The 138,659-nt window shown below is 61.7% G+C and overlaps 4 protein-coding genes across 10 annotated transcripts in view; 2 read left to right on the forward strand and 2 right to left on the reverse strand.

The window, feature by feature from the left end:
* Positions 1 to 10,711: 10,711 nt before the first annotated feature.
* On the forward strand, positions 10,712 to 14,544 carry FAAP20 (FA core complex associated protein 20; the record flags this gene model as incomplete). Its single annotated transcript, XM_081088278.1, has 4 exons — positions 10,712 to 10,773; positions 10,996 to 11,128; positions 11,213 to 11,502; positions 13,250 to 14,544. The coding sequence occupies 4 exons, from the start codon at positions 10,712 to 10,714 to the stop codon at positions 13,320 to 13,322; spliced, it is 558 nt and encodes a 185-aa protein (XP_080944404.1). The 3' UTR covers positions 13,323 to 14,544.
* Positions 14,545 to 14,667: 123 nt separating this feature from the next.
* PRKCZ (protein kinase C zeta) lies at positions 14,668 to 74,952 on the reverse strand. 7 transcript variants are annotated; one of them, XR_013995815.1, is made up of 19 exons: positions 74,680 to 74,952; positions 70,611 to 70,732; positions 70,300 to 70,389; positions 68,517 to 68,567; positions 37,631 to 37,716; positions 36,295 to 36,426; positions 34,736 to 34,817; positions 33,485 to 33,537; positions 29,994 to 30,182; positions 26,677 to 26,774; positions 22,025 to 22,111; positions 20,212 to 20,347; positions 19,970 to 20,057; positions 18,117 to 18,236; positions 17,687 to 17,766; positions 17,303 to 17,392; positions 15,991 to 16,106; positions 15,074 to 15,358; positions 14,668 to 14,901 (listed from the first exon to the last, which is right to left on the reverse strand). XR_013995815.1 is itself a non-coding variant. In XM_081088274.1 (18 exons), the coding sequence occupies exons 1-18, from the start codon at positions 74,748 to 74,750 to the stop codon at positions 15,271 to 15,273; spliced, it is 1,779 nt and encodes a 592-aa protein (XP_080944400.1). In that variant the 5' UTR covers positions 74,751 to 74,886; the 3' UTR covers positions 14,668 to 15,270. The 7 variants fall into 7 exon arrangements, 4 of the variants coding, with proteins under 4 accessions (XP_080944400.1, XP_080944403.1, XP_080944402.1 ...); XM_081088274.1 differs by having other exon boundaries at positions 14,668 to 15,358; positions 74,680 to 74,886; XR_013995816.1 differs by lacking the exons at positions 68,517 to 68,567; positions 70,300 to 70,389; positions 70,611 to 70,732; positions 74,680 to 74,952 and adding an exon at positions 62,551 to 62,791.
* Positions 74,953 to 103,859: 28,907 nt separating this feature from the next.
* Positions 103,860 to 115,262, reverse strand: GABRD (gamma-aminobutyric acid type A receptor subunit delta). The gene is made up of 9 exons (XM_081086657.1): positions 115,085 to 115,262; positions 109,744 to 109,856; positions 109,370 to 109,437; positions 109,061 to 109,281; positions 106,417 to 106,499; positions 105,908 to 106,045; positions 105,203 to 105,358; positions 104,858 to 105,069; positions 103,860 to 104,540 (listed from the first exon to the last, which is right to left on the reverse strand). Exons 1-9 carry the CDS (start codon positions 115,150 to 115,152, stop codon positions 104,265 to 104,267), a joined length of 1,335 nt encoding a protein of 444 aa, XP_080942783.1. The 5' UTR covers positions 115,153 to 115,262; the 3' UTR covers positions 103,860 to 104,264.
* Positions 112,895 to 138,659, forward strand: part of CFAP74 (cilia and flagella associated protein 74) — a 45,753-nt gene continuing 19,988 nt past the window's right edge. Inside the window, exons 1-12 of the mRNA XM_081086134.1 lie at positions 112,895 to 113,000; positions 129,447 to 129,528; positions 130,921 to 131,002; positions 131,107 to 131,244; positions 132,353 to 132,433; positions 133,568 to 133,741; positions 134,240 to 134,350; positions 134,611 to 134,713; positions 135,304 to 135,461; positions 136,374 to 136,590; positions 137,609 to 137,767; positions 138,546 to 138,659. The exon at positions 138,546 to 138,659 is cut by the window's right edge and continues 60 nt beyond it. Of these exons, the coding sequence (XP_080942260.1) occupies positions 129,465 to 129,528; positions 130,921 to 131,002; positions 131,107 to 131,244; positions 132,353 to 132,433; positions 133,568 to 133,741; positions 134,240 to 134,350; positions 134,611 to 134,713; positions 135,304 to 135,461; positions 136,374 to 136,590; positions 137,609 to 137,767; positions 138,546 to 138,659 (1,401 nt within the window). The 5' untranslated portion in view covers positions 112,895 to 113,000; positions 129,447 to 129,464. The remainder of the gene's footprint in view (positions 113,001 to 129,446; positions 129,529 to 130,920; positions 131,003 to 131,106; positions 131,245 to 132,352; positions 132,434 to 133,567; positions 133,742 to 134,239; positions 134,351 to 134,610; positions 134,714 to 135,303; positions 135,462 to 136,373; positions 136,591 to 137,608; positions 137,768 to 138,545) is intronic.

Here is a 138,659-nt window from a genome sequence, read left to right on the forward strand (position 1 = left end):
TCTCCGGGCCACACCCAGGATGGAGGGGCCTGACCCAGGCCCCAGGCTGCAGGGGGGGGGGTGTCAGGCTGGCCCTGGTGCCCCTTCCCCTGGGAGAGCCCTGCCAGCCCTGCAGCAGCAGCGGGAACAGGGAGGGCGCTCGGAGGCCTCGCCGGCCTGGGGCTCCAGCCCGGGGGCTGCCGGCCTGGCTCTGGGGACGTGTCCTCAGCTGGGGTCACTGCAGCCAGGCCGCCCGGAGGAGCCGGAGAGCCTGGGCCCGGCCCGCGGCCCCGCCCCCGCCCGCAGGACCCTGTCCCCTGGAGCGTCCCGTGCCTCCGGAATGTGCGCCTCGCTGGCCGCGCTGCCCGGGGCTCCGGCCACACCCGGCCGATCAAAGGGTGGCTGCCCGCCGGTGCCCTATGGCCCTGGGCTAGCGGGGTCACGGCCAGACCCTCCTCCGTGTAGAGCAGGGGGTCCGAGGGGCAGGGGCTGGGCACCCTGCTGTCCCCTGGCCCCCCGACACTGCTGAGTGCCGCCAGGGGGCCGGGGACACGCTGGGGCTGGAGGGCAGGTCCTCGCTGTGGTTTTGCACCTGCACCTTCAGCGGCCCCAGGCCCCAGCGAGCGGCCGTAACCGCAGTCGCCGGGTCAGGTCAGATGGGCAGCAGGCCCAGCCAGCTCTGAGCCCTCAGGCCTCTGCCCTCCAGGCGCCCAGGGCTGGCACCATCCCAGGTCCACAGCCAGGCCGGCCAGGCTCAGGGCGGCCGCTCACACGGGCCAGGGCACAGGAACCAGGGAGAAGCCCGGCAGCGGGGGGCACAGGCGGGCTCTGGGAGTGGGCAGGGATCAGGGGGTGCCCCGAGAACCGGCCCCAGGGACCCCAGAGCCCCTCCACCCACCTTACCCCCCAGCAGCCAGTGAGGCCGCAGGTCCACCTCCAGTTCTATGTAGGAGTCGCCCCTCCCTCCCCAACCCCGCCCTGGCCATCCCCTCCCCCACAGGCACCCCCTCCCCACAGCGCTGTCCACCTTCCTGGGAGCAGGGCTGCCTCACGCTCCATGCCCAGCACCATCTTCGGCCTCCTGTGCCCTGGCCCAGGCCCCCTCACTGTTGTCACTCTGCACTCACTGCCCTTCCCTGCCAGGGGCCCTCAGTGAGTGGGGGGCCCCCCAACAAGGGTCTGAGGAGAGGAGGCTGGGGCCCCAGCCCACCCCCAACAGGAGGTAGGTACTCTGTGCTGCGGGGCTTGGGGAGCGGGCGGCCGTGTGGCCGAGGGGCACTGCTCGCGGACCCTCAGCCCCGGGAGCTGCCTGCAACCCCTTCCCCTCCTGAGACAGGGTGGCTGGGCTGGCCTCGGGGTCAGGGCCTGTCACAGGAGAGGTGGGGGACCCCACAGCCCAGAGGGGAGGAGGCTTGCATTGGGGGGGGCGGGCATCTGGCAGGAGGGGAGAAAGGAGAGGCACCCCAGAGCAGCAGAACAGCACCCCTCCCCCTGAGGCGGGAGCAGCGGAGCAGAGGGCAGCCGACTCCCCCCCAACAAGGCTCCGAGCTGCTCCCCAGAGGGTCCTGGGCGGCTCAGCAGGCCCGTGGTTCTGACATCGAGGTCCTGCCAGCATCTGGCTAGCAGTGGGGCGGGGGGACGACACGTGGGGCCTGGCCACGCCCTGCACCCGGGCAGCCCCTCCGCTGCACAGGCCCCGGCCCCTCTCTGCTCCCCTGCAGGCCCCCTCCCGCCCTCCTGCCGGCATTCCTGGCAGGCGCGGCAGTGAGCTCACCGTTACATAAGGCGTGTGAGCTGTTCCCCTGCACGGGGTTCCATTTCCCCTCTCCCCGTCCCAGCACCAACCGCCGAAACCCAGGCCCCCCACCCCACCCAGGCCCCTCCTCCAGCACCCCGAGGACAAGGGCTTCTGCAGGAGACGAGACTGCGGCTCCTTCCAGGCACCCCAGGAAATGGGCACCCCGGGGCCAGCGGGCAGACTCCCCGCCCCACCCAGCCTCAGGCGTGAGGCCAGGCCGGCGTCCCCTGGCCACACGGGTGGGTGGTGCTGACAGTCCTGTCCGGGGTGGGGCGCTCTGGTCTTGGGGATGGGGTCTCCCCCAGTGGCAGCCCCACCTGGTGCCCTTGGCGGGGACGGGCGCTCTCAGAGGGGCAGCACCCAGATTTCAGTGTAGTCAGAACAGAGGACCCAGTGAAGTGCCACCTGGGGGGGCACCCCTCCTCGAAGCTGCAGGGGGACCCCAGGACTGGGCATCAGGGGAGAGGGGTCCAGGGACCTCCGGCCTCGTTTCTGGGGCCTGGGGCCGAGGGTGACCAGGAGGGCACAGTGGACACCGAGGGGGGTGCAGGCAGCGAGGGCCGGGCCTCCAAGGGGCCTGAGAGGAGCCAGGTTGCCTCGTCGCCTGGAGGGACCGTCCCGGGGGCCAAGGGGCTGGGGACAATCTCCTCTCAGGAGCCGGGAGCAGGGTGGGACCTGGCGGAGGCTGTGGGCCCGCTTCCTCTTTCCACGGAGAATGGGGGGGAGGGGGGCCTGCACTGACCTCTCCCAGCCCCGCCCAATGGAAGCCCCTGTGCTCGGACTTCCAGACGGCGCCCGCCCGCAGGAGCCTGTCGCACCGCCACACCCTGCTGCTCGGGGACAAAGCTCCGTGGGGACCAGGGACCGGGACCGGGACCTCGCCTGCCAGCGTGTGGCCGCAGAGCCAGCGCCCCAGGCCCCGCCAGGAACAGGCCCCAGCTTTCCTTTCTTTACAGACTCCAGTTCTTGGAACTTACACCCTCTTGGGTTTGCTATTTTTACCCACCCTGAGCCTTCCGGTCTCCATGGCGACGCCTCCAAACAGCAGATTCCAGGCAGCAATGACGTCACCTCTCCCTTTCCTGCCGCCCAGGCCTGCAGGCACCGCTGTGCGAGGGCTGCAGGCCGCCCTGGGCCCCCCTCACGCCCGCCCCCCCTCCAGTCCAGCTCCCTAAGCCAGACCCGGGGTCTGCGGGCTCCGCTGGCCTCTCTCCTGCTGGCCCGGCGCTGGGCCCCCGAGAGGCTGTGGCGGATCCCCGGGCAGAGGGCGCGGACCCAGGATCTGCCTCCCCTCCTGCCCCGGATCCCACCACCGGCCGCCCTGTGGGAGCTGCCGCAGGCCCTGGGGCTGGAAGGCTGGGCAGGGGCCTCGCCAGCCGGGAAACCCCTGTGGCATCCATCGGAGCTGGGGCAGCGGCTGGCAGAGGTGGCGGTTGCACCAGGAGGCCCGCGGCCTGGTCTGCCCAGCGCCTGCCAGGGTGTGGTGGCAGCTGGCCCCTTGGTGGAGGCTGTGGGACACCCGGGCCAGGACTGTGCCCCCTGCTGGGTGGTGGCCATGTCCAGGCTGCTGCAGGCCGTCCCTCCATCCCTCCGTCCCTCTCAGCAGCTGGAGGAGGGGCGGGTCGGGCTGAACCTCTGGCTGGGCCGCCCTCGATCAGCTGCCCCCAGCGCCCGCCGTGAGCTCTGCCTGCAGCCTAAGCCAGGGACGGGCCCTCAGGGCTGGAGGGCCCCCTCTGACCAGAGGGGTGGGGGCGGGGCTGCCTGCACCCGGGTCCCCCTTCCAGGAGAAGCACCCCGCCCCCCGGTGTCTGCTGGGCTGTGGCCTCGGCGGGTGCAGGAATGTCTGGGAAGCCCTACAGAGCCTCACCGGAGGGCGCTTGGGGAGCTGCACACACCCCCTACCCCCCCACCTCTGTCAGAAGCACCCTCCCTTACGGCTCTGAGTCCCCAGCTTGTGCAGGCCTGCACCTGCCTGTGGGGGGCTGGGGTCCGTCCCTGAGCAGGGCCTCCTCCTCCCGTCACCCCACACGACTAAATAAGCTCCAGCCCCACCCCCACCCCGTGGCCTGGACGCAGCCGTGGCGGGTGGAAACGAGGGGAGCAGGCGGGGCTGCGGGCTTTGTGGAGCGCTGGAGCCCCCGGCACAGGCCACGCGAGGTCAGGGCCACGCTCCGTTCTGAGGACGTCCAGCTGCAGCCGCGGCCCCCAGAGGTGGTTGCGAGGCCGCATTCCTGCCTTCCCGCCGGGTCTCAGGTACGAAGTCCCGACTCGCCTCCTCGGACGGGGGCAGGCGCGCCCGCAGGTCTGGGCACGAGGCAGGCAGGGGGGCGGCCCGGCCCGAACCCCACACAGACACGCGCCCGGAAGGCGCACGGGAGCAGGCGCTGGCGAGGGGGACCTTCCGACCCGCCCTGCCCGGAGCCGCCCTGTCCCGGGGCCGTGTGCCCGGCTGCGGTGCCAGGAGGGGCCCTGGGAGAGGCCCCCGGCCGCGGTGGACGAAGACCCTCTGCCTGGCCCAGGTGCCCTCCATGGGGGGACTCACAGGGCGGTGGGCACGGCTTGTTCAGCTAAGCACCTACTTCAGCCTGGCCGACGTGGCTCAGGGGCTGAGCGTCGACCTATGTACCAGGAGGTCACGGTTCGATTCCGGTCGGGGCACAGGCCTGGGTGGGGGCTCCGTCCCCAGTGAGGGGCGTGCAGGAGGCAGCTGGTCAATGATTCGCTCTCATCATTGATGTTTCTCTCTCTCCCTCTCCCTTCCTCTCTGAGATCAATAAAAATATATTATATATAAAAAGCGCCTATTTCCACAGGCTCCATCTGGGCAGAAGGGAGGAGGGCAGACAAGGGCTCTGGGGCCTATGGGACCGGGGTCAGGGCTGTGGGTCAGTGAGGGGCGGCAGGGCGGACAGGGGGCCTGGCACCTCACCGTTACCCACGGGCAGCCCCACCTGCTCTCTGTGGGACTCTGTCCTCCGCCCTTCTCACTCGGGGGGGCGGGGGGGGGCCGGCCCAGGCTCCTGCCCCTGCCCTCCCTCCAGACACTTTGGCCCCCACAGGAGGCCCTGGTCTGAGGTCAGGCCGTGGAGTGCCCTGCCCAGGCAGGGTTGTGCAGTGTGTGCGTGTGTGGGTGCGCGGGGGGTGGGGGCCCAGGCCAGGTGGAGGAGTTGATCGCCCCAAGTTGAGTTGTCACCGGCCGCCCTATGACCTGCACAGCGAGCGGCAGGCGCCCCGCCCCCCAGGGCTTGTGGACCCCAAGCTCTAGGCTCGCGGGGACCTGCTCTCAGGGGGAACAGGCGGGTGTGGGTGCAGGGAGCCGAGTCCAGGGGCTCTTGGGAGGAGACGGGGAGAGGGGGGCGTCCCGGCAGCAGGGCCCCCGCAGAGGGGGTGGACAGGGTCATGAGAGGCGGGTGGCAGGAGGGGAGCAGGGACAGGAGCCCCTGTTCACCCCCAGGGGCCTGGGGGGGGGGCTGAGTCGCTGCTCTGACCCGGGAGGCCCCTGCTGCGGGCCACGCTGGCGGCTGGGGTGGTGCGCCCCCCGGGGCTGCGGGCAGTGGCCGAGGGTGGCGGGCGGTGCGACCCAGCCGCGGTGCCTCCACTTTCCTGCCGGGACGACTGAGACCAAAGGAGGGATCGATGGGAACCAGATGAGGCTGTTTTGCTGGACACTTTGTTCCCGGCCCCGCCCGCAGCCTGGCTCAGGGCTAGAGGGACCCGAGGGGAGGCCCTCGCCCGCCCAGCTCGAGCCCCTCTGGCCCGGGCAGCCCCTCCCTGCTGCGCCGGGACCCGCTGCCCACGGTCCTGCCCACTCCGGCCGCCGTGCAGGGGTTAAGTAAACAGGCGACTTTGCAGGGCGGACCCGGGGCTGGGGACCTGGGCACAGGCCGAGGGCTGCCGCCTGCCACCCCACAGACGCCGTGGGGAGGTTGCCCACCGCCCAGGCCTGGCCTTGGCCTCCGCCCAGTGCCCTCCGCAGACCGTCCACCGCAGGCCGCGCTCCCGCGGGCTCTGGCCCCGAGACTCACATTGAACTTGGACGGGCTGGCAGACAACTGCAGGGCTGAAGCTAACAACAGGTTTGGATTGCAGTCTGCTTGCCAGGAAGGGGAGAGGGGAGCGGGAGGGAGAGGGCACGGTGGAGGGGAAGAAAGCAGGCGGCAGGCGGCCGGGGACCAGCCACTCCAGGGGCCTCAGGAGCGCCCCCAGCAGGTGCTCTGCGGCCAAATGGCTGAGATGCACCTGGGGATGTGGCTGAGCCCTGCAGCCTCAGTTTCCCCTTTGGGAGCCGCCCTGGTCCGGAGGAGCGCTGGGCTCCTGCTCTGGGGCAGGGACACAGGACATGTACACACTTCACATGCACACACACTTCACATGTGCACGCCATGTGCACACACCATGTATACACACACATGCACACATGAGCACACACAAACTCACCCATGCACACACATCACATGTGCACGCCATGTGCACACACCATGTATACACACACATGCACACATGAGCACACACAAACTCACCCATGCACACACATCACATGTGCACGCCATGTGCACACACCATGTATATACACACATGCACACAACACACGAGCACACACATTACATGTGCACGCCATGTGCACACACACCACGAGCACACACATCACATACACACACCCATGTGCGCACGCATCGCATGCATGTGTGCACAGACACACAGAACGCGCAGTGTGAACAGAATGGCCGCCTGGAGCTCTGAGGCTTCGACGCCTGGTTGGAAGCTCCAGGAAGCGGGAGCAGAGACGAGCTCAGGTGTGGGGTCGGGGTGGGGAGGGCAGGAGCGCAGCCAGGACAGGACTGCCCCCCAGTGAAGGTTGGAGCCCCCAGGCTGCCCCCGGGGCGCCCTCCTCGGCTGGTCTGTACCTCCGCCCCCAGGAGCGTCGTCTGCCCTGGGCACCTGGGAGTGAGTGGGCCCCGGGCTGTGGTCCTCGGAGAGGAGCCGTGCCCCCCGGGGCCGCGGGGCCGCATCACCCTCACCGCTGCCTCTCCCGGAAGGACCCTCACGCTGGGTGTCGGCCCCACCAGCGCAGCAGGGCCCCGTCTTACCCTCTTTCCAACACGAGGAGGTGCCCCGTGGCGTGGGCTTGGGTTCCGGCCCCAGCACCCCAACTCTGTTCCCCACAGGACGCTGCCCGAGGGGTTCCCCTCCCACTCAGGACTGGCTGACTGGCCCTGTGCGCGGGGCACCCCCGGAGGTTCTGGGGACGCGGGGAGGGCAGAGTGTGGGTTTGCCTCCCTGTGAAGTCAGGCAGCACCCGCCCCGCAATTCCCACTTGGGCAGGAACCCCAGGAGGGTGATGGGGTGGGGGAGGGGCGGGGGAGGGACAGTGGGGGGCCAGAGCCCCACCCCAGGATCGTCAGGAGCTGCCACCTGTTGGGAGGGGACTGGACACCTGGGGCAGGAAGGCCCGCATGGCTGGTGGGGGGCAGCAGCAGAGGAGACGGTGGGCACCGCCCGGGAGTGCCCAGGTCGCTATGAATGCCAGGAGGCAGGTGGTGGCCAGGGCAGGGCTTGGAAATGAGGTCCCCGTCTCTCTCAGCCCCCAGCTGCCCCCTGCCTTTGGGGCTCCTGGGGCAGGGGCTGGGGGCTGTGCCAGGCCTTGGCTTTGGCCTGTGGACCTTGGCAGTCCCGGCCGTCGACACCCACCCCGCTGTAGGGTGCGGAGCCCTGGTGCCCGGGTTCCTCCCTGGTGGGTGGTCCCTGCGTCCCAGCTGTGCCCTCCGAGCCTCCGAGCCGCCATGTTTCCCAGGCAACTGATTCAATCCAGCTTGTCTGCCTGGCGCTCACACAGCCCCGAGTGCCGCCGCCTGGCTCCAGGCGGGCCCCCCCGGCTTGGCACACGCAGGCGGGCAGGTGTGGCTGAGCGGGAGGAGGCCGGGCTTGCGGAGGAGGCGGCCCAGCCCTCGGGCACAGACCGGTGCCCGGAGTGGCTGCTGCATCGTCCCGACATCTCTGAGCTGCGAGCACGTGCCCGCTGGCCGCCACTCTCACTTGGAAATTGAAAGGCATCGAACCGTGACCTCCTGGTTCAGAGGTCGACGCTCAACCACTGAGCCACGCTGGCCGGGCTGAGGCAGGGCGTGGACAAGCCCAGCTAACCCTGGCCGGCCCCTGGAGCATCAGAGGCAGACCTGCCCCTCACCTCCCCCCCAACTCCCCGGGTAGGAGCCCGGGGAGCACCCCCCCCCCGGTCCTGGGCAGTGGAGTTGCTGGGGAGGGAAGGGGCCCTGACCGCTGGCTGCGGGCATCACCCTGATTCTGCACCGGTGCCTCTGAGGGGAGGGGGTCTGGCTCACCACCCACAAGGTCTCCACAGTGGGCGAGGCCAGAGCACATGGTGAGGGCCCAGCGCCGGGCGTTCCTGGTCCGCAGGGCCCTGCCCGACACCCCTGGCCCCTGGAGCACTTCCTGCTTGAGGGGGAGGCGCCTCCTGCAAACACTGAGATATTCTCTGTAAACGTGAATCGCGGCTCCTGAAACCTGGTGCCCCCGTCAGTCCCAGTGAGGCTCGGTGCCGGGCACCTGACAGGTGGCTCAGAACACGGAGCCTTTTAATCAAGTTCAACTTTTAAACTTTCTCCAGCCCGGCCACGGCCACAGTCACCGCCACGGCCACGGCCACGGCCACTGCAGCTCCCAGGGACATGGGATCCTAGGACGAGGGGGGCTGCCAGGGCGCACATGCTCCTGCCCCACCTCCTGACGGTCCCTGTGAGGCCTGGGGGGGCAGGTGGCAGCTGTCGGAAAGCACAGCGAGGGGATGGGGCTTCCTGACGGCCCGCACCTGCTGCGCCGGCTCAGGGCGGCCCCGCTCCCTCTGCGGAAGCGCCCCAGGCCCCAGGCTGCAGGTCCCCGTGGGGAAGGGGGGCTGTTAATCCTCAGCAGCCGGATGAAACCAGAGAGGAGAAGCCCAGGCTGACTTTTACGTGCTGCTCGGGCTCTGCCCTCCCCAGAGCGCCAGGCCCCCAGGCCTCTGTGCCACCAGCGCAGGCCTGGCCTGGGGTCTTGGCAGTCCCGGCCGTCAACGCCCACCCCTCTGGCATCCAAGGAAGACCGGGGGCCCCTTCCATGAGAAAGGCGAGAGCGAGGCGTCCTGGCCCTAACAGCCCCTGGGGCCTGCACTGCCTGGGGCACCGGCCTCCGCCCAGCCCAGAGCCCTGGTCCAGCTGAGGCCCCTCTCTGCTCCCGTCCTGCCCTGTCCCTCAGCAGACAGGCCTGTGAGGTCCGTCGGGGAAGGGGCCAGAGTGGCCGGCACGCGGAGGACCCTGGCGCTTCGTTCCGGAACCAGATCAGGAGCAGCGGCTCCTCACCAGGCGTCCCCGCAGCCTCCCAGCCCGGGAGCTGGGCACACACTGGCCGCCACCGCGAGGCTGGCAGGGCCGTCCTCCGCCTCAGCGAGGCCTGGCGCCGCCCTCCTGGATATCCCCGTGGTGACACTTCCAGGACAGGCTCTGAAGCCAGGGCAGCCGGGACCTGGGCAGGGAACCCCGGGCACAGCTGTCGGGGTCCTCGGTCGGCTGGCACCTGCCGTGGCCGGAGCGGGGAGCCCCTCACCGTCCAGGGGCCTGAGCCAGAGCTCCAGCCATAGCCGACTCACTTGCTGAGGGGCTGTCCTCCAGCCGCCGGAGGCTCTGCGGGGGGGGGGGGGGAGGGGGGTGGCGCCTGTGTCGGGGTCTCCAGGCCCGTCCCCGGCGCAGGCAGGTGCTCAGAGCGGTGTGGAGGCCGACCTGTGTCGGAGGAGGACCGTGCACTCGAGTGGCCTGCACTCGGACGGGCCTGGGCCGGGGAGCCCAGACGTGGGGCTTGGAGGGGGGAGGGCGCCTTGGAGAGGGGCTGGGGTGAGGAGGCTGGGACAGCGCCCTGGGAGCCCCTGCAGAAGTGGGTGCAGAGCAGAGCCCCACTGCTGGGCTGGGGAGACAGACAGCTGCTGTGTCCACATGGAGCAGCCGCCCGCCTCCCGCCCTTGCACACCGTCCCCGTGTCGCGTCCTCATCCCAGGGCCACCTCAGGCCCACAGGCCGGCTCTGCCAGGTCGGGAGAGGCAGAGGGTGCCTGGGCCTCTGCTGCCACCAAGTGGCCATCCAGGGGTGGCTGGGTGATGGGCCGCCCTGAATCAGGGGAGCCCCTCCCAGGCCCCCCAGACTCTCCCCCAGGTCCCGCAGACCCTCCCCCAGGTCCCGCAGACCCTCCAGGCTCTCCACCCCCAGGCCCAGGCCCTGGGCTGGCCACCTGGGCTGTCACCTCACCCCGGTGGGAAGGCCAGCGGGGTCTGCAGAGCTGGAAGCTGAGGCTTGGCTGTCCCAGAGGCGGGAAAGGGGTGAGGTGGGGGTGGGGGCTCTGATTGGAGGGGATGGGGTGGGAGACCCAGCGTGACTGCCTCTCTTCCTCCTCCTCCTCCTCCTCCTCCTCCTCCTCCTCCTCCTCCTCCTCCTCGAACCCCTTCTTCCGCGGAATCATGGTTCCTGGGGGATAGGACGCCCCCCCACACTCCCGGGCCCGCCCTGCGGCGCAGGAGGGAATCCGGCCTCAGTCTCCCTAAAGGTCGGGGTCGGGACACTTTCTGCTCTGACTGTCACCGAGGCCAGGGCACCTCAGGGCCTGCGGGCAGGCGGGGGCGGGGCCAGTGTCGGGCGGGGGCGGGGCCAGTGTCCGGACCAGGGGAGGGGCTAACACCGGGGCGGGGCCAGTGTCCGGATCAGGGGCGGGGCCAGGGTCCGGACCAGGGGAGGGGCTAACATCGGGGCGGGGCCAGTGTCTGTACCAGGGGAGGGGCTAACATCGGGGCGGGGCCAGTGTCTGTACCAGGGGCGGGGCTAACATCGGGGCGGGGCCAGTATCGGGCGGGGGCGGGGTCCACCGGCATTTCCGCCGGACGCGCGGGCTCCGGGAAGCATGGAGGCGCCGCGGAGGCCTCGGTTTCGGCTGAGCCGCCGGAGGCTGCCCTCCGGGGGCGGGTGAGGCCGGGGTGTGGGGCCTCAGGGGGGCAGGTGGGAAGTGGGGAGCACCGGGTGGGCGGCCCAGTGTCCCTCCCCCACGTGCCTCCTGGTGCGCGCCCCGGCCCGCGCCTCCCCCTGGGCTCTCTCCCCGCCCCTCCCGGCTGCCCCGTGCCCCGCACTGACTGCCCCCGGCCGGTGCCCCCTCCGCTGACCCTCGATCCCCCACCCGGTGCCGCCCAGGCCCCCGAGGCCCCGCGCCGGGCCCCTGGAGGACAGCGAGCGCGCGCGGCTGTGGGCCGAGATGGTGCGCACGGCGAGCGCGGACCTGGGTGTGGACGGCGAGCTGCCGCCGCTGCCCGCCTTCCCCGCCGAGGTGCGTGCGCCGGGGCCGCGGGTGACGGGGCGCGCGGGAGGGGGGTCCTCTGGGCGGATCGCCGCTGAGCACCCCGTTTCGCAGGAGCCCAGGCAGGACCCCGAGCGCGCCGCGCCCCTCGAGGCCTTCACCGTGGGACCCGAGACCTTCCCCTGGACGCCCTTCCCGCCGGCCCCGCGGGGAGGAGGGGGCCCCGGCTGCGCCTACCGGCTGCTCCGCGGGGCCGGCGGGCGCCTGGGGTCCCCCGCCCCGTCGCGGCCAGGATGCCCCCCGCCGGAGTCCCGCGAGGTGCCCCGGGTCCAGGAGCGGCCGGCGGGGGACAGGGCACAGACCCTGCAGAGCTGCCCCATGTGCCAGGTCGACTTCGCACCCGGGTGAGTGCCCTGCCCTGGGCCTCCCCCCTCCACTGCCACCTGCGACCAGCCGTGTTTAAGCCAAGAGGTGCCGGAGCTGGGCTCTAGACTTTCCACGTAACTTATTTTGTAAAAGAAATGTGTTTTTATTGACTTCAGAAAGGAAGGGGGGGGGGGAGAAACATCAATGATTAGAGAACCATGGATCGGCTGCCTCCCGCACTGCATCGATCCCACAACCGGGGCAGGTGCCCTTGGAATCGAACCTGGGACCCTTCAGCCCACAGGCAAACGCTCTATCTGCTGAGCCAAACGGGTTTTAAAAATCCAACATATATTGTTACTCCAAGTTCTCAGCAGGGAGTTGGAATCCAACTTTGCTAAATTAAACTGCCCGGCTGTGGGCTGGGTGTCACAGCGGAGGGCACAGCGGTGGGAGTCATGGGGTCATGGTGGGGGGGAGGACCTGGGCAGGCTCTGGGTCGGGTGCAGGGAGTGGACAGCAGGGTTTAGACTGGACCTGCTCCCGATTTTGCGTGGCCTCGTCCCTGCACTTCCAGAAGCAGAAACGGTGAAGGGTGACACAGGGCCCTTCCAGCCAGTGATCAAAACCCACAGAACAAAACCTGCACAGGAAGCTCTCAGACACGATTTCTTTCCTTTTCTACTTTTAAGGGTTTTTTAAAATTGACTTTTAGAGGGAGAGGGAGAGAAACATCTATGTGAAACAAATCAGCTGCCTGCTGCACACCCCCTACTGGGGATCGAGCCTGGAGCCCGGGCATGTGCCCTGACCCGGAATCGAACCAGCAACCTTTCGGTGCCCTGGACGATGCCCCAGCCAACTGAGCCCCTTGGCCAGGGCGGACATGGTTTCTCACTCAGAGATGAAACCCCCGGCAAAAGTCAGAATCGAGGCTCCTCCCGTTGTCTGACATTTTATTGGAACCAAATCTTTCGAGTCTGGTGTTGGGGGGAGCTCAGATGGCACCCCTTCAGCATCCCCTGTCCAGGTCCAGGCAGCATGGAGGAGAAGAGAGGAGAGGGCTGGTGTGGGCGAGGCGCTGTCCTGGGGGCCAGGGGCGGGGGTGGGGTGCTGTGACCCTGCCCCTCGTGTTACTGCGAAAGGTCGTCCAGAGCAGTTGCTGCGACTCTGGCTCCCGCGATGGGCCTGTCCTGGCCGGAACACGGCCAGTTGATGGTTGTGGTCCTGGCAGCGCCTTGGCCAGGAGGCCACTGCGGGCAGGGAGAGGGCGCCTGGGCTGCCCGCAGACCTCCTCCCTGGCGTGGCCACGGTGTCCTCGGGCCTGCAGGGCTCCTGGCGTCTCCCAGCCCCTCGATGGGCTCTGCCACTGCTGGAGACCGGCCTGACCGGGGAGCTGTCGGGCCTCCTTCCTGCGTTACCTTCGTGGGCAGATGGGCTCTCGGCTCGGCTTCCAGCAGCTGAGCAGGGGCCAGTTCCCCAGGGGCTCAGGGTGCCCCGGCCTCGGACGCAGGAGCCTGAGGATGCGTGTCCCACAGGGTCTGCCGATGTCACCTGTCCAGGGCGCACTCAGCGCCTCTGACCCGAGAACAGCGCGTGGAGAGGCCGTTCCTGGTTGGGGCGACCCCTCCTCCCAGACCTCCTCTCGTTTCTGACGGGCCAGGGAGACCCTCGGGGTTTCTCCGTCCTCGCGGAGGGCGGGTGTGCGCAGTGGAGGCCCCGGACGGCGGCCTCCGTGTGGCCGCGCCTCCCTCCCGTGAGTGACCGCCCGCCTTTCCCTGACAGGCTGGCCCAGCTGGACATCGACAGCCACCTCGCCCAGTGCCTGGCGGACAGCACGGAAGACGTGGCGTGGTGACAGCCTGCACGTCGCTTGCCAGGACCACTGCCCTGCACGCAGCCCGTGAGAAAGCCGAAGCTACACGTTTAAATACGTCACCGTGGCCTGGCAGGTGTGGCTCAGTGGTTGAGCATCGACCTGCGAACCAGGAGGTCACAGTTCGATTCCCAGTCGGGGCACAGGCCCGGGTGGCGGGCGCCATCCCCGGTGTGAGGCAGGCAGCTGATAAGATTCTCATCAATGATGTTTCTACCTCTCCCTTCCTCTCTGAAATCAGTTAAAACATATTTAAAAAAAACACACAAACCTGCTTCCTGGGAACACTTAAGGAAAATAACCAGAGTGGGCGCTTTCATGAAGGTCTTTAATGCTGTGAAGGAACAGCGGCCACGGCTGGTGGGCGAGTGTCGGCCACAGCAAAGCGGGGGCCATGGCCCTGCTAGTTGTAGAAACCACAGGACGTGGCGACCAGCCACGGGCTTCTCCAAACCTCAGGCCAACGCATCCTCCACCTTCTTTACTTTATAAAACGGCTGCGTGTAGCTCCCACCACCGGCACGGCGCTCCCCACACTGTCCGCATCAGCCAACCCGGCAACCGAAGCGAACCAACCCTGACGGGTGCCTCCCGCAGACACATCCAGGGCCCGGTGCTGCCCTCGCGGCACCCGGCGCAGCGCCCTGCGAGGAGGAAGGCGCTCCCTGGCGTTCCTGTCACGGGTGCCCTCCCCAGGCCACCGGCCCTGGCCAGTCCCGACCGACCGCTCAGCTCCGATCCCGGCTCTGCTGCTGGACACCCGCCGGTGGGGACAAGGCCTGGCCGGCTCTAGGGCTCTGCCCTGTGCTCCGGGTCTTGGTCGGCGTTTCCTGGCGACACGGGGTTGGGTGGACACAGGTCTCCATGATGCATGAAGGCTGCTCTGCAACTCGGGGCGGCGGAGGCCCCGGGTGGGGACAGGGCAGAGCCTCGCGTTCCTGCCGTGGTTGCCCCGAGCCTCTTGGTGTCGCTGCTCCTCCCATCCTCTCCTGCCCCAACCGCCAGCCCCGCCCCACGGAGGCGCAGAGGGGCCTGGACGCCGGGGGACGCGGTGTCCAGCTAACGTGCTAGGGACTTAAGAACCCGTTAGATTCACCTCTTTCTAGAAAACCTTCGGTTTGGCTTGCACGCGGCGCCTTAACCCGAGGAGGAGGGAGCGGGACGCCGCCACCGCGCAGGCGCCTGCGGTTCCGGGTCCTTCGCTCTGCGCCTCGTCCGTCACACACGCGTCTGAACCGTCCTAATTCTGAGCATCACCGGAACCACCGGCACCGACAAAAACGTGCCCCGGATCTAACACGTGACACAGACATCAGCAGGCACTGCGCAGTGTTTGCAGAAATATATTTGAGCAGATTTAGTTTCCAGTTTCCTTGTGTTTTTGGTCTGCTGCTGCTCCGGCGAGCAACACGCTTGCCTCTCCGCCGTCCGGTGTTCCCGGCCCGGCGGGCGCCAGCGGGACCGGAGGGGCGGCAGCGCCAGACCACACGGCTACTCACATGCTCAGTAGGAAAATACTTGTTAAATATTAACAACAGGAACTTACCGGGGCTTAGAAAACCTTCCACAGAGTCCTGGGCCGCGGGCGCCAGGCCTCCCGTCCCGCCCGCGCAGTGCGCTCCCGCGGCCGCGCAAAGAAGGCAGCGGGCGCGACACCATCGCACGTTTATTCCTCGGGCTTTACGGGCGCGTCTCCCGGCGGCGCGGCGGCCGTTTCTGTGGAAAGTGTGCACCTTCGAAATCGAGGGCCCGTGTCTCCCTCGGGCGCGGTCCCCGCGGGCCTCCGTGCCGCGGGCACAATGGGCAAGTTCTCCGGCGGGCGCGGGCCAGTCCGCCCGAGGCGCCGGTGCGGGTCGCGGCGTCCTCCCCGGCATGCATGCGCGGCGGCCAAGGCGCGGGTCATCCACAGGCGTGTCCACGGCCCGACGCCTCACACGGACTCCTCGGTGGAGAGCAGTAGCGGGTTGATGTACTCGAACCCCTCGAACTCGGACTGGTCGATCCGCTTTATGACGTCCCTGCGGGCACCGGCGGAGGCTCGGCTGCAGGGGTGCCCTCCGCCCCCACCCCGGCCCCAAGCCCCACAGAGGTCCCCGCGGCCCCGCCCCCACGCCCCGCGCAGGACAGAGGTCCCCGCGGCCCCGCCCCCACGCCCCGCGCAGGTCAGAGGTCCCCGCGGCCCCGCCCCCACGCCCCGCGCAGGACAGGGGTCCCCGCGGCCCCGCCCCCACGCCCCGCGCAGGACAGAGGTCCCCGCGGCCCCGCCCCCACGCCCCGCGCAGGACAGAGGTCCCCGCGGCCCCGCCCCCACGCCCCGCGCAGGTCAGAGGTCCCCGCGGCCCCGCCCCCACGCCCCGCGCAGGACAGGGGTCCCCGCGGCCCCGCCCCCACGCCCCGCGCAGGTCAGAGGTCCCCGCGGCCCCGCCCCCACGCCCCGCGCAGGTCAGAGGTCCCCGCGGCCCCGCCCCCACGCCCCGCGCAGGTCAGAGGTCCCCGCGGCCCCGCCCCCACGCCCCTCGCAGGACAGGGGTCCCCGCGGCCCCGCCCCCACGCCCCGCGCAGGACAGGGGTCCCCGCGGCCCCGCCCCCACGCCCCGAGCAGGACAGGGGTCCCCGCGGCCCCGCCCCCACGCCCCGCCCGCGGGCTCACTCGTCGTCGGGGGTCAGCTGCACCGGCTCGCTGGTGAACTGCGTGTCGAAGTTGTCCAGGCCGTAGTCGTCGGTGATCTGCGGCTGGAAGGGCGGCAGCGCCTGCTTCTTCTCCAGCTGGGGACACGCGAGGGGTCACGTCAGGGTCCCCGTCCTCGGCGGCTCCACGGACCGCGACCGGGAGGCACACGGCGTTTCCACGTGTCCGAGACCCGAGGGCCCAGCGCAGCGAGGACGCGGAGCCGGCAGACGCCCACCCGCTGGGGCCGCGAGAGGGAAGCGGGCCAGCCGGTAACGGGGTGAGCCCAGCGGCACCCCTGGGCGCATTCTGGGCCCGCAGCCACAGTTCTCACAGAAACGAGGGGCCGGGACACTGATGCCCGTGAGCTTTCGGGGAGCTTCTGGGGGCGTGACAACGAACACAGGTGCTGCCAGAGGAGCCGCTGAGGACACCCCGTGCTTGTGCGGAACCGCGGGGGCCTGGGTCCTGCCTGGAACCTCCCACCGCCCGCGGCCACACGTGGATGGGCCCCTCCCCACCCACAAACGCTGACCCACGTCCTGTGTGTGGGAAGTGCCCACGGGAGGGACACGTCCATCACCCCAGAGCGGGGCTCTTTTAAAAAAAAACAACACAAAACTTTAATTGATTTTAGAGAGGAAGGGAGAGAGAGAGTTAGAAAAATCAATGATGAGAGAGAATCCTTGATGGGCTGCATCCTGCACGCCCCCTACTGGGGATCAAACCCGAAACCTGGGCATGTGCCCTCGACCCGAATCGAACCTGGGACCCTTCAGGCCGACGCTCTATCCACTGAGCCACACTGGCTAGGGCTGCGGGGCTCCCGTCAGACCCGGTTCAAGCTGAAGTTCGACATTCACTTCATTAATATAATCTGTTTTCCTCCAAAACCTCACATTTTAACGGCCCTACTTCGTAACTCCGCAACCGCGTGGATGTCCCAACACATGGGGCTCCTTTCTCCTTTAAGACCAGGAACCACGGCTGAACTCGGGCGGCTTGAACCCCTGGGCTGCCTCCCGCGGGTGGGCGCCAGGCTTCCGAAAACAAACCCACACGGAACCAGAGGACGCACCTTCCCCCGGGACCCCGCACAGAACCACCAAGGGGGCGGTCGCCGGCCAGGACACCCCACGGACCCGGGCAGCATGGCCAGGCGGTGCTGGGCCAGACCCCCTAGGGGCCTATGGGTCCCCCTCTCCCTGTTCTGTCACGTGGGCTCCAGGTCACCCCCCAGCCCCGCCCAGGGCAGCGCCCGCAGAAGGGGGGGCCCCATGCCACGGCGCCTTACCAGGTCCCAGTCGATGCTGCGGAAGAAGGCGTGAGACTTGATGTCGGAAAACCCAGTCTGTGGCCGGCAGCCGAGCCTCTCTTTGGGGTCCTAAGGGTCAGAGTTCAAATGAGGACGGTCAGCCCAGAGCAAAGCGTCCGGCAGCCCCCGCTCCTGGCCAGCGGCGAGGCGCCAGCAAACTCCCCGCACGGGCCCTGCGGTGTCTAATTCCGCCGTTCTGTTGGGTCGCGGGGTAAGAGTCGCTGGGTCCGGTCGAGCTGGACGAGGAGGCGGCTCCCACCCGCCAGGCACCCAGAGCCCCGGGCGTGACCGAGCCGGTGTGGAGCCTGGCCCCGAAGGGCGCGGACCCGGGTGGCGGCGGCGGCGGCCCGGCCGTGAGCGTACCTTGTTCAAGAACCCCTTCAGGACGTGGGAGGCCTTGACGGAGAGGAACCGGGGGATGCGGATGGGCTTCTCCAGGATCACTGCGAAGGGGTCGTGGTGAGAGGCCGCGTCCCGCCAGCGTTCCCCGATCCCCCCGCCCCCCGTCTGCTGGGCCCGCAGCGAGGGAGCCCGGGCAGGGCCCCGGGACCGTCCGACAGCCCAGCAGCGTCTGCCACCCACAGACCCGGCACCCGTGGCCCAAGGTGTTCATCCCGGGTGAACCACGGTCCCCAGGCCCTTCCGCACTCGGCCACCAGAGGGCGCTGCGGGGACAACCCCGGCCGGGCGCAGGGGCAGGTGCCCTGGGTGGCAGGGAGCCCTCGGGGGGCTGGAAGGGGCAGCCCCCGCCCCGCCCCCCGGGTCTGAGGACGGGGACCCTCCAGCCCCCCACCTTGGAACAGGTAGTCTTCCGTGTTCATGTCGGGGTTGTCGGTGATGATGTCGAAGGGGGAGCGCCCCGCCATCATCTCGAACATCAGGACGCCCAGCGCCCACCAGTCCACGCTGAACCCTGGGGGAGCACAGCCCATCAGCCGGGGCGTCCTGGGTGTAAGTGTCCCGCCCTCCCCGCCCGCGTCCGGGGGGCGTCTCGGGTGTAAGTGTCCCGCCCTCCCCGCCCGCGTCCAGGGGGCCGGTCTTTCCTGCTTGCAGGCTGCTCACCGCAAGGCTGGGGACCCCGACCTGGCTCTGCCCTGGAGTCTGTCACCAGGCCTTGCAATCCGCACTTGACCTCCAAGCACACACCCCACACCCCTCCCCCCACAACACACACACACACCACACACCCCACGCCCCTCCCCCAACACACACACACACACACCACACACCCCACCCCCCACAACACACACACACACCACACACCCCACGCCCCTCCCCCCACAACACACACACACCACACACCCCACGCCCCTCCCCCCACAACACACACACATACCACACCCCCCACAACACACACACACCACACACCCCACGCCCCTCCCCCCACAACACACACACACCACACCCCCCCACACCCCTCCCCCCACAACACACACACATACCACACCCCCCACGCCCCTCCCCCACAACACACACACACCACACACCCCATGCCCCTCCCCCCACAACACACACACACCACACACCCCACGCCCCTCCCCCCACAACACACACACACTCATACCACCCCCCCACACCTCCACCCACACATATACACACCACACACACACTCATAGCACACCCCAACCCCCGCCCCCCAAACCCCCGCACACACACATCCAGTTGAGCCGATGGGTGGGACAGCAGTGCTCTCTCCTTCCTGCTCGTCCGAACGGCCCATCTCTACGACACTTGCCTACAGGTTTTCTACGCTCACTGTTTCGGCTTCGTGGTGGAGCACAGCTGACCTGTGGAACGTCTGGGGGGGTAGGGAGCCCACTGGAGGTTTGCGGGGTCTCTCCCTGAGGCCAGCGACCTGCCCCCCCTCTGGCTGTGACATCAGGGTAGCGGCCCCCAGCGCTGCCCGCCCCCTTCCAACGACAGAGAAACAGCTTAGGAATGTGAGACGGCACATCTGGGAGACGCTTCGTTGAAAATGCCGGCCCAGGCCCTGGCTGGTGTGGCTCAGTGGATAGAGCGCCAGCCGGCGGACTGAAAGGTCCCGGGTTTGATTCCCGTCAAGGCCACATGCTGCAGGAGGCAGCCGATCAATGATTCTCTCTCTTCGTTGATATTTCTATCTTTCTCTCCCTCTCCCTTCCTCTCTGAAATCAATAAACACATAAAAAAATTTAGGGAAAAAGAAAAAGAAAAAAAATGCCGGCCCAGGCCCCACCATCTCCCGTCTGCTCCCCCGAGGGGGATGGGTGGAGGCGGGCGCAGATCTTCGGAGAGGAGAGGGCAGGTTCCTGCATCGCCCTGGCGGTACCCCTGCCTCGGGGCGCCGTCTGGCTCTGCCAGCCTTTCCCTCCTCCCAGCCCTCAGGGCTCGTCCTTAAGGGGCCTCCTGCCCAGGGCCCTCCTCTGGGGTCACTCGGGCAAACACCTGAGACCACAGAGGGGGTTGAGGGGCTCAAACAGGGCAGAGGCCAGAGGGCGGCCCGGGGCTGGGAACAAGGTAAGGGCGAGCGTTTCAGGTGTAACCTGGTCAGTGAGCCTCTTCTTGGCGCTGGGTCAGGCCCTGCCCTCCCTCTCTGCCCTGTGACCACGTCCCCAAGAGGGGCTTCTGGAGGTCCCCCCGCCCCCCGCCCGCTGCAGCCGCGCTCACCGTACTCCTCTCCGCGCAGGATTTCCGGGGCGATGTAATTGGGGGTCCCGCAGAACGTGCTCGTGGTGTCACCGGGGCCCAGGCCTTCCTGTGGGGACAGAGGTGGTTACCAGGAGGCAGGTTGACCGGCCGCCGATGCGACCCTGTGGGGGGGCCGCATGCCTCGGAGAGAACCACTCGGGACCGGGCGGGCGTGAGGGGGGGCGGGCGTGAGGGGGGGCACGAGGAGGGGCGGCGCTCGCCTTGCACATGCCGTAGTCCGTCAGCTTGATGTGGCCGTCGGCGTCCAGGAGGACGTTGTCCAGCTTCAGGTCCCGGTAGATGATGCCCCGCTCGTGCAGGAAGTTGAGGGCGACGCAGATCTCCGCGGCGTAGAACCTGCGGGGGGCACCCTGGGTCAGCAGGAGCCCGCAGGAGCTGGGGCGAGGCCTGGGCACACGGCACGAACTGGGGGGGCCGCTCTCACATCGCACGCCCATGTCCCTCGGCTCACAGTGCACAGGGCCCCCAGGACCGGAAAAGACACTCAGCATCCTAATTGCCAGGGAAACGCACATCAAAACTACAACGACCCCTCCCCCGGCCATGGGGGTGGGCACCCACAAACGAACACCGAAAGCAAAACAAGTGGAAGGCAGCGTGGAGGGGCCTCGGGGAACGGAAAACAGAAGGCCCACGCGATTCAGCACCCCACGATCCAGCACCCCCACGTCTGGGGCTGCCACCGAGGAACTGGGAGCAGGGCCTCGAAGAGACACCTGCCCCTCGTCCAAGCATCACGGACGCTCGCCACGAGGGGCCAACAGCCGGGTCCCGGATGGACAGAGGGACACACAACACGTGGTCATCACACACGGGACATTGCCTTAGACAGGAGCCGAGCTGCCCGGCCAGCAGGCCCAGCGGCTGAGCGTCCACCTGTGAACCAGGGGTCAGGGCACAGGCTCCATCCCCAATAGGGGGCGTGCAGGAGGCAGCCGGTCCATGATCCTCTCATCACTGTTTCTCTCTCTCTCTCTCTCTCTCTCTCTCTCTCTCTCCCACTCCCTTCCTCTCTGAAGTCAATAAACATGTATTTTAAAAAATTAAAAAAATAAACATACTTTTTAAAAAGCCAGACTCAGAAGGCAGAGGCCGTGATCCGCTCCCAGGGGGCCCTGGAGGCTCAGGTCCCGGGAAGAGGAGACGGTGGTGGGTGTTTAATGGGGACGGAGTGTTCGTTGGGAAGATGGAAAGTTCTGGAAAGGATGGCGGTGCCGGCTGCAGAGCGCTGTGAAGGTGCTCGGTACACCTGAGCTGTGCGCGGAGCGGTGAGCACCGCACATTTTCTGTCCTTTGCGTTTCACCAAATCAGAAAAAGGGGAGCGTGGGAGGGTGCGATTTGGGTTTATTACCTGCCTTTCCCCGAAGGCTACGGCCACTCCCGGGCACGGAGCTCTGCCAAGTGAGGACCCGAGGGAACAGGAAACGGAGGAAACGGGGAGCGCGAGGGTTCGGACCCGGGGCCGCGGAGAGGAAGGGGCGTCCCTCCCGCCGGTCAGAAAGCACAGCGACCCCTCCCTGTCTGCGCCCGCAAACCCCTCAAACCCCGCGAACCCCGCTCTGCGGCGCCGGGAGCTCGGGCAGCACCCGCCCCACTTGGGGGATGAAAAGGCGAAACAGCAGCTCCTCCCGGAACCCGCTTCCCTGGAGGCTCCACGCGGGAGAGCGGGGCACCCGTCCCCCAAACTCACTCCTCTAGCAGCTCCCTGCTGACCTGCTGGAGGTCCCCGGCTGACCCCTGGCTCCCCACAACAACCCCCGCCCTCGAGCCTGGCCCCCCCAACGAGGCCACCCGGCCCCTCCCACCTGCCCCCAGCCCCTCCCACCGGACCGCCCCAGAGCCGCCCTGGCCCCTCCCACCTGTCATCAGCCCACCCTAGCCCCTCCCACCTGGTCCTGGCCCCGCCCACCTGGTCCCTGGGGGGCCCCCTCCGCCCCTGGCCCGCCCACCTGGCCCTGGCCCCGCCCCTGGCCCGCCCACCTGGCCCCCGGCCCCGCCCCCGGCCCTCCCACCTGGCGTGCTCCTCCGGAAGCTTCCGCTGCCGCTGCATGTGGAACATGAGGTCCCCGCCGTTGACGTACTCGATGACCAGAAACAGCCTGCGGGGAGGGCGGAGGCTGAGACCACAGGGACCGGCACCCTCCGGGGTTCCAGGCCGGCCGTGGCCGGGTCCCCTGAGCGGCTCCTGGGTCAGGGCGGAAGCGCTCGTGGGCTTTGGGCGGCGGTCACCCTGGGCGGGAGGGGGCCCCGCAGGAGCCCGGCCGAGCCCGAGCGCACAGCACGAACTGGGGCGCTGCTCCCGCACTGACGTCCCCGAGTCCCGGCTGACAGCGCACCAGGCCCGGAGAGACGCTCAACACCGGGTTGCCAGGGAGACGCGGGTCTGGACCACCCGCAGGCGGGCGCTCAGCGTGCTGACCACAGCTCCCGCACTCCAAGCGGAGTGGGTCGGCCTCGGGGGAGAAGGAAGAGGCTCGGACACGCGGGGACCAGCTCCGCACGCGGAGGAAAGGCCACCAGACGATGGCCAGGTGCGCGGGCCGGGGGAGGGGAGGACGAGGCGGTGAAGGACCCTGGCCGCCGAGTGATGGGCTCGGGGAGGGGACAGTGGGCGGGCGGAGGAGAGAGGGTGGAGGCCAGGAAGGGGGGGGCTGCAGGCGCAGGATCAGGGAGGGAAGGAGCCGGTGGGACTGTGCCCAGGCTGTGCCCAGTGCAAGGACGACGGGGGCAGCAGGCCTGGGGTCGGGGGTCAGTGCTGCCCCGGCCGCGGCGACTCTGGGGAGTGGTCGAGGGGCCGCTGGGGTCAGGCCCAAGCTGCCGGGTCCTGGGAGTCACAAAACATCGTGTCGTCAGAGGCGCACGTGTCTCCGGACGATTCACCAGCCGGTTCTTTCCGGATAAGCTCTTTGTCTAATTGAATCAGGTCCCGTTTTAAAAATTAAATTCCCACCCGGTTTTCCAGAAATACCCTCGGGTTTGTAGGTCTCGGCTCCACAGGGCCCGGGAGGGAGAGGCCCCTTCTTTCTGTCCCCGTGTCCATCCGTCCGTCTGTCCGGAGGGCGGGCTCGGAAGGAGAGGCAACTGCCGGGGACCAAAGTCAGGCAGGGCCATGGGAACGCAGGAAACAATGGACCCCCAGGAGGAGGCCAGTGGGAGGGGCCGCCTGGGGGGGGGGAGGGGGGCTGCTGCCACAGGGACCTCGGTGCCCCAGGGACCTGCAAACAGCACCTCCCAGTAAACATGCCCGTTCCTCCTCCTCCTGGGCAGACAGGGGGGTGCTCCAGCCCATGAGGGAAAATAAACAGCAAAACAGCAACAAGCAAAACCGCAAGCAGCACACGGACGGATGGACGTGGGCAGGAGGGGCAGCGCAGACAGCGCACAGGGTGGCTCCTCCGGGCACCTCTCTGCGTGTTAAGTTGTGTGAAGTGCTTCTGTGTGTGTGTTGAGAGCTGTTATCTCATGTGGTTTCTGACATTCCTTACAGCAGTTTCGGGTCAGTGCGGACCAAGGAGCCCAGGCCTGGCCCGAGGGAGGCGCTGTCCTGGGAGGGACCCGGCCAGGCAGGGTGTCCGGCTGGATGAGGAGGCGGCACCGTGGCCTCAGCTCCACACCTCGTCCAGGTCGGGCCGGGGACGTCAGGCACCAAGTCACCACCTCCTTGTGGGGCGTGCACCCCAGCTCCTCCGTCCCCAGTGACAGGCCCCCAAGCGTCCTGTCCCCAAGCCGCCTCCAGTCTGGGCAGAAACAACCACTCAGTCCCCTCGTGTGTGTGTGTGTGTGTGTGTGTGTGTGTGTGTGTGTTGGGGGGGTCCCCCAGCGACAGGAGGACTAAACTCCGGGCACAGGGCATTGGGATGGTGCCTAGGGGCCGCCAGTCTACGCACTCGACACAGAAAAAAGCCCTGAGACATCCCCGGTGCCCAGCCGAGCCGCAGTCACCACAAAGACGCGCGTCTTCCACGATGGCCTCGCGCCCCGGCCGCCAGCCTGAGGGTCCTGCTCTGGACGCCGGCGCGGGCTGCGTTCCCGCTTGTCAGGGGCCCAGATGACAGCGGGCACAGGGGCCTCTGAGCCGTCACCAGGTGTCAGAGAACAGAGCAGAGATGACGTGCCGCCCACCTGCCACCTGTCACTCACACCGCTCGGTTCTGTGTTAAACTGTGACGGTAACAGGCGCACGCGTCGGCAGTGCGGTGACTCACGCGCCCACGGAGGACCCATCAGCTGTCGGTCTCGGGTGACTGCGCCCGGGTCACGGCCTTCCGCCTGTTCGCAGCCACACCCCCGCCAGCGCCCCCTGTCACCACGCTGCTGAGGGTCGACTGGGCGGCCCGCTCTGGCACACCGGCTCCCTGCTGTCCCCCGCCCCCCCGCCAGGTGGCTGACCTCTCCCACCCAAGGCCGGGCCCCCCACCCTGACTCCCACCCCACCCACCCCCGGCCTCGCCACCTCCCCGGGCGGGCACTCGGGCACCAGGTCCCTCCCGTCCAGCGGAAGGCGAGTCTCGGCGCCGTTTATAAGGAGACAGAGCAGCGCGGGGCCGAGTGTCCCCAACACGGTGTGATGGGCGCCCTCGTTGTTAAAGAGCAAAACCCACCCCGAGTAGGAGGTGGATGGAGGTGAAACAGCAGCAGCTCAGCAGCAACTGGGTCTCAGTGGTGCCCTGTGCCTGGGGCCGGTGCCCTGGGGCCTGGGCTGGTGCCCTGTGCCCTGGGGCCGGTGCCCGGGCTGGTGCTGAACCGCAGTCTAATGCGCAGGGGGTGGGGTTTACTAAAAACAGTGATTTTGGCCATGATCTTTGGATCATTTTCCTGAAGCAGCTTAACCGGAAGCAGTTTCCCCGTCTGGGCAGCTGCGTCGTTAATTTTAATTTGCTGCGTCTGGAGGGCGTGGCTGACTGCAGGTGTGAGATGTGGTTTCCAAGTTTACTTGGCACTCACACCCCTGTGCCGGCTGGAGCCACCTGGGGACGTGTGGTGACACCAGTGCCGGCCGTAAAGACGGGTGACCACCGGACCCCCTCATGCCATGAACTTACCCAGGGCCTGAGGCAGGCCTCCTGCTGTCCCTGTTCCCAGAGGAAGCTGGGCCCAGGGAGGGCACCCCGGGCAAGGTGGCACGGGCGGGGGAGGAAGGGCGGGAAGTGGAGCCGGTGCCCGCCCCAGAGCGGCTGCTTGGACTGATGGTGTCTGCAGGGGACGTGGGCGCTGCCCGCATGTACCCTCGCCAGCTGTTTCTAGGCACCTTCCTGTGTGCAGCCACTTCCCAACCTCAAGTCAAACCCGCGATGGACACCGGGTGCCGATGGACACCCGGTGCCGTCGGTCTGGGAGGGACCCGCTCCCCCTCCCAGCAAACCCGCCCTCGTCCCTCCCACCTGGTGAGTCAGCAAAGCCGACAGGCGCTCACTTCGTTTCTGTACCAAGAACGTGACTGCGCCTTAGACACCCCGGCCCCCTGACACGGAACTGCCTCTGTGGGCGCAGCTTCTATTAAACCACACAGTCAGCCCAAGGATGACGCCCTGCCTGGCCGGGTCCCTCCCAGGACAGACGGCACCGACACAGCTCAGCCCCGGATGAGTCTCATCACAGCCCACGGGCCTGGTACTCGGGACACAGCCCGGAGCCCGGAGCCGGCACCTCCCAGGGTGGCCGCCCGTGCACACCAGCTACGTGGGGCGGCCACGGTGGCTGCTGAGTGCTGTAAGGCCCGGCCTGGGGGAGTAGGGGGGTGGCCCGTCTTCCTAGGCCACAGAAACACCTGACGGAGGAGTCGCTCCAGCTCTGCCTGCCGCACGGGAGGCACCGGGAGGCGCCGGGACACCGGCCCCGGGCCTGAGCGCGGAGGCTTTGTGCTCGGGCGGCGGTGAGCGAGGCTGGGACCCTGGCCCCTTTGACCTCCACGCCTACAAGTGAGTGGAGTGCACGTCACCAAGCACCACAGCAAGTGCTTTTCTGGACTCCAGTGAGGGGGTGGGCTTGGGGCGCCCTCCTGGGCCCATCCCCACAGGAGCCTGCGGTCGGTGCTAAATGGAGGCCGGGAGCCAGTGCGCCGAGTGCGACTGCGACCGAGGAGGCCGCCTGTCACTTCCTGGCAAGCTCCGGTCGGGCAGCCGGCCGAGGCGGACAGAGCAGGCCCCGGGGAGCGGCCACAGCGGCGGGTCCCGCCCGGCAGACCGTGCGGAAGCCGTTCAGAAAGTAACCGGGGAGCCCGGAGCCAGGGAAAGACTCCAGAAACACCCGGCGGAGGAGTGGCCCAAGCGCTGCCGGACCTGCCGCCCCGGGAGGCACCAGACAGGTGACCGCCAGCAGCAGGTCACCCGCATGCCGTGTTCTAACGTCCGGCTCGGCTCCGACGCGGGGCTGGCAGCCTGCGGTGCCTGGAACCCGGCTCCTGGAGGCTGTGGCGGTTCAGGCAGGAGGAAGGGGAAGCTGAGGCAGGAAGGAGGTGGACTCTGCGACCAGGGAGGGGCCAGCACAGGTCTGGGGAAAGGCCACGGCTCTGCGCTCAGGGGAATGAAGTCACTGAGGTCCGGATGAGTGACATTCGCTCACCGTGACAGCAGCCAATGAGAACGAAGCTCGGCAGACAAGCCCGACCCCACACCTAGCACTGGGAGCAGCCTGCGGCTCAGCGAGCAGCGGCCCAGCCTCCTACCTGCTGGTCGTCTGGAAGCAGGAGTGCAGGCCGACCAGAAAGGGGTTGCTGGACGCCTGCTCGAACACGTGCTTCTCCGTCTGCACCCAGTCGATGTCCTGGAACAGAAGCCAGGGGTCAGGGGGCTCCTGACCGCCCGCAGGCAGCCCGGGGAGAGGACGCTGGCTCTCCCCTCCGCTCGTGGGGAGACAACACAGAGAGAGAGAAACGCCATTTAGAGATGGGTCAGCACCATCACCATCTCCAGTCCCATCAGCACCTTCCCCACCATCATCACTTCACCATCACCATCACTGTCACCCATTACTAGCATCGCTACCTCTACCACCACCACCACCACCACCATCACCATCGTTTTCACCATCATCACCACCATCACCCATTACTATCATTGCCACCTCTACCACCATCATCGCCACCGCCACCGCCACCACCACCATTATCACCACCACCACCACCACCACCACCACCACCATTATCACCATCATCACCACCATCACCATCACTTTCACCATCATCACCCATTACCATCACTGCCACCTCTACCACCATCATCACCACCATCATTACCATCACCGGTTACTATCATCGCCGCCTCTATCACGATCACCATCACTTTCACCACCATCACCATCATCACCATCATTACCCATTTCTATCACAGCAACCTCTACCACCACCACCACCACCACCACCACCACCGTCACCAGCACCATCATCCATTACTATCATCGCCACCTCTACCACCATCACCATCATCACCACCACCATCATCTTCATCACTATCTCCACTGTCATCACTGTCATAACCATCATCACCATCACCTCATCTCCATCCACCACCACCACCACCACCACCGGCGGCATCATTCTCCATCACCTATTGCAACTGTCATTTACCACCGTTTCTACCACTGTCCCCAGCTGTGTGTGGCCTCGGCCACAGGCTCTCTCTGCTCCCATGGCCGCCTTGGGAGGCGGTATCATCCCTGCTTAGGGCACGAGGGAACAGGTGGAGGGTTAAGCAGATTCTGGAGTCCCACGCCCATCCCCCAGCACCGCTCCGCCCCCAGGGCTGCCTCTCCCGGTCCTTGCTGGAACCTGGGGGAAGCCCCTCTTCGCTCCGCCTGCAGGAGACCCCTGGGTGGAATGGCTCCAACCCTGTCTGTCCATGCGGAGGTCCCTGCTCCTCCTGTCCCGAGCTCCAGACTTGCTCGTGCAATGGCTGCCTGGCAACTCCACACGGCCTCCCCCCTGCAAGCCAGGCCCCCACCGAGCTCAGGGCCAGCCCCGCCATCTGCTCGCCAAAGGCAGCCGGTCACCCAGGTGCTCAGGCAGAGCCCCCTGCTGGTCGCCAAGCCTCCGCCTCCCTCCCAGGCGGAGATCAGCCCAGGTTCTTCCGCCTGACTGCCTGGCCTCCCTCCTGCCTGCACAGCCTCCCTCCTGCCCGCACAGCCTCCCTCCTGCCCCCTCGCCTCCCTCCTGCCCGCTGGCCTCCCTCCTGCCCCCTCGCCTCCCTCCTGCCCGCACAGCCTCCCTCCTGCCCGCACAGCCTCCCTCCTGCCTGCATGGCCTCCCTCCTGCCCCCTCGCCTCCCTCCTGCCCGCTGGCCTCCCTCCTGCCCCCTCGCCTCCCTCCTGCCTGCATGGCCTCCCTCCTGCCCCCTCGCCCCCCTCCTGCCCGCTGGCCTCCCTCCTGCCCGCTGGCCTGTATTCACAGTTCCAGGGATTAGCATGGGAACCTCTCTTCGGGGGCCATTAACCAGCCCACGGCTATCGAGGCCCCTATCGCCTCTGTCCAGGCCCAGGCTCACGGCCACAGGACACACCGTCTCCCCCACGCACACGCTGAGCACCCGCTGCAACACGCCGACTCCAGGGGCCGCTCTTCTCTTCTCCAGGGACCCCCTGAAAGCCCCGCCTCCGCCTCTGGGCCCAGCGGCCGACGCAGAGGCCGAGACGGGCAATGGGCCGCTCTCCCAAGGGCCTCTCCCCACAGACCACCTCGCAGTCCGCGCGCTCTCCGCTGCCGCCGTGCCGGGAGGGCCTGCAGCACCAGCGTGCAGCTGGCCAGCGGCGAGGACGGGGCCGCACCGCACCCCTCGGCCGTGAGGTGCAGACACGCCACTCACGTGTGAGCTCAGCGCTCAGGGCTCAGGGCCAGCTGGGCAGCCGGTGCCCGGCCCAGATGCACCCTGGGGGGGCGGGGGGCGGGTGAGCACTCAGGTCCAGCCCCAGCTCTGCCCTCACGCCATGGGCCGGGCGGGAGGGCTGTGTCCCGGCCGCAGCAACAGGAACCTGGGTCTGTTCTCTGTGTCTAAGACACAGAGCCTGCACCTGGTGCAGGAGAGAAAGACCCAAAGTGCATGAAGCCAGCCAGCCCAGGGACGGTGCTCAGTACCACTAGTCACTATGGCAGCGCAGCCAAGACCACAGTGAGAGGCCACGTCACACCCACCAGGACAGAGCCGACCAAACCCAGGAACAGCAGGTCCTGGGAGGACGCGGGGAGCTGTGAGGGAGCAGCTGCCGGCAGGACGGGCCGCGGCTCCTCAGACAGGTCAGCGCGGACTTACCTGTGACCCAGCAATGCCACTCCCGGTAAAGACCCCGAAGGACTGAGAACAGAGGCCCTAACGGATCCCCATGCTCCTGTGTCCACGGCAGCCGAGGGGGTCAACCAGTGTCCACGCCCGGCAGACGGGACCAACCGCAGGGGCCCGCCCGGCGCTGGAACGTTACTCAGCCGGCCGGGAAAAGGAGGGGCTCAGGCACAGGCTCCCCTGGGAGGAGCCTTGAGCACCGGACGCTCACGGAGAAGCCAGACACAAAGGCCCCGTGTGACCCTGTGCACACGGAACGCCTCGGACAGCAAACCCAGACAGAGAGCAGATGGGAGTGATGCCAACAGGGACGGGTCTCCTTGTTGGCGGATGAAATGTCCTGGCCCTGGGGAGAGGTGATGGTGGTACATTACAACATGGGGGGGGCGGGCAGTGCTAAATGCCACCGGTGCGTGCACTTCAAAGTGGTTGAAATGGCAAATTATGTGTGTATTTCACTTCAATCAAAAGAATAAAGCCCATGGAACCAGAACCAAAATTCACACAATAAACTGTGATGTGCACTCCCGTGGCTCTCCCACACGTGGTGCCACCGTGGCTCTCCCCCCTGTGGTTCTAGCTCCTGTGGCACTAACTTCTATGGAACCCCCGTGGCTCTCCCTCTTGTGGCACTCCCTCCCAGGATGCCACCCCTACGAGACTCCGTGGCTCTCTCCCGTGGCATCCCCTCCCGTGGCGCCCCACAGCGGCTCACCTCGTCGTCATGCACCAGCTCCTTCTTCACCACCTTCATGGCGTAGATCTGGTCGTTCTTCTTGAGCCGCACCAGGAGGACCTTGGCGTAGCTTCCGCGCCCGATGACCCTGATGAGGTCGAAGTCCTGCAGCCCCAGCCCCTGAGAAATCTTGATGCCGTCCATCCCGTCGATGACTGGCTTGAGGTCCTGAGGGGGGGGCGGGACAACGGAGAGGAAAGGGGGGAACTTGTGGGGTTCAGAGTCACACAGGGCATCCCAACCTCAACCAAGACCTGCGCCTGGCCCTGCAGCCACCCCTCTCGGGACAAAAGCCAAGAACTACGGGCGGCGCAGCCTTCGGCAGAAGGAGCTCGAAACCCCGGAGCTCTGGAGCTCTTCATTTCCACAGACCGCGGCCCAGCCCAGCCGCCAGCGGCCCGTGAGGGATGCGGGATGCGTGGGGGCAGCCTCGCCAGGACTGAGGGGTGACTGCAGGCTCACGTGCCCTGGGGCCGCCCAGCCATCGCTAGCTCCATCACTAGCTCAGTCTCCAAAGCGAGTGCTACCGGGAGGTGCGCAGAGGGACGGCAACCGCTCCCTCCCTCCCCGTGGAGCACCTCTGCCCAGGACCCGGGGCCCAGGAGGTCAGTGGCTCTGACCTGCGCACACGGGACCCCAGGTAGGAAACTGACCGGGACATCCGTGGGTCACTGTGGGAAGTGGGCCAGGGGCTGCTCCCCGAGGCTGTGTGGACAGAGGTGAGCGCCGGCTGTGTGGCCAGTTGCCTGCTCACGAGGGCACCTCGACGGTGCCCGTCACCAGTGCTGCCCAGAGGCCACGCGCACCTCAGGCCCAAAGGCAGGGAGAACGGGAAGGGCAGCTGCGGGTCTGCCCGGCCAGGACCCTCTCTGGCCAGAGGACCCCCTGCGACCCGGGTTTGTGAAACGACCTGGGTGTCCGGTCTTCCTCCCAGTCCTGGCACAGAGTCCTAAAGCCTTTGGAATTTCCCAAGAGCCCGAGGGCTTCTGTGATGCTAATGAGGTGACTGTGCAAAGCCCCTCAATCACCTGGGAGGGGCAGTTGCCAGGGAAACCAGCCGGAGAGATGGAGATGGGAGGGTGGGAACTTCCAGTCCCGTAGGGAGGGCGGGAGCTGGTGCCTGAGTGAGGGTGGGCTCGCTCCTGACTGTGGAACGAAGCCCCTAAGACCCCCAAGGACGAGGCCGGAGACCATCCAGGCTGACAAACACGTGCAGGTTCGGGGAGGGTGACCCCCGAGAGGGCTGGGCCTGAGTTATTTCCTTTTACAACGAACCCGCCACCTACAAGTGAAGCTTCCCTGAACCCTGAGAGCCGCTCAGCTACAGGGGCTGCCAGCAGCACAGGTGACACCTGCACTGTGACCTGCGCGGGAGGCGGGCGGTCTCCTGGCCCCGAACCCTCCCCCGTGGGGCCGGGGGGCCTCCAGGCAGATGGGCCAGCACTGGGTTAGGCTGTAGGACACGGGGTCAGGGTCCGACGAGAACTGGAGAACGGCCTGGCCGCGTGGGAAACACACAACAGGAAAAGTGAAGGATGCATCGTTCGACGAAATAAACGATTTCACAAAAATGAGAGCTCAGACACCAGCCTGGACCCGGTCTGCCAGCGGGTGAAGAGGGTGCTGGGGAGATGGTGCCAGGACCCGACCCCAAGAGCCTTCGGGGCAGCAGCCTCTGGGAAGTCACAAAGGACGGGCCCCAAGCAAGCCCGGTCCCGGGGCTCAGGGGTGAGCGTCGGCCCAGGAACCAGGAGGTCATGGTTCCATTCCCGGTCGGGGCACAGGGCTGGGTTGCGGGCTCCATACCCAGAGTGGGGCGTGCAAGAGGCAGACGATCAACGATTCTCTCTCGTCATTGATGTTTCTCTCTCTCCCTCTCCTTTCCTCTCTGAAACCAATAAACATATCCTATATAATAAAGAGGTAATATGCAAATTAACCCTCATGCCCTCACAAGATGGCTGCCTACGACCAGGCCAGCAGGGGGTTAGTGAGGGACGACCAAACGACTGAATAGCAGGCTGCGTGGGGCAACCAGGCTGGCAGGGCGGGGGGCAGTTAGGGGCAACCAGGCCTGCAGGGGGGGCAATTTGGGGTGACCAGGCTGGCGGGTGGGCAGTAAGGGGTGACCAGGCCGGTGGGGGTGGGGGGCAGTTAGAGCGACCAAACCGGCAGGGAGGGGGCAGTTGGGGGTGACTGGCCAGCAGCAGGGGGCAATTAGGGGCGACCACACCACAGGGGAGGCAGTTAGGGGCGATCAGGCCGACACGCAGAGGCAGAGAGGGGCGATCAGGCCGGCATGGGGGGGGGGCAGTTAGGGGCAACCAGGCAGGCAGGCAGGTGAGCGATTAGGAGCCAGCGGTCCAGGATTCGGAGAGGGATGCCCGACTGCCGGTTTAGGTCTGATCCCCAGGATCAGACCTAAACCGGCAGTCAGACATCCCCCGAGGGTCCCGGATTGGAAAGGGTGCAAGTTGGGCTGAGGGACACCCCCATGCACGAATTTCGCACACCGGTCCTCTAGTATTAAAAAAAAAGACCCAGGCCTGCCTGACCAGGTCCTGGGTGTCCCCTCCTCGCCGCCCAGTCTCCTCCCGGCGCCTCACAATCAGCCTTCACATCACACACAGGTTCCCAGACAGAGGGTCCCGTGCGCCATGTGAGAGGTGCCGTGGACGCCAAGGTCTCCTGGCTTCATGAGGCACCGATTTCCCGCGATGGGAGCGCCTGTCGTGGAAAGGGTCACAGGGAACCTGAGGATCTGAGCCTGGGAGTGAGAGCCACGTCACGGATGAGCTCATGGGCATCTCAGTCCACGTGTGGCCCTGGGCCCAGACACGGCCAGCCCTGCAGAGGGCCCAGGAGACAAGGCAAAGGCTCGTGAGCCCGGCCCCCACCCATCCCGCACCGAGCCTGCGGCCACATGGCTCCTGCGCCCACCGTGATGGCCTGAGCCCCTGGGCTGATGTGGAAACAGCCATGCCAACACCGGTGCCACGGAAGCTCCCCGAGTGCCAGCGCGGTGCTACGTGTCTCCCACGGACAGTGCGATCATCCTCCAAACCTGACCGCAGAGCCCTGGGGCCAGAGGTCCCTGAGCCAGGTTAGGCCGCCCGCCGCCTGGGATCCCACAGCCTCAGCCAATGACAACGCGGCCTGCTCTGCTCCGGGCGGGGGTTAGACAGTGAGCACGGCACCCGCACGCTGAGATTCAGCCACGGCTCACGCTGCCACGTTCCCCTACTCTGTCCATCCAGCCACTCAGAGGTCACCTCGGCACTCAACATGAAGATGCTAAACCTCACGGACTTCTGCCCCCTGCGGCAGGCCCACCTGCTGCCGCCAAGACCACGCCCTCCCTGAGCCACATCCCCAACGTGTCCGGTTCACGTTAAAATGCCTCAGCTGCCCCGGGAAGGAGCCGATGGACCCAGACAGACATGAGATCCCCAGGCGCCACCTGCACTCACCTCCGAGTCATCTTTAATGCTGTCATGTTTCCGGGAGGAGGAGATGTAAGGAACTAGGAAGGGAAAGGAACAGGGTGTCACAGGTGTGGTCGGGAGGACGTCCCCCGACACCAGGACCAGGCCAGCCGCGCGCGGGGCAGACGCCGGCAGCAGCCACACCCGACGTGACCAGGCTTAGGAAGCGTGGCTTCCCGGGCCCCGCGCAGACCCGTGGGACGAGTCACGTCAGATGCTGGGTCCACCTGCCAGTCTTTGTTCTTAGAGTGGACAGATGGGCAGATGGACGATGAATGGATAGGGGGGTGGGTAGCAGGTGGATGGGGAGATGAGGAGACAGTGAATAAGTGGATGGTGGTTGGTGGACAGTAGATGGTGGAAGGGTGGGTATGTGGATGGATGGGTGGATGGTGGGGATGGTGGATGGGTGGATGGTGGATGGATGGGTAGATGGATGAGTGAATAATGGATAGGTGGGTGGGTGGATGGGTGGTGGGTGGTGGGGATGGTGGATGGGTGGATGGTGGATGGATGGGTGGTGGGTGGTGGGGATGGTGAATGGATGGGTAGATGGATGAGTGAATAATGGATAGGTGGGTGGGTGGATGGGTGGTGGGTGGTGGGGATGATGGATGGGTGGATGGGTGGATGGGTGGGTGGATGGGTGGTGGGTGGTGGGGATGGTGGATGGATGGGTAGATGGATGAGTGAATAATGGATAGGTGGGTGGATGGTGGATGGTGGGTGGGGATAATGGATGGGTGGGTGAGTGAATGACAGATGATGGGTGATGGACGGGCAGGTGGGTGGGTAACTGCTGTTAGGAGTCTCCTCTGTGGGAGCTGCCGTGCTAAGAGAAGAGCCTGGTCTCCTTTCACCCCGAAGGGCTCCTGGGATCAGGGAGCCTGTCCCCACCAACAAAAACCCTGCAAAACCCCGGGAGCTGCAACACATGCCCAGCGGCCTTTCCCCCGAGGCCCAGCCGCCCCGCAGCAGCCGAGTGGAGGGGCCGGCGCAGTGGCTGCCACACCAAGCGCCTTGCAGACGCCCCTGCAGGCGCAGAGGGGAGCGGGGTCCCATGGCAGCCACTCGGGGAGACGTGGGGCCCAGGGAAGGCCCCGGAGAGTGTGTCTCGGCCCCACCATGGGGGCCTCACCGCCGACCTGGTCCCGGGGAGGGCAGACGGGGTCAGGAAGGGGGGGCCAGTGGGCACCAGGGCGGCAGCGCCCGGCGCCCGGGGGAGGAAGCGCTTACTGCCATCGGTCTCCTCGGGAGCCAGGTCCACGTCGTCGTCCTTGTCATCTACCGGAGGCTCCTGGGACGGCATGACGGGATCCTGTGGGGAGAGGCCCCCCCCGGGGCGCAGGCGTCAAGGCAGGAGCCGCAGCTCTGAGACGGGAGGCGGCAAAGCTCCCATTAGAGCAGACACGCTGGCCGGCCGGCTGGCTCAGGGGTGAGCGTCGACGATGAACCAGGAGGTCACGGATCGATTCCAGGCAAAGGCACAGGCCCGGGTTGCGGGCTCGATCCCCAGTGGGGGGCGTGCAGGAGCAGCCGATCGATGCTCTCATCATTATGTTTCCATCCCCCTCTCCCTCTCCCTCTCCCTTCCTCTCTCTGAAACGGATGAAAAACGTTTAAAAAGAAAACATGCACATCGTTACGTGTGTCCTAACACTCATCCTGCCAACTGCTACCTGGTCGCACTGCAGTGACCTGTGATGCCACCGGCGGGGGTGCCCGCTCCACGCCCTGGGGGGCGGCCTGCCAGGCAGGTGCTGGGCACAACGGGCACTTTTCCCGAAGGCTCGGCCCCCGCCCCCGCCCTCACTGTGGCTCCGGCGCATGTCAGCCCAGGCAGGCTGAGCCCACGTCCAGCTCACGGGGTTCCACACGCTGACGTCACAATGGAGGCAGCTCCCCGCGGGCGGTCACCTGGGGCCTGCGGGGCTCCCTCGGCCTGAGGACTGGCTGGTCTTTGAGGGTGAACTCATCTCTGAGCGAATGTGGGCCTAGGGACCCCCTAGGACAGGGGTGGGGAGCGTCCGGCCCGCGGGCAGGCGAGGCCTATGGTCACTGGGTCTGGCCCTACCAGGGCATGAGGGTGAGGTAATCGTTTGACCAAATCGTAGAGGCTCATTTTTAAGCTGATGATGCTGTGTGGCCCGAGGATGACATCACAAATACCCAAATGGCCCGGGCAGGAAAGGTTCCCCACCGACCTCGGGGCCCAGGGAAGGGGCCCCCTGTGGACTTTGGCAGCCACAGTGCAAGGAGCCGAGAGCAAGACCGAGACGGGCTCCGGCGCCAGCCCCAGAGGCGTCTTTCCCGCCCCCCTGGCGCCGGAGCCAGCTGTGCCCACGGCCAGCAGCGCCCGAGGGGCCGGGCACCGGGCGGGCGAGCCCTGACTCCCAGCAGCACGGGGTTCACCTCCACAGCTCACCCCCCACACCCAGCCCAGAGCCGCAGAGGGCCCCGGGCTCCCCAAGGGCACCGGGGACTCTCAGGGCTCGGCAAGGGGGTCCTGTCCCCGACTGCTTGCTGGGGCCACCCTCTGTGCCCACAGGTGCCCCCGCCTCTCATGTCCTCCATGGCAGGGACCAGGGTGGGGGGCACAGAGGGGATAGGGAGGAGGGCAGGGAAGGGTCAGGGAGGGGATAGGGAGGAGGGGGCAGGGAGGGGTCAGGGAGGGGTCAGGGAGGGGGCAGGGAGGGGGCGGGAGGGGGCAGGGAGGGGGAGGGAGGGGGCAGGACCGGGCAGGGAGGGGCCGGGGCCGGGCGGGGAGGGGGCGGGGCCGGGCAGGCCACACTCACCATATGCCTCTGGCAGGCCAGCGGGACGAGCACGTGGCAGCGCTTATGGACCAGCAGTTTGCAGTTGACGCACCGGTAGCCCTGCCTGGCGAGGCCCCATATCCTCTCGCTGCACTGGCCGCAGTACGCTCTCTGCGGGCGGATGACATGCGCCTGAGGCGGGGCCTGGTGCTCCCAGAGCCCACGCGCCCGGGGGGACCAGTGAACCGCAGGCCAGCGGACCCTCCGGTGATTCTCTCAGAAGATGGCGTGGGGCTGGGGCAGCAGGTGGCCTGGGCTCAGGAGCCCCCTCCGTCCATCCACGTGGGGGGACCTGTGGCCCCGAGGGGGCGGCCTGCGGGCAGGGGTGACGAGCAAGGCCCCCCTGGCAGGGAGGAGGGCTGGAGCGGAGCAGCCGTGGGCACCCAGGGAGAACGGGCCTGCCTGGCGCTGTGACGGCCACAGGAACATGCGGTCACCTCCGTTTTTCCCGGGACCTTGTCGATCTCCAATGGCCCCCTTTGTTCTTCATGGTCCTAAACTGACCCTGAGGGTCACCGTCCGCTGTACAGAACGGACTCTGAGTGTGAGCTGTTCCACGTGTGAGCATGAAGCTGGTCTCAGCGCCGGCCACGGCTCGCCCACTGCGCCCAGGCCCATGGCTGCTTCCCGCTCCACGGCCACGGCTCGCCCACCGCGCCCAGGCCCATGGCTGCTTCCCGCTCCACGGCCACGGCTCGCCCACCACGCCCAGGCCCCCGCGCTTCCCGCTCCACGGCCACGGCTCGCCCACCAGCGCCCAGGCCCATGGCTGCTTCCCGCTCCACGGCCACGGCTCGCCCACCGCGCCCAGGCCCATGGCTGCTTCCCGCTCCACGGCCACGGCTCGCCCACCGCGCCCAGGCCCATGGCTGCTTCCCGCTCCACGGCCACGGCTCGCCCACCGCGCCCAGGCCCATGGCTGCTTCCCGCTCCACGGCCACGGCTCGCCCACTGCGCCCAGGCCCCCGCGCTTCCCAGCTAGAACTTTCCAGCCGTAACTCATGTACAAGTTTCTGTTTCTCTTGTCATTTTAAACACATTTCTCTCTGCTGAGAGGGTCGCAAATAAAAAGGGGGCACCTGTACCCACAGCCTGGTCGGAGCTCATTTAAGAAAACTGGTCAAATCCTACACCACGAGGTCAGCCAGCCCTCTCGGACACGTCCAACCTGGGCCAGTGGCCTCTCAACAGGCGGCGACAGGGGTACACAGCACTCGGCACTCAGCACTCGGCACGGAGCACTCAGCACTCAGCACTCAGCACCCGGCACTTGGCACACGACAGCCAGAGCCCACATCCAGAGGGCAGTGCTCACCCTGTTAAAGCGCTTGGCTTGGAAGAGGTGGCCGTTGGCGCGGTACAGCTTCCTCCATCTTCGGGCTCCGCGGCGGTAGATGGATTCTGGAAAGGACACGGGAAGGTTGTGAGCAGGTGCCTTAAGGACAGGCTGCTGCTGGGCGGCCAGGGCCTGGGAGGCAGGCGCGACGACAGCAAGCAGCTCCCTCCTGCGCCCTCCTCACGTGGCCCCTCCCCACGTGGCCCCGTCACAGCCCCGGGGGAGGACAGACGGGCCCAGACAGCAGCCCGATGCTGCAGGGCAGGCACCCGCCAGGGTCAGGCTGAGGGACCATCCGAGACTGTGTCCTCCCGCCTCCTGTAACCCCTTCGCTCCGGCAGGGACACCGGGCGCCTCGTACCCGGGACGACGAGACTCGAGCTCAGGTGAGATTTATGCCTCCCACCCGCCCAGGGGCAGCGGCTGCCACGCGGTCCAGTGAGCCTGGCCACAGCGCTGCCCAGCCCCCCAGACACGAGCCCCTGAGGGTCCCCAGCCCTACAAACCCCGGGGCAGGGGAAGCAAAAGAAGGAACCCGTCATCGAACGCCACTTTCCCGACACGCATGTGACCAAGTCCCAGGAAGGGGTGTGGGGAGCCCTCTCCCAGGGCCGCGCTGGGACCCGGTTCTGGTCCCAGAGCGTGAGCCCTGTGCCCCAGCCCCTTTGACATGGAGCAGCTCCAGCTCACAGCCCCACAGGGGAGACCTTGGGGGACTGGACGGGGGGGGGGGGGGGGGGGGGACGCGAATGTGGAAACGGTGGCGACGACGGGATGCTTTTAAAACAAGCGACTGGCCCGGGCGGGAACTGCCGGAATCTGGTCACGGCGAGCGCAGACCTGCTTCTCCCCTTTCATGGGAGATCGGTCAGGGCCACGTGGCTGGGTACCTGGGGGGCAGGAGCCACAGCCAAGGTGGGGGCCGCGTGGCCTGGCCCTCCCTCGAGGGCTCCACGCCCAGGGGAGACCAGGGCGGGGTTGGGGGCAGAGCGAGCACCTCCCTCCCCACCATGTGGGGCTCACACCTCAGGCTCGGCCTGGGGTCCCTTGTCCACGTGCCCCTCGTCCCACCTGCCCCCCATCAGCCTGCCCCTGACCCCCCCAGGCCCTCTGCCCAGATGACAGGTGCCCTCCTGGCTTGTTCTGGGGGAAGCTGGTCCACGGCGGGTCCCTGTTCATGTCCACAGGAGTGACCGTCCCCCCCACAGAGCGAGGGAGCAGGGCGCAGGGGCCGAGGCAGGGATGGCCGAGGGGGCTGGGCAGGTCGGGGGACACACCACCCCAAGGCGCTGGCTCTGCCCTCCGCCCGCGCACTCGACAGGTCAGAGTCTGACCACGCCACCGGGTGTCCAAGTCGCTTAAAGCTGCGGAACGGGAACCGAGCCCTCCTGGCAGAGGCCGAGGGAGACACACAGGCCGGGGCCAGCGAGGGGATGGGCGGGAGCCGGCGGGACCCGCGGGCGCAGAACACAAGTGACGAGTCCGCGGTGAGAGCCCTGGGTACCCGTGAAGCTGAATGTCCGTCCCCGATCCGTCCGGGATGCCCTGAGCCGCAGGGGGAAGCCCTGAGCAGGCAGCTGCGTTTGGGGGGGGCCTGTGAGGGGCGAGGCCTCTGATGGGACACGTGTCTTCGTAGGAACAGGAGAGCCGAGCCGGGTGGGCTCAGTGGGTAGAGCGTCGGCCTGCGGACGGAAGGGTCCCGGGTTCGAGTCGGGTCAAGGGCACCGACCTCGGGTGCAGGCTCCTCCCCAGCCCGGGCCCTGGTCGGGGTGCCTGCAGGAGGCAGCCCATCGAGGTCTCTCTCACGTCGATGTGTCTCTGGGTCTTTCCCTCTCTCCCCCACTCTCTCTAAAAATCAATGCAAAATACCCTCATGTGAGGATTAAAAATAAGAGAGAGAGAGAGAGAGAGAGAGAGAGAGAGAGAGAGAGAGAGGGAGTCACAGCCCTGTTCCTGGGAAGCGACAGCCACAGGAGAAAAGTTCCCAGGAGAAGGAAGGCGTGTGGGCGCTGACGGGGGGTGGGCGCCGGGGACAGCGGCCGTGCGGCCATGTGCCCAGCCACGTCCACCGTCTCCCTGGACTCATCTCCACGGAGGAGACGCCATGGGAAACGGGCCACAGACACGTGGGTGAACGGGAATGGCCTCCTGGGGACGGGACATGGGGGGGCGGCCGCCCAGCCGCCCTGGAGGAGCCCTGACCACTCCCTGTGCACGGCCTGGCGGCCATCCTGGCCCCGTGTCGCTCTGAGTGCCGCTGTGGGAAGGCGCGGTCCCGCCCGCGGGCGCGGTGGCTCCGGCCAGCGGTGGTGGAGGCCGGTGGCTGCGGCAGCTGTCGGCGCTGGCTTCCCCCTCAGCCTCCGCTCCGCGGCCCCCAAAGTGGCTCATCGCCGGGCTGAGAGCCTATAATTAGGACGCTGCGGGGATTTTAACCAGCCGTCGCCATGGCAATCTGGCGTCTTGACGGCTCTGACAAGGCGAAGAAAATACATTTAAAGAAACGGAACTGAGAGCAACAGGCTGCGAAGCACAGTGTGCGCCCCAGGCTCGCACGTGGCCCTGCCTCGTCCGGAGCGCGTGGGGCGGCAGTCGAGGCCTCCTGTTCCCTGAGGACGGGCAGCCGCCGGGCGACCAGCCCAGCCCAGCCCAGGTGCCCGGGACGTGGCAAGGGGACAGCGCCAAGCAAGGCCACGGGGCGGTGAGGAGCCCGCGGACCAAGGGAGGGGGGCAGCCACAGGGAGGGGTGCAGCCACACGGGGTGGCCATGCCTCCAGGCCAGCTCCCTCCTGGGGAGCGACTTCCATGAATTCTGCGCCCAGGAGGGCGGGGCCACCGTCTCCCCAGGGTGAGGTGCAACGTCAGCTCATTCTAGGCAAATATTTGATCAAAAATGGCAATCACTGCCTTGGCCGGTGTGGCTCAGTGGCTAGAGCATAGATCTGCAGACTGAAGGGTCCTGGGTTCGATTCCAATCAAGGGCCCATGCCCGGGTTGTGGGCTCGATCCCCAGTGTGGGGCGTGCAGGAGGCAGCCGATCCATGATTCTCTCTCATCTTTGACGTTTCTATCTCTCTCCCTTTCTCTCTGAAATCAATAAAAAGTTTTTTTTTTTTTTAAAAAAAGCAGATTAGACAAACAAGAGAGGGTGGTTGGAGGCCCCAGGTGGAGGCAGGAAGGAAAAGAGCGAAGGATCGATGCGACTCGGGAAGACGGGGACACAGGCCGGGGAGCGAGGAGCGTGGGCAGGGCCACATCTGAGAAGACGCCGGCTGGTCTCCTGCAAAAGCGACGCAGACATCATGCCCCAGGTCCACAGGCTGGCCGGCCCGACGAGTCCGGACAACTCAGGCCCCCCCCCCCCCCCCGGCCTCACCCCCGCCCCCGCGAGGCTGCGAACGGAAGGACAAGGACGTTTCCAACGCAGCCGAGGAAAGAGAGGCATCGCCTTCGAGGGGCCGGCGCCATGTCGGCTGGCGATGCTCCACGGAAACAGCGCCCAGGAGGGAGGCCCACGTCACCCGAGGCCACGGCCCACGTCACCCGAGGCCACGGCCCACGTCACCCGAGGCCACGCCTGGCGGAGAACGTCCTCGCCAGCGAAGGCAGAAGAAAGACATCTCACAGAAAGGACACGCAGCTCCCGGTCAGCAGGCGGAGCTGGGGGACGGGGCAGGCAGTGAACAGGCAGGAGGGCAGGGTCTCGGCCGAGGCCCCCGGCAGGAAGCAGCGAGCTCACGGGGGGCGAATCTGACGGATGCTCCTTCGCGGATATTAGCGGCGATGGCTGTGGGGTTTAAAGCACGCGCAGACTCCGCACATGTAACAGCAGCATGAAAACCGATGGGGGATCAAGAGAGTGGAGTAATCCCTGACCGGTGTGGCTCAGTGGATAGAGCGTCGGCCTGCGGACTGAAGGGTCCCAGGTTCGATTCCGGTCAGGGGCATGTACCTTGGTTGCGGGCACATCCCCAGTGGGAGGTGTGCAGGAGGCAGCTGATCAATGTTTCTCTCTCATCGATGTTTCTAACTCTCTATCCCTCTCCCTTCCTCTCTGTAAAAGATCAATAAAATATATTTTTTAAAAAGAGAGCGGAGTAAGGTTACGAGGTTCTTGCCTTCCTGGGAATCAGCAAAGCGATCCTCGAAGGCCCGTTGTTCCAAGAATCAAGAACGTGCCTTCTAATTTCTCAGGAAGCCAGAATATTTAAAACATACAAAGCACTTAACAAAGCTAAGAAAAGGGAGGGGAGAGAGTAACACCTGATTAAAACCAAGGACCCGAAGGCCGATTACAAAATGAAGAGGCGACGACACACTTTACGTTTCAAACAGCAACTTGACGTGCGACCCTAAGTGTAAACGGACGAAAGGCTGCAGCCAAAAGCCGTGACTGTCAGCCTCTGTCAGATGAAAACGACTCCCTTCCACTCTCAGAGCCGTTTCCAAATCAAGACACAGAGACAGTGAAAGTAAGAGGGTGGAAAGACATACGCCTCATATACACGAGCGCCCCCCGCCCCCGCCCAGCTGGTATAACGTTAACATCAGCCCAAGGAGACGGACGTGCTCGTCATCCGTGTCATGTTGAAGAGCAAGAGTTGGTGATGGTGAAAGTGTCCATTCGAAAGACAGACAGAACGATCCTAAATCAGTAGCACCTGATATTGACTAACATAAAAACATGAAAAGAAACCAGTAAAATTAACAGAAAACACATCCTGACAGTAATTCAGTATCTACAGTTATCAAATGCGTTTAAAAACAATAAAGAAATGAACTGTTAATAAATACAATTTCGGCTTTTAAAAGATCCTTAAAGCCCGGTCGGCGTGGCTCAGGGGTTGAGGGTCGACCTATGAACCAGGAGGTCACGGCTCGATCCCGGTCAGAGCACAGGCCCCGATTGTGGGCTCCATCCCCGGCGGGGGGCGTGCAGGAGGCAGCCGATCCGTGATTCTCTCTGATCGTTGATGTTTCTAACTCTCTCCCTCCCTGCCTCTCTGAAATCAATAAAAATATATTTAAAAAAGAAAGAAGCAAGAAACAAAACAGGGGGAAGAGCTTACAACACGAGATGCTAACTAACCGTAACGGCAAAGCTGAACTGTCACCGGTGGTGCCGCAGAGCCCAGCGGACAGAAGCCCAGAGACAGGCCACGGGCGTCACCCAGCGAGGGAAGGAGGCTGCTGGGACCCACTGGGAAAGCCTGGTGCTGGGTCCCGGGCGCTCACCACGATCACAGGCCTGTCCACCTCCCACCGCGCACCAGGCCGACTGCCAGGCTGGGCCTGGGCGTGGCAGCAGCGCCCGGTCCAGGGGATTCCCTCGCAGGACGAAGAGCACCAACCGTCGGATCTCACGCTCGTCACGCGTGAGAAGCCAGCGTGGGGCGAGGGCGGACGCGGGGCGGCACAGGACTCACGCCCGAAACGCACGGAGCCCCCGCGAGCCAGTGCCAGTGAGAGCGGCGAGCAGCCCAATTAAACTGCTTTTAAAAAAACAGGCTGATTTGAAACTGGGCCAAAGACCCGACCAGCACTCCACAGACGCGGGCGCCACGTGCCGTCGGCCGTCGGCGTGGGCAAGGCACACGGAAGCCACGACCCACACACACCTGCCCTGCGGGCAAAGAGGAGGAGCTTCCAGCCGTAAAAAAGGGCCTCTTACCCTCTGAGACAGCAGGGAGGGGCCTGGCGAGATGGTGCTAAGTGACATCAGTCCGTCAGAGAAGGACACGTGTCACACGGCCTCGCCCATGTGGCATCTCAGTCACATATGTGAACGGAGTGGATCCAGAGCCACGGAGGCAGGGACAGAGGGCGGCATCTCGGAGGGGAGCTGGGGGAGCTGGGTGGGTGGGAGGCGATCAACCAGAGACCTTGTGTGCACATATGCACGGCCCACGGGCACGGACAGCGGGGTGGTGAGGGCCTGGGGCAAGGCGGTGGATGGGGGAAAAGGGGACATGTAATACTTTCAACAATAAAGCTTTATTTAAAAAAGAGGAGCTTCCCACGACCTGGTGTGGGAAGGACGGACGACAGGAACCCCACAACAGGGCAAAGGGTTAGCATGTGATGGAGGCGAGACTCAGGGCTCAGAGAGAGGAGAGCCCGTTCGTCATCACCCCCACGAAGTCCCAGCACCAGGGCCAGCCTACAGAGTCCTGCCGGCTCTTAACTTCCTCTTCCCTTCTTTTTTAAAAAAAATATATTTTATTGATTCCAGAGAGGAAGGGAGAGGAAGAGAGAGAGACAGAAAGCAACGATGAGAGAATCCTGGGTCGGCTCCCTCCTGCACGCCCCCCACCGGGGATCGAGCCGGCCACCTGGCATGTGCCCTGCTAGCACCACCCGTGTGACAACTCGCACAAACCAGCTCCGCACGGACGCCAGCTCATCGCCTTTCTGCCTGCTCCTCCCCCAAACGCTGAGCAGGGACTGATGGTGGGAGAGCGGGGGTGGCTCAGTGGTTGAGCGTCGACTATAAACCAGGGGTCCCCTCTTGGACTCCATCATCTCCCTGCCCTCGAAGGTGCGGGTCCCTTCTCTTGTCTCCACACCCATGACCTTGACACCCCCCTTAACCCCTCCCCTCGGCCGCACCACAGACCCACCTACCGCCCCTCCAACCACCCCCTGCAAGAGCCACCTCCCCTCCTCATGTCCACACCCACCTCCCCTCCGCCCCTGCCAGCTCGCAGTCTCAGGCCCACGGCCTGCTGGGAACTCCTGTTGCCGAGGAAACGGGACGCAGACCTGCCTGACGAGGACCTCAGCGCCCCGCAGAGGGAGACAGTGTCCTGTCCTCGCCCCACGCGGGTCTTTTCCACGTGGGAACGTCCCGAGGGCCGGACAGGAGCTGGACACGTGCCCGGCGCGTGTGAACCCCGAGAGGAGAATCACAGCCTGAGAAGCAGGGTGTGGGGAAAGCGTCTGGCCCCCCGGATCAGAGAGGGTCTGGCAGGCGTGGGCCCACAGAGAGTCGGGGGGCAGGGCTGACGCTGAGCGTCCCAGCATCCACCTGGTGGCGACCTGCCTGGCAGCGTGAGGCACGAGGGGGGAGGCCTTGGGTAGCCGGCCCCTCGGAGCAGACCTGACACCAGGGGACAGGGGGGCAGCCCTGACTCAGGTCACACCCCATCCTCCCCGAACCCCTCATCGCCGCCTCTGCCCCCCAAACCCAGGTTCTCTGCAGACCCTGGCGGCACCGGCTCCCAAGCCCTCACTCCCTTGTCTCCCCGGCCCTGCTCCCCGCTCTCATCCCCACCCCATTCTTGGCTGCCGTGTGGTCCTGGCCCAGGGGGCCCCCAAAATACTTCATCTTTGTTCCCACCACACCCGCTGTTATGGGCTGAACGTGAGTCCCCCCTTTCCAGGCTGAAGCCTAACCCCCAAGTGTGATGGGCTAGGAGGTGGGGCTTTGGAGGTGACTTGGGGGTGAGGGGTCCCCATGGGGCCCTGCATGGGCTCAGTGGCCTCAGAAGAGAGAACACGAGAACGAAATCGGGGCCTGCACACCAGGAAGAGGCCTTGCAGACCCGCCCTGATCTCGCACCCCCGCCTCCAGGACCAAGAGAAACAGTCGCTGGCCCAGTGGGGGTGTAGGGTGTGGGGGGGTGCAGCTGAGCCCAGGGAGGAGACAGCCCCCCCCCTTGGGTCTGCAGGTGATGGTCTGAGGGCCAGCGGGTGAGTGACCAGGGCCATCGAGGGGCTGGTGGGACCCCAGGGCCAGCCCAGAGACCCTGACCACCCCCGCAGGTGTGACCCAGCAGCAGCGGGACCACCAGGAGGTGCTGACCGAGATGGAGGAGGGAGCCGCGGGGATGGAGAGCAGGTGGGCGGCAGGCAGGGGGCAGGGACACGGGGCGGGCACACGGGGCGGGGACACGGGGCGGGCACACGGGGCGGGGACACGGGGCAGGGACACGGCACCAGAAGGGCAGCAGCAGGAGATCCCTGTGCGGACCGAACGTGCCACTCCTCGACCGGTCACACCGGGATGAAGTGACGTGGACGACAGGGCGCGATGGCCTCGCGGACGCTGCTCCATTGCACAGCGGAGCGCCCAGGAGCTGGGCTGAGGGGGTGCCAAAGGCTACCCTTCTGCTACCGCCGGCTGCAGGTACAGCCTCGTCTCAATTGACTCAAACGCAAACTTCGTTTAAAAAAAAAAAAATTGAGCCCTGACCGGTTTGGCTCAGTGGACAGAGTGACGGCCTGCGGACTCAAGGGTCCCGGGTTCGATTCCGGTCAAGGGCATGTACCTGGGTTGCGGGCACATCCCCAGTGGGGGGTGTGCAGGAGGCAGCTGATCGATGTTTCTCTCTCATCGATGTTTCTGACTCTCTATCCCTCTCCCTTCCTCTCTGTAAAAAAATCGATAAAATATATTAAAAAATAAATAAATAAAAAATGAGACAGTCGGGGACACTGGAATCCTCGCTACCCATTTGGCAACATTTAAAGTGACAATTGGGGGGGCGTGGGGGTCACCCGTATCACTGGCCGCAATAAAAAAGCAAAGTAAAAACACGACGGCTCCGGTGAGAGTGCTGTTATGGGGCGCGTGCCTTCTAGAACCTTTGCTGCGATATTTATGGACGATGCCCTGCCTGGGCCTGGGGTACAGGTTGGCCAGGACTTAGGACGGAGCTGGGGGAGGGCGATGAGGCTGCAGGAAAGGCCTGGAGCTGGGGTCCCGGTGAGGACGGCGCCGGGGCCCACACAGAAGCCAGGCCCCTCCACCCACGACAGGAGTGGCCCTCCGTCTGCGCCAGAGGAAACGAGGAAAGAGGAAAGGAAACCGGGCGTTTTCCCAAACCCCACCCACCGCCCTCCCTCTGACAAACATCCCTCAGACAGGGACTGGTCCCGGATGGACGGACAGACGGACGGACGCTGGTGAGTCCTCCCGCGTGTGCCTCCTACCATGCATCTACTTGGTAACTTATGTAGCAGCTCAGGGCCACTATGTGTCTATTCTGTATCCACTGAACACCTATCATATCTACCACCAGAGGCTTGAGGCCCGGAGCACAAAATTCATGCACTGGGGGGGGGGGGGTGTCCCTCAGCCCGGCCTGCACCCTCTCACAGTTGGGGACCCCTCGGGGGATGTCCGCCTGCCGGCTTAGGGGAGCGGGACCCTCGCTCCTTACCGCCCACCTGCTCACGGCTCCTTACCGCTTGGCTGGCTGCTCCTTAGCGCTGCCACGGAGGCGGGAGAGGCTCCCACCACCACTGCTGTACTAGCAGCCGTGAGCCCGGCTTCTGGCTGAGCGGCGCTCCCCCTGTGGGAGTGCACTGACCATCAGGGGGCAGCTCCTGCATTGAGCGTCTGCTTCCTGGTGGTCAGTGCGCATCACAGTGACTGGTCGTTCTGGTCGTTCCACCGTAATGGTTGCTTACCAGTGGACCACTGGTGGTCCATGAGGTCCGAAAGGTTGGCGACCACTGGCTTAGGCTTTTATTATATAGACTAGAGGCCCAGTGCATGAAATTCGTGCACGGGGTTGGGGGGAGGGTCCCCCCGCCCGGCTGCACCCTCTCCAATCTGGGATCCCTCTCGCAATCTGGAACCACTGGCTCCTAACTGCTCACCTGCCTGTCTGCCTGATGCCCCTAACTGCTCCCCTGCCGGCCTGATGGCCCTAACTGCTCTCCCCTCCTGGCCTGATCCCTAACTGCCTATCTGCTCTCCCTTCTTCTCCACGCTCTTCGGACCCCCAGAGCAGGCGTGCTGAGAGCTCTCTGCTGCGGCCCCGCCCCTGTCCTGACTGGTTGGTAGGTGACAGCGACCCAGCCAATTTGCACATTCCTCTATTATTAGTAGAGATAGAGGATACTCTATCAACTGTGTACCTATTTATATTTACTGTGTATCTCTGCTATGTGTCTAGCCCGCACCCACCGTGTGTCTACTCCGCACCCACCGTGTGCCTACTCCGCACCCACCGTGTGTCTACTCCGCACCCACCGTGTGCCTACTCCCCACCCACCCTGTGCCTACTCCGCACCCACCGTGTGTCTACTCCGCACCCACCGTGTCTACTCCGCACCCACCGTGTCTACTCCGCACCCACCGTGTGTCTACTCCGCACCCACTGTGTCTAGTCCACACCCATTGTGTCTACTCCGCACCCACCGTGTGTCTACTCCGCACCCACTGTGTCTAGTCCGCACCCACCGTGTGTCTACTCCCCACCCACCGTGTGTCTACTCCCCACCCACCGTGTGCCTACTCCCCACCCACTGTGTGTCTACTCCACACCCACTGTGTGTCTACTCCGCACCCACCGTGTGTCTACTCCGCACCCACCGTGTGTCTACTCCGCACCCCCTCTGTCTACTCCGCACCCACTGTGTGTCTAGTCTGCACCCACTGTGTCTACTCCACACCCACTGTGTGTCTAGTCCACACCCACTGTGTGTCTAGTCCACACCCACCGAGTCTACTCCGCACCCACCGTGTGTCTACTCCGCACCCACCGTGTGCCTACTCCCCACCCACCGTGTGCCTACTCCGCACCCACCGTGTGTCTACTCCGCACCCACCGTGTCTACTCCGCACCCACCGTGTCTACTCCGCACCCACCGTGTGTCTACTCCGCACCCACTGTGTCTAGTCCACACCCATTGTGTCTACTCCGCACCCACCGTGTGTCTACTCCGCACCCACTGTGTCTAGTCCGCACCCACCGTGTGTCTACTCCCCACCCACCGTGTGTCTACTCCCCACCCACCGTGTGTCTACTCCCCACCCACCGTGTGCCTACTCCCCACCCACTGTGTGTCTACTCCACACCCACTGTGTGTCTACTCCGCACCCACCGTGTGTCTACTCCGCACCCACCGTGTGTCTACTCCGCACCCCCTCTGTCTACTCCGCACCCACTGTGTGTCTAGTCTGCACCCACTGTGTCTACTCCACACCCACTGTGTGTCTAGTCCACACCCACTGTGTGTCTAGTCCACACCCACCGAGTCTACTCCGCACCCACCGTGTGTCTAGTCCGCACCCACCGTGTGTCTACTCCCCACCCACCGTGTGTCTAGTCCACACCACGCTGGGTCCGCTGTGCAGCGATGCTGTTCCAGACCAGGATGCCCTGAACCTTTTCCTCCCCGCAAAGCCCCTGAGGAGGCAGCACCATCCCGTTTACAGGCAGGGCTGCCGGCTGGTGAGACCATGGCGATGCCTGGACTCCTGGTCAGCCCTGTATTCCCAAAGCCCATTGGATCCTTAACCTCCACGTAGCGGAGCCACAGAACGAGGGTAACCGTGGGTAGGAAAACACACACACACGCGCACACGCACACACACGCATGCACACGCACGCAGAGCACACGTCCCAGGGGCTGGCGGAGGTGCAGGCTGGCGTCCCTGACGGGTCTCCCTCCCGGGCCCTGTCCTGGGGATGACGGACACCCAGGAGGGGCCTCGTGGCCACTGCTGGGCGAGGAGCAGCAGGGAGCAGGGAAGGGGCTCCCGCCACTCGGGGCACCGCTGGCCCTGGTTTCACGGGAAGGGGACGTGGCACGAGGAACCTGAAGCCTGTTCCGGGGCCACAGCTGGTGGCGGCACGGCCAGGCCCCGCTGAAGCTGCCTGGCCCCGCGGGTGAACGAGTGAGGAAACGAACTAAAACAAGAACGAGTCAACGAGCATCCGCACCCCCCCCACCCCCGGGGAGCAGGCGTGGGTTCAGGACAAGATCCAAGGGGAGGAGGGGAAGGGGTCGCACGTGCCCGGGGCCCAGGGCCCCCCTGGAGGAGGGCAGGGGCCACCAGCCTCCCCAGCGAGAGGGCTCGGCCAGGCGTGTGCTCTTCAGATTTCTTTTTTTCCTTTTTTTAAATATCTTTTTATTGATGTCAGAGAGGAAGGAAGAGGGAGAGAGAGAGAGAGAAACATCAATGATGAGAGAATCATTGATCGGCTGCCTCCTGCACGCCCCACACTGGGGATCGAGCCCACAACCCAGGCATGTGCCCTGACCGGGAATCGAACCCGGGACCCTTCAGTCCACAGGCTGATGCTCTATCCACTGAGCCAAACCGGCCAGGGCTCTTTTCTTTTTCTAAATCCTCGCCCAGGGGTATGTTTTTATTGATTTTAGGGGAGACAAAAGGAGAGGGAGGGAGGGAGAGAGAGAGAGAGATAGAGAGAAAGAGAGGAACATCGATGTGAGGGAGGAACATCCATTGGTTGCCTCCCGTATGCGCCCCGAACGGGGATTGAACCCACCCCCTCTCCCGTGTGTGGACGACGCTCCCACCCACTGAGCCGCCCGCACAGCTCGTCAGATTTCTTAAATCAGGTTTGAGATTCAAAACAGCTTCAGGGATTAAGCACAAAAACGGGGCCGGTTTCTCTGAAATGCAGCCTTTCGAAAGGTTTTAAGAATTTACCAGGGGAAAGCCCCTAGGTGTCACCAGTAAACGCAGACTCAGGGTTTACATGGGGCTCGGGAGGCTTCACGGTCGGGAAGGACGGTGGGAAGGACGGTGGGGAGGACGGTCGGGGAGGACGGTGGGAAGGACGCTGGGGAGGACGGTGGGGAGGACGGTGGGAAGGACGCTGGGGAGGACGGTGGGAAGGACGGTGGGGAGGACGGTGGGGAGGACGGTGGGGAGGACGGTGGGGAGGACGCTGGGAAGGACGGTGGGGAGGACGCTGGGAAGGACGGTGGGGAGGACGGTGGGGAGGACGGTGGGAAGGACGGTGGGGAGGACGGTGGGGAGGACGGTGGGGAGGACGGTGGGGAGGACGGTGGGAAGGACGCTGGGGAGGACGGTGGGAAGGACGGTGGGGAGGACGGTGGGGAGGACGCTGGGAAGGACGCAGGAAGGACGGTGGGAAGGACGGTGGGGAGGACGGTGGGAAGGACGCAGGAAGGACGGTGGGAAGGACGGTGGGAAGGATGGTGGGAAGGACGGTGGGAAGGACGCAGGAAGGACGGTGGGAAGGACAGTGGGAAGGACGGTGGGAAGGACGCAGGAAGGACGGTGGAAGGACGGTGGGAAGGACGGTGGGAAGGACGCAGGAAGGACGGTGGGAAGGACGCTGGGGAGGACGGTGGGGAGGACGGTGGGAAGGACGGTGGGGAGGACGCAGGAAGGACGGTGGGGAGGACGCAGGAAGGACGGTGGGAAGGACGGTGGGAAGGACGCAGGAAGGACGGAGTCCCACCGGCCGGGGCGGGCAGCCTCATTCTCTGCTCTCCTCTCGGAGGGAGCCCAGCTGACACCCCCCAAGGGCTCCATCACCACATCCTCCCGTGGCGGCAGGGGGGGGGGGGGGCGGGGCAACAGGAGCTGCACGGGGAAGGGCTGTCCTCGGAGCGGACAGGAGGCAGCGCCAGGAGCCACCCGGAGGCCACGGAGGGAGGGGCAGCAGCAAAGGGCAGCGGCCGGGCCTGGGGGCCGGGACGAGGGCGCGGGGGCGGCAGGTGGCGGGCGACCAGGGCCGCGCGCAGGACCCACCGCCTCCGTGAAGGCCCCGCTGCTGGTCCCGGACGTGCGTGCTCTTCACGCGGCAGATTCTGGAAGTTTCAGCAAAACTGGCGCTGGGACCGCAGAGGAAACTCAGGCGCAGCGGACGGAGCCGGGCAGCGAGGGGTCGGCTGTGCTTTGAAACTCTCGTGCGGAACAGCTCTGCTCCTCGCGTCACAGACGCGGACAATGGTGTCCGATCGCGGGGACAGGAGACAGGCCCCCCGGCAGCCCCGGCCTCCGAAGGCTCTCCCGGCCTCTCACCAGCCCCAGGCCCACCCCAGGGCCTGGCACGGCTGCGCCCACACCTGGAGGACCCCAGCCGCGCCTTCCTCAGCCAGGCATCCCGTCCTCCCAGCTCCCCCTCACAGGGCACCCTTGGGCCCTCCTAGGACCGCGGCGCCAGCCACACCTGCCCCAGCCAGCCTTTCCCCGGCTCCGCGGTGACGGCCACACACACTAATTGCGACCTGGAGCTTTAAATTGCCCGTCTGTGCGCGTCTGCGCCCTCGGCGGCCGCCACTGGTGGGCGTGGAAGGGAGGGATGGGCGGACGGACGGGTGGCAGGGCCCGAGGAGGGAAACTCCCGATGCCACACCGAGACCAGCCTCGGACGGGGAAACAACAGCTCTCCTGCTGGGTGTGGGGGTGGGAGGGCGACTGCTCGTTCTGAGGGGAGATGGCGAGGCTGCCAGGTGACCCCGAGTGGTGTGGCTCCAGGACCCACTTCTCCCGACGAGCCCCTCCGGGAGCCCAAATCACAGCCCAGAGACGGGTGGTGTGTCATTAGGCCCAAGCGCAGGCGCCTCTGAGCCGGTCGCGAGGGGGCAGGCGGCTGGCTCGGCGTCTCCGAGAGGCAGGGCACCCGGGCTCTGTCGCCGGGTGCGGGTTCGGCCGGGGAGGCTCCGAGTCGAAAAACCTGCTTCACAGTCACCCGGACAGAGGCCTCCGGGGCAGGCGCGGCTGTGAGAGCGGAGCCCCCACCGCCGCCCAGCACAGCCCTCAGCTCCCGAAAGGGCAGCGGCGGCGTGACTCCCACAGGCCGAGCGCCACCTGCAGGAGCCGGCACACCGGCCCCTCCGTGCACACCTATCCTGCTATGCACACCTGCCCCTCTAGGCACACCTGCCCCTCCGTGCACACCTACCTCTCCGTGCACACCTGCCCCTCCGTGCACACCTATCCTGCTATGCACACCTGCCCCTCTAGGCACACCTGCCCCTCCGTGCACACCTACCTCTCCGTGCACACCTGCCCCTCCGTGCACACCTGCCCCTCTAGGCACACCTGCCCCTCCATGCACACCTGCCCCTCCGTGCACACCTACCTCTCCGTGCACACCTGCCCCTCCGTGAACACCTGCCCCTCTAGGCACACCTACCCCTCCGTGCACACCTGCCCCGTGTGCATGCTGTCCCACCATATACACCCATCCACTGTGCACACCTGTCCTGCTTTGTACACAGAGCAAGGCCCACGAGGCACAAACTTTCTCAGACCACCAGCTCCTGATGGGGGCGGGGGGCAGCCTGTGCCGCTGGCTCTGCCGTCTCCCCAAAGTCCACCTCACCGCCCCCCCAGACTGGGTGCATCCCAATCCTCCCAGGCCCTGGGACACCACGGCCCCCACACACAGGTCAGGGAGGGCCAGGGCGGGGAGACCTGGACGTCCGCGTGGAGAGCGGAACCTTGGTCAGCTGGACGAGCAGGAGCTACTGACGCCAGGAGGCAGAGCCCCGCCTGCTCCCTGGCCTGCTCCTCGCTGCACCCCAAGCCCTCCCCCCCCCAGCCTCTGGGAAGGGCTGGCTGCCGACTCCCTTGGGGCACATGGGCCCAGTCCCTCAGTCAGCCGGTGCTTGGTGACCTCAAAGGACACGCTCGGCACCAGCACTGCCAGCACCCACCCCTGTGACAGCTCACACAGCCAGCTCTGCACGGACCTTAGCTCATCGGTCTTTCTGACTGCTCTGCCCCCAAACGCTGCAGAACGCAGTCCGCGTGCCAGGGAGGCTTCCGGCACCCAGGGCTCCCGGCACGGAGGGCTCCCAGCACCTGGGGCTCCCAGCACACAGGGCTCCCAGCACCCAGGGCTCCTGGCACCGAGGGCTCCCAGCACCCGGGGCTCCCGGCACCCAGGGCTCCCGGCACCCAGGGCTCCCGGCACCCAGGGCTCCCAGCACCCAGGGCTCCCAGCACACAGGGCTCCCGGCACCCAGGGCTCCCAGCACCGAGGGCTCCCAGCACCCGGGGCTCCCGGCACCCAGGGCTCCCGGCACCCAGGGCTCCCGGCACCCAGGGCTCCCAGCACCCGGGGCTCCCGGCACCCGGGTCTAAGCGAGACCAAGGTCAGAGTGGACCCCTCCCTTATACCCCCGTTCCCTCTTCCCCTGCCCCCCCCCCCATCTCTGCTGGAGGAAAAGCCAGGGTCGGGCAAGCACATCTGGCCTCCGCGTGGGAGCCACCTCCCCAGGCGCCTGGAGCCACCTCCCCAGGCCTCACTGCCCACTGACCTGGACACTGGGCCTCGGACAGCCCGTCCCTCAGGCCCAGAAATAACTAAGTGTCCAAGCTCCCGTCGCACACAGACCGGCTAAGGCCCCGAGTGAACCCTGCCGGTTCTGTTCGCTCCCGGGAACAGGTGAGGCTCAGGAAGTCACACCCTACATCATCCACAGCCTCCTGGCCCCGCCGTCTCTGTCTGTAAAATCCCAAAGCTCAGCCCTGGCGGGCGTGGCTCGGTGGCTAGAACGCCGGCCCGTGCACCGAAGGTCCCGGGTTTGATTCTGGTCAAGGGCACAGGCCTCGGGTGCAGGCTCGATCCCCGGCCCTGGTCAGGGCTCATGTGGGAGGCAACCAGTCGATGTGTTTCTCTCTCACATCAATGTTTCTCTCTCTCTCTCTCTCCCTCTCCCTCTCCCTTCCACTCTCTCTGAAAAGCAATGGAAAAAATACCCTCATATGAGAATTAACAACAACAAAAACCCACAAACACACAAATGTGGTATTTCGCACAATGAGGGCTCCTTCAGCCTTAGGAGGGGATCCGGACACCTGCTCTGGGCGGGGCCTCGGGGACGCCGGGCTCCGTGAGGTGACATGGGCCAGGCTCAGAAGGACAGAGGCTGTGACTCCGCCCCCAGGGGGCCCTGGAGTCGGGTCCAGAGACAGAGTGGACGGTGGTGCAGGGCTGGGGGAGGCGGGGTGAGTGTGATGAGGACAGTTTCCATTTGGGAAGATGGAAAGTTCTGGACACGGGGCACAGGGCCCCGGAGCACAGCGCTCTGGCCACACCCCGGGGCCAGCGGGTCCTCCCAGGTCACTCACACTCCGCCCACTGTCAGTCCTGAGCTGAGAGGTGGGCGCAGGGGTTCGTGTGGCACCCCGTGTCCCCGTGGACAAGGACCCCACCTACCGTGAGGGCCTCCTGGTCAGAGACGTTTAAATGGTAAAGGGTTTATTTCTCGTCCTGGACAGAGTGTTGTTCTGGGGTTCTGCACCAGGGGGGAGACGGCCAGGAAACACCCCCACCACCCAGGGCAGGCTGTGTGCAGCGGGGCCGGGCCTGGCAACACAGCACGGAATTGAGGGGCACGCTGCCCGGGCCGGGGAGAGGCTGGCGACCTGGGGACACGCTGCCCGGGCCGGGGAGAGGCTGGCGACCTGGGGACAAGCTGCCCGGGCCGGGGAGAGGCTGGCGACCTGGGGACATGCTGCCCAGACCGGGGAGAGGCTGGCAAGTTCCCGGACCCACCACCCGGACAGAACCCTGACCGGGTGCCGACGTCGGGAGGAGTGGCATCTGCCCTGGTGTGAATGCGCGGCATCTGCCTGGTGTGAATGTGCTAATTTCTCCTTCGTATTAAGAAGCACACGAGGCCACAGGCGACTCGGAGCAGCCGCTCTCCCGGGAGCACCAGGCGAGTCCGAGCTTCCTGACCGGTCACCGCCCGTCCAGGCTTCCTGTTGTCACTTTACAACCAGAGACGCTGCTTCCAAAGCGAAAAGCAAAGTCCTTTCTCCGGAGCTGCCTGCAGCCTCCTGTCCCCGCGGCTCCTTCCCAGACGCAGCGCGAGGCCCCGGCGGCCGGCGAGCGGCACATGTGACCCCCGGGCTAGCCCGGACTCCGCGGCCTGACCCAGGTGGCAGCGGGACACCACGCGGCCAGGCTGCTGCCGCCCGCCCTGACCGACCCGCCGGGCCCCTGGGAGGCCCCTGGGTGAGGCTCCATCACCGTCAGGAAGGGCCGCCCTCCCTGAAGGACGTGCAGTCAATGCCCAGGACATGCCCGAGGTCAGGGGGGTGGGCCACCCTCAGAGGCCACTCTCGGGGCCCCCCAGCCTGGGAGCCAAGAGAGGGTAAGTGAGGGGGAGCCTTTGTGTAGGGGTGGCACCCCCAAGCAGAGCCTCCCGGGATGGAGGGGAGAGAAGAGGCCATGGGGAGGGGCTGTCCGGCAGAGGCAGGGCTAGGGCGTGAGGGGCCTGCTGACCAGAGAGAGGGCGGGGATGAGTGGCAGAGGGGCAGGGATGGAGGTGACTGGAGGGTATGACCCCCACCCTGTGGCCCCTGGGGGCTGTTTACAGGCTCCTTCAGCCTGCAGGGGCGGGGTCATCAGGCCAGGGGTGGGGCCTGGGGCGGGGTCATCAGGCCAGGGGCGGGGCCTGGGGCAGGGTCATCAGGCCAAGGAGGCGGGGTCATCGGGTCAGGGGCGGGGCCTGGGGCAGGGAGGCGGGGCCTGGGGCGGGGTCATCAGGCCAGGGGCGGGGCCTGGGGCAGGGTCATCAGGCCAGGGGCAGGGCCTGGGACAGGGAGGCGGGGCCTGGGGCGGGGTCATCAGGCCAGGGGTGGGGCCTGGGGCGGGGTCATCAGGCCAAGGAGGCGGGGTCATCAGGTCAGGGGCGGGGCCTGGGGCAGGGAGAGGAGGACCAGCTGTGACCTTCCTGAGGTCGCATTGCTGAGGTCACAGGCAGGGGAGCATCGGAAAGGAGAGCGGACGAATGGAGAGCGGAGGGGTCTGAGGCAGGAACCGCCCCCCACCCCACCCCGCAGGGCGGGGAGAGAGCCACTATTCACAAGGCCCGTGCTGTCAGAACAAAGGCACCTTCAAGCCCCTGCCCAGGCAGCCCTCACACCGTGTGCCAGCCGCCAGGCAGCCCTCACACCTGTGCCAGCCGCCAGGCAGCCCTCACACCTGTGCCCCCCAGGACGCAGGAGCCGACGGCGAGGCCTCCCACGCTGAAGAGTGTCCTAGAACCGTGTGTGACGTGACCGTCACCACGTGAGAGGCCGGGAGAAGAGGATGTTCTAAGCGGCCAAGGAAGGTGCACTCCGACCACCACAGGGAAACCGAGGCAATGGTCTCGGAGGTTCCTCTGCAGCGGACACTGCGGCCCCGCCCCAGGAGCCGGCAAAGCGCAGGCAGCTGGAAGACGCTGGCGAGAAGGCGTTACAGGGTCATCGAATGGCGGGTCTCGCTCACGTTGTTTTCCTGGATTTCATGCTGCCGCTGAGGCCGCTGAGCTGTAAAAAGCTACATCCACTCTGGTTTGTCCTCAGGGTGAATATGTAGCCACATCCACACCTTTAAAAGGTAGATGAGCCCGGCCGGTTGGCTCAGGGGCTGAGTGTCGACCTATGAACCAGGAGGTCAGGGTTCGATTCCCGGTCAGGGCACAGGCCTGGGTCGTGGGCTCGATCCCCAGTGTGGGGCGTGCAGGAGGCAGCGAATCAATGATTCCCTCATCTCTAATGTTTCTCTCCCTCTCCCTTCCTCTCTGAAATCAATAAGAACTTATTTTTAAAAAAGGTGAGTGTAAGGAAGTAGAAGAGGGTAACACAGGCTCCCCTCAGGCAGCAAGGAGTGAAGGCGCACGCACCTCACAGCACAGGAAGGCTGAGCCGCACGGACCGACCTGAGCGCATGGGGGGGGCCGGGGGGAGGGGGGCGGCCGCAGGAGCAGGAGTCCTCCCCTGTCGCTATGTTGGAGCCACGTAAATGCCTCACCGCCCACCCGTAAGACACAACCGAGAGGGTGGAGAAAATGCCCTAAGACGGAACGCAAGCAGAAACAGATAAACCCAAGTGAACCCCCGGAGGGCAGCGCCCACCTTCACGCCTGGACACGTGCCCACCGTCCCCACCCCACCTGCGCAGACGCAGTCGGGACCAAGGAACAGGGAGACCCGCTGGCCTGCCCGTCCTGGTCGGTGGGAGTGACAGGCGGGCGGGCCGAGCCGGACGGCACCGGAGGGGAGGAAGGGGGCGGAGCTGAGGGTCCCCAAGTGCCCTTCTCCCCCGGAGGCGCCTGGGAGAGACCCCGACCGGAGGGGCCGGAGGGCACGCGAGGGGGACCCAGGGCACACGCGGTCCTGCAGCCCCTGAGCCAGAACCCGGGGATCCTCAGAAAGGGGGAGACCCGACACAGCACGCGGGAGGCGATCCCCAGGTGGCGAGTCACAGAACCGTCCACGTGAACCTACGCGGCCGATAACCGACGCCCCCCAGCAAACTCAGTAAAACCTTAACGCGCTGGGAGCCGCTGACAGGGCCCCGCCTGCCACACGTGGAGAGCGTGGGCCTCGAACCCGCAACGACAGAGGGGAGGGGTGGCCCTTCCTCACGGCGACGCCGACTGGCCCTGGTCAAGGGCTGACTATGGCCCAGCAGCGATCTGGGGTCTGGCCCAGCCCCCAGGGGTGCGGTCCCACCAGGAGGGGGTGCGGGGCCGCTACCGGCCTCGCCCTGGTCCTGCGGTCGGAGCACCGTCTCCGGCCGGCACAGCTCCGAGCATCTCCAAGTGACAAAGAACAGACACAATGAACAAAGCGTGTTGGCCAAGGGGGTGGCGGCAGAGGTGGGGTCTGGCCCCGTCGCTGGCCGGCCTGGGGACCACGGGCAGGACCCGGACAGTCACCCGCTAGAAGCCGGGCTGATGTCTGAGGACACGCCATGCCACACGTGTGAGCATGTGTGCACTCGGAGCCCCCGCACCGGGCTCTGTGTGAGCGTCACCCGGGCGAGGCGACCGTGCCCGTAACACCGTTAACACCGTTGACACCGCGAGTCCGCGAGGCCTCAGAGCAGCTCCGCGTCCTCGTCGTCCCTTCACAGACGCCACAGAGCACCGGAATGCAACCGGGGCATTTTTGTTAAAACAAAACGCGCCCCCCACCCACCCACCCCCCCACCCCCGCCAAGGGAAGCCCAGCTCGATAATACCAGGACCCAGGGTGACCCAGGGCGGACCGGCATGCGGGGGGGAGGGGGTGGACCCGGGCCTCTCCGCAGCTTCCTGTGGATGCAAACCGACAACGCAGCCCTGTGCCGCCCACGCGAGGGGAGGCCGACCTCCCCGCCCGGGTCCGCCCGGGTCCCCGCGAGCCTCGGCCCTGGAGCTCGGGCCCAGGTGGCTGGGGGCTCAGGACGCGCGGGAGCCGGCAGAGGAGTGATCGGGGGCCCAGGTCACAGGAGGGGCGTCCCAGGCGCCGAGGGCCCCCTGTCTGCTGGGAAGATGACGGTCAAATCGGAGACAGGACTCCAGAAACTCTAAGCGAGGAAAGCATGACGCTGAGAACGCGCAGCGACTGCACAGTCGACGGGAGCTGACCCTGCGGGGGGGGGGGGGGGGGGGGGCGAGGGGACACGTCCCACGATGAGGGGACCACGTCACGTCCCAAACGGAAAAGTCTGGAAACAGCGGCGTGAACGTGTTACTCAGAAATCTGGAAACCAACGCTGAGAAGCTGCTGGGACTGGACGTGAGCCCCGCGGGGAGGCCGGGGGGGGGGGGGGGTGGCCAGGGACACCTGTTCTCTTTTAAACCACATGGGGCTAGTTAAGGCCCTAAAACAGCGGTTCTCAACCTGTGGGTTGCGACCCCTTTGGGGGCCGAACGACCCTTTCACAGGGGTCACCTAAGACCATCAGAAAACACCATTATAATTACATATTGTTTTTGTGATTAATCACTGTGCTCTAATTGTGTTCAATTTGTAACCATGAAAATACATCCTGCCTATCAGATATTTACATGACGATTCATGACAGTAGCAACATTACAGTGATGAAGTAGCCACGAAAATAACTGTATGGTTGGGGGTCCCCACAACATGAGGAACTGTATTAAAGGGTCGTGGCGTTAGGAAGGTTGAGAACCACTGCCCTAAAAGATAAACACAGCAAACTCAAAATTACATTCAAAATATGAAAACAACGTCCCAGGCAAACTCCACACGCCAGCCTCTGGCGGTAACAGCAGCTTCCGGACCAGGACGGCCGCCCCGCCTGTCACGCTCACGTGACCACATCTGCCCTCAGACAGCCCATTTCACAGATGAGCAAACAGAGGCGGCCGGGGGCTGCCGGAGCCGTGGCCGGGCAAGGGGTGGGTGCTGACCGCCTACGCTCAGGCGAGGCCTCCATCAGGAAGCCCAGGCAGGCTCCATCCTGCTGCAGATCAAACCTTTTTAAACTTCCCACAGAAGAGACATCATAAAAAGCAAACTTTAAAAAGACCAGACCCATTCAAGCCACCAAATTATTCAGTGAAATGTAAAATCCGGCCTCCTCCACCCACTGGCTTCACGAGTACCACCTCTTCATTCATTCATTTATTTTTACTTCAATCCTCACCCAGGGACTGACTGACTTGAGAGAGAGAGAGAGAGAGAGAGAGAGAGAGAGACACATCAATAGGCACCCCCCCCTACCCCCCCCACCCCCCCCACCGGGAATCGAACCTGCAACCCTTAGGTGCACAGGACAAGCCTACAACCTCTTACTCGCCTAATAAACGAGGAATAAAATGAAGTTGAACCAGCCTCCGCGTCTGTCTCCTTGGACACAAGTACCAAGGCAGGACGTGTGCTCGCGTGGCACGCCCACCCCTCCCGACTCTGCACGGGGAAATGGCAGACCCCCGGCTCCCAGTTCGGCCGCCTGGGAGGGTGGCAATGAGGCTGGACCAGCCGGGAGGCGGCAGGGAAGGGAAGCCAGTCTTCAACGAGGTGCCCAACTCGACGTACTCAGGAAAGTCCTAGGAACAAACCGCTGTGTCCAGGGACAAACGGCCCGGCGGGTGTCGCCATGGCCTCACCACCAAAAACAACGTCCGAGGAGCGGCCGGTTGGAAGGCTCATTTTGGACGAAGCTTTTGCTGCCCCTGCCGTGAAGCAGCAAACGCGACGAAGGCCTGCGTCGTCCAGGCCCCGGGGTGGAGCAGAGGGAACGTGCCAAGGCCCCGAGGCAGCGGGGACCAAGCAGGTGGCGCAGACCCGCCGGGCGGGCTGACGCGTCCTTCCCCACGAAGCACAGAAAGGGGACGCTCTCTGTCCTTTGGGTGCAAACGTCGGACCAGGAGGAAGGTTTCTCCCCGACGGACCAGGGGTGTGGCCCACCCCCAGGACAGCCCCCCGCCCATCGGAGCCCGCGCTCTAGGTCAGGAAAGGAGACAACCGCTGCCTGAGTCTTTGATCCTCAGCAGAGGTCGGAGGTCAGGGCCTGAGACCCGAGACCGGTCCTTCTGTCGGTGAGGCCTCCCCGGGCTCGGCTCGCCCAGGGGACCAGGACTGCCCAGCGGACGGGACCCAGCCTCACCTCCACCACGTGAGAGGGAGTTCGTGAGACGGGAGTCTCCGCTGGGGTCCCCACCGGACAGCAGGGTGGCCAGGGGTGGCATCCACTGGGCACGCCCTGTCGGGACTGGCTGGGGGTGTTGGCTGCTCCGTCCGGCGAAGAGGGGGCCTGAGACACAGGCGGCCGGCGGCCGGGGGAGCCGGGAAGGGGAGCCTGAGTGCGGAGCCGGGCAAACACACACGACTCCTTACGTAACTGCCGGCAGCTCCGAACGCGGTGGCAGCACCTGGCCGGTGGCTGGCAGCTGAGACGGGGCTACGGCAAACCCACACGGGTCGGACCGGGACACAGCGCAGGCGACAGGCAGCCACAGCCCCTTGGCCGGCATCAGAGAAGGGGGGTGCTTCTTTCCAGAAGGGGTGCTGCTCCAGCCTGTCCCCTGTTCCCGGCTCTGACTAGACCCAGTCGGGGTCCTGCTCTGGGTCCCCCTGTCCCGGCTTAGGTTTCCCGTCCTCCCACCCTCCTCTGGGTCCCCCATCCTCCTCTGGGTCCCCCCCATGACCCGCTCTGGGTCCCCTGCCCCAGCCTGGGTCCCCCATCCTCCTCTGCGTCCCCCTGGCCCAGCCTGAGTCCCTTGTCCTGCCCTGGATCCCCCATCCCACTCTGGGTCCCCCATCCCACTCTGGGTCCCCCATCCTCCTCTGGGTCCCCCCATGACCTGCTCTGGGTCCCCTGCCCCAGCCTGGGTCCCTCATCTTCCTCTGGGTCCCCCTGGCCCTGCTCGGGGTCCCCCAGGCAGCACATCTGTGCTCTGCGGGTTCCCATCAGCTGTGGCACCCGAGAGAAGGAGGCCGAGACGCCCCGTCGTCCCGAGGAAACCATGACACAGCGAATCTCTCCGCTGCTCACGCACGGAGGCCGGCTCCCCTGCCCGGCGCCCCTCAGCCCGGCGCCCCCTCAGCCCGGCGCCCCCTCAGCCCACATCCCCCAATTCAAGGCCCAACACAAGCAGCTGCCCGGAGACCCAGGTCTGCAGGGCTGGCCCTTCAGCTGCTGGGGGAGGGGCAGCCCCACACCCCTGCACCCCCAGGCTCCCGAGCACCAGGCACACGAGGGGTGCCCCTCCCCAGCCCCCTCGCCCGGCCCCCGCCAGCCTGGGGTGGGGTGGGGGGGCTGCCTGTTTGTTTTCACAGAAAAACACCTTGTAAAATGGACGTCGGCACAGCACCCACAGCCCACCTCCCGCCGCGACGCCCCTCGCACGGCGTCTACCTCCAACCATCTCAGAGCGGCATCACCCCGGCCAGGACCGGCCAGGACCGACCAGGACCGACCAGGACCGACCAGGACCGGCCGAGCCGAGCAGCCGGCGCACGTCAACACGGGCCACGCGCAGTCGTCGGTGCCAACCGGAGCCCGACGCGGCGGCGGGAGCAGGTGCCTCCTCGCTGCTCTGGCTCCTGCTGCAGCCGGACGGCGCCCGCAGCTCCCCCGGCGAGGAGCCAGCCACGCAGACGCCCTCGGCCACCGCGGGCAGCAGGGCCGCCACCCTGCGGCTCAGGTGAAGATCCGGTTATTCCCGGAGCCGCAGCCGCGGACAGGCCCCCGCACGAACCCCGCTGGGGGGGGCCGCCGCCGCCGCAGCCCCTGCATCAGCCCCGCTCGCTGCCGGCTCATCCGTCAGCCTCGCAAACAAGGGCCTCGCTCCCCCCACGCCCGCCCGCCCGGCGCTGGCCGGTGCCAGGAACATCTGTGCAGCCAGGAGGCCGGAACCCGCTCTCCCGCGAGCACACGGCCTGCGGGGCCGGGCTGAGGGCAGCGATGCTCAATACTCACCCGTCTTCCTCTTCCTCCTCCTCCTCCTCCTCCTCCTCCTCCTCCTCCTCCTCCTCCTCCTCCGCCTCCCCCCGCCCAGGCGCCTTTATGCTCCTCGGGGCACGAAGGCAGGCATTTTCCTGCCCTTTCAGGGGGGCTGCCTGTCCCCTGGACCCCACAGCAGGCGGGCGGCTCCCGGCAGGGAGGCTACTGAGAAGCAGGCCGGAGCCCCCGCCTCACATCCCTGCCTCCTCGTGTCTCCAGGCCCGGGTGGTACCCGGCTCCCCTGGGAAGCTGGAGCCGGCAGCCGAGGCACCAACGAAAACACGGCCTGGATATCAGGAGCTGACGTCACATGGACACAGCATCTCTGCATCCAGGCGTCCTGGCCCCGTCCTCCGTCCTCCGAGCAGGGCAGCGGGCAGCGGGCAGCGGCCGAAAGGGGGTGGCTCGGCCTCCGAGAGCCACGCATGCAGCGGCCAAGGGGACGGAGCCCAGCCGGCTGGAACCTCCGGCCAGGATGCAGGGACACAGCGGCCACCCAAGTGCGAGAGACCTCTGACCCAACAAGGATGCTTGAGGGGTGGGGCCGGGTGCCCTGGCCAGGGGACCAGGGGAGGGGAGAGGCCACAGGTCCGGTCAAACCCCGGTCAGGGGCCTTTTGAAGTTTTCGCTGCTCTGGGGTGGAGGGTGGGGGGTGGGGGGCACGGGAAGGGCAGCAGGAGGTGCCCCCACATGAGGAGGTGAGAATGGGTGTCAGGCTGCGATCACACCCCCCGCCAGCCTGGCCCCACGCAGGACCTGTCGGCCAAGAAGTGCCCAGAGCAGACCCTTAGCCTCGATGGACACCGCGTGTCCCCCAAACCCAGGCCCCCGTCAAGCCCCAGCCCGTGCCACACACCAGCTCGCGTTGCGGGCAGAGGCCTGGGGGGTATCCCAGCTGGAACCCCCTCCCGTGGGTGAGGAGCAGGCGTCCGGCTCACAAATCGACCGTTTGTGTTCAAAGCACAGGCCCTGGCCCGAGCTCTGGGCTCAAACTCCGCTCCCAGCGGCTCCCGTGCGGCCTGGAGTCGCGTGCGGCCTCCTCCCGCTCGGGCAGCCGGGCGACAGCCCTTCACCCACCGGACACTGTGATCTGTGAGCGACGCCCAGAGGCACCTCCAGGAGGCCCTAGGAAACGCGGGCGGCCACCTGCCGCTTAGATCGGCTGAATAAAATCAAACAGCACAGCAGGCCCTCGGGCGACGGCCGAGACCCGTTCCCACAGCGACGTAATCGCTGTAAGTCGGACCCCACCCACATAAGCACCAATGTCGCCCACGCAGAGCACACCCTCAGCCGTCATGACGGGAAACGGGAAAACAATTTGAAAGAAAGAGAACAACTCCTGGCCTTCGCTTGTGAATAAATAAAAAACGCACAGCACAGATGGACACGCGTCGAAAGGACGGAGCTTGTTTTTTATAAATAAACGGGAGACGGCGACGTAGCCACGAACCGGACCCGAGGCCGGGCTGTCACATTCAAAGTCCCGTGAACCTTTCACGAAACACAAGAGTCGGGGTCGCGGACGTGGCGGGGGGCGCAGCAGAGAGCACTCGTCCCGCGAAGGGAAGCGCTCGCCGGCCGCGGGGCTCAGGGCTGAGCGTCGACCTGTGAGCCGGGAGGTCACGGTTCGACCCGGTCGGGCACAGGCCCTGGCTGCGGGTTCGATCCCCAGTGAGGGGCGCGCAGGAGGCAGCCGATCCATGGTTCTCTCTCATCACGCATGTTCCTCTCTCCCCCTCTCCCTTCCTCTCTGAAATCAATAAAAATATGTATTTTTTTTTAAAAAGTTCTGGACCCGACATTTAAAGAACTAATACGAACCCTCCTCCAACGTTTCCGACACGAGGAGGGGAGAACACACTGACTCTAGGAGGCCAGCAGGTCCGGGCACCAAAGCCAGACGGAAACACAGGAGGACTGCAGACCCGCCCTGTGCACACGGACACCAGGCCCCACAGGACCAGCTGCATGCGGGGGGCGGGGGGGTCACACGCACAGGAGAGGGTCACACGCTCACCCAGGGGGCGGCTCCCGAAATGCGGCCGGCGCACGAGTGGCAGGCGGAACATTCCACACTCACGGGCACAGGAAAAACCACACGATCGTGTCGACTGTATGAAACGCATCCGACGACACTGAAAACCCTTTCGCGGTAAAAACACCCAACAAACTAGAGACAGGAGGTGCCGCCTGCGTTTTCCCCTCACGTGACCCAGCTCCGTCCTGACACTGTCTCCCCGGAGGACAGGGGCTCCGTCCTGAAGGCTGTCCCCCTGCCCCCCCCCCCGCCCCGGCCCCCGGCCAACGTCAGCCACCAGAGCAGGTCGCCCCTGTGCTTGGGACCCACCAGCCGTCAGCCAGAGGTTCCCACACCCCCCCTCCAGCAGCGGTTCTCAACCTTCTGGCCCTTTCAATACAGTTCCTCATGTTGTGACCCAACCATAAGGTTATTTCGTTGCTACTTCATGTCATGTTGCTACTGTGATGAATCGTCATGGAAATATCTGATATGCAGGATGGTCTTAGGCGACCCCTGTGAAAGGGTCGTTCGACCGCCAAAGGGGTGGGGACCCACAGGTTGAGAACCGCTGCCTTCTAGGCTCCAATCTTCCGCTTAGAACTCAGAGAAATGTCTGCCGAGGGGACCCCTGGTGGATCACAGACGGACACAGCTCTGGGCCACCCGTCAGCAGCGCGCCCATCTCCACGCGCCCATCTCCACGCGCCCATCTCCACGCACCCATCTCTGAGCTCCCCACCGAAGTGACGGTTAAACCGCTGGTCACTGGAGAGGACTCCTCTTCCAGCCCCTTCCCTCCCCCCTCTCCCCCAGGCCAGGGAAGGGACTGAGGGCTCCACCTTCCATTCACCAGGACTGGGTGTGAGCAGCTACCCTGAGGCCCTCCGGACAGACACTCCAGGACCCTAGGAGCCGAGTCCCAGAACTAGGGACAGGACAGCTGTCTTCCATTGTTGTTGTTGTGTTTTGTGGGCCGGGCAGCATGTTTACGAGGCCACAGAAGGGAGGTACCCGTAGAACGACAGCTGCCTGTGAATAACCCACAGAAACACATCGACGGGAAAGGTTTCCGCTTCTCTCGGATCCCGGACGAGAGGGAGACACCGCTCTCACCACTTCTACTCAGCACGCCCTGGGCACGCCAGCCCAGCGGCCGGACAAGGAAACAAACAGAAGGGATCCAGGCTGCCAGAGGATGAAATGGACACAGGAAACGCCAATGACTTCACACAAAAGGTGTGACCAGAACCCATCAACAAATTCAGCAAAAACCAGGAGGATACAAAGTCAACAGAACCAATGACATTTCGACGCCTGGCAGTGAACCGCCCAAAAAGGAAATGAATAAATCGGTGCCGTTTACAACAGCAGGAAAAAGAGAGTTAGAGGCTTAAAAATAAACCTGACGCGGAGATGGAAGGCCTGGACAAGGAGCCCTGGCCGGCGTGGGTCCGTGGTCACACGTCAGCCTGCGGACTAAAGGCCGAGGGGTCAACTCTGGTCGGTCCAGGGCACGCACCTCGGCCGCAGGCTAGAAACCGCCCGTTGTGGTGTGTGCAGGAGGCAACCAATCGCTGTCTCTCTGTCTGCCTCTCCCCCGTCCATTCTCTCTAAAAATCAGAGGAAAAAATATCCCGGGTTAACAAAAAATTTAAAAAATTGAAAAACGGGGACAGTAAAACACACACTGAAAGAGAGAGAGAAAAACTTGTACCATGAAAACTACAAAAACAGAACAAAAAGGAACAAAAGCCACAATTAAGTGGAAAGCCATCCACCGTCCACGCCCACCTAACCAAACAGAGATTGAATGCAATCGGCATCCAAATCCCACGGGTTTATTTGCAGAAACTAAAAAACTCGTCCTGAAGTCCATCTGGAACCTCAAGGGACCCTGAACAGCCAAACCTGAATAAGAACAGCAACCTAGAGGCCACACAGCCTGGTCCAAACCGACGGCAAAGCCACGGTGTTGCACCAGCTGGTGCTGCGGGCGGACGGACAGACAGACAGAGGCCGGTGGGACGCACGGAGCCCCGAAATCAGCCTCACCCCTGTGGTCACATGGATTCCCACCAGGGGCCACGGCCACGACGGGAAAGGACAGTGTCCTCGGCAGATGGCGCCGGGAGGACGGACGGCCACGCCGCAGGGTGAAATGGGGCCCGACCTCACACCACACACAAAAGTAACTGACCAGCATCAAAGCCACAAATCAGAGCCACAGCGAGACACCCTCACACCCGTCAGGGCTGCGGCTGCTATAGAACAAAACAGGAAGCAAGTGCTGACGGGACGTGAAGAAATTGTGACCCCGCACCGACGGCGGGAGTGGCGAGTGGAGCGGCTGCCGTGGAAGATGGTGGGAGGTTCCCCCAAAATCACACGCAGCCCTGGCCGGCGTGGCTCGGGGCTGAGCGCCATCCCATACACCAGGAAGGGTGGGCTCGATCCCGGTCAGGGCGCCTACGGGACGCAACTGATCCAGGCTTCGCTCTCCCATTGATGGTTTTCTCTCTCCCTCCCCCCCCACCTTCCTCTCGCTCTAAACACATCAGTAAGTACGTTCTCGGGTGAGGACAGAAAGAACCAACTGCAAAACCGATTCAGTTCACGTCGAACAGGACGTGTGGGAAGGTGTTTTGCTGACGACGACGACCGGCCAGGCTGGGGCAACAGGGTCCTCCCAGGCAGACGCGCCCGGGTGCCACGTGCGGCCACGGTCCTGCCACGTGTCCGTCTCTGGCCACGCTGTGTCAGCCCACCCCGCCCTCCTGGTGGGGGCCCCCTGGCCCAGGGACACGTTTACCACCCACCATCTGACCCTCGCACGCACCCTCAGCGCTGGGTAGAGCTGCCCGAGGCCACGAAAACTGACCAGACACGTGGGTGTCGTGGCCATCGGGTGACCAGATCGGGGCTGTCCTCACTGTCCGAGATCAGCATTAAAATCAAGTGAAATATGAAAATGTTTAAAAAGAGTAAAATCCTGATTGGAGAGAATGCCAACCTTCAAACAGCCAGGAGCCTGGGCGGCCCCGTGCGGAGGGCTCTGCCCCGTCCTGACCAGCGACCCGAGGCCGCCCTGCTCCTCGCGGCTGTCGGCCCGGTGACGCCAGCGCCCGGAGCGGGGATCGTGCCCAGGGAGACACGGCCCCTGGGCCCCCAGCGCCCGCGGCTCCCACACGGGTGGGACGTCTCAAAGCCTCAGAGCCGCCCGTCAGCACCTCGAGGGCCGGCTCCCGTGGGCGAGCGGGATCTGGAGAGGCTCACACATCTCCAATCCCCACAGCAACGTGGTCACTGCCCGGGGTCACCCCCTTTGGCCTCTGGCAGCCGCCCGCGTCCTCACGCCCGACCCCCACGTCCTAGCACAGCAGAGGCTGAGCCAACACCAATACCCTTCCCTCCCTGAGGCTGGAGCTCCTGGGCCAGGTGCACCCCCTGGACGGCCCCCCACGCCCCCCGCGGCGCTGCCGGAAGGTGCCTCCCTCGCTGCCTTCTCAGCGGGACTCCCCGCCTCCAAATCTCAGCCGCCCCCCACCCACCTCCGTCTCCCAGGGGACGCCAGGCTGCCGCTGCCACCTGCCAGGCGGGGTGCCAGCTCCGAGACTGGGCCGCCTCCCCCACCCGCTGCCCTGCCTGGCCCCTTCCCTCCCAGGAAGCTCAAGGCACTCCCAGGACTGGCGGTGCCTCCCCAAGGGCCACGCTCCCTCACGGACAGACACACGGAAAGGCAGGGACACCAGCCAGTGAAGCCCACAGGCGGGCGGTCCGCCACCGCTCACTCCCGTGAGTCGTCACGGGCGAACGGGCCGAAGCCACAGGCCACCCGAACGCCGCTTCCCCTCGCGGGCAAACACGTGGACGCTTAGCCCGCGGCCCGAGAGGGTCCGAGGACGAGGCGGGCAGTACTCACTGTCTTCTCCAGGGCACGGCATGCCAGGCTGCTCGGGGGTGCTCGGGAACACTGCACGGGGAGCGGGGAGAGAGAGAGTGGGGGGGAGAGTTAGCACCAGTGTCTGTCACAGGTACAGTCTCAGGGGAAGGCGGCAGGTCGGGCTGACCACACACGTGCCCAGAGCCCACGTGGCCGAAGGTCCCCTGCTTCTGGGAGATGCTCTGAAAGGCTAAGAGCCCTGGCCGGTGTGGCTCCGTGGATAGAGCGTCGGCCTGCGGACTGAAGGGTCCCAGGTTCGATTCCCGGTCAAGGGCACGTGCCCGGGTGGCGGGCTCGATCCCCAGTGGCAGGCGTGCAGGAGGCAGCCGATCTATGATTCTCTCATCATTGATGTTCCTCTCTCCCTCTCCCTTCCTCTCTGAAATCACATTAAAAATGTATTTAATAAAGAAAGGCAAAGACGGGGAACCAAGCACATGCGCGTCCGCCCCAGTCCCTCCTGCAGGACCCGGAGGCACGGGCGTCAGGGGGCTCTAAGTTAGTGCGAGAGGAGGGGCCCACGGTCCCTCTGAACGTCGACCCCTGAAAGCTCACTACAGTCCGTGTCTCTGGACGCGGTTCACCGCTAAACACTGTCGCACGAACCCAGGCCTCCCGGGCATTTGTTAAAACGGAAGCTGAGGAAGCAACCTTCCCCTTAACCTGGAAAACGGAATGTTTCCACGCCACGGCTGTGAACGCGGCCGCACATACACGTGCTCGCACCGCAACACTAAAGGGGGCCGGGGAACCTCCGTATCTGAGCCTCGTTTGTGGAAAGAGCTACCAAAACAGGGTATTTTAACCGACTAGCAGCCCAGCGTTAGAGAAAGTGACCACTGGCAGGAAACGGTGGCCGTTTCACGCTCCCGCCCGCCACGTGGCTGGTCGGCCACGGCTGCCCCGGCCTCGCGCGTGGGCCCACAGACACCCCGCGGAGCCCTGAACATGTGACAAGCCCCAATTCAAAATGAAAACCAACCTTCTAAAATATACGTTTTTTTATTGATTTCAAAGAGGGAGGGAGAGGGAGAGAGGAACATCAATGATGAGAGAATCATAGGTCGGCTGCCACCTGCGCGCCCCACACCGGGGAGTGAGCCTGCAACTGGGCATGAGTCCTGACCGGGAACCGAACCGTGACCTCATAGGTCGATGCTCAACCACTGAGCCACACCAGCCGCGCAAAAGCCTAAGTTAAAGACTCCGCTGGAATGATAGCGATATTTCGATTTATGCCCCGGCTCTGAGTCTAGCCGGCTGAGGCAAGCTGGGAGCCTGGGAAGCCACAGGGCGGGTCTGTGCGTCCCTGAGAGGTGCTGGGGGACGGTCCCCTGCTCCGCCCGCCCGCCCGCCCCGCTGGGCACCCAGGCCCTCGAGCTCGGGAGGCAGCTGCGAGCTGGGCTGACACTCTGGGGATGCCAGTCCCGGGACTCACACCAGGACCCAGGCGTCTGCCCCAGGGAGCAAGCAGACAGCTTCCTGACGCCACCGCTCACAGCCCCTTTACTTGGGTTAGTAACACGTAAGCAAGAAAAGGAAATCTGAGGTGCATTACGTTCAACATCCTTAAATTCCTGGCGCCCTAAGACATTAAGCCATGACCCTCGTGTGGCTCCCAGGCCCCAGGTGGTCTGGCAAAGATGCAAGGATAGGCCTCCAGGCTCCCAGCCCGTGGAGGGCAGCCCTGGAGAACCCTGCCCCGCCCACGCCCCCCCCACCCCCCGCGGCACCCCCAGCGCCCGCCACGCCCACCACTGACCGTGAATGATGAGCCCGTCATTCCTGCGCTGACAAGATAGGCGGAAGGCCTCCTCCAGCTCCATCTGGGAGGACACAGTGCAGGGGTCACCTGGGCGGCAAGACACAAGGCTGAGGCCACCGCAGGCCTGAGGCCGAGGGGTCCCCGCGACCCGCGGGCGCTCCCCCAGAGCGGAGGGAGCCGGGCCCCACGTCAGCACAGTCCCCGCGGGCAGGGAGGCGAGTCCACGCACAGCCCGAGGCGGCCACGTTTCCACCCCCACAGAGGCGGCCCCTCGGATGCAGATGGGGAGGGAGAACCCGGCCCCCTACCTTCGCTGTCCACCCACTTGAGGGTGAGCGGCTGGGCCTGGGGGAGGCTGCACATCTCCCTCACTTCCGCGCACAGCTCCTCGAAGGTGGTGGCGGCGGCCAGGCTGGTGACCAGGATGTCCCTGGGCAAGGGGATGCGGAGACGTCACCAGGGTGGACACGCACATCAAGTCGAAGGCGGACGACCGATAAATCAGATTACCGACTAAATAAATGGAGCTCCCCCAGAACCACTGACCACGCGTGTTACATTAGCACCACCAAGGCCCCCCCCCACCAAGGGACGAGCTGTCCTGGAGCCTGGGTGTCCCGGGCGGGGGGGGGGGGGGGGGGGGGCGGGAGGGCCCCCTAGTGGGCGTGGGGCAAGCAGCGGCTCAGGCACCAGGTTCGAGTCCTGCCCAAAGTCACTGGGTGGGGGTGGAGATGCGGGTGGGGATGGGGTGGGATGGAGGAGGGTGGGGTGGGGTTGAGGGAGGTGGACACACGCCCTTCAGGTCAAGCCCATCTGCTCCCTTAAACCGTCCCCCAAACCTAGACAGTGTGGATGCACGAGCGCCCCAGCCCCATCCCAGGACTGGGGCCCCAGGAGGAAGGGACAGCGGGTGGAGGAGGGGCAGGGTGGACAGCGCAGTGGCCAGGGCCCTGGAGGACCGTCCGCCGTCTCCTGCACAATTATTTTTGAAAAGCCGGGTCACAGAAGGCCACTGCCTTTCATCTCTTCCTCCAGAAATGGGACGCTGAGCGGGAGGCCGCAGGCGGCTTGGGATTCTGGGTCACCTCTGAGGGCCGGCCTTCACAGGCGGGGCGCCCCCCCAGACGAGGGAGAGGGCTGCTCTGCTCCCCCTCGCCCTGAAACAAGTGCCAGTCCTGTCCCCTCCACCCGCACCCCCCCAGGGGAGGGGAGGGAGGTGACTTTGCTGCAACAGGGAAGCTCGTCCTCAGAGCAGAAGCGAAGCTGCAGGGGTGTCCCCCATGTTGACACCCCGAGTGCAGAGCCTTAAAAGCATCTGCCGGGCCCTGAAAGGTGCCGACCAGAGGAGAGCAGGTCTGGGCGGTGCGAGCCCCGCCGGCTCCGGAATTCCACCAAACAGGGGTTTATAGTCTCTGGCCACCAGGATCCAGGACCCGACCGAGGGCAACACCTGGGGGAGCACAGCCGCCAGGGCCCCGCCCACAGGCCTGGCTCACATGGCTGGCCCCCAGCTGCCCACCCCGCCCTCTGGGACTGGCCATTGGCTGCTCAGAGACCCTCAGCACCTGCCCCAGCACCCACAGCTGACCAGCCTGTCAGCACCTCAGCCTGTGGGGTGGAGTCTCAGCAGATGGGGAACGTCCCCACCCGCCTACCCCCTCACCCTGGGGTCACCCCCACCTGACCCGGCGTCCACCATCCTCCTGCCCCCAGGAACTCCTGAAGTCAGGGTCTGCCACCCCTTCCCCTCGACCTCCCCCTGCATCCTACCTCCAAGTGGAAGCTCCTGTTCCCCAGGACCCCTCGTCACCCGCCTGCCCTGACCTCAGAGCCCCCACCCCCACCCCCAATGCCAGACCCCTGGCCACCAGCCCTAATCTCACCCCAATCGGAATCAAGCGGCCCCTGAGCAAGACGGAGCCCCGGGCGGTGGCCAGGGATCAGCACCCACAGGGATCAGCACCCAGAGGCCTGGTGACTGCCGCTCCCTGGACCCCAGGTCTCCCGGCCACAGGACCCAGCCCTGAGCTTTGCACACAGGGGTCCTGGAGCTGGAGCGAGGGAAGAGGGAAGACCCAGCCGTCATTTCTATGATCTTAGAAAAGCGGGCATCCGAGGCTCGTCTGGGAAGATGAGGGCCCCAGACCTGCCGAGCATCACCCCAAAAATAACCCGGAAAAATGCAGGTTCTGTCAGACCCCAAGGACCACACACCCTCCAGGGGCCCAGCTGGGCGGGAAGGAGGCCCTGATCGCAAGCCTTTGGGGGGGGGGGGCTCAGGGGACGGGCAAGGATGACCAGGAGAAGACATCGCCAATGGGGGCGGCGGAAGACCCCCCTCTTTAAGAACAGGGTCTTCGCCCGGCTGGCGTGGCTCAGTGGTTGAGCATCGACCTAGGAACCAGGAGATCTCGGTTGGATTCCGGGTCAGAGCACATGCCCGGGTCGCTGGCTCAAGCCCCAGTAGGGGGCCTGCAGGGGGCAGCCACCAATGACTTTCTCTCTCTCTCCCTCTCCCTTCCTCTCTGAAACCAATAAAAATATATTAAAAAGAAAAGTGTCTTCAATGTGTCTGACCCTCAGCCCCGGCCCTGATCCAGCACAGGATTTCACCTGGACGGGCGGGGAGGGGCGAGGACAAGTGGGCGCTGATCTTGGTGGGCCCTTCCCAGACCAGCCTCACTGCCCAGTCACTGCCGCACTGAGGCCCAGGTCCCCCAGCTCAGTCCCTGGGAGAGGCAGGACCCATAGGAAAGGCAGGCAGGGCAGGCAGGGAGGAGCTGGGCCTGGGAAGCAACCGAGGTGCAGACCAGGGCAGAGAGAGGGGTGCGGGAGAGAGAGGGGAGAAGGAGGAGGAGGAAGAGGGGAAGAGGGAGGGAGAGGGCAGGGGAAAGGCAGGGAGCAGAGGTCCGGGAGGGAAGGAAAAGGAAAGAGTGTGGGGCGTGGCCTCATCCGCTGGGGAAACCAGACTCAGCAGGTCACGTTACTCCTGGTAACCAAAGCTCTCGCCAGGCGCCAGGGCCGCGGAGGGGCTGGGGCGGCCGCGGAGGGGCTGGGGCGGCCGCGGAGGGGCTGGGGCGGCCGCGGAGGGGCTGGGGCGGCCGCGGAGGGGCTGGGGCGGCCGCGGAGGGGCTGGGGCGGCCGCGGCGCCCACAACTCCCCTGCGTTTGCGGAACTCCCCCAGACCAGCTCCCATCCCCACCCAAGCTCAGCGCCCCAGGGGCCCACAGGAACCTGCCCCCGGGGTGGCCCGAGGGTCAATTCCTACCCACCCGCCCACCCCGGCCCTCTGGGCGTGCGCATCCTCATTAAGGAGAGTCCCTGGTTACTGGGAGGTTCCAGGTGAACGTCGGCAAGCCCAGATGCTCCGGCTCTTGGAGGGTCCAAGCCCCACCAGCCTCCATCCCAGCCCACCCTCCCAGGCCAGCAGCAAGGCCCCGACTGTTGGGGCGGCGGCCCGCGGGCCAGGCCTCCCCGGACACCCTCCTCCCCTCCGGGCGGGCCAACCCCCCGCCGCAGCCACCTCACCTGGCAGAGGAGGCGGAGGGGGCTCAGGCCTGAGGACGCCCGGGTCCCCTCGCGCAGACCCCATGCAACTGGAAGGCGGCTTTGGCGAGCGGCCCAGTTCACCGCAGGGTCGGCGTGTGGCTACACCGGGCGGCGGAGAACCGGCGGCACCAGGCGCGATTTCGGGACCCCGGGCACCACGGCCGGTGGGAGGAAGCAGCGGAAAGGCCCCTAGCTCCTCCTCCGGCGCCGTCTACACCGCGCGGGCGGGGGGCGGCGGGATCCCCGGCTCTGGGCTTCCCCGCCGCCAAGTGTCCAGCGCTCCCGCCACTGACGCCTGGGAGGCGGACGCTCGCCCCATTTCATGGCGAGGCAGGTCGAGGCCAGGGCGCCGAGCGCGCCGCCAGGCTGCTCAGCCCCCGGAAGGTCCAGCCCCAGGGGAACCGCGCCCGAGCCCCCCGCGCACCTCCGCCGGCCCCTAACCTTTCCCGGCACCGAGCCCGCCTGCGGGTACAGTGGGGACACAGGAGACCCCGATTTGCAAAGTCTGCCCGCAGTTTCCACAATCCGACAAAAAGTTTAGCCTCCGCAGGTCTGTGACCTTAAGGTTCCAGCGAACTTTCCAGGGAAAATGTCACCCCTGGGCCAGGGCCGAGGGGCGCGCCGCTGGGGTCCCCCCCCGACCCCCGCTGGTCCGCGCGTAGGGAACCCTCGCGGGGCGGGGGGCGCCGTGGCCGCAGCTCGGCGCCGGTGCGTCAGGACCGCCCGGGACGCCCCTGGGCCCGCAGGGGCCGCGCCGTCCCCCCGCCCCGCGCCGCGCCCCGCACTCCCACCCTCGGCGCCCGCGGAGCACCCGCCCCGGCCGCTCACCCGCTGTAGTGCGCCTTGAGGCGGACGCGGCCGCCGCTCCCGTCCATCTTGGGGCCCGTCCTGCTGGGCATGGCGCTCCGGCCGCCGTCAGCGCCGCGCCCCGGGCGCTCGAGCCATGGCGGGCCCCCCGCAGCCGGGCGCCAGGTGGGGCCGGCGGGGAACGCGGAAGGGCGCACGGCGCGGGCCCCGAGAGGCGTCGGCCCGGGCGACTCCGCGGAACTTGGGCGGCGCGCGGGACGGGGCGGCGCGCGGCGGGCGGGGCGCGGACTCCGGCGAGAGGCCCGCGGGGCGGGGGGGCCCGAACATGGCCGACCAGCCGGCGGCCAATCGGCGGGGCGGGCGGTCCCGGGCGGGGGCGGTGGCACCTGCGGCCAATGAGGGCGAGGCGGGGCCGCCACCTGGACCAATCCCCGGGGAACCCCGCGGCCGCGGCCCAATGGCGACGCGCGGGGACGCTACCTGTCGGGCGGGGCGGGGCGGGGCGGGCCCACCTGCGGCCAATGGAGGCGCGCGCGTCCCGGCTCTGCCCGGCAACCTTTCGCGCCGCGGCTGCCCGGCCTCAGGGTCAGCGCCGGCGGGTGAACCGTCCGTGCGGTGTGCGCCGAGGCCCGCGGTGCCCGGGTGGGGTTCCCGGGTGGGGTCCCCGCGCCTCGGTGCCCCGGGACTTGGAGAGGCCGCTCTCGCGCCCGGATCCGCTGAACTGAGACTCTAGCCGTCGGTGCTAACGGGACCCCGGCGAGTCCAGGGCGAGCGCTGACCGAGTGGAGCGCGGGGAGGGTTCGATAGTGACCTGCGGGGGGCGGGGGGCAGAGAGAGGAACCTCGGCCTCCGCAGGGAGGGGTGCGGTCAGGAGCTCGGACCCCGAACCCCAGTGCGCTCCCACAGCGGCTCTCCGGTCGGGCCCGCGTACAGATACGGAGGCCGAAGCTGCGCGGAGCAGACACCCCGGCGGAGAGGGTCCGGGCTCCGCCGCTTGTCCCGGCCACGGCCGCCCTCCCCCTGCGGAATCCACGGCCGCATCGCAGGGGCGGCTCGTCCACTCGCCGGCGGCTCCCTCAGCTCCCGGGACAGGGGGCTGCGTCTGCCCGTGACCTTCCTCTCTGAACCCACAACGTCCCTCTTGGCACTGGGTCTGGGCAGCCGCCCTTGAACACGATCCACGCGCCGCCGCGCCCCCTCCAGGGCCCGGCATCCTGGGCCCCCTCCCCTTAACTGTGGGGTCGGGTTTCCCGAGGAGCCCGCCTCTTCCTGTTACATCCCCAGGACCCGTGTCTGCTGGTAGCAAGACCTCCCCTGGGCCCCAGGTCTGCAGCCCCCGCTGCCACTGCCACCCCACCCGCCAAAGGCGCCCTCCCCCAGGCCATCCCTGCTGCCTCGCTCCCCGCCCCACCCACTCCCTGCCAAGCCTTCACCGCCCCTCACCTGGGCGCTCCTCACCTGGGCGCCCCTCACCTGCGGGCCCCTCACCTGGGCGCTCACGCTGTCATTCCACAGGTGCTCCCTGCCGCCTCCCTGGTGCCAGGCGCTGGAGGGGAGCCCAGTGGACAGTCCCTGTGGTCACAGAGCCCGTGTTCTCCCTGGAGGCGGCGCAGAGAATCCTGCTAGAACCCACCTCACCTGCTTGAAAAAACAGCAGAACCCTCTGCACCCCGCACCCCTGCACCCCCGAATCTCTGGGCTGCCGCATTCCTCACCTCCATGTCACCTCCCACTTTCTCCAGCCGCCCCCCACCCCCAGGACAGCCCCACCCCCAGGACGCCCGGATCTGCCAGGACGCCCGGATCTGCCAGGACGCCCCCACCCCCCAGGACCCCCCATCCCCGAGGACGCCCCACCCGCAGGACGCCTGTCTTTTCAATAAATGGTCCCCTGGCCCTAGTTCAGTTGGTCAGAGCGCCCTCCCCCACTCACCAAGGTTGTGGGTTCCATCTCCAGCCAGGGCACATACAAGAAGCAACCAGTGGACGCGTATGTAAATGGAATAAAAGTTGAAGCTCTCCTTCCTCTAAAATCAATTTTTTTAAATTAAATACGATGGCCCGTCCTTAGACTTCTTCTTAGCTGACCTTTGCCAGGTCCCTTAGGAATGTCTCACCCTCACATTCCCCTCTCCCCATCCCCCACCCCCCTCCACCCCAGCCACCCCAGCCTGCTGCCTCCTCCCCTCAGGCTTTGGCCCCCAGTGCCGCCCTCCCCTGACCCTGACCCCCACCACACACACCTCTCATCTCCCTCCCTCTGCCATGTCCTCCCCTATAGTCATAGAGGGACACAGGGGTCCGCTGTGCCAACCCCACCCTGCCCCGGCCTCAACGTGAAGATCTGGGCGGCCTCTTGGTCTCCTCCCTCTGACACCTCTCGCCTGCAGCAAGTCTGGAATGTTCCGCCCTCGGTGTTTCCAGATTCCCAGCCCGTCCTGAACCTCCATGGCGACCACCTGGTCCAGGCCCCGCCCTCTGCCCGTCTGTGCAAAAAGCCTCAATGATTTGGGGGACCCATTGGGGCCTCAAGGGCAGAGGGTGTGGTCCTGACACAGGCATGCCCATCGAGGCCGCTGTGTCCACCGCCGGCTCTGCACTCTGGTGACCAGGCGGGGCGGCTCCCAAACTTTCCGCTCACCAATCCCTCCAGGCAGGTGAGGGTCGGCCCCGGCAGCCTGGGTCTCCACTGTGTCCCCGTGTCTCCGGCATCTGGCACCCCGTGGGGGGAATGAGTGAATGAATGAATGACTGGATGAATGAATGAGTGGTTGGATGAATGAGTGGTTGGGTGAATGAGTGAATGAGTGAATGAATGAATGAGTGAATGAATGAGTGGATGGATGAATGAGTGGATGGATGCATAGGTGAAGTGCAGGGTCAGGCCAGCCTGCCAGGACCCCAGGCCCCGTGTGAGGGGTCCCTGGACAGGTTCCGCCTCTCCCCCTCCCGCAGTCCAGGCATAAAGACTCAGTGTGGGAACTCCCAGCGCCGCTGGCGGGCGGAGCCGGGAGTGACCCTTGGACCGGAGCCCGGCCAGGACAGGCCACAGCGAGGGCGGTTCCTTTCTCCCCGGCAGTGTCTGTTCGCCCAGCTTTCCCACAACCTCGCGCCGCCAACACCTCTTCTTCCCAAACGGAAACGACGAAGGCGAGTTGTGTGGTTGTGACACCGGGAGGGCGGGTGTGGGCGGAGACAGCCCCCCGCCTGGCCTGCCCGCTCCCTGACGCCAGGAGGCCGCCAGCCTTCCGTCCCTGCTGTCCCCGGACCGGAGGGGGTGCTGGGTGGTCGCTTTGCCACCAGGTGTGGGCCGAGGGGTGGAGGCGGGTGGCCGGGCCGGCAGAGGGCAGGTGGGCCACGTGGCCTCCCGCCGAGGCCCCCCCCCCCCCCCGCAGCCTCTGATTTTCTTTGATAAACGTGCTTAATGATGATACTTTGGGGAGGGGGGGAGCCAGGCGGAGTGTGCGCTCAGGGACACTCAGCCCAGCCTCCTGTGGGTCACTGTCCCTCCCAGGGGGCCCTTCCCCGAACCCCCCCAGGCCACCACCCCCACCCCCCACCCCAGGCCACGCCGTCCCCTTCAAAGCTCACAGATGGCATTCGTGCTCAGGGAGGGCTAACAGTGGGAGCTGGCCCTCGTGGAGCTGGGAGCTGGGGTACTGGTCACCCTGGCGGGTGAGAGCTGACCGGGGGGGGGGGGGGTGGCCAGAGCTCAGCAGGTCACAGGAAGAGCCCAGGACATCTGCCGGCAGGTGCTTGGCCCACGCAGCGGCGGGAGGGACGGGGCGGCTGACGGTTTCCTTCCTTGTCCCGGATCGTGGGGTCCGCAGAAACCAATTCAAGTGACGACGTTCGCTGCACTTGTTCAGTCATTCGTTCAACGGTGTCCACCGGGGGCCCCAAGTTGTGCCAGGTGCAGTGGGGAGCCTGCCAGTCATGGCTGTTCCCTCGTGGACCCTGCACACACCCGTTGGGGGACAGGCCGCTGTCATTGGGTCACACGGACATGGCAGCCGGAGAGATCAGGTCTGGCCAGGCCCCACCAGAGAGGGCGCTGTGGGACCTGAGGATGCGGAGAGTGGAGCGGGGAGAATGGCACGCAGAGGGCTGGTCTGTGCAAAGGCCCTGTGGCCGCAGGGAGCAGGCGGTCAGCAGGTGAGGGACAGGTGAGGCTGCGAGGTGTTGGGTCAGACCCCGGGTCCTCGGGGGCCTCCTTAAGGAAGGTGGGGAGCCAGGGACACGGCCTGGAAGTCCTCGGCACAGGTGGCTCCATCTCCATCTCGCTGTGCAAGGTCCCGCCCCGGAGAGGGAGACGGGGAGGGACGTCTGCATCGCTGCGGCTTCCGGGCCATGCACATGTCTGCGCATTTCTCTGTTGTCTGCGTGCGTGCGTGCGTGCGTCCGTGCGTCCGTGCAGATGTGTCTGTGGGCATCCGCGTGCCAGTTACTAATCACGGCCTCTCAGCCCCAGGGCCACCATTTATACCTGGGGCTGCAGCTGGTGCCTCCGCAGGGCGGGTATCGGACCCTTCGCGGTGGTGGGGACGCGCAGCACTGCGCTCTGGAGCGGGAGGTGCAGAGAGGGCGCGGGAGGGACCCGGCAGGAGGAAGGGGCTCGGTGGCTCCGGGTGGGCGGGGTGGGTGGGTGCTGGCTGAGGGCATGGCCGGGTTCTGCACGGTGCCAAGTTCATGACACAGGCCCCACCGAATGCCAGCCTGGGCAGGGGCCCCTGCAGCTGGCCTGGGGGTCCCTGGCGTCAGGCGTCACCTCAGGACCTTTGGCACCTTGAGGATGTGGTATTACGGCCCGCTCTTTGGGGGAGACTGAGGATCAGGGGTGCCCAGTGCTTTGCCCAGGGTCACAGGGTCGGCACCACGTGACAGGCAGCTCCGGCCAGGCCCAGGGGGGCGCTGCTCATCTCTCCTGGGGCCGAGGAGCCGCTGGGTCGGAGCCCGGGGGACAGAGAGCTGGAGCCGGCCCGCTTTCCCGCCCCTGGCTCCTGGGGGTAAACTTCAACCCAAATGGGCCTGACATGCGTGTGAGGAGCCAGAACCCCAAACCTCAGTCACCATGGCAATGCCGGAGCCACGGCACACTTCTGCGGGGCACACTGTCCTACGGGTGCACACTGTCCTGTGGGTGCACACTGTCCTGCGGGTGCACACTGTCCTGCGGGTGCACACTGTCCTGCGGGTGCACACGGTTTTGGAGGTGCACACTGCTTTAGGGTGCACACTACCTTAAGGGTGCACACTACTTTATTAGTACACACTACTTTATTAGTACACACAACTTTATTAGTACATACAACTTTATTAGTACACACAACTCTTTTAGTACATACAACTTTATTAGTACATACAACTTTATTAGTACACACTACTTTATTAGTACATACAACTTTATTAGTACACACTACTTTATTAGTACACACTGCCGGGTTCAAGCCCCAGCAGGTCCAGGGGTACCCAAAGGTGTAGACGGAGTTGGCGAAGAAGGAATGACACAGAGATAGCGTTCAGTTGATCAGCAGCCTATCCAGGATCTCTAGCCAGGATCTCCAGCCAAGTTCTGGTCTGGATCTCCAGAGAGGTTCTGCTTAGGATCTCCAGCCAGGTTCTGTGTCCAAGTTCTCTTGCTAGGTTCTCCAGCCGGGTTCTGTCCACGTTCGCCAGCCAGGTTCAGTCACCAGGTTCTAGTCAGGTTCTCTTGCCAATTTCTGTAGTCAGGTTCAGTCCAGGATCTTTTGCCATGTTCTCTCCAGCGAAGTTCTTCTGTCTCTAGGTTCTGTCTTCTGAGTTCTGTGTGTAGGTTCTGTCTTCTTAGTTCTGACTTGTTACATCTGTATTTATACCAGTTGATTCAATCCTATCAATCTCTATTCCAAAGGTTAGGGCGTTTCTTATCTCCATTCCAGGGAGTAAAGATTATGTAGCTTAAGCATGATTGTTCATAGTTAAAGTGATTAATTACCCGCCTGGAATTTAGTTAAGAGGTTTTATTCCCTCCCTGACTTCAGGGGAACATCCCTACATGGGGAAACAACCTTTCTCAGAGACCTTGGTTAAACCACATAGTGCCAAGAAGGTGAGCAAACATATTAAGAACAGTATGCCATATAAGCCAGGTCCCTTGAAACAGCAAGGATGGACCAGCTCCCGGCAAATTCCCCCTTTTTTATTTTTTAAAAGCAGGCATTAAAATGAAAGACCCTAAATGCCCTCTTGTATCCGTTTTAAGAGTAGGATTGGCGCTTTCCGCTATTACCTGAGTCCTGATCTATCACCCCAGGGAGAGCTTGCCAATCCTGCACTTTCCGGGGGTGGAAAGGCTGCAGTGGGGTTAAGAATAAGGCTCCTTGGGCCTACCTCCTCCCATGCCTTTACATTTACCTTTCCTTCCTCAGAAAAGCATGGACATACTTCTTGTATAAAACGTTCTGTCTGACTGGGAGTAATCTTAATTCCTCTGCTAGCAAGCATATGTGTTAAAAGATCAATACGGAGTCTTTTTTCTTTAGACTCAGTATGGCACATCTTCTCAATCTGAGTTCTGTACTATCCACCTTCTTACCCTACTTATCCTCTGTAGGGGGGTCTGCAGTACCCTGGTGGAGTCCTATCCGTACCAAGTGTGGGGTTCTCAATGGGGGGGAGGGCTTACCTTGGGGAATCCTGTTCCAGGGGTTCCCAAAGGTGTGGACGGAGTCGGCGAAGACTATTCACCCTCTTCCTATGGTGGAGTCCTATCCATCCCGAGAGTGGGGCTTACCTAGGGGTCCCTGTTCGGGCGCCAGATGCCGGGGTCCAACCACAGCGGCTCCAGGGGTCCCCAAAGGTGTGGACGGAGTTGGCGAAGAAGGACTGACACGGAGACAGCGTTCAGTTGATCAGCAGCCTAGCCCGGATCTCTAGCCAAGTTCTGGTCAGGATCTCCAGCGAAGTTCTGGTTAGGATCTCCAGCCAGGTTCTGTGTCCATGTTCTCTTGCTAGGTTTTCCAGCCAGGTTCTCCAGGTTCTCCAGCCATGTTCTGTAGCCATGTTCCCTCGCTAGGTTCTCCAGCCAGGTTCTGTCCAGGTTCTCCAGCCAGGTTCAGTCACCAGGTTCTAGTCAGGTTCTCTTGCCAATTTCTGTAGTCAGGTTCAGTCCAGGATCTTTTGCCATGTTCTCTCCAGCGAAGTTCTTCTGTCTCTAGAGAATGTTCTGTGTAGGTTCTGTCTTCCCTCTGTCTCCTAAGTTCTGTGTTCTAAGTTCTGTGTTCTTACATCTGTATTTATACCAGTTAATTCCAATCCTATCAATCTCTATTCCAAAGGTTAGGGCGTTTCTTATCTCCATTCCAGGGAGTAAAGATTATGTAGCTTAAGCATGATTGTTCATAGTTAAAGTGATTAATTACCCGCCTGGCACTTAGTTGAGGGGTTTTATTCCCTCCCTAACTTCAGGGGGAAATCCCTACCTGGGGAAACAACCTTTCTCAGAGACCTTGGTTAAAACACATAGTGCCAAGAAGGTGAGGAAACATATTAAGAAGAGTATGCCATATATGCCAGGTCCTTTGAAACAGCAAGGATGGACCAGCTTCCAGCACACACAACTTTATTAGTACATACAACTTTATTAGTACATACAACTTTATTAGTACACACTACTTTATTAGTACACACTACTTTATTAGTACATACAACTTTATTAGTACACACTATTAGTACATACAACTTTATTAGTACACACTACTTTATTAGTACATACAACTTTATTAGTACACATTACTTTATTAGTACATACAACTTTATTAGTACACACTACTTTATTAGTACATACAACTTTATTAGAACACACTGCTTTATTGGTACATACAACTTTAATAGTGCACACTACTTTATTCGTACACACAACTTTATTAGTACACACAACTTTATTAGTACACACAACCCTATTAGTACATACAACTTTATTAGTTCACACTACTTTATTAGTACACACAACTTTATTAGTACACACAACTTTATTAGTACACACAACTTTATTAGTACACACTACTTTATTAGTACACACAACTTTATTAGTACACACTACTTTATTAGTACACACAACTTTATTAGTACACACTACTTTATTAGTACATACAATTTTATTAGGGCACACAACTTTATTAGTACACACAAGTTTATTAGTACACACTACTTTATTAGTACATACAACTTTATTAGTACACATTACTTTATTATACACACAACTTTATTAGTACACACAAGTGTATTAGTACACACTACTTTATTAGTACACCCAACTATATTAGTACATACAACTTTATTAGTACACACAACTTTATTAGTACATACAACTTTATTAGTACACACTACTTTATTATACACACTTTATTAGTACATACAACTTTATTAGTACACACTACTTTATTAGTACACACAACTTTATTAGTACACACAAATTTATTTGTACATACAACTTTATTAGTACATACAACTTTAGTAGTATACACTACTTTATTAGTACATACAACTTTATTAGTACACACAACTTTATTAGTACACACAACTTTATTAGTACACACTACTTTATTAGTACACACAACTTTATTAGTACACACTACTTTATTAGGACATACAACTTTATTAGTACACACAACTTTATTAGTACACACAACTTTATTAGTACACACTACTTTATTAGTACATACAACTTTATTATTACACACTACTTTATTAGTACACACTGCCGGGTTCAAGCCCCAGCAGGTCCAGGGGTACCCAAAGGTGTAGACGGAGTTGGCGAAGAAGGAATGACACAGAGATAGCGTTCAGTTGATCAGCAGCCTATCCAGGATCTCTAGCCAGGATCTCCAGCCAAGTTCTGGTCTGGATCTCCAGAGAGGTTCTGCTTAGGATCTCCAGCCAGGTTCTGTGTCCAAGTTCTCTTGCTAGGTTCTCCAGCCGGGTTCTGTCCACGTTCGCCAGCCAGGTTCAGTCACCAGGTTCTAGTCAGGTTCTCTTGCCAATTTCTGTAGTCAGGTTCAGTCCAGGATCTTTTGCCATGTTCTCTCCAGCGAAGTTCTTCTGTCTCTAGGTTCTGTCTTCTGAGTTCTGTGTGTAGGTTCTGTCTTCTTAGTTCTGACTTGTTACATCTGTATTTATACCAGTTGATTCAATCCTATCAATCTCTATTCCAAAGGTTAGGGCGTTTCTTATCTCCATTCCAGGGAGTAAAGATTATGTAGCTTAAGCATGATTGTTCATAGTTAAAGTGATTAATTACCCGCCTGGAATTTAGTTAAGAGGTTTTATTCCCTCCCTAACTTCAGGGGAACATCCCTACCTGGGGAAACAACCTTTCTCAGAGACCTTGGTTAAAACACATAGTGCCAAGAAGGTGAGCAAACATGTTAAGAACAGTATGCCATATATGCCAGGTCCCTTGAAACAGCAAGGATGGACCGGCTCCCGGCAAATTCCCCCTTTTTTATTTTTTAAAAGCAGGCATTAAAAAGAAAGACCCTAAATGCCCTCTTGTATCCGTTTTAAGAGTAGGATTGGCGCTTTCCGCTATTACCTGAGTCCTGATCTATCACCCAGGGAGAGCTTGCCAATCCTGCACTTTCCGGGGGTGGAAAGGCTGCAGTGGGGTTAAGAATAAGGCTCCTTGGGCCTACCTCCTCCCATGCCTTTACATTTACCTTTCCTTCCTCAGAAAAGCATGGACATACTTCTTGTATAAAACGTTCTGTCTGACTGGGAGTAACCTTAATTCCTCTGCTAGCAAGCATATGTGTTAAAAGATCAATACAGAGTCTTCTTTCTTTGGACTCAGTATGGCACATCTTCTCAATCTGAGTTCTGTACTATCCACCTTCTTACCCTACTTATCCTCTGTAGGGGGGTCTGCAGTACCCTGGTGGAGTCCTATCCGTACCAAGTGTGGGGTTCTCAATGGGGGGGAGGGCTTACCTTGGGGAATCCTGTTCCAGGGGTTCCCAAAGGTGTGGACGGAGTCGGCGAAGACTATTCACCCTCTTCCTATGGTGGAGTCCTATCCATCCCGAGAGTGGGGCTTACCTAGGGGTCCCTGTTCGGGCGCCAGATGCCGGGGTCCAACCACAGCGGCTCCAGGGGTCCCCAAAGGTGTGGACGGAGTTGGCGAAGAAGGACTGACACGGAGACAGCGTTCAGTTGATCAGCAGCCTAGCCCGGATCTCTAGCCAAGTTCTGGTCAGGATCTCCAGCGAAGTTCTGGTTAGGATCTCCAGCCAGGTTCTGTGTCCATGTTCTCTTGCTAGGTTTTCCAGCCAGGTTCTCCAGGTTCTCCAGCCATGTTCTGTAGCCATGTTCCCTCGCTAGGTTCTCCAGCCAGGTTCTGTCCAGGTTCTCCAGCCAGGTTCAGTCACCAGGTTCTAGTCAGGTTCTCTTGCCAATTTCTGTAGTCAGGTTCAGTCCAGGATCTTTTGCCATGTTCTCTCCAGCGAAGTTCTTCTGTCTCTAGAGAATGTTCTGTGTAGGTTCTGTCTTCCCTCTGTCTCCTAAGTTCTGTGTTCTAAGTTCTGTGTTCTTACATCTGTATTTATACCAGTTAATTCCAATCCTATCAATCTCTATTCCAAAGGTTAGGGCGTTTCTTATCTCCATTCCAGGGAGTAAAGATTATGTAGCTTAAGCATGATTGTTCGTAGTCAAAGTGATTAATTACCCGCCTGGCACTTAGTTGAGGGGTTTTATTCCCTCCCTAACTTCAGGGGGAAATCCCTACCTGGGGAAACAACCTTTCCCAGAGACCTTGGTTAAAACACATAGTGCCAAGAAGGTGAGGAAACATATTAAGAAGAGTATGCCATATATGCCAGGTCCTTTGAAACAGCAAGGATGGACCGGCTCCCAGCACACACAACTTTATTAGTACATAAAACTTTATTAGTACATACAACTTTATTAGTACACACTACTTTATTAGTACACACTACTTTATTAGTACATACAACTTTATTAGTACACACTATTAGTACATACAACTTTATTAGTACACACTACTTTATTAGTACATACAACTTTATTAGTACACACTACTTTATTAGTACATACAACTTTATTAGAACACACTACTTTATTGGTACATACAACTTTAATAGTGCACACTACTTTATTCGTACACACAACTTTATTAGTACACACAACTTTATTAGTACACACAACCCTATTAGTACATACAACTTTATTAGTTCACACTACTTTATTAGTACACACAACTTTATTAGTTCACACAACTTTATTAGTACACACAACTTTATTAGTACATACAACTTTATTAGTACACACAACTTTATTAGTACACACAACTTTATTAGTACACACTACTTTATTAGTACACACAACTTTATTAGTACACACTACTTTATTAGTACACACAACTTTATTAGTACACACTACTTTATTAGTACATACAATTTTATTAGGACACACAACTTTATTAGTACACACAAGTTTATTAGTACACACTACTTTATTAGTACATACAACTTTATTAGTACACATTACTTTATTATACACACAACTTTATTAGTACACACAAGTTTTTTAGTACACACTACTTTATTAGTACACCCAACTTTATTAGTACATACAACTTTATTAGTACACACAACTTTATTAGTACATACAACTTTATTAGTACACACTACTTTATTACTACATACAACTTTATTAGTACATACAACTTTATTAGTACACACTACTTTATTACTACATACAACTTTATTAGTACACACAACTTTATTAGTACACACAAGATTATTAGTACATAAGACTTTGTTAGTACATACAACTTTATTAGTACACACAACTTTATTAGTACACACAAATTTATTAGTACATACAACTTTATTAGTACATACAACTTTAGTAGTATACACTACTTTATTAGTACATACAACTTTATTAGTACACACAACTTTATTAGTATACACTACTTTATTAGTACATACAACTTTATTAGTACAAACAACTTCATTAGTACACACAAATTTATTAGTACATACAACTTTATTAGTACATACAACTTTAGTAGTACACACAACTTTATTAGTACATACAACTTTATTAGTACACACTACTTTATTAGTACACACAACTTTATTAGTACACACAAATTTATTAGTACATACAACTTTATTAGTACATACAACTTTAGTAGTATACACTACTTTATTAGTACATACAACTTCTTAGTACACACAACTTTATTAGTACACACTACTTTATTAGTACACACTACTTTATTAGTACACACAACTTTATTAGTACACACTACTTTATTAGGACATACAACTTTATTAGTACACACAACTTTATTAGTACACACAACTTTATTAGTACACACTACTTTATTAGTACATACAACTTTATTATTACACACTACTTTATTAGTACACACTGCCGGGTTCAAGCCCCAGCAGGTCCAGGGGTACCCAAAGGTGTAGACGGAGTTGGCGAAGAAGGAATGACACAGAGATAGCGTTCAGTTGATCAGCAGCCTATCCAGGATCTCTAGCCAGGATCTCCAGCCAAGTTCTGGTCTGGATCTCCAGAGAGGTTCTGCTTAGGATCTCCAGCCAGGTTCTGTGTCCAAGTTCTCTTGCTAGGTTCTCCAGCCGGGTTCTGTCCACGTTCGCCAGCCAGGTTCAGTCACCAGGTTCTAGTCAGGTTCTCTTGCCAATTTCTGTAGTCAGGTTCAGTCCAGGATCTTTTGCCATGTTCTCTCCAGCGAAGTTCTTCTGTCTCTAGGTTCTGTCTTCTGAGTTCTGTGTGTAGGTTCTGTCTTCTTAGTTCTGACTTGTTACATCTGTATTTATACCAGTTGATTCAATCCTATCAATCTCTATTCCAAAGGTTAGGGCGTTTCTTATCTCCATTCCAGGGAGTAAAGATTATGTAGCTTAAGCATGATTGTTCATAGTTAAAGTGATTAATTACCCGCCTGGAATTTAGTTAAGAGGTTTTATTCCCTCCCTAACTTCAGGGGAACATCCCTACCTGGGGAAACAACCTTTCTCAGAGACCTTGGTTAAAACACATAGTGCCAAGAAGGTGAGCAAACATGTTAAGAACAGTATGCCATATATGCCAGGTCCCTTGAAACAGCAAGGATGGACCGGCTCCCGGCAAATTCCCCCTTTTTTATTTTTTAAAAGCAGGCATTAAAAAGAAAGACCCTAAATGCCCTCTTGTATCCGTTTTAAGAGTAGGATTGGCGCTTTCCGCTATTACCTGAGTCCTGATCTATCACCCAGGGAGAGCTTGCCAATCCTGCACTTTCCGGGGGTGGAAAGGCTGCAGTGGGGTTAAGAATAAGGCTCCTTGGGCCTACCTCCTCCCATGCCTTTACATTTACCTTTCCTTCCTCAGAAAAGCATGGACATACTTCTTGTATAAAACGTTCTGTCTGACTGGGAGTAACCTTAATTCCTCTGCTAGCAAGCATATGTGTTAAAAGATCAATACAGAGTCTTCTTTCTTTGGACTCAGTATGGCACATCTTCTCAATCTGAGTTCTGTACTATCCACCTTCTTACCCTACTTATCCTCTGTAGGGGGGTCTGCAGTACCCTGGTGGAGTCCTATCCGTCCCGAGTGTGGGGTTCTCAATGGGGGGGAGGGCTTACCTAGGGGAATCCTGTTCCAGGGGTTCCCAAAGGTGTGGACGGAGTCGGCGAAGACTATTCACCCTCTTCCTATGGTGGAGTCCTATCCATCCCGAGAGTGGGGCTTACCTAGGGGTCCCTGTTCGGGCGCCAGGTGCCGGGGTCCAACCACAGCGGCTCCAGGGGTCCCCAAAGGTGTGGACGGAGTTGGCGAAGAAGGACTGACACGGAGACAGCGTTCAGTTGATCAGCAGCCTAGCCCGGATCTCTAGCCAAGTTCTGGTCAGGATCTCCAGCGAAGTTCTGGTTAGGATCTCCAGCCAGGTTCTGTGTCCATGTTCTCTTGCTAGGTTTTCCAGCCAGGTTCTCCAGGTTCTCCAGCCATGTTCTGTAGCCATGTTCCCTCGCTAGGTTCTCCAGCCAGGTTCTGTCCAGGTTCTCCAGCCAGGTTCAGTCACCAGGTTCTAGTCAGGTTCTCTTGCCAATTTCTGTAGTCAGGTTCAGTCCAGGATCTTTTGCCATGTTCTCTCCAGCGAAGTTCTTCTGTCTCTAGAGAATGTTCTGTGTAGGTTCTGTCTTCCCTCTGTCTCCTAAGTTCTGTGTTCTAAGTTCTGTGTTCTTACATCTGTATTTATACCAGTTAATTCCAATCCTATCAATCTCTATTCCAAAGGTTAGGGCGTTTCTTATCTCCATTCCAGGGAGTAAAGATTATGTAGCTTAAGCATGATTGTTCGTAGTTAAAGTGATTAATTACCCGCCTGGCACTTAGTTGAGGGGTTTTATTCCCTCCCTAACTTCAGGGGGAAATCCCTACCTGGGGAAACAACCTTTCTCAGAGACCTTGGTTAAAACACATAGTGCCAAGAAGGTGAGGAAACATATTAAGAAGAGTATGCCATATATGCCAGGTCCTTTGAAACAGCAAGGATGGACCGGCTCCCAGCACACACAACTTTATTAGTACATACAACTTTATTAGTACATACAACTTTATTAGTACACACTACTTTATTAGTACACACTACTTTATTAGGACATACAACTTTATTAGTACACACTATTAGTACATACAACTTTATTAGTACACACTACTTTATTAGTACATACAACTTTATTAGTACACATTACTTTATTAGTACATACAACTTTATTAGTACACACTACTTTATTAGTACATACAACTTTATTAGAACACACTGCTTTATTGGTACATACAACTTTAATAGTGCACACTACTTTATTCGTACACACAACTTTATTAGTACACACAACTTTATTAGTACACACAACCCTATTAGTACATACAACTTTATTAGTTCACACGACTTTATTAGTACACACAACTTTATTAGTACACACAACTTTATTAGTACACACAACTTTATTAGTACATACAACTTTATTAGTACACACAACTTTATTAGTACACACAACTTTATTAGTACACACTACTTTATTAGTACACACAACTTTATTAGTACACACTACTTTATTAGTACACACAACTTTATTAGTACACACTACTTTATTAGTACATACAATTTTATTAGGACACACAACTTTATTAGTACACACAAGTTTATTAGTACACACTACTTTATTAGTACATACAACTTTATTAGTACACATTACTTTATTATACACACAACTTTATTAGTACACACAAGTGTATTAGTACACACTACTTTATTAGTACACACAACTTTATTAGTACATACAACTTTATTAGTACACACTACTTTATTATACACACTTTACTAGTACATACAACTTTATTAGTACACACTACTTTATTACTACATACAACTTTATTAGTACACACAACTTTATTAGTACACACAAGATTATTAGTACATACGACTTTGTTAGTACATACAACTTTATTAGTACACACAACTTTATTAGTACACACAAATTTATTAGTACATACAACTTTATTAGTACATACAACTTTAGTAGTATACACTACTTTATTAGTACATACAACTTTATTAGTACACACAACTTTATTAGTACACACTACTTTATTAGTACATACAACTTTATTAGTACAAACAACTTCTTTAGTACACACAAATTTATTAGTACATACAACTTTATTAGTACATACAACTTTAGTAGTACACACAACTTTATTAGTACATACAACTTTATTAATACACACTACTTTATTAGTACACACCACTTTATTAGTACACACAAATTTATTTGTACATACAACTTTATTAGTACATACAACTTTAGTAGTATACACTACTTTATTAGTACATACAACTTTATTACTACACACAACTTTATTAGTACACACAACTTTATTAGTACACACTACTTTATTAGTACACACAACTTTATTAGTACACACTACTTTATTAGGACATACAACTTTATTAGTACACACAACTTTATTAGTACACACAACTTTATTAGTACACACTACTTTATTAGTACATACAACTTTATTATTACACACTACTTTATTAGTACACACTGCCGGGTTCAAGCCCCAGCAGGTCCAGGGGTACCCAAAGGTGTAGACGGAGTTGGCGAAGAAGGAATGACACAGAGATAGCGTTCAGTTGATCAGCAGCCTATCCAGGATCTCTAGCCAGGATCTCCAGCCAAGTTCTGGTCTGGATCTCCAGAGAGGTTCTGCTTAGGATCTCCAGCCAGGTTCTGTGTCCAAGTTCTCTTGCTAGGTTCTCCAGCCGGGTTCTGTCCACGTTCGCCAGCCAGGTTCAGTCACCAGGTTCTAGTCAGGTTCTCTTGCCAATTTCTGTAGTCAGGTTCAGTCCAGGATCTTTTGCCATGTTCTCTCCAGCGAAGTTCTTCTGTCTCTAGGTTCTGTCTTCTGAGTTCTGTGTGTAGGTTCTGTCTTCTTAGTTCTGACTTGTTACATCTGTATTTATACCAGTTGATTCAATCCTATCAATCTCTATTCCAAAGGTTAGGGCGTTTCTTATCTCCATTCCAGGGAGTAAAGATTATGTAGCTTAAGCATGATTGTTCATAGTTAAAGTGATTAATTACCCGCCTGGAATTTAGTTAAGAGGTTTTATTCCCTCCCTAACTTCAGGGGAACATCCCTACCTGGGGAAACAACCTTTCTCAGAGACCTTGGTTAAAACACATAGTGCCAAGAAGGTGAGCAAACATGTTAAGAACAGTATGCCATATATGCCAGGTCCCTTGAAACAGCAAGGATGGACCGGCTCCCGGCAAATTCCCCCTTTTTTATTTTTTAAAAGCAGGCATTAAAAAGAAAGACCCTAAATGCCCTCTTGTATCCGTTTTAAGAGTAGGATTGGCGCTTTCCGCTATTACCTGAGTCCTGATCTATCACCCAGGGAGAGCTTGCCAATCCTGCACTTTCCGGGGGTGGAAAGGCTGCAGTGGGGTTAAGAATAAGGCTCCTTGGGCCTACCTCCTCCCATGCCTTTACATTTACCTTTCCTTCCTCAGAAAAGCATGGACATACTTCTTGTATAAAACGTTCTGTCTGACTGGGAGTAACCTTAATTCCTCTGCTAGCAAGCATATGTGTTAAAAGATCAATACAGAGTCTTCTTTCTTTGGACTCAGTATGGCACATCTTCTCAATCTGAGTTCTGTACTATCCACCTTCTTACCCTACTTATCCTCTGTAGGGGGGTCTGCAGTACCCTGGTGGAGTCCTATCCGTACCAAGTGTGGGGTTCTCAATGGGGGGAGGGCTTACCTAGGGGAATCCTGTTCCAGGGGTTCCCAAAGGTGTGGACGGAGTCGGCGAAGACTATTCACCCTCTTCCTATGGTGGAGTCCTATCCATCCCGAGAGTGGGGCTTACCTAGGGGTCCCTGTTCGGGCGCCAGGTGCCGGGGTCCAACCACAGCGGCTCCAGGGGTCCCCAAAGGTGTGGACGGAGTTGGCGAAGAAGGACTGACACGGAGACAGCGTTCAGTTGATCAGCAGCCTAGCCCGGATCTCTAGCCAAGTTCTGGTCAGGATCTCCAGCGAAGTTCTGGTTAGGATCTCCAGCCAGGTTCTGTGTCCATGTTCTCTTGCTAGGTTTTCCAGCCAGGTTCTCCAGGTTCTCCAGCCATGTTCTGTAGCCATGTTCCCTCGCTAGGTTCTCCAGCCAGGTTCTGTCCAGGTTCTCCAGCCAGGTTCAGTCACCAGGTTCTAGTCAGGTTCTCTTGCCAATTTCTGTAGTCAGGTTCAGTCCAGGATCTTTTGCCATGTTCTCTCCAGCGAAGTTCTTCTGTCTCTAGAGAATGTTCTGTGTAGGTTCTGTCTTCCCTCTGTCTCCTAAGTTCTGTGTTCTAAGTTCTGTGTTCTTACATCTGTATTTATACCAGTTAATTCCAATCCTATCAATCTCTATTCCAAAGGTTAGGGCGTTTCTTATCTCCATTCCAGGGAGTAAAGATTATGTAGCTTAAGCATGATTGTTCGTAGTCAAAGTGATTAATTACCCGCCTGGCACTTAGTTGAGGGGTTTTATTCCCTCCCTAACTTCAGGGGGAAATCCCTACCTGGGGAAACAACCTTTCCCAGAGACCTTGGTTAAAACACATAGTGCCAAGAAGGTGAGGAAACATATTAAGAAGAGTATGCCATATATGCCAGGTCCTTTGAAACAGCAAGGATGGACCGGCTCCCAGCACACACAACTTTATTAGTACATAAAACTTTATTAGTACATACAACTTTATTAGTACACACTACTTTATTAGTACACACTACTTTATTAGTACATACAACTTTATTAGTACACACTATTAGTACATACAACTTTATTAGTACACACTACTTTATTAGTACATACAACTTTATTAGTACACACTACTTTATTAGTACATACAACTTTATTAGAACACACTACTTTATTGGTACATACAACTTTAATAGTGCACACTACTTTATTCGTACACACAACTTTATTAGTACACACAACTTTATTAGTACACACAACCCTATTAGTACATACAACTTTATTAGTTCACACTACTTTATTAGTACACACAACTTTATTAGTACACACAACTTTATTAGTACACACAACTTTATTAGTACACACTACTTTATTAGTACACACAACTTTATTAGTACACACTACTTTATTAGTACACACAACTTTATTAGTACACACTACTTTATTAGTACATACAATTTTATTAGGACACACAACTTTATTAGTACACACTATTAGTACATACAACTTTATTAGTACACACTACTTTATTAGTACATACAACTTTATTAGTACACACTACTTTATTAGTACATACAACTTTATTAGAACACACTACTTTATTGGTACATACAACTTTAATAGTGCACACTACTTTATTCGTACACACAACTTTATTAGTACACACAACTTTATTAGTACACACAACCCTATTAGTACATACAACTTTATTAGTTCACACTACTTTATTAGTACACACAACTTTATTAGTACACACAACTTTATTAGTACACACAACTTTATTAGTACATACAACTTTATTAGTACACACAACTTTATTAGTACACACAACTTTATTAGTACACACTACTTTATTAGTACACACAACTTTATTAGTACACACTACTTTATTAGTACACACAACTTTATTAGTACACACTACTTTATTAGTACATACAATTTTATTAGGACACACAACTTTATTAGTACACACAAGTTTATTAGTACACACTACTTTATTAGTACATACAACTTTATTAGTACACATTACTTTATTATACACACAACTTTATTAGTACACACAAGTTTTTTAGTACACACTACTTTAATAGTACACCCAACTTTATTAGTACATACAACTTTATTAGTACACACAACTTTATTAGTACATACAACTTTATTAGTACACACTACTTTATTACTACATACAACTTTATTAGTACATACAACTTTATTAGTACACACTACTTTATTACTACATACAACTTTATTAGTACACACAACTTTATTAGTACACACAAGATTATTAGTACATACGACTTTGTTAGTACATACAACTTTATTAGTACACACAACTTTATTAGTACACACAAATTTATTAGTACATACAACTTTATTAGTACATACAACTTTAGTAGTATACACTACTTTATTAGTACATACAACTTTATTAGTACACACAACTTTATTAGTATACACTACTTTATTAGTACATACAACTTTATTAGTACAAACAACTTCATTAGTACACACAAATTTATTAGTACATACAACTTTATTAGTACATACAACTTTAGTGGTACACACAACTTTATTAGTACATACAACTTTATTAGTACACACTACTTTATTAGTACACACAACTTTATTAGTACACACAAATTTATTAGTACATACAACTTTATTAGTACATACAACTTTAGTAGTATACACTACTTTATTAGTACATACAACTTCTTAGTACACACAACTTTATTAGTACACACTACTTTATTAGTACACACTACTTTATTAGTACACACAACTTTATTAGTACACACTACTTTATTAGGACATACAACTTTATTAGTACACACAACTTTATTAGTACACACAACTTTATTAGTACACACTACTTTATTAGTACATACAACTTTATTATTACACACTACTTTATTAGTACACACTGCCGGGTTCAAGCCCCAGCAGGTCCAGGGGTACCCAAAGGTGTAGACGGAGTTGGCGAAGAAGGAATGACACAGAGATAGCGTTCAGTTGATCAGCAGCCTATCCAGGATCTCTAGCCAGGATCTCCAGCCAAGTTCTGGTCTGGATCTCCAGAGAGGTTCTGCTTAGGATCTCCAGCCAGGTTCTGTGTCCAAGTTCTCTTGCTAGGTTCTCCAGCCGGGTTCTGTCCACGTTCGCCAGCCAGGTTCAGTCACCAGGTTCTAGTCAGGTTCTCTTGCCAATTTCTGTAGTCAGGTTCAGTCCAGGATCTTTTGCCATGTTCTCTCCAGCGAAGTTCTTCTGTCTCTAGGTTCTGTCTTCTGAGTTCTGTGTGTAGGTTCTGTCTTCTTAGTTCTGACTTGTTACATCTGTATTTATACCAGTTGATTCAATCCTATCAATCTCTATTCCAAAGGTTAGGGCGTTTCTTATCTCCATTCCAGGGAGTAAAGATTATGTAGCTTAAGCATGATTGTTCATAGTTAAAGTGATTAATTACCCGCCTGGAATTTAGTTAAGAGGTTTTATTCCCTCCCTAACTTCAGGGGAACATCCCTACATGGGGAAACAACCTTTCTCAGAGACCTTGGTTAAAACACATAGTGCCAAGAAGGTGAGCAAACATGTTAAGAACAGTATGCCATATATGCCAGGTCCCTTGAAACAGCAAGGATGGACCGGCTCCCGGCAAATTCCCCCTTTTTTATTTTTTAAAAGCAGGCATTAAAAAGAAAGACCCTAAATGCCCTCTTGTATCCGTTTTAAGAGTAGGATTGGCGCTTTCCGCTATTACCTGAGTCCTGATCTATCACCCAGGGAGAGCTTGCCAATCCTGCACTTTCCGGGGGTGGAAAGGCTGCAGTGGGGTTAAGAATAAGGCTCCTTGGGCCTACCTCCTCCCATGCCTTTACATTTACCTTTCCTTCCTCAGAAAAGCATGGACATACTTCTTGTATAAAACGTTCTGTCTGACTGGGAGTAACCTTAATTCCTCTGCTAGCAAGCATATGTGTTAAAAGATCAATACAGAGTCTTCTTTCTTTGGACTCAGTATGGCACATCTTCTCAATCTGAGTTCTGTACTATCCACCTTCTTACCCTACTTATCCTCTGTAGGGGGGTCTGCAGTACCCTGGTGGAGTCCTATCCGTACCAAGTGTGGGGTTCTCAATGGGGGGAGGGCTTACCTAGGGGAATCCTGTTCCAGGGGTTCCCAAAGGTGTGGACGGAGTCGGCGAAGACTATTCACCCTCTTCCTATGGTGGAGTCCTATCCATCCCGAGAGTGGGGCTTACCTAGGGGTCCCTGTTCGGGCGCCAGGTGCCGGGGTCCAACCACAGCGGCTCCAGGGGTCCCCAAAGGTGTGGACGGAGTTGGCGAAGAAGGACTGACACGGAGACAGCGTTCAGTTGATCAGCAGCCTAGCCCGGATCTCTAGCCAAGTTCTGGTCAGGATCTCCAGCGAAGTTCTGGTTAGGATCTCCAGCCAGGTTCTGTGTCCATGTTCTCTTGCTAGGTTTTCCAGCCAGGTTCTCCAGGTTCTCCAGCCATGTTCTGTAGCCATGTTCCCTCGCTAGGTTCTCCAGCCAGGTTCTGTCCAGGTTCTCCAGCCAGGTTCAGTCACCAGGTTCTAGTCAGGTTCTCTTGCCAATTTCTGTAGTCAGGTTCAGTCCAGGATCTTTTGCCATGTTCTCTCCAGCGAAGTTCTTCTGTCTCTAGAGAATGTTCTGTGTAGGTTCTGTCTTCCCTCTGTCTCCTAAGTTCTGTGTTCTAAGTTCTGTGTTCTTACATCTGTATTTATACCAGTTAATTCCAATCCTATCAATCTCTATTCCAAAGGTTAGGGCGTTTCTTATCTCCATTCCAGGGAGTAAAGATTATGTAGCTTAAGCATGATTGTTCGTAGTTAAAGTGATTAATTACCCGCCTGGCACTTAGTTGAGGGGTTTTATTCCCTCCCTAACTTCAGGGGGAAATCCCTACCTGGGGAAACAACCTTTCTCAGAGACCTTGGTTAAAACACATAGTGCCAAGAAGGTGAGGAAACATATTAAGAAGAGTATGCCATATATGCCAGGTCCTTTGAAACAGCAAGGATGGACCGGCTCCCAGCACACACAACTTTATTAGTACATACAACTTTATTAGTACATACAACTTTATTAGTACACACTACTTTATTAGTACACACTACTTTATTAGTACATACAACTTTATTAGTACACACTATTAGTACATACAACTTTATTAGTACATACAACTTTATTAGTACACACAACTTTATTAGTTCACACTACTTTATTAGTACACACAACTTTATTAGTACACACAACTTTATTAGTACACACAACTTTATTAGTACATACAACTTTATTAGTACACACAACTTTATTAGTACACACAACTTTATTAGTACACACAACCCTATTAGTACATACAACTTTATTAGTTCACACTACTTTATTAGTACACACAACTTTATTAGTACACACAACTTTATTAGTACACACAAATTTATTAGTACATACAACTTTATTAGTACATACAACTTTAGTAGTATACACTACTTTATTAGTACATACAACTTTATTAGTACACACAACTTTATTAGTACACACAACTTTATTAGTACACACTACTTTATTAGTACACATAACTTTATTAGTACACACTACTTTATTAGTACATACAACTTTATTAGTACACACTACTTTATTAGGACATACAACTTTATTAGTACACACAACTTTATTAGTACACACAACTTTATTAGTACACACTACTTTATTAGTACATACAACTTTATTAGTACACACTACTTTATTAGTACACACTGCCGGGTTCAAGCCCCAGCAGGTCCAGGGGTACCCAAAGGTGTAGACGGAGTTGGCGAAGAAGGAATGACACAGAGATAGCGTTCAGTTGATCAGCAGCCTATCCAGGATCTCTAGCCAGGATCTCCAGCCAAGTTCTGGTCTGGATCTCCAGAGAGGTTCTGCTTAGGATCTCCAGCCAGGTTCTGTGTCCAAGTTCTCTTGCTAGGTTCTCCAGCCGGGTTCTGTCCACGTTCGCCAGCCAGGTTCAGTCACCAGGTTCTAGTCAGGTTCTCTTGCCAATTTCTGTAGTCAGGTTCAGTCCAGGATCTTTTTCCATGTTCTCTCCAGCGAAGTTCTTCTGTCTCTAGGTTCTGTCTTCTGAGTTCTGTGTGTAGGTTCTGTCTTCTTAGTTCTGACTTGTTACATCTGTATTTATACCAGTTGATTCAATCCTATCAATCTCTATTCCAAAGGTTAGGGCGTTTCTTATCTCCATTCCAGGGAGTAAAGATTATGTAGCTTAAGCATGATTGTTCATAGTTAAAGTGATTAATTACCCGCCTGGAATTTAGTTAAGAGGTTTTATTCCCTCCCTAACTTCAGGGGGAAATCCCTACCTGGGGAAACAACCTTTCCCAGAGACCTTGGTTAAAACACATAGTGCCAAGAAGGTGAGGAAACATATTAAGAAGAGTATGCCATATATGCCAGGTCCTTTGAAACAGCAAGGATGGACCGGCTCCCAGCACACACAACTTTATTAGTACATACAACTTTATTAGTACATACAACTTTATTAGTACACACTACTTTATTAGTACACACTACTTTATTAGTACATACAACTTTATTAGTACACACTATTAGTACATACAACTTTATTAGTACACACTACTTTATTAGTACATACAACTTTATTAGTTCACACTACTTTATTAGTACATACAACTTTATTAGTACACACTTCTTTATTAGTACATACAACTTTAATAGTACACACTACTTTATTCGTACACACAACTTTATTAGTACACACAACCCTATTAGTACATACAACTTTTTTAGTTCACACTACTTTATTAGTACGCACAACTTTATTAGTACACACAACTTTATTAGTACACACAACTTTATTAGTACACACTACTTTATTAGTACACACTACTTTATTAGTACTCACAACTTTATTAGTACATACCACTTTATTAGTACACACAACTTTATTAGTACACACAACTTTATTAGTACATACAACTTTATTAGTACACACTACTTTATTAGTACATACAACTTTATTAGTACACACAACTTTATTAGTACACACTACTTTATTAGTTCATACAACTTTATTAGTACACACAACTTTATTAGTACACACACTTTATTAGTACACACTACTTTATTAGTTCATACAACTTTATTAGTACACACAACTTTATTAGTACACACTACTTTATTAGTACACACTACTTTATTGGTGCACACTACTTTGTGGATGCACACTGTCTTGTGGGTGCACACTGCCTTGTGGGTGCACACTGCTTTTTTGTGCACACTGTTTTGTGGGTGCACGCTTGTTTGGGGGTGAATGCTGTTTTGGGGTTTCACACTGTTTTGCGAGTGCATGCTCAATTGTGGGTGCATGCTGTTTTGCCCGTGCATGCTCAATTGTGGGTGCACACTATTTTGGGGGTGCACGCTATTTTTGGGGTGCATACTGTTTTGGGTTGCACACTGTTTTGCGGGTCCATGCTCAATTGTGGGTGCACACTATTTTGGGGATGCACGCTATTGGGGTGCATGCTGTTTTGGGTTGCACACTGTTTTGCGGGTGCATGCTCAATTGTGGGTGCACACTATTTTGGGGGTGCACGCTGTTTTCGGGGTGCATGCTGTTTTGCGGGTGCACACTGTTTTGCGGGTGCACACTGTGTTGGGGGTGCATGCTGTTTTGCGGGTACATGCTCCTTTGCGGTGCACGCTGTTTTGGGGGTGCATACTGTTTTGCGGGTGCATGCTCCTTTTGCGGGTGCATGCTGTTTTTGGGGTGCACACTGTTTTGGGGTGCACACTGTTTTGCGGGTGCACACTGTTTTGGGGGTATACACTGTTTTGCGGGTTCATGCTCCTTTGCGGGTGCACACTGTGTTTTGGGGTGCACACTGTTTTGGGGGTGCACACTGTTTTGCGGGTGTACACTATTTTGGGATGCACACTGTTTTGCGGGTGAACACCGTTTTGGGGGTGCAGACTGCTTTGGGGGTGCACACTGTTTTGGGGGTGCACACTGTTTTTGGGGGTGCACACTGTTTTGCGGGTGCACACTCTTTTGGGGTGCACACTGTTTTGCGGGTGCCTACCGTTTGGGGGTGCAGACTGCTTTGAGGGTGCACACTGTTTTGGGTGCATGCTCCTTTGCGGGTGCACACTGTTTTGTGGGTGCACACTGTTTTGTGGGTGCACGGTGTTTTGGGGGTGCACACTGTTTTGCGGGTGCACACTGTTTTGCGGGTGCACACTGTTTTGTGGGTGCACACTGTTTTGTGGGTGCACACTGTTTTGTGGGTGCACGGTGTTTTGGGGGTGCACACTGTTTTGCGGGTGCACACTGTTTTGGGGGTGCACATGTTTTTGCGGGTGCTCCCTCCTGTGCGGTGCCCGCTCTGTCAGCCCCGTGAAGATGGACAGGGTCGCCACTGACGCGCAGCCTCGGGGGAGACAGTGGCAGAGCCCGGGCCCGTCTCCACCTCCAGGCTGAACGGGTCAGTCCTCACGTGGGAGCTCGCTCGCGGGGGGGCCTGCCCAGCCACCCGTGTCCGGGACCCCCTGTGCCGCCCCCGGGACCCCCTGTGCCGCCACCTCGCTGCGCCCACCCTCCCATGGCCTTCCTTCTGCTCAAGGCCTGAGACGGTGGCCCAGGCGGGGGGCCCGGCGCCGGCGCTGCTGGGAAAGGGCTGCAGGGCCGGCGCGCAGGCCAGGGGTGAGGCCCGCGGGGTCTCCTCCTACGGCGGCTGCTGGGGCGCCTTCCAGGAAGGAGGCGACAGAGGCACCCCGAGTCCTAAGGTGCTCGTGGCATCGGTCTCAGGCGCCACTTCTGAGACTGGGTTTTAAGGAAAGATCCAGGAGAACAGACCCCGCGCTTCCCAGGCAGGTCCGCCTGTCCGCGCGGGGCTCGGGGGAGGGCGCCTGGCGGCTGCAGAGCGAGGCAAGGTCCGCGGCGGACTCCGGGTGCCCTTCGAGACCTAACGTTGCACACTCACACAGGCGTGCCTGCACACGCGCACACAGGCATGCAGGCACACCTATGCACACAGGCACATGTGCACATGCATGCACACACATGCACAAGGCACACATGCACACACAGGCACATGTGCACATACATGCACACACAGGCACACAGGCACATGTGCACCCACACAGGCACCCACACGGGCACATGTGCACCCACACAGGCACCCACACAGGCACATGTGCACACGCATGCATACAGGCACCTGTGCACAGAGACACACTGGCACACACAGGCACCCACATGTGCACACAGGCACATGTGCACACGCATGCACACATGCACACAGGCACCCTTGGACAAGGTTAACAGTGTCCCCCAAAATCCATGTTCACCCCGAGCCTCAGGACGGGACCTTATTTGGAAATGGGGCCTCTGCCGCTGTAATCAGTTAAAATGAGGTCACACGTGGCGAGGACACGCAGAGGACAAGGCCACGTGACTCTGGGAGCCGAGGACGCCCCAAAGCGCAGGCGGCGCAGGAGCTGGCGGGGTGTCGGGCGGGGTGGGGCCTGCTCTCCTCAGAGGGAAACGCTGCCCACAGTGGGGGCTTGGGTTCCGGACTGACACCTGGGGGAGGACAGACCGTGTCCTTTGCACGGCAGCCCCAGGACGCTGACACCCCCACACACTCCCCGCACCCCGTCCCCAGCTCATTCTCTGCCCTGAGGGCACCCAGAGGATGTGCGCGTGCGGTGAGAGTGGCGTCGCCTCCTGGGAGAGGAGGTCCGTGCTGTCCCTCCGGCTGCGGGGAGAGGGGGAGCTGGGTGCCGGGCCTGGCCCCGGCCCTCGGGCCCTCGGGCGGTGGGGGAGCCGTCCCAGGGGGGCATTGAGTCCACGTTGAGCCCAGGCACGTGGCTCAGGGGTTGAGTGTCGACGTAGGAACCAGGAGGTCAGGGTTCAACCCCCAGTCAGGGCATAGGCCGGGGTGCGGGCTCCATTCCCAGTGGGGGGTGCGGAAGGCAGCCGATCAGTGATTCTCTCTCGTCATCGATGTTTCTACCTCCCTCTCCCTCCCCCTTCCGCTCTGAAATCAATAAAAATATATATTTTTTAAAAAGTACGCCGATACTGTGCCTTCCGGACCCCCCCAGGGACACAGACCAGGAAGCCCCGGCCCCCAAAATCCAGCCCCGCTGACAGGAGGCGCCTGGGGAGCCGCCGCCTCCCGACCAGCCCGGCCCAGCCGCCTGGTAGCTGGAACCGCGAGCCCGCACCCCCCACCCCCAGCTGCCAGCCTCGCTCCGCCCGCCTTCCGTCGGCTCCTGGCACCACCAGAATAGAACTCTGTTTAAAAGCCTTTTCCCGGCTCTTTTCCCCGCCCGCCCGGTAAACATGCAGCAGAAATAGCAGCCTGCAGGCTGGGGGGCGGGGGGCGGGGGTTGCTGCGGCGGATCAGCCCCAGCTCCTGCCCGGTGGGCCCGGCTGTGTGGGCGCTGGCGGCACAGAGCGGCTTTAAATAGCTCCCCGTGGGCTTGTGCAGCGAGAGGCGCCCTGCAGCCGGGCAGGCGGAGGGCTGGGGGCGGGCAGGTCCTGGCAGCGCTCGGGTGGCCCGCCAACCTCTGTGCGGGGGGAGCCAGCCGCTCCGCCGGCTTTGAACCCGCCTCCATGTCCCCGGGGGTCCTGGCAGAAGGCTGGGCCTTAGGCAGGACCTGGGTGCCCGGGAGGAGGGTGGGGCCCGCAGTCTGACCCAGCCGGTGTTGTTAGCGTGCCACCCCCAGGAACTCACCCCAGGGAGGAGGGGTGCGGTGCCTCTGCCCGGGGTCACCCGGACCAGGGGGTGCTGGGCAGGGGCAGGGAGAGAGGGCTGCCGCTCTTGGGCAGCACTGTCCCCATCTGTCTGTCTGTCTGTCTGTCCATGGAGCTGGCTGGGCTGGGCCGCCACCCCCCGTGGCCCGGCTGACCCAGATGCAGCTCTGCTGTCCTGGCACCCGCTCTCTGCAGCTCCCACTCCTGCTCATGCGGCAGCCGGGAGCCCCTGCTCTCCGGCCGTCTCTCCCCCCGAAGGACCGGCAGCCTCGTCCCTGGGAGCAGGTGGCAAAGGGGCTGCAGGTGCCAGGGCGGATCTTTAGGGGCGGAGCCTAGAGCTGGGCCGGAGGTGAGCTGGTGAGCCCCGTCTGTGGTTTGGGCTGCGGGGCCAGCGCCCGCCTCTGCCCTCGGACAGGGCGGCTCCTTGGGGAGCAGCTGGCCTCAGGGGCCACCCTGCCTGTGGGTGAGCCTCCCTCGCGGCCAGGACACTGGGCCCCTGGGCGGGCTGTGCCGGGCGGGGGTGGGGCGCGATGGCCCAGCAGGCACCCCTGGAGGTGGCATGAGGTGGGCTCCCCGGGAGGGACACCTGGGCACAGTAGGACCTGCAGCTGGCGACCTTGCCCACAGAGCCGGCCGCCCGCACAGCTGCCCGATTGCGCTCCTGCTCCCTCCGGCTGAGGAGGCGGCGCCGGAAACCGGACCCTCATCAGAGCTGCTGCCGGGCCTCCCGCGGCCGAGGCCGGCTGGCCGAGCTGTGGCCCTGCCCCCCGCGTCTCCGTCTCCGGGGGCAGTGCAGCTGGGCAGGGGCTGGGTTTTGTGGGGACTTGATGGCCGCTGTCCTCCCATCGCCTCCTCCAAGACGGCACCGTCCCGGCACCACGGCCGTGGGACGAGACAGGGGAGCCGCTGTGACTCCTGGAACCCCCCCGACTGCCCTCCCACCGACACCCCGCACGTGGCCACGTGGCTCAGCCTCCGGAACGCGAGTGTCTGTCTGCGGGTCCCTGTGCCCCGTGCCCGCTGAGCCACGGCTGCTGGGAGAGAGGGCCAGGGGCCGGGGCTTCACTTTATTTCATGCTGGGACCAGAGGCTCACGGCGCCCGCTCCGCCCGCTCCCCCAGGCAACGAGCACCCTACGCCCAGCTGCCTCCCCTCCCGGTTCACCCCACGGACGCCCGGGAGTCAGGGTCGTTTCCCGAGTCAAGTGCATGGCTCAGCCGCGGGTCAGGGCTCTGCTGTTGGGTCGAGGAGCTGGGCTGGGCGTCTGCAGGCGGGAGGGCCCCGGGGCGGTGTTCCCGGAGGTGGGGACGGGCCAGGCGCCGGGGGGCCGCGTGTTCCTCCTGCGCCACATGGCCTGTCGTGGCCTCCACTCTGGAACTCGCCGATCCAAGCCACGCGAGGGTCCCTCTCCCCAGAGGCTGGGCGGCAGGAGGCCGGGCGCCCGCTCAGAGGGCGTAGGCCGCCCAGTAAATGATGTTGACGGCCGCGAAGGCCGCGGGGAACACGGCGCGGGCGTAGATGTCGATGGTGTCCGCGTCGATGGGCTTGAAAAGGGAGCGGAGGCCTCCCTGCTTCTCGGCCGGCCCCGCCTCCACCTCCACCGACCGGTAGGAGCCCAGGAGGTTCCCGGGCAGGTGGCTCGGCCGCCGGGACACGGCCAGCTCCTGGGAGACGCCGGCAGCCGAGAGGGAGAACAGCACGATGGCCTGCTTCACGTCCACCTGGGGGGGGGGGCAGGAGGCAGCTGAGCCGGCGGCCGGCCTGAGGTCACCAGAGGTGGCCACACGGGACCCCACCATGGCCAGCAGCTCCGTGACCCACGGCAGGTGGAGAGGGCGGGAGCTGGGGGGGAGCGGGCAGGAGCTGGGGGGGAGCGGGCGGGAGCTGGGGGGGAGCGGGCGGGAGCTGGGGGGGAGCGGGCGGCAGGGGGTCCGGGTTGGGCACAGGAGACAGCGGGCCACCCCAGCGCCCTGTGTTTCGCGGGGAGGGAGCTGTCCTTGGTCCTGAGCTCCAGGGAACCGGCACAGCCCGTCCTCACCTCTGCCCTCCGCTCCGTGACCTTGACCTTGGCCTTCTGCTTCCTCCGGTAGTCGGCGTTGAAGTGGGCGAAGGCGTATTCCACCAGCGCGGCGAAGACGAACACGTAGCAGATCCAGAAGTACACGTCCAGCGCCTTGATGGCCGACGCCCGCGGGAGGGAGGAGCGGGCGCTGACCATCAGCGTGGTCATGGTCAGCACCGTGGTGATGCCTGTGGGAGGCAGGGGTGCTGATCCCACTACCCGTGGGGGGGGGGCGGCCGGCTCAGGGGGCCGGGGCCAGGCCTGGGTTCGTGGCTGACGGGGTCCCGTCCTGCTCCCTGGGAGGGGCGGTTGGGCCGGTACCTAGGGACACCCTGGCAGGCACGGCCGCCTGGCTGATCCAGAAAGAGACCCAGGACATGGCGACCAGCAGGACCGAGGGCATGTAGGACTGGATGATGTAGACGCCCCGGTTCCTCCGCAGGTGGAAGTACAGGCTGAGCCGAGGGAACTGGCCGGCTGCGGGGGGCGGAGGGGGGGGGGCAGCCGTCAGGACCCAGCACCACCCTGCCCCGCCCCCTGCCCCTCTCCCGGCCCTGGGCCCCTGCGAGCCTCAGAAGGAAGGAGGGCCCTGGACCCCTGCCTTCACCACCGGCCCCCACAGCCTGGCCACCCAGCGGGAGGAGAGCGGGAAGATTTCCTAGCAGAGGGGCCGGCCCTCCCCTCCCGGCCTGGCCCCCTCCCCGCACGGCTGAGCTCGAGGAAAGAACGGGGCTGGGCTCAGGGCCCCGATGAGCGGGCAGGAGGGTCCAGGACACCAGGCAGCCCCCAGGCCTTGGCCCTGTGCACCCCGCACCCCCCAGGTGGCCCCCAAACTCAAGGTGCCGCTCCCCCCGGGAAGCAACAAAGGACCGAGGAGTGAGACGGAGGAAAGCTGGCCCAGGCCCGCATGGGGGCGCAGCCGGTGCCCGCCAGCGGTTGACCGCTGACCCCCGGGTCCCGGAGCTGCCGGGGCCTCGGCCGAAACGCGGGAGCCGGGCTCCCAGGAAGAGGGGGCGGCCACGTTACCCGACTTGAAGTTCATCAGCTCGGTGGTAAAGCGGAAGCTGGTGATGGTGAACTGGGCCAGCTGCAGCTTGTCCAGCCCGTGGATCTGCTGCTGGTTCTCCGACCAGTAGTACACGATGTCCTCGGCCGAGTAGCCGTCTGCGGGGAGCCCACGTGGGCAGCGGAGCCCAGGCCCAGCCCCGCCCCCACCCAGGGGAGCCCACACGGGGCTCCAGGACCAGGGAGGCCTCGGCGGGTGGGGGGTCCCCCGGGAGCTGCCGCGAGTGCAGGTCCCCGTCCCCAGGCGGCCCAGCCGTGCCGGTCCGCGCCTCCCTGGGCTCCAGGCCCGGCTGCGGGGCACCCACTCCTGCGCCCGCCCGGGTTCAGGCTCCCCGGATGCCCGTCCCCGTCACTCCCTGCCCCTGAGCCAGGCCAGCTGCACAGGGAGGGCCCAGCCAGCCCGAGCCCCCTGCCCGCCCACAGCAAGGTCCCCGAGGCGCAGGCGCCGCCCGGGAGCCGCCGGCACTCACAGCTCTCCAGGTGCAGCGTGCACTCCTGCTCGTCCATCGGGTACTTGGCCAAGTCCATGTCGCAGGCCACCGTGGCGGTGATTCTGTGCGGACGACACAGCAGGGAGGTCCCAGGGGGAGGCAGGCCCTGGAGGCTGGCAGCTCCCTGACCCAACGGGCAGAGAGGCCCTGTGCCCGCCTGAGGGCCCCTCCCAGGAGTCCCGGCCTCGCCCGTGGGCTTGGATGGCAAGGTGCCGGCTCCTGGGTGGACAGAGAACGGGTCTCTTTATTGGGGGGGGGGTCTCCCTTCAAGAATGCAGGACGGGCCCTGGCCAGTGTGGCTCAGTGGACAGAGTGTCGGCCTGTGGACGAAAGGGGCCCCGGTTTGATTCCTGGTCAGGGCACCTGCCTGGGTTGTAGGCTCGATCCCCAGTGTGGGGCGAGCCAGAGGCAGCCGATCAATGATTCTTTCTCATCATTGAAGTTTCTCTCTCTCTCTTCCTCTCTGAAATCAGTAAAAATATATTTTAAAAAAACGAATGAAGGACCGGATTTCATTCACTTTCTTCATCCTTCAAAACGCTGTCCTTGGCCTGGGGCAGGGTTGGAGGGGGTCAATGGGGGGAGTAGACATATGTAACACTTTCAAAAATAAAGAACAATTTTTAAAAAACAAAAGAGAGAAAATTACAAAAATTCCAAAAAAAAAACAACAACGCTGGACTTGGTGGCTGAGCCGGGGCCCAGGGGCGGAGCTCTGGTTAGGATCTCCGGCCAGGTTCTGTAGCCATGTTCCCTCGCTAGGTTCTCCAGCCAGGTTCTGTCCAGGTTCTGTCCAGGCCTCCCTGCTGACCTGGGTGCGGGCAGGCTCAGCGGCCAAGCAGCCTGGTTTTCCAAGAGAATTTCGATTCCTATGTGAACCTCCTGGTTTCTAAAATGTTACCAATTAGTTCCATGTTTAAAAGGCAGGTGTCAGAGAACACGTGCTCAACTACACGGACACGCGTGTTCATAGCCGTGCCGCTCACAGCCGCCCGAAGGGGGACCCCGCCCGGCGTCCGTGGGTGGGCGCGTGGACGCAGACACTGGGGGACCCGGGTGGAGCGTCGGCCGGAAGAGGAATGAAGTCGTGACCCATGTTACGACGTGGATGTGCTTCACAGACGCCACGCCCAGCGAAGCAGGCGACACAGGGTCACCGTCTGGGATGCATCGACACAGAGTATGTGCAGAAGGGGCAGGTCCAGAGGCAGAGGCTGGTGATTTCCGGGGTGCTGGGGTCCAACCCCAGCAGGTCCAGGTGTTCCCAAAGGTGTAGATGGAGTCAGCGAAGAAGGAATGACACGGAGACAGCGTTCAGTTGATCAGCAGCCTAGCCAGGATCTCCAGCCAAGTTCTGGTCTGGATCTCCAGTGAAGTTCTGGTTAGGATCTCCAGCCAGGTTCTATGTCCATGTTCTCTTGCTAGGTTCTCCAGCCAGGTTCTCCAGGTTCTCCAGCCAGATTCAGTCACCAGGTTCTAGTCAGGTTCTCTTGCCATGTTCTATCCAGGTTCTGTAGCCAGGTTCTGTCTCTATGTTCTTCAGCCAGGTTCTGTCTCTAGGTTCTGTGGCCAGTTTCTGTCCAGGATCTTTTGCCATGTTCTCTCCAGCGAAGTTCTTCTGTCTCTAGGTTCCATATAGGTTCTGTGTCTAGGTTCTGAGTCCTGTTGTCTTGTTACATCTGTATTTATACCAGTTGATTCCAATCCTATCAATCTCTATTCCAAAGGTTAGGGTGTTTCTTATCTCCATTCCAGGGAGTAAAGATTATGTAGCTTAAGCATGATTGTTCGTAGTTAAAGTGATTAACTACCCGCCTGGCACTTAGTTAAGGGGTTTTATTCCCTCCCTAACTTCAGGGGAAAATCCCTACCTGGGGAAACAACCTTTCTCAGAGACCTTGGTTAAAACACATAGTGCCAAGAAGGTGCGCAAACATATTAAGAACAGTATGCCATATATGCCAGGTCCCTTGAAACAGCAAGCATGGACCGGCTCCCGGCACCGGGGTGTGGGGGGGAGGGGAGCAACCACGTCATGGGTGCGGGGTCTCCTCTTGGGGGGATGACATGTTCTGGAGCTAGACTCTAGCTGCTAGACAGAGGCGATGTTTGCACAACATCCATCGTGCTGCTCAGTGTCACTGAACTGTTCATTTGTTCATCCTCAACCGGAGACATTTCCCATTGATTTTAGGGAGAGTGGGAGAGAGAGGGAAGGGCAGAGAGAAGCATCGATGCGAGAGAGACACGTCGAGTGGTTGCCTCCTCCCTGCGCCCTGACCAGGGCCTGTGCCGGGGAGGAGCCTGCATCCGAGGTGCCTGCCCTTGACCGGAATTGAACCCGGGACCCTTCGGTCCACGGGCCGACGCTCTACCCACTGAGCCACACCAGCCAGGGCTGAATTGTTCATTTTAAAAGGGTTCACCTTACGCCGTGTGAATTCTGCCCCAATTTTTTAAAAAAAGGTAGCGGCCGCGTTGGCCAGAAGCTGAATCTGCCGGCTGCCGCTGGCGACCTCTGCCGTCAGCGTTGGCTGGGCAGTGGCTGCTGGTCGGAGGGAGTAAATAGCGCCCTCCCGTGCCCCCCCTCCCCCCCCCGTGATCCCGGGCTCCGGCGGCTCACCGGATGCTGTACAGGATCACCCCGTCGGGCTGCAGCCGGATGAGCTTGTTCTCCACGGTCACGTCGTGGAACCAGGCAGACTTGGCGTTGACGATGAAGGTGTCGGGGAGCCAGAGCCAGTCCACGAAGCGGCTGTCCAGCCCCAGCGTCTCGTTGGTGTGGTTGTAGGACAGCCGGCCGTCCCGCCAGCTCTGGTGCAGGAACACGGTCATGGTGTACTCCTGGGGACGGAGGGCCTGCCGTCAGCCGCCGTCCTGGGACACCCGGTCCAATCCTGGGGCGCAGGCGGGCAGAGGCGGGCACACCTACCATGTTCACCTCGGAGATGTGGTCGATGCTGGCTACCTCGATGGCAAGCGCCACGTTCACAGGGGGGCCTGCGGGGAGGGAGCAGGCTGAGGCCAGACTCTGCATGCACACACACACACATACATACATGCACAGACACGCACACACACGCACGGACCCAGGCCAGGAAAGCCCCGGCAGGCGAGACTGTGACCAGCCGGGCTTCAGGAGGGAGCCGTCTCGGGACAAGCCTGCAGCGAGGCCTAGAGGACCCGCCTTCCCTGCTGTGCCCCTGGGGGGCCGACGCTCAAGGGGAGCCAGCCCCGGGCCAGGGGTCACCGGCCCCGCCGGGCCCCGGCCCCGCCGGGCCCCGGCCCCACCCGCCGCCCGCTCACCTCCGATGCAGGGGCGGAAGTTCCGGGCATAGCCCTCCATCAGGTGGTCCAGGTTGGGCAGCCACGAGATCTCCAGGTTGGAGCCCACGTAGTCCCCGATGTCGTTCATCGCCCTGGAAACGCAGGCCCAAGGTCGCAGGCGGCACCAGGGACGGGCCTGGGTCCCGACCCGAGGCTGGGCCAGTGGACAGGGAGGGGATCCGAGAGCGCTCCAGGCCAGGGATCGTGCCAGAGACGGGGCCTGGGGAGGTGCCGAGCCCAGGGCTGCTCCATTTGTCCAGCGGCCCCGGCTCAGCCTCTGCCCCCACAGCTGGGCCTGGACAGAGGCCGCCAGGGTCAGGCGGAGCCCCAGCCTGGGACCCCCCCCCCGGCTCCCTCCACCAACGGCCCCCAGAGGGCAGCCAGCCCAGAGCCCCCACATTAGGGCCTCCCGTCCGACAGGCCTCAGGGGACCCCGACAAGGGCCCGTTGCCCCTCTCGGCCCCCAAGGAGGAAGCGTCCTGCAGGAGGGACTCAGCGAGGACGCAGGAGCAGGAGGCTGAGGGCCAGGGTAAGGGAGGGGCGGCCGAGGTCCCAAACCTGCCCCGGGCCAGGCCGAGAGCCCGAGGGGGCGGAGGGGGGGGGCGGGCAGGTGCAGCCGCCTTCCGACCGCTGGCCTCAGAGCCCCCATTGCCATGTGCTTCTGGAGCCGAGCCTGACCCGGAGAAGCGGGGGGCCAGCCTCCGGTTGCAGGGAAGTCCCACTGACCCCCTGGCAGCCCCTGTGGGTGCCACACGCCTGGCGGGCACCTGGAGTCCCACACACGCCGGAAGCACGGAGCTCCCCGGCGACTCCCCTGCCCACCCTCCCCCGCTCACCCTCCCCCACTCACCCGCCCTGGGGTGGGCAGTGGCCCCAGAACTCATGCCACCCAGACCTCAGAGTGGGAGCTTATTTGGAAACGGGCTCTTCGCAGGGTGATTGGCTAAGAGGAGGCCACACTGGCTTGGGGTGGGCCTGTACCCAGGACTGGCATCCTCATCGGAGAACAGACACGCGGGGAGCCACCCGCCCTCCCAGGCCCAGGCAGCCCAGGCCCGAGGCCCCGGGAGCGGGGAGAGGCTCCGAGTGGACGCTCCCCGCGGCCTCAGGAGGAAGCAACCTGCCGACCCCTGGACGCGGTCATGGCCCCAGAACTGGGAGAGGACCCGGCCCCCAAGTTTGGGGTCGCCTGTTCCAGCAGCCCCGGCAACTCACACCCACATCCAGCCACGGGGGGCCCCCTCGGTGGGGAGCAGAGCCGGGAATGACGGGGGGCATCCAAGAATAACTCTCCCCCGGCCCGCGGGGCTCAGCGGTTGAACTTTGGCCTATGAACCAGGAGGTCACGGTTCAATTCCCAGTCTGGGCACATGCCCGGTTTCTGGCTCGATCCCCAGTAGGGGCCGCGCAGGAGGCAGCCGGTCAATGGCTCCTTTCTCTCTCATCACTGATGTTTCTCTCTCTGTCCCTCTCCCTTCCTCTCTGAAATCTATATGCATATTTACATGCATATTTATATTGATGAATATATATATATTTTTATGAATAACTCTCCTGTTTGTTAGGCTTGAATCACTTCTATTCCGACAAGGTCACCTTGGGCCCCACGCCTGGCCTGTGCCCGTGGGGGAGACGTGAGGGACCCGGAGGCTGCTGGGAGCCCTGAGCCTGGCCGGAGACTGACCCGCCCGCCGGAGGCCACTGCCGCCTGCCCAGGTGCCCACGCTGGGCTCTTCCTTCGGCCGCCGTCCCTTCTGGGTTCCCACCACCCTCTGCTACTCCGCCCCTCCCCCAGCGGGGGCCCAGCCCGGCTCCCCGCATCCTGCTCCCTCAGGGACTGTGTCCTTGTCATCGGCAGCCGGGCACCCGGCTCCGGCTCCCTGGTGCCCGTCCGTGCAGCCAAGCTGAGGCCCCGTGTGCGGCCGCCGTGTCCAGCCCCTTGCCCGGCGCCCCACGTGTGAGTGGGCGGGACCCACTGAGACAGAAGGGGGCCTGGCCCAGCCCGGGGCCAGCAGGGACCTCTCGTTTCTGGAGCAGCCGCGGGTGGGGCTGGAGCTCCAGGGCCGAGTGTACAGCCCAGCCGAGCTGCTGGGCCCCTCCCCCTGTGCTCTCAGGGGGCCCGGCACCCCTGGGGCTGCCAGGGTTGGGGGGACCCCTTGTCTGTTTCATACGTGGCCTTTTGAAGAATTGACCTTGAACCAGGAGCTTCTTAGCTGATGACACTTGCAGACCCTCAACCTGTCCCGCGGGCCCACTGTGGTGACGGCCGGGCCCAGGATGGGGGGGCAGGAGCTTTGTAGCAAAGGATCAAAAGGAATGAAAGACGTCCCGCCCCCGGGAAGCAGCTTTAAAGGGTGATGGAGGCCACGCTGAAGGTCGCTGTAAAGGATTGGGAATAGGCGTTATTTTTGGACCAGCCCAGCTGCCACCCAGCGGCAGCGCAGCCGGAACCAGGTCGGCAGGAGACACGGTCCTTCCAGGGCCTCGGCTGTGGGCTGGGTGACGCACTCCTTCCCCCCATCCCACGCCCACTCGGGGCGTGAGGGCCAGGCCGGGGTCAGCCCTGGGCAGCCCCACCGTGAAGCTGGCCCGGAAGCGGCTGGACACCAGGAGATGGCTCAGCCTCTGCGACCTCGGGGGGTAAGGAGACAGGCTCTCCCTGATGTCACTTCCCACCTAGGAAGGCGCTGGTGCCCCCGGCTGTGTAGGGGTGCGGTGGTCCAGACGCCAGGAGGGCATGCTGCATGCCAGTCCGGGTCTTGGGGGGCAGGAAGGGGTGGGCGCCCCGCGGGGAGCTCAGCGGGGAGCATCTCGGGAGAGCGCTGCTGGCCCGTGACGGCCCAGGACCCCACGGTGGCCTCGGGCCAGGGTTCCCTGTGGGGAGATGAGCAGAAGTGCAGGGACATGGGCCGGGCTCAACCATGGGTGCCGGCAGACCTCGCCCCCTCCCGCCCCTGTCACCGCCCGTGCCCCTGGGGACAGAAGGGGAAGGTGGGCGTACGGAGCGGAGCCGGAGTCCTCCTCCCCCAGGGCCCCCCCATCGCACACACACAGCCCACGGATCCCTGACGGCTCTGTTTTTAGAGCAACACCCGCCACGCTGGCACCACAGTTACCAAGGCAAAGAGGAGCCGCCAGGAGCGCACGGTGAGCTGGAGGCAGGAGCTGCGGGCGCGGCTTCTCCAGGGAGATGAGGTGCCAGCAGCAGCGAAGGCCACCCACGCAGCGTGCAGCTGGTGAGTGCGGTGCCCACGGGGGAGTGATGGTCGGACTCAGGGGAGGCACGGCTCTGACCGGCCCACCAACGCTGCAGGCACACGCTTCTCACCCCACAGAGCTCTTCCCCCTGACCCCGGCCTGGGCCACGGCCGAGCAGCCAGGACAGGCACAGGCACCCCTGTGAGTCCCACTGTACCCCCTGCAGCAGGGATGAGGACTAGACACTGAGGGCCGAGGGGTGCAGTCCTTCTGCTTTCCGGGGGGGAAGGGACATGGAAGCCATCTGCAGGTCGCCGCGGAGGGCCGCCAAGCGCAGGCTCTCCTAGGCAGGGCCACGGCCTCACAGCCCTTCCGCACACGCAGGCACGTCCTCGCCCACACCCAGGGACCAGGCAGGGTCACGTTCAGAATGTGTCAGACTCCAGACAGGCGGCAGGGTGCCGGGCAGACCTGGGGGGCCGGAGCGCGTCCCAGCGGGACATGTACAAACGCCCCGAAATAGGGCGGTGAAGGCAAGCGAACCCCTTGTCCGAGCGAGACAGGCTCTCCCGCCAGATGAGTTTTGGGGTCACACTTGGGCTAAGATGTTAGGGCTCAGAGAGCCTTGGATTTCAGAGGTCGTGGCCATGGCCGTGGGCCTGGGTTGCCAGCGGATCGGGGCGTCCAGGACCCGTGGCGACGGCGCCTCCACCTGCCCCTCCGGGTTCTGGGCAGGAGGGAGGAGGGAGCAGGAAGGTCGGCGGACTGATGAAGAGCACAGCCCCCCAGGACGAGGACGTGGACGGCGAGTCAGCCTGCCCAGGACCCTGGCGCAGCGGCCAGGCACTGCCAGCCCCAGGCCTCCCTGCTCTGCCCCCCAGGCCACCGACAAGGAAGCTCCGACCACATCCCCACGTCCCCCCCCCTCCGCCCAGGACAGGCTGCCCGAGTGCCTGCAGCAAACAGGCTGGCGGTCAGCTGCTCGGCTCTATGTCCTTTGACATCAGTGGGCTGACCGCCATGTCCCAGGTGGGGGGGGGGGAGTTGTTTTTTGTGTGTTTTTTTGTTGTTAATCCTCACCTGAGGATATTTTTTTCCATTGATTTTTTACAAAGAGTGGAAGGGAGGGGGTGAGACAGAGAGAGAAACATCAATGTAAGAGAGGCACGCTCCCCGACCACGGCCGGCATCGAGCCTGCAACGAAGGTTCATGCCCTGGAACCTGCAACCCTTCAGTCTGCGGGCGATGCTCTAACCACTGAACGACCGGCCATGGCAGGGGGCGGGGGGGTGCCTGTTTTGGCTCTGGTTTCTCTGCAGAGCCCTCTCACCAAAAGGCCCTCCGCTCCCATGGAGGGTGGCCAGGCCAGGGCTCAGGCTGCTGGGTGGCTGGTGCCCAATTCAAGTCCCCAGAGAGGAGAAGAGCAAGCAGGGCCGGAGCTGGTCCCCGGGAGCCAGAGGGAGGGCTCCCAGCTTGGGAAGGGTGCCCCGTGCTTCTCTGGGGGACGGCGCTCATCCCCTCCCGACTGTAGGGGCGCCTGGCTGGCTCCCGCCTGCACATCCAGGGCTCAGGGGGCGCCCTTTGAATTGGCCCCGGAATGGAGACCCCCGCGCTCTCCCCTCATACGGCCCCGAGGACCGCCTTCCTGTCGGCCCAGCCCCGCTCCAGGACCAGGACCTGGGGGACAGCCCTGTTCACGGAGCGGGAGCGGCCGCCTCCTGTTCCCGGGATCGCGCCTTCCCTCCTGCCCGCAGCGACGCCTGGAAGGACACCCGCCGGCCGGGGACCCGCCAGGCAGGGACCCGCCAAGTGCCGGGGCTCCGGGCGGACCTGGGAGCGGCTCCCGCCCGCCTCCCGCCGCGCCGGGCCGGTTCAGCACCCGGACGGCGGACAGCGCCCCGCGCGCCGACCCTGCGGGCGGGAGTCCGGGGAAGAGGGAGACCCACACGCGGAGATGGGGCGGGGGGCGGGGAATAGGGGGCGAACTCGGGGTGGGGGGCGGGCACGGGGTGAGGGTGGGACAGGGCGCGAGCGCGGGGCATTCGGGGGGCCAGACACGGGGTGAAGCTCGGTTCGCCCCGGCTCCCTCCGGCCGCCCGGGCTCGGCGGCGGCGCGCTCACCTGGTGCCGCGGGGCTGCTGCGCGCAGAGCAGGAGGAGCGGGGGCAGCAGCCGGGCCAGCTCGTCCATGGCCGCGGGGTGCCGGGCGCCGGGGGGCGCGGGGCCGGGGGCCGGCAGGTCGCGGGCGCTCGCGAAGTTGCTTCCCCGGCGGCCGCGGCGGCGCACAGGCGGGCGGAGGCGGGAGGGCGCGCGGCGCGGGGCGGGCGCGAGGGCGGAGGAGCGCACGGAGGAGCCGCCCCACCTGGCGCCCCGCCCGCTCGGCGCCCGCCGACTCCTCCCCCCGCCCCCCAGCCGCGAGCACCGCCCCCCGCGATCCCGGCCTCGGGTCCGGCACGCAGTCCCACCGCTGCCCGTCCAGGTGGCGGCTAGCGGGGTCCCTGCGCGCACAGCCCGGGGGCGGCGGCCTCCCGTGCCGGGTCTGGGGCCTTCCGGGACGCACGGGCGGGAGGACCTGTCTCCGAGGCGGAGTTTTCCAGTTTGTGGGGCTGTTTGCGGGGCTCGCGGGCCAGAGGAGCTGATTGGGGCGGCGCGGGGGTTGGGGTGGGGGTGCTGGCGTCCCTGCAGCCTCGCCTTCTCCTGGGGGAGATCCCACCAGCACCTCCTTCCAAAACTCTCAGCACAGTCTGACCGGCGTGGCTCAGGGGTTGAGCACCGACCTATGAACCAGGAGGTCACGGTTGGATCCTGGGTTCGATTGCGGGTCAGGGCACAGGCTCAGTTGCGGCCTTGATCCCCAGTGTGGGGCCTGCAGGAGGCAGCCGACCAGTGATTCTCTCTCATCATTGATGTTTCTCTCTCTCATCCTCTCCCTTCCTCTTTGAAATCAATAAAATTATATATATTTTAAAACCTGTCAACACTGAGCCTGAGCAGGTGGCACAGGGAGAGCTCTGCCCACCGCAGCCGGTGGGCGGGAGGGAGAGGGTGGGCCGTGACTGCTGCCCTGGCCAGGGTTCTGCGGTCACAGCCTGCTCAGGCCAGGCCGGGGTGACCTCTTTGCCTGGCGGTCAGGCCCCATCACACCTGTCCACATCTGGCCACACCCTCCAGGAGCCACGCAGATGGCTGGGCCCCGGCCGAAGTGACATCCACCCTCCCCTCCGCCACCCTCCCAGAGCGCTGAGGACGCCGAGGCCTGCACATTTCCTGTTTTAGTTCCTTTGAACATAAAATTCTGCAGCAGTTTCCCAAAAAAAGCTGATCCCCAACATCAGGCATTTATTCACTCTGGACTCGACGTCAGCTGCCAACAGCCGGTGAGCTGCCCGTGGGGGCCCTGGAGGGCGGGCACTGGTCCTGGGTGGTCTGTCCCAGCGCAGGAGCGGGTGGAGGGAGAGCGGGAGGCTGTGCTGCTGGAGATTTGCACCCCAACCCTGAGTGCCAAGGCCGGAAGGAGGACTGGTCCCCGCTCTCTCCCCCAATGCCGGAAACGGGCCCCAAGAACGCCGGCTGGGTCTCAGCGGATGTGTCTCCCGTGGGGGGTCCTCCCGCCCTGGCTGACCTGGGTCCGTCCGGTCCGGAAGCCCTGGGCTCCAGGCGCCCACAGGCCGCACATCGGAGTGTGTGACTGCCACTACCCAGCCTTGTTCCCACGTGTCCATCTGCCTGGGTTTGCTGGGGGAGTCGAGGAATTAATTCATGAAAAACAAACAAAAAGCAGTGCCCAGAGCACGGCCAGGCTCAGAGCAAGTGCTGCGAGTGTCCCCGAGGATTATGTTGTCATCCGCCCCCGCCCCGAAACAGGGACCCGTCTGCCTGCTTCTTCATGGTGTCGCCTGTGTCCAAGCCTCTGGCGTATACTAGGCCAGTGATCGGCAAACTCATTAGTCAACAGAGCCAAATATCAACAGGACAACGATTGAAATTTCTTTTGAGAGCCAAATTTTTTAAACTTAAACTATCTAGGTAGGTAATTGTTATTAACTAAATTAGGGTACCTCTAAGCTGGCCTTTGCTAAAAACGTCCTCAATCTGACTGAGGTATGTTCGCTGAGGTCGACCCCTTCCAACTCTCCCTTCTACGCTCGTCTTGTATACTTGTTTCAGATAGCCGAGTGTGGGTGGGAGAGTTAGAAGGGGTCGACCTCAGCGAACGTACCTCAAAACAATGTACCTCCCCCGCCCTGCGTCCCACGGCCCGTCTTCGCCGCGTCTCCCGTCGCCCGACTGACCGACACCCCCCACTTCTTCTAACGCCACTTCTTCAAAATAGACTCGCCCAGGCCGAAAACCGACTTCTGCGCACGGGCCACGAAGTTTCAATCGCACTGTACGTGCGCGCCCGCACGTGGTACTTTGTGGAAGAGCCACACTCAAGGGGCCAAAGAGCCGCATGTGGCTCACAAGCCGCGGTTTGCCGACCACTGCACCAGGCGATTAATAACTGCAGGAACACACGGGCTCAGAGTCTCCAAAGCCAACGCGGGGGGGTGATTGGCGGCCCCTGGCTGCCCAGGCCACACAGGGGCTCCCGCTGCCTTTCAGGCCTGAGCTCTGGGCTCGTGCGGGACGGGCGGTCTCTGCCCTGGCCCCGGCATCTCTCGGAGGCCGTCAGCACTGGACCTTCCCAGTATTTATTTTTTTAATTTATTTTTTAATACGTTTTTATTTGTTTCGGGGAGGAGGGGAGAGGGAGAGAGAGATGGAAACATCAATGATAAGAGAGATGGAAACATCAATGATGAGAGAGAATCATTGACTGGACGCCTCCTGCACGCCCCCTACTAGGGATCGAGCCCACAACCCAGGCATGTGCCCTTGACTGGAATCGAACCCAGGATCTCTCAGTCCACAGGCCAACTCTCTAGCCACTGAGCCAAACCAGCCAGGGCAGAATTTTATTTATTTATTTATTAAATATATTTTATTGATTTTTTACAGAGAGGAAGAGAGAGGGATAGAGAGCTAGAAACATCGATGAGAGAGAAACATCGATCAGCTGCCTCCTGCACACTCCCCACTGGGGATGTGCCCACAACCAAGGTACATGCCCTTGACCGGAATCGAACCTGGGACCCTTGAGTCCGCAGGCCGACGCTCTATCCACTGAGCCAAACCGGCCAGGGCGTTATTTTTTTATTTTTTTAAGAGGAGAGAGAGAGAGAGAGAGAGAGAGAGAGAGAGAGAGAGAGAGAGAGGCTGCTTCACTTACTTATGCATTCTTTGGTTGATTATTGTTTGTGCCCTGACCAGGGATCAAACCCGCCACCCTGTGTATCGGGGTGATGCTCTGATCAACTGAACGACTCGCCAGGGCCGGGACCTTCTCAGCATCGAAAGGAGTGGAGCTGTGGACCCCGCTGCAGGGCCAGGGTGGGCACCCGGCATCGAATCGACTCCTCCCCCTCCTGCCCTGGGGGCAAACGCCCTGCAAAACCCAAGGCCACCTGCAGCCCGGCCGGCAGGGCTCGGAGGCTGAGCGTCGACCTAGGAGCCAGGAGGCCGCGGTCTGATTCCCGGTCAGGGCACAGGCCCGGGGTGGCGGGCTCCATCCCCAGGAGGGGCGTGCAGGAGGCAGCGGTCCATGGTTCTCTCTCACCATCGATGTCTCTCTCTCTCCCTCTCCCTTCCTCTCTGAAATCAATCAGAACATATTTTTAAAATAAGAAGCCACCACCCGAACCGGTTTGGCTCAGTGGATAGAGCGTCGGCCTGCGGACTGAGGGTCCCAGGTTCGATTCCGGTCAAGGGCATGTACCTTGGTTGCGGGCTCATCCCCAGTAGGGAGTGTGCAGGAGGCAGCTGATCCATGTTTCTATCCCTCTCCCTTCCTCTCTGTAAAAAATCAATAAAATATATTTTTTTAAAAAAATAAAATAAAATAAGAAGCCACCTGTAGACCCACAGCCTCCCAGCAGCAGCCTCCTCCCCGGGACACCAGGGGTGCCCACAAACCCGAAATCTAAAGGCCCCCCTTCCCCGGGCGGGCACGCTTCACGGGCACCGCATGCTTCCTGTCGGCTTCCGCTGGGGTCTGGAGAACGGGGTTCTCAGGGTTCCTTCTCCAAGGTGTTTGGGGCGCTGCTGAGCCTGCTTCATCCCACGGCATCAGCTCTGCCCAGACTCGCTGCAGGACGCAGGACGGGGAGAACCCCCCCCCCCGCCCCCGCCCCCGTCCCGGCCCGAGAGAAACATTGATGAGAGAGAAACGTCAGCATCGATAGCTGCCCCCTGCACCCCCTCCCTTACTGGGGATCGAGCTGGAGACCCCCCGGGCATGTGCCCTGACAGGGAATCGAACTGGCGACCTCCCCGTGCAGGGCGGATGCCCAACCACTGAGCCGCACAGTCCAGGCCGGCTTCGTTGGTTCATTTGCAAAGGGAGGTCGTGAGAGGGGTGGCTGGTGTCCTGGCCCCGCCAGTCCGGGGGGCTGACCGCGACTCCAGAGAACGGGCTTCCTGACTCGGGCAACAGGCCGTTTTCTCCGGAAACACGTCGATCTGGCAGGCGCCCCACCACCGCCCTCCTCCGGGCACCCTCGGGCAGTCCCTGTGCTTCCCCTCCCCGGGGATTGGGGGAAAGGGGGACCCCACCTCCAAGTGCGACTTCGGTGAACCTTTCAGCATAGTGAGCGGCTTCTGTCGGTGGGAGGCCCCTGCCTCCGGCCAGGTCTGTGCTGGTCCCCAGACGCCTGGGCGACGCCCCCCCCCCCGGTCTTGGCAGTCGGGACAGCCCAGGGCAGGGGGCCTGGTCCCCGGCCACGGGACAGAGGTGACAAAGCAGCTCTGGGGGCCTCGCCAGCGCACCAAGTGCCCTAAGGCGCCAGCTCTCCCCGCGCTGCCCCGAGTTCTGGCCCTGGGTCAGGCACCCGCACGACCCCCAGACGTGGCCATTTTTTTTTTTTTAATTCTCACCCGAGGATATTTTCCCATTGATTTCAGAGAGAGAGGAAGAGAGAGGGAAACACTGTGAGAGAAACACATCGATGGGTTGCCTCCTGCAGGCGCCCCGACCAGGGCCTGGGCCGGGGAGGAGCCTGCAACCGAGGTACGTGCCCTTGACTGGAATCGAACCCGGGGCCCTTTGGTCCGCAGGCCGATGCTCTACCCACTGAGCGACCCCGGCCAGGGCTGCCAGGGCCAGTTCGCGCCCCTCGTGCCCGCGGCCCCTGAGGCAGACAGCCTCCTTCTCTCGGGTCAGACGAGGCGCGTATCCGACCAGGTGACGCTGTAACTTGTCCCGAATGACCAGCCGGAGGTGGCTTCCGCCAGCAGGACACACACAGAGCCCTGGGCATCTGGGCTCGGGGAGCGGCCGCCATCCCAGCCTGTATTCAGGGCAGGCAGGTGCCACGCTCCCCCATATGGCGCTGAGCAGGACCGGCTTCCTGAACCCCTGTGGTGACAACAACACGGCTGTGGACAGCAGTGCCCAGGGGGCAGCGGGAAAGCCACACACACACACACACACACGCATGCACACGCACGCACACGCATGCACACACACTCACACTCGGTCTGCAGGTCGGCCTGGTCCTGCGGCCCTCAGCGGCAGCCCCTTCTGCATCGTTTCCTTGGCTCAGCATTTTGCCGGGAGCTTGCAGCGCAAGGAAGGGCTGGTGCCAAGGCCAGGCGGGCGGAGGGCTGGCCCGAGTCCATCGGGGCAGCAGGATGCGCCCCGGGCGGCAGAGGTGACTCACGGGGAGCGGGAGGGGAAGCAGCGCGGCTAAATTTAAGCAGCTGCTCTGTGTGCGAGGTGCTGCATTCCTTTCCAGGGGACATGGACCAAATAGGACGAAGGCAGCGACACAGGCAGCGTTTCCTGGAGCTGCAGTGTAATTATTAATCCTGTGACTTTCAGATGGATCCATTCAGTGGAGAGGCGGAGGGAGCTTGGCAGGAAGGACGGGATATGGAATATTTCAGCAGCCGGAGATCAGCTGCTCCGTAAACAGGGGGGCCGGTCACCAGGAAACAGGCTTAGCGTTGTTGCCGTTTTTAGTAATCAACCCCCCCGCCCCCCCGCCTGTCCCCCAGAACCCATGCACTTGGCCACTTGGAGCATTTTTTCTCCACGAATTAACTAGATGCCCAAGTGCAAGTGCTCACGGTCCATGTGGAGAAGTCAGAATCCTACCCTCCTATTTCATGTGTTCTCCAGTGGCAATCTGAATTTTTCCCTGTGATAGAAAATGTTGCACACAAATTACAATTCCTGACAAAGGGGCTGTCAATCAAGTGAGAAAAAACTTCGCCTTTAGATGCCAAGACGAATGACAACCTGGAACTCCTTCAGAAGGCTGCTGCCCCCGGGAGTCACTGCCCCCAGGAGTCGCTGCGCCCAGGGGCGGGCTGCCCTCTGGGGAGAGCACGGCCCCTCCGCCTCCCGCTGGTCCTGGCTGCCTGTCCTCCGTGCAGGGTGCTGGGGAGATCAAAGCAGAGAAACCTTCGTCTCTGAATGCTCGGTCAGTGAATGCTTTCCTGAAACTTCTTCAAGAAAGGCCCCTAGCCCGGCCGGCGGGGCTCAGTGGCTGAGCGTCGACCTATGAACCAGGAGGTCTCTGTTTGATTCCTGGTCAGGGCACAGGCCCGGATTGTGGGCTCCACCTCCACTGAGGAGTGTGCAGGAGGCAGCTGATCAATGATTCTCATTATTGGTGTTTCTATCTCTCTCCCTCTCCCTTCCTCTCTGAAATCAATAAAAATATATTTAAAAGGAGGAGGAGGAAGAGGAGGAGGAGGAGGAGGAGGAGGAGGAGGAGGAGGAGGAGGAGGAGGAGAAGAGCCCCTACACAGATCAATATCCACTTAGCAAATATGTGTGTAATTATTCGCCCGCCATGGGCCAAGTATTGCCCTAGAGCAGTGATGGCGACACGTGTGTCAGAGGTGACACGCGAACTCATTTCTTTGGTTGATTTTTCTTTGTTTAATGGCATTTAAATATATAAAATAAATATCAAAAATAAAAGTCTTTGTTTTACTATGGTTGCAAATATCAAAAAATTTCTATATGTGACACGGCACCAGAGTGAAGTTAGGGTTTTTCAAAATGCTGACACGCCGAGCTCAAAAGGTTCGCCATCCCTGGCCTAGATGTTGGGTGTGAGTAAGATAGTCAAGGCCCCGCCCGCCTGGGCCTCGGGGTCTAGGAGAAAACAGCCATCAGTGAGGAAACAAAGAAAAGACCATGTTTGAGTGCAGTACCTGTGTGAAGGGGGTGAAGGGATGTAAGCAAGAGAGAAGCCGGAGTAACTGCTGGGGGCACTCAGGGAGCCTGTGAGCTGGCGGGACTTCCCTGTCTGTCCTGGAGAGAACGCCCGCCCCGCACAGAGCCAGGTGAGCCTGGCCAGGGTGCCTCAGCAGAGCACCCGCCCCTGCACCGAAGGGTCTCGCCCACTGAGGTGAGATGGGAAACGACGTTGAACGAGAGACCGGAGCCTGACCCCGGCCGGCGCCTTCACCTCCGCCGAGAACCAGTCCTCTCCAGAGCTCAGCACGGCCACCTCGCCAGCCCTCATCCTGGTCCCAGCTTTTCCTCCTCTCCCCGGGAGGTGGGGCTCCTCATGAGCTACCCGGAGCTCCGGCTTTCACGCTTAGGGTGTCAGCGCGACTCAGCCAGGCCCCGCGCTGTTCCCGGACGTCCCGCCCTCGCCCTCCTTCCCCGTCGTGTGCCCCACACTCTCCCAGTTTATTAGTTACTAGAGGCCCGGTGCACAAAAATTTGTGCACTCGGGGGGAGGGGGGAGGGGAGGGTCCCTCAGCCTGGCCTGTGCCCTCTCACAGTCTGGGACCCCTCAGGGGATGACCACCTGCTGGCTTAGGCCCGCTCCCCGGGGGATTGGGCCTAAGATGGCAATCAGACATCCCTCTGGCAGCCCGGCAGCCCTCGGGGGATGTCCACTTGCCAGCGGGGAGCAGGTCTAAACTGCAGTCGGACATCTTTAGTGCTGCTGAGGAGGCAGGAGAGGCTCCCACCACCGCTGCTGCACTTGCAGCCATCAGCCTGGCTTGTGGCTGAGCAGAGCTCCTCCCATGTGAGAGCACCCTGACCACCAGAGGGCAGCTCCTGCATTGAGTGTCTTCCTCCTGGTGGTCAGTGTATGTCATAGTGACCAGTCATTCCCGGTCTTTCTGCTGTTAGGGTCAGTTTGCATATTACCCTTTTACTATATAGGATAGAGGCCTGGTGCATGGGTGGGGGCCGGCTGGTTTGCCCTGAAGGGTGTCCCGGATCAGGGTGGGGGTCCCGCTTGGGTGCATGGCCAGCCTGGATGAGGGGATGATGGCTGTTTGCAGCTGGTCACACCCCCTTCAGGGTGGGGGTCCCCCCTGGGGTGCCTGGCCAGTCTGGGTGAGGGGCTGAGGACCATTTTCAGGCTGGCGGGTGACTGAAACTCCCAACCTCTCCTTTTCTTCTTTTTTTCTTTTTTATTCTGGGATTTATTTACCTTCTATGGCTGTCACTGGAGCTGAGAGCTGGCTTTAGCTCTGAGGCTCGGCTCCAGCTCTGAAACCTTGGTTTGTTTGGCTTCTATAATTGAAACACTGTTGCAACTCCAGCTCTGAGATCTGGGCTGGCTGAAAGCAGGTTTCTGGGGTTTTGTTTACAGTCTATATTTGTAACAATGTTTCAAACTGCAAGCTCAGAGCCCAGCAGCGGCAGGCGGGGAACCTTGGCTTCCTCCTTCACTGGAGCAAGCAAGCCTTCTATTCGCTTCAGCTGCCTGGCTGCCGGCCGCCATCTTGGTTGGCAGTTAATTTGCATATCGCCCTGATTAGCCCATGGGAAGCGTGTCGGAGGTATGGTTAATTACCATGTTTCTCTATTATTAGATAGGATGGTGAAGGTTTCACTGATGGGCCGCCTCCTTGTTGGCGGCATCCACATACAGCAGGCCCTCAAAGACCATCGCTCTGCGTCGTTTCATTATGACACGGATGACATGCTTTAGGGTGTGTTCCTGTTTACATGAACCGGTGGTGAACTGGCTCCGTCCCACGGAGTGTCACTCAGCCACAGACCATCCAGGACGCGAGCTGAGAGCAGACGGTGCCTCCCGCCCAGGTGGGCCCCAGCCACCAGTCCCAGCTCACCCCCTGCCTCATCAGACCATTCTGGGCTGGTTTTGGTCTTTTGCTGTCCTTCCCTTCTGGTCTGAACTATATCTTTGTTGATTTTAGAGAGAGAGGGAGGGAGAGAGATAGAGAGAAACATGGATCCAAGAGCTCAGCAGCCTCCTGCACCCACCCCCGCCCCCGCCGCCACTAGGGATGGAGCCTGAAACCCGGGCATGTGCCCCGAACGGGAATCGAACCCATATGACGTTTCAGTGCACGCGACGACGCCCAGCCAACGGAGCCAGCCCACCAGGGCCTCCTTTCCTGCCGCAGTAAACCGGCATTCACCATTCACGGGGAGAGGCCGGAGAAGCAAGCTGATCAGAGAGAAGCCCCATAATTCGGGTGGGGGAGGGGGAGAGAAGTACGATTTCTCTCACAAAAACGCTCGTGGGTCGCTATGGCGACGCAGGTCTGTTCCTCAAGCCCCACATTCTGAGACGGGAAGACTGGGCACCGGAGGACGGAGGCGACACGGTTTCCTGGCAATTTCCAGTTCTCACCGGGGAGGCGCTCTTTGCCAGGCTGACTGGCTCTGATGGGCGACCATCCCCGGAAAACACAGGCCGCACCGTGGCACCCGGAGCCTCGGGTCCAGGACGGCCAGTGGCCAGTGGGGTGCCGAGAGGTGCCAGCTCTGCAAGGGAAGGGGCATGCTCCTGATGGCCAACTAGGCTCAAATTTTTTAAAATATATATTTTATTGATTTTTTACAGAGAAGAGGAAGAGAAATAGAGAGTTAGAAACATAGATGGGAGAGAAACATCAATCAGCTGCCTCCTGCACACTCCCCACTGGGGATGTGCCCGCAACCAAGGTACATGCCCCTGACCGGAATCGAACCTGGGACCCTTGAGTCCGAAGGCCGACGCTCTATCCACTGAGCCAAACCAGTTAGGGCACAAATTTTTTTTTTAATATGTATATTGTTAAAAAGTTTTTCTTTTTCTTTTTTTTTTAATATACTTTTATTGATTTCAGAGAGGGAGGGAGAAGGAGAGAGAGAGAAACATCAATGATGAGAGAGAAGAGAGAATCATTGCTCAGCTGCCTCCTGCACGCCCCACCCTGGGGATGGAGCCCCCGGAATCGAACCCAGGCCCCTTCAGTCCACAGGCCTGTGCTCTATCCACTGAGCCAAACCCCCTAGGGCAAAAACATGTCTTTAAAGCAGAGCCTAGCAGCCACTCCTACACAGGGGCCTCTCAAGCAGTTATTGCACTTCCTGGAGAAACCTGCCCTAAACTACCCACCTGTCTGCAGTCTTCTTGCCAGCTGAGTGAGGCCCTTATAAAGGAGTTCCCAGAATCCTATTCAACCAATAGGACTGAGGCTTTCCCCCTCCAATCAGAGCTGTGCAGCCATAACACTCCCTTCAGCATTGTCACCTACCAATCAGAGCAGTTCCATTCTGACCAAGCAGGACAGTGTCTTTTGGACCAATCAAACTTGGAGGATTTAGAGTCCTCATTTGCCTGAGGATGGACCAATCAGGGATCAGAGGTGGGGACTTCTGTCTAGATAAGTCAGCTCCCTGCCAGCTCTGGGCGTGCACTTTTCCTTTAAAAAATATATATATATGTTTTTACTAGAGGCCCGGTGCTGGAATTCATGCACTGGTGGGGTCCCTAGGCCTGGCCATCTGACCCAGTCCTGATGGGGGCTGATGGGGCCGGGAGGTTGGCCGGCTGTGGGGAGGGGGGGTTGCCAGCAGCAGGAGGTGGGGAGCACACAGACTACCAGGGAGCAGCGCCTGTGCTGAGCATCTGCCCCCTGGTGGTCAGTGCGTGTCATAGCGGCTGGTCAACAGGTGGTCCGGTTGTTTCAGTCATTCGGTCGTAACAGTCTCTTAGGCTTTTATACGTATAGATTGATTTCAGAGAGGGAGGGGGATAGAAACATCAATGATGAGAATCATTGATCGGCTGCCTCCTGCACCCCCCACCCTGGGGATCAAGCCTGAAACCAGGCATGTGCCCTGACCGGGAATTGAACTCTGGGCCCTTCAGTCCTCAGGCCGAGGCTCTATCCACTGAGCAACACCGGCCAGGGCCACACTTTCCCTTTCCACTGGGGCGTGTCCTGTCGGCAGGGGCTGAAACGCTGAGGCTGTCCCACTGTGGCAAAGAGGGGTACACAGGGCAGAGGGGGGTGTGCTGGGCAGCTCGGGGCAGAGAGGGGTGCACTGGGCAGCTCAGGGCAGAGAGGGGTACATAGGGCAGAGGGGGGTACGCTGGGCAGCTAGGGCAGAGGGGGGTGCACTGGGCAGCTCAGGGCAGAGAGGGGTGCGCTGGGCAGCTCAGGGCAGAGAGGGGTACATAGGGCAGAGGGGGGTGCGCTGGGCAGCTCAGGGCAGAGAGGGGTGCACTGGGCAGAGGGGGGTGCACTGGGCAGCTCAGGGCAGAGAGGGGTGCACTGGGCAGAGGGGGGTGCGCTGGGCAGCTCAGGGCAGAGAGGAGTGCACAGGGCAGAGGGGGGTGCACTGGGCAGCTCAGGGCAGAGGGGGGTGCACTGGGTTGGAGCAGGTGCAGCCCCCCCGAAATCTGGAGAGGGACCTCGTTTAGCAGCCGCACTGTCTGCTGGCAGTGCTGCTCGCAGGAGGGCGGCCACACCGTGAGCCACGTCGCAGCCCAGCGGGAGTTCACACACTGAGCCGCCTGCAGGGGTCGCTTCCTCCTCGCCACCCCCCGCGGGGGCTCCTCTTAGGGTTGAAGTGACACGACCCCAATCAGTCCCTGGAAAGAGAAGCGGGACCCTGACTTCACGTGACCGCTCCAATTTCTTAAGTTGCAACGCGTGCGAACTTCAGCTGCTTGGGCGGAACCAGAGAGGCGGTCAGGCCTGGGGCCCAGGCCACTGGGCGGCACTGGGCTCCGCATCGGCCTGGTGGCCGGGCCAACCCAGACCCTCCACCTCCCGGGCGCGGCCTCCCCCGGGGCGCAGGGGCGCAGAGGCGCAGGGGCGCAGGGGCGCAGCCCACAGCCCCGCCACCACCCAACCCGCCGTCCCGGGCACCCGCGCGGGACCAAACCATCGCCCAGCGCGGGGCGGGGGGCGCTGCCGTTGGACGGAGCCATCGCCGAGCGAGCGGGCGGCGCGAGCACCCCTCCCCGTGGAGCCGTCCGTTGCCGGGAGCTGCCGCTCCAAACCGCGCTGCGGGCTGCGGGGAGAGCCGCGCGGGCGCCGGGGCTGCGCTGCCGCGGAGGGGGGACCGGAGGAGGGGCCGCCGTCGGGGTGTCTCCGCCCAGACCCCGCGCCACCCGGACCCCAGGCAGGTGGGCCGAGAGGTGGGTCCGTTGGCCCGGAGCCCGGGGCCGGGCGCTGGGGCTTTGGCCGCCTCCCAGGCGGTTTGCGGGAGCGGGGCCGTGGGTCCTGCTCGGCTTGGCGCGGGGTTGCGTGCTGTCCCCGCGCAGTCGGCGGGGCGAGTATGGAGCAGAGCGCAGCCCGGCTGTACCGGGGCCGCGGCGTCCGGGCAGGTGAAGGGGCCGGGGGCGCGCGCTGTCACCCACTTGGCTTTAAACGCAAACCCGCCCTGGCGCGCTGTCTGCTCACATCCAAGCACCTGGCGCGATGCGCGTGGACGCGGCGCACGTGCTTTTCCTAATTCATGAACAACCCCAGGTTCCCGTGGAAGTTGCAAGTGGACCCCACGCGGAAGGCCTTCCCTGAAGCATCTGAGAATCAGGTGCCCGCGGGGCGTGTCGCCCCCGACACTTGGGAGCCTGTCGCCCGCACACAGGGCGCCCTCCCGTCCTGGACCCAGAACCGCCGCGTCTTCCTGGGGAACCGGGCGTCGTCGGGTGAGTGACCCCTGACGCGGTCGCTGCCCTTTGTCTAAAGCGTTTTGTTCGTTTCTAAGCAACGCCCCGGCTTCCTGGTGACAGTTTCCACGCAGCTGCAACCTTTCCTGGCTTTCAAATCGGGGTTCAAGGAGTTCGATTTTTTGTTATTGGTTTTTAATCCAGTTTGGTAAGATGCTTTTCTTTAGCTTGGCCTTTCACTCTATTTGTATTTTATTTTATTTGTTATTTTGCTAGCAGGATTCATTTCTTGGAAAATACACTTTTTTAAAAATGCATTTTTATTGATTTCAGAGAGGAAGGGAGAGGGTGAGAGACAGAGAAACATCCATGATGAGAATCACTGATGGGCTGCCTCCTGCACACCCCCTACTGGGGATCGAGCCCGAAACCCAGGCATGTGCCCTTGACCAGAATCAAACCCTGACCTCCTGGTTCATAGGTCAATCAATGCGCAACCACTGAGCCCCAACGGCCGGCCAAGTGCGTCATCAGTGCCCTTGACCTCAGGAGGCCTAACCAGCCTGTGCCCTGGGGTCGGACCAGGCACCTGACTGCGGCCGTGTCGGCTTCCCAGCTGGCGGGTCGCTGTCTCCCGGGTGGTGTCTGCCCCTGTCACATGGGGTCTGGGCTCTCTGTCTCGTTGAGGTGAAGGACCCTGGACGTGTTGTGGACGCGAGCCCCGCGTCAGACACCTGTGCTGCGCTGTCCTTCCCAGTCCACGCTCACCTCTTCATCTTCTTAACGTCTTTTTTTAAAAAAATATATTTTATTGATTTTTTACAGAGAGGAAGGGAGAGGGATAGAGAGTTAGAAACATCGATGAGAGAGAAACATCGATCAGCTGCCTCCTGCACATCTCCCCACTGGGGATGTGCCCGCAACCCAGGTACATGCCCTTGACCAGAACCGAACCTGGTGTTATGGGTTCACTCAGTGAGATAGACCACCGGCTCAGAATTCAAATTTAAGAGCCTTTATGAAGCTGGCCAGCGACTACAGTCACAGCACCCTGCCGGAGCAGAGGCCGAACTGCAGCCCAGACCACAGGAGTTACACTTTACTATTAAATTCTGTGCAGGCCCAGAGAAAAATGTGTCTTTCAAATTCTGGGCCCCCAATATGGAGAAAACTCTCTTTATTTATACTTTCTCCAGTCTTTTGTCTCCCAAATTTGGAATGAGACTTCCGGGCCTTCTGAGAAAGAAGACCTGCGTGCTGGGAAGGGGCCATGAGACCATATCTCAAGGCCTGGCCGGATGTCAGCACCTTCCTATCTGTGTGTTCTAGGACAGTGTGCCCCGCCTGGCCGAAGCGCCAGATATGCAGCCCAGCACACTGGGACCTTGCAGTCCGCAGGCCGACGCTCTATCCACTGAGCCACACCGGTCAGGGCAACGTCTTTTTACAAGAGAAGTTGTTAGTTCCTACAAAACCCAACTCGAGGTTATTTTTAAAAGCCTACGATCGTGTGCATCTGTGTTTTGTAACCATGTTTTGCAGCCGACTCCTGCCCCCGAGATGGAGAGCGCTGCCTGCCTATCCCCCGAGGTGGAGCTCCTGGACGTCCCGCTCCTGGAGGACGGTGAGAAAGCGCGTCGCCGCGGCAGCTCAGCGGCCGGAGATGGGACGCGCTTCACGGTCCCGTGGATTCTTGTGGTTTTTCTCAGAGGGAGTCATCTCTCTTTTTTGGTTAATCCTCACCTGAGGATATTTTTCCATTGATTTCTAGAGAGAATGGGAGGGAGGGAGGGGAGGGAGAGAGAGAGAAGAAAGAAACATCGTGAGAGAGAGACACATGGATTGATTGCCTCTCACATGTGCTCCCCTAACCGGCCGGGGTCGAGCCTGGCCCTTCGGGGTGCAGGCCGGCGCTCTAACCGCGGAGCCCACCGGCCAGGCGAGATGTGAGTCTCCTAAACACGGTTGTTTTTTGCAAAGAGGGAGCTGATATTACTCTGTCTTTAGTCGAAACAAAGATAAGCTGTGTCTGCGAGTTTGGAAAGTGGCGGACATTCGCGTCTCAGTTTCCGACGTCTTCACTGAGAAACCTAAGGCCATTCCCATCCAGTCCTTGGGGTGCGGCCCAGTTGTTTCGGTGGTTGTTGTTGGCTCTCTGATGGTCTGAAGTTTGGGGGGCACTGCTGGGCCCTGGGAAGGACGTGGGTTCCTGGCCCACCGCCCGCCGGCTCTGCCCCCCTCGCCTCCGAGACCGAGCTGCCCCCCCTCACCGCTGAGCCCCCTCCCTGGTAGCTCCCTCCCCGTCGTTTTGTGGAGATTCTCGAAGGAGCGGAGTCGGTCTCCACGCTTTGCCCGCAGCCTGCAGCGATTCTCTAACCTGCTGAACAGCTGTCGGAGACCCCCCCACCCCCCAAGGGCTTCTGCTGATGTCGGTTATAACGCCCGGTTGCTGCTGCATTAAACACCGAGGCTGAAGATACTGCACTTATTTATTCACTTGGAATAGCACCATGGGCCCACGAGAAGCGTGCTTGAGCGGAGGCAGCTGGGTTCCCACGCCTGCTGCCGTGTCCCGTGTCGTGCGGCCTCTGCAAACTGCACCGCACACTCGGGGAGTCGGGGGGGTGGGGGGCTGGAGCCCCAGCCCTCCCCTCGGTCGCAGGCAACCAATGGATGTGTCTCTTCCCGTGGATGTTTCTCTCGGCCTCGCCCCCTCCCGTCCACTCTCTAAAAATCACTGGAAAAGTATGTCGGGTGCGGACGGACAGCGGCAACAGAAGGCGTGGGAGAGACAAATGCATTTGGTATTCTTGTGAAAATGGTCTGGCTCTGCAGACCCCACCCCAGCGAGGTTCAGGGAGCCCCTGGGTTCCTGGGACCACGCTTGGAGAACCATTGTTCTGGGGCGCCATCACCACCTTTGCCCACGTTGAGCTTGTCCGGGTTTGTTCTAGAACCTCCCACTTGAATGTCTCCACGTGCTTTTCTTTGTCTTGACTCTCACCGCGGTTTCTAGAGAGAGATGAGCTGGAGGACCCCGAGTTCAAGGTGGAGACCCCTCCTCCGGGGGCTGAGGGCGGTGCCTGCTTGGGGAGCCGGTAGGTGCGGGGGGCACCCCAGGCCCTCGGACCCGGGGGCTGGCTGGGCTGCGTCCCGCGGGGCGTGCTGGCTGCTCAGCGGCAGTGGTGCCCTCTGCGTTCAGCCCAAGGGGAGCGGCGAAGGCCGAGGCTGGTGAGAAGGGGTCCGTCCTGGACTGGGTCCAGGGGTTGATCCTGCGCAGGGACGTGGGCCGCCTGGCCCAGCTGCACAAAGAGAAGGACCTCCTCCTCCAGAGAACGAGGTGAGCCTGGTCCGGGGGGGCGTTGGGGGGCGGGCAGACACGGGGGGGGAGGGGCGGGGGGCAGAGGTCCTGGAGGCCGGGGCTGGGCTTCCGCCGCCTCGATGCACAGGCCTCCGGGCTGCGGCTGCCCCTCCTGCCCCGGGTCCTCTGGCTGGGCCTCCCTGCTGCCCGGCCACCACCCAGCTTAGCAGCAGTGCCGGTGCCACCCACTGCGTGTCCCCCAGCGTCTCTGAGAAACATCGCACTCACATACAAGCTGGAAACACTCGCACGGCCGTCACCGCTGTGCAGCCCACTGGCCGCTCATCCCGCGTGTCGGGTGTCGTGTCTGTGATGCTTCCCGCCGAGGTACCTGGAAGCAAGGTGCGGGCGGCGCGTGCTGGCCCCCGGCCGTCGGTGTCTCCCAGCTCACAGGCCGCCTTCCCTGGGAGCCTCACCGCGGACACTTCCCACTGACGTTGAGGGAGAGTGGATCGGGGGGGAGAGACAGAGAGAAACACCCATGCGAGAGAGACACATCGACCGGTTGCCTCCTGCACGCGCCCCAGCCAGGGCCCCGGGCCGGGGAGGAGCCTGCAACCGAGGGCATGTGCCCTGGCCCGGAGTGGAATCCGGGACGGCCCAGTCCGCAGGCCGGCGCTCTCTCCACTGGGCCACCCCAGCTGTGGCCACACAATGTTCTTTTGTGCGACCTCAGTACCTACTTCCCCCAGAAAACCAAGACCCCTGACACCTCGGGCGGCTCCGTGTCTCGGGCCGTGAGAGCTGGTGCCCAGGGTTTGGTTCTGGAGTTTTAACGGAGGCGACGGGCGCTAGAGCAGCCCCATGGGCGTGGCTGTCCGGTCTGAGGCCTGAGCCCTCTGGGCCCCGGGGCCCTTCCCGTTCAAGGTCATCCCCGTGGGCGCAGGTCACACGGGCTCCCGGAGGGGTTCCCAGGAAACAGAAGGAGCAGCCCCTGGGCGTGCTTGGCCCCGAGACCCTGGGAACCGGCATGCCCGCCCGGCCGGCCCCCGCCCTCTGGAGGCCGGGCAGCAGCGGAGGAGCCGGGGAGAGGCAGGCCGTGCCGCACTCCCGCCGTGACCGGTCCGGTCCTGCCTTCCCACTGCAGAGGGGAGCTGCGCGCCTCCCAGCGGATGGACCTCCTCACCCGGCAGCTGCAGAGGATGAAAGCCAAGGAGGCCAACCACGGGTAGGTCCCTGGCCGTGCAGGTGGGTGGGCGGGGCCACGGGCAGACACGCCTCCGCGCAGTGAAGTGGCCTGGCCAGTGTGGCTCAGTGGACAGTGTGTCGGCCCTCAGACTGAGGGTTCCCGGCTCGATTCCCAGCAAGGGCTTGACCCCTGGCCCTGGTCAGGGCGTGTGCAGGAGGCAACCGGTCGATGTTTCTCTCTGTCTCTCCCCCTCCCTCCCACTCCCTTTAAAATCAATGGAAAAATACCCTCGGGCGAGGATTAACAACAAACCGGGTGAGAATAGACGACCCCGAATGGACTCCAAGCATCTGGGGGTCACAAGGGCAGGAAGCCAGGGGCCAAGAGGCCCAGACGGGCAGTCACTTGGAAGCAGGTGGACAGGGCAGGGTCCCCCGGGAGGCGACTCCAGGCTGGGACCCCAGTGACAAAAGCGAGCCGCTGGCAGAGACGGGGAAGGACATTGTGGGCAGAGAGGGGCGTCCTGGGGACCTGCAGGGAGGGGCAGGGTGCCCTCGGGGCTGGGCCTGCCCAGGTGAGTAGGCCACACGGGGGTCTCGGCCGCCCACCCCCTGCCCCACCCCCGCCCACTCACCTCCGCAGTGCAGCGGGATCAGATCTGAGATCAGCGCTGGGCTCTGGGTCGGCGTCCAGGCGCCGCAGCCGCAGGAGGGCAGGGAAGAGAGAGAGAGTCCACAGCTGGGCTCAGCTGCTGTCCTTCCTCCTGCCCCCAGCCCGTGGGCCTGCTGCTCCGAGGGGCTGGCAGCGGGGAGCGGCCCCACCTGGAGAAGTGCCGTGGGGGCCCACGGGGAGCAGGGAGGGCGGGGGGGGTCTCCGTGGGGATGGCAGGCCAGGCGAAGGCACCGCTGAGCCTCAGAGGGGCCTGGGGTGCGTGGCCTCCAGGCGCTCGGGGACCCGGCCCTGACATGTTCCTGACGTGTTTCCGTCCTTCGCTGTGCAGTGCAGCGTGGGCCGCCTCCGGCCGCGTCCCAGGGCCTCCTCTCAGAGCTGGAGGCCGAGAGGGACCCCCAGGCGAGAAGCCAGGCCTCGCTGAGGGAGAGCGCGTGGCGGGCGCTCCTGCCCGGAGGGGGCCGCCGGCACAGTGCCCTCCCACACACCGCCCTCCTCCGCCAGGAACGCCGCGTGGCCCGCCACCTCCCTGGAGGGGCAGCCGGAGGGCCCGCAGCAGGCGGCCACGGAGGAGCAGGAGGCCTCGGGAAGGCGCCTACGGGAGCAGGCGGCCCAGCAGCTCTCCAAGGAGAAGGAGGCCTGGGGCAAGACGGAGCGGAACCGGCTGCTGAGGGTCAGGTGGGCCGGACGCGGGCCCTGCCCCTGCCCCTGCCCGAGTCCCTCTCCTCGACCTCACGTCGATGTCCCTCCCAGACCCCCTTCCCCTCGGGCTCCCCGTCCTCCTGAGACTCAGCCCTGGGCTCTGAGCGGAGAGCACCCCCAGGTGTGTCACAGCCAGGGACCCAGCACCCCGCCCGAAGGATGCACGTCCTCCTCCAGCCCCTGCACACGCACGTGTGTGTGTGTGTGTGTGTGTGTGTGTGTGTGTGTGTCTGTGCGTGACCACCCTCATCGCTCAGCGGCTCTGTCTCCATCCAGGGGCCCCCACTCTCTAAAAATCAACCCTGGGCCACCCCCTTCTGCCGCCCACGTGGGGCCCAGGCCCAGGTCCGCACCCACGGGGTCCTGGTTCCTGGGCTCCCTCGGCCGGATCCAGGCTCCCGGGGGCTCCCCTGGCGCTCACCGCCCGCGTCCTGCCGGGGCCGTGGCACGAGCTGGAGCCGGCCTGTCTCGCAGGAGGTCCACGCACCTGCAGAAGGAGCACGGGCTGCGGCACCTGAAGCTGGTGGAGGACGCCAGGCGGAACCACCGGGTGGCGGTGAAGTTCCTGAAGGCCTCGCTGGGCAGGTAGCGCCCTCCCAGCGGGCGGGCGGGCGGGGAGGCTGGCACGCGGGCAGCCCGGCCTCCATCTGTCCTTGAACCTCACCATCACCCTCAAACGAGAATAAAAGTGTGCGCTTCGCTTCGAGCTGCGTGCCCGCGTGTCCAGAGCAGGGCCACGGGCACGGCCTCGTCCCGGGAACGTCGGCTTCGGTCCACGTGGCCCCGGTTCCCTTCCGTCCCACACGCCTGCCTGCGGGCGGCCGTTCACGGTGCCCGCTCCCCAGGGTGCAGGAGCAGGAGCGGCAGCGGGAGCGGGAGGCCCGCGAGCACGTGCAGAGGCGCATGGACGCCGTGCTGGCCCTGAAGAACAGCATCACAGCCAACCGGGTAGGCCCCTCCCACCGCCTCCCACCCCCTCCAGCCTCACCCTCAGGCCCCGTGGGGCGAGCTGTCCGCACCCTGCCCACCCTCCCGAACCCCCTCCTGGCCCCCCGGCCCCCCGGAAGTGCCCCCACGTCCTCGTCTCAAGACTCAGTGCTCCCGGGGGACACACCCCGTGTCGCCCGGCCTCCTCGCCAGGCACAGGTTGGCCAAAGGACAGCAGTGCGGCCCGCCCTCCACCGGCCTGGCCCTGTGGGGAGGGCTGTGACCAGGCTCCAGGGCTCGGGCCTCCCTGGAGGAGGTGACCCCCCGGGGCTCAGCATGTGCCGTTAGGCCAGGGAAGTCGGGAGGAGGGGGAGAGCCTCTGTAAAGGCTCAGAGGCAGGAGAGAGCCCTGGGGGGGGGGGGGCAGGGGGGCAGGAAGAGCAAGGGCGCAGAGGTGAGCGGGGGGCACACAGCCGCGCAGACGGGCTCCGCCACCGAGGACGCAGGAGGGGCTCCGTGTGCAGGCGTGCACATGTGTGTGCCGGCGTGCACATGTGTGTGCCGGCGTGCAGGCCCTGCTAGGGCTGTGACCTCTGTGTGTTCTGTCCCAAGGAAACGCTCCGGAAGTTTCAAGCGTGGGGCCAGGCCAGGGCCGAGCTGGCTGCACAGAAGGCTCGGGCGGAGAAGCAGGCGATCCTGGCCCAGGGCGGGAACGCTTTCAAGCTCCTCTTCCATCAGCACCGGCGCCAGGAGCTGGAAGCCCAGAAACGGTGAGGCCCCCAGAGGTGCCGGCCTGACGGGGGGCGGGGAGGGGGTGCTTCTGCCTCCGCCTGAGCCCCCCCAGGACAGGCCTGTGGGATGCAGCCTGAGGCTCCAGTCCCCCCTCCACCCGGTCCTGCCAAGCCCTCCCTGCCCGGGCCCATGGGCTCAGGGCCCAACCGCGTGCTCGGACGCTGCCCTCGGCCTCCTGCCTGGTTTCCAGGCGCTGCTCCCGCCACCAGCCTCCCCCACCCACTCTCTGTCCCTTCCTGGGGCTGAGGCCGCCGGGCTCGTCTTCAGCTCTGGGGCACCCCTTTCCGGCCCCCCCAGACCATAGCTCAGCGCGGCTGTCACTCACCCCGAGACAGCCCTTGGGCCCTGCGAGGTCCCCGCCACCGCTCCGGGCCACACCGGCCCTGAGAGGAGGCCCCACAGGTGACCCACCCGGGGGTCCTGCAGGAGTGCTCGCTCAGGCCCAGGTTCCTGCCTGTCCTGTCCTCCCACCCACCCACCCACCCCCCTTCCCAGCTGCTAGCATCCACCCAGGTGTGGCCTCCTGGTCCGCTCCCTGGGACAGCGGCTCTTGTCCAGGCATCTTGGTGCCTGAGCATCACCCCACCCCCAGGCCCTTCGTCTGGGGCAGAAGGGGGGGCAGGAGGAGCAGCTGGAGGGAGCGGGCGCGTGAGGAGCCTCAGGCCCTGATGCTGCCTCCTGTGTGTGCGCCTCAGTGGGGCACCCCTGGTGCCAGCAGGAAGCTCACCAGGGGCGAGGCCCCTGTTTGCTGTGGGGACTGGACTGGGTGGAGGTTCGAGTCCTGGGCTCCCCGGAGCAGGGGGGCCAGGCCTGGGCGGCTGGGCAGGGCCTGTGCTCGCCGAGGGGGGAGGCCCAGCCGCACACCTGCTCTGAGCCGCCGCCTTCCCCAGCGCCTTCGAGGAGGAGCAGACGCTCAGGAAGCATGAGATCGTGGGTCGGCTTCTGAAGGAGGAGGCCGAGGAGAGCAGGAGGCGGCGGCCGCCATCACCGCCGGCCACAGCCATGGCCACGGCCACGGCCACGGCCCGGCCCTCCCTGAGGAACAAGACCTGGGACTACCTGGCCGACGTCAGCGAGGGGAGGACACCCAGGGCTCCCGGCCCAGTGGTGAGCCCCGCGGGGAGCAGAGGACCCAGCGAGCACGGCGCTGGGTGGCGTCCTGGGGACGCGGCGTCACCTCCCCGTCCGTGGATCCCTCCCCTCCCGGTTCTCCCGCTTCTTCCCGAGGGCGGGGTCCCTCTGAGGGGCTCAGGGGAGCGGCAGGGCTCAGCTCCGCTGCAGGTCGCGGCCATGTGTCCATCTGGGAGCCGGCCTGTCCCGGGCGACGGCTCAGGGGCGAGGGGCAGGACCCAGGACCTGCGCCTCGTCAGCCACGGGAGCCACGGCTCGGGCCACTTCCCTCCCCAGTTTACAGGCCAAGACGGAAGGTCAGCCAGGGGCCAGGGCCGACTTGTGCCCCAGCCCCCCACATGCAGAGACGGCAGCTTTCCTCTCCGCCCGTCCCTCTTTCCCTCCCTCCCTCCCTCCGTCCTCCCTCCACACTGGGGGCCGTCTGCCTGCCTCTCCGAGGGTGTGGGGCAGGGGCAGGAGCCGCTCCTGAGCCTGGCCTGGCACTTTCGATTCTGCCCTGTGCCCGCTGTGACCCCAGCACCTGAAGGTCACGGTCACTGGCTTCAACACCCCGCTGCGGGCAGCACCCTCCGGCTTCCCCTCTCCGTGCATTTCAGCTCTTTTCCTGTTTCCCAGGCCCGTCTGGGCTCCCCGGCACCTGCCCTGCTCCTCTCCCGGGGCCACCCTCTGCGTCCTGACCTCTGCCTGACGTCCTGTCTGGCTCGGAGCCCCGGCTCTGTCCCGTCACCACCGGGCGTTTCGGGGTGTTTTCCGGGAAAACCAGAAATGCCAGCAGCTCGGGGTCAGGCAGGACACGGCACAGCCGTCCGCAAGGGGGAGGCCTCGCGGGCGTCGGAGGAAACGCTCAGCGTGGAGATGCGCGTTGTCTTTGAAATGGAAAAGCCTGCAATGGGGGCTCCGGTCGGCGGAACGCGGAAGAGCGGGGCCCTGACCCCGTGCCCTTCTGGCTGCTGGTCCCTGTTCCCGCAGCAGCCGCTGTGCTCCTCCCCGACAGGAGAGCGCCAGCCTTCCCCTCCCCGACCGCTCCAGGCTGATGCCAGCCGTCTCCAGCGAGTCCATCCAGGGCGCCTCCGGCAGCCTCAGCTGGGAAGACCAGACGCTGGTGGAGCCGGAAATCTGCGGGCTCTGGAACCAGGGCCACAAGGCGCACGAGGTACCTGCCCTCGCACGTGACGTGCGAGTCGCAGGCCCGGCCCTCCCCCTCCCCCGTGGCGGCTCGGTGGGGATGCGGTCGGCCTCCGGTGTTGGGACGGGTCCTAGGTTCGTCTGCTTGGTCTTCGGGAAAGAACTTCCAGAAAAGGCACAGGTTCAGAACGTCCTTTGAAAGCCTTTTTCAAGGGACGTGCTCCCTGCCGAGCCCCGGCCTCCTGGCCCTGAAGGAGCAGGCACCACTCGAGCGGCCAGGCGGTCAGCCCGTGCGCAGGGAGCTCCCAGGACAGCGGCCACCGCCACGGCTCTGTCCCTGCACCGGCAGCTGCGGCCAGGCCACACACGCGCGGTGCCGTTGCCGTAAAGGCAAAGCCACGCTGGTTCCGGGGAAGCTGGGCTGAGGGGGCCCGAGACACAAGGGCGGGACCTGAGCCAGGCCCAGGAGGGCGGTGGGCACCTGCGGACAGGCCCTCCGGCCGGGGCAGCAAGGGCAGCAGGACACCCAGCTCCTCGGCCGGGACTCACAGAACTTTCAGGAAGGCAGCCCTGGGGCCGGCCCGTCCCCGAGGCGGGAGGCCCCTTCTCCCTGCCTCTGTGCCGGGTTTGCCGCCATCTCCCGAAAATCTGCTGGGGTCCTGGCCGGTCTTGTCTTCCCTTCCTCTGAAGCGAGGCGCCCGCCTGGCTCACGTCGGGGTTCCCTGGTGACCCCTACATGGGACGCGCCTCCCTCTGCCCTGGGCCAGGCCTTGCCTCCGGCCCAGGCTCTGTCCCTGCGACCCCAGGTGCCCAAGGAGGAGGTGGACCGCAAGCCCGTCGGGGGGACGAAGATGGAGAAGGACATCCTGGCCCGCACCGTGGAGCAGCTGCGGAGCAGGGTGGTCCACAAGCAGGTGGCG

Source organism: Myotis nattereri (genome assembly GCF_964212035.1).
Source record: "Myotis nattereri genome assembly, chromosome: 3".
Classification (NCBI taxonomy): Eukaryota; Metazoa; Chordata; class Mammalia; order Chiroptera; family Vespertilionidae; genus Myotis; species Myotis nattereri.

Coding starts and splice junctions, on each gene's coding strand:
- PRKCZ (XM_081088274.1), bottom strand. CDS start 74,750: ATGCCCAGCAGGACGGGCCCCAAGATGGACGGGAGCGGCGGCCGCGTC. Junction 22,112..26,676: donor TGCTTCCAGACGACCAGCAG/GTAGGAGGCTGG, acceptor CCCTCCCCGCAG/GCTGTTTCTGGTCATCGAGT. Junction 15,359..15,990: donor CAGCTGACCCCCGACGACGA/GTGAGCCCGCGG, acceptor CGGTGCCCGCAG/GGACGTCATAAAGCGGATCG.
- GABRD (XM_081086657.1), bottom strand. CDS start 115,152: ATGGACGAGCTGGCCCGGCTGCTGCCCCCGCTCCTCCTGCTCTGCGCG. Junction 106,046..106,416: donor CACGCTGCACCTGGAGAGCT/GTGAGTGCCGGC, acceptor GGCTCCCCGCAG/ACGGCTACTCGGCCGAGGAC. Junction 104,541..104,857: donor TCACGGAGCGGAGGGCAGAG/GTGAGGACGGGC, acceptor CCCCCCCCCCAG/GTGGACGTGAAGCAGGCCAT.